Source organism: Anoplopoma fimbria, chromosome 24, assembly GCF_027596085.1.
Source record: "Anoplopoma fimbria isolate UVic2021 breed Golden Eagle Sablefish chromosome 24, Afim_UVic_2022, whole genome shotgun sequence".
Classification (NCBI taxonomy): Eukaryota; Metazoa; Chordata; class Actinopteri; order Perciformes; family Anoplopomatidae; genus Anoplopoma; species Anoplopoma fimbria.
Window position 1 is genome coordinate 10,214,633 of NC_072472.1, and position 121,896 is coordinate 10,336,528.

General features: G+C 38.5%; 2 protein-coding genes across 5 annotated transcripts; both read right to left on the reverse strand.

Moving 5' to 3' along the window:
• Nucleotides 1-45,865: 45,865 nt before the first annotated feature.
• Nucleotides 45,866-81,022, reverse strand: nsg2 (neuronal vesicle trafficking associated 2). The gene is made up of 5 exons (XM_054626178.1): nt 80,835-81,022; nt 80,327-80,501; nt 70,403-70,513; nt 49,677-49,787; nt 45,866-47,249 (listed from the first exon to the last, which is right to left on the reverse strand). Exons 2-5 carry the CDS (start codon nt 80,453-80,455, stop codon nt 47,052-47,054), a joined length of 549 nt encoding a protein of 182 aa, XP_054482153.1. The 5' UTR covers nt 80,456-80,501; nt 80,835-81,022; the 3' UTR covers nt 45,866-47,051.
• Nucleotides 81,023-83,827: 2,805 nt separating this feature from the next.
• On the reverse strand, nt 83,828-119,815 carry ltbp3 (latent transforming growth factor beta binding protein 3). 4 transcript variants are annotated; one of them, XM_054625146.1, is made up of 30 exons: nt 119,503-119,815; nt 105,638-105,904; nt 105,348-105,511; nt 105,146-105,251; nt 102,035-102,121; nt 101,736-101,852; nt 101,455-101,610; nt 100,532-100,639; nt 100,388-100,401; nt 100,237-100,306; nt 99,905-99,982; nt 98,947-99,075; nt 97,535-97,666; nt 97,314-97,442; nt 97,039-97,158; nt 96,072-96,194; nt 95,818-95,940; nt 95,513-95,632; nt 94,938-95,066; nt 94,448-94,618; nt 93,432-93,512; nt 93,071-93,199; nt 92,806-92,943; nt 92,558-92,698; nt 89,891-90,019; nt 88,366-88,527; nt 88,187-88,276; nt 87,940-88,068; nt 87,589-87,736; nt 83,828-84,412 (listed from the first exon to the last, which is right to left on the reverse strand). In XM_054625146.1, the coding sequence occupies exons 1-30, from the start codon at nt 119,738-119,740 to the stop codon at nt 84,394-84,396; spliced, it is 3,747 nt and encodes a 1,248-aa protein (XP_054481121.1). In that variant the 5' UTR covers nt 119,741-119,815; the 3' UTR covers nt 83,828-84,393. The 4 variants fall into 4 exon arrangements, with proteins under 4 accessions (XP_054481121.1, XP_054481124.1, XP_054481122.1 ...); XM_054625149.1 differs by having other exon boundaries at nt 83,828-84,409; nt 87,551-87,736; XM_054625147.1 differs by having other exon boundaries at nt 87,551-87,736.
• Between the last annotated feature and the right edge of the window lie 2,081 nt (nt 119,816-121,896).

Consider the following 121,896-nt stretch of genomic DNA (forward strand, 5'->3'; position numbering starts at 1 on the left):
CTAACTGTCTCTTTACTGCGCTGCCCTGTTGTTTCTGTCTCGGAGCAAGAAGCTTTAGATATGTTACGCTCTAGCATTGAAGGGGCTGAAGTTTGTTACTGACAAAGTTAAAATCAAAGAAATACTGGAAACAGACACATTTTATCCTGCTAGTTAAAGGATTTAACTGACAAGCAATGAGCTGAAGACAATCGGTGTCGTCTGTGCTCTTTTATGTTAAAGGTTGACTCCTCGTCAGGCCAGACAACAGGTCAAATAGTAAATGGAGGGACACGGAGAGAGGGAGCGAGACACCAAGTCTAGACGGCGTATTTAGGGACCCTCCCTGATTGCTTTGTTCTGCGCCATGTCTATAGATAATTACCTCAACAAACTACTTGGAGCCCTGTCAGATCTGAGGCAAGGGAGAGGGGAACTAGATGAAAAAGTATTAAGTATTAAATGAATGTGTCCATGTGCATCTGTGTGTTTGTGTGAGCTGTCATGCATGGATGATTGTCAGGAACATTTGAGAAAGACCGACTTCTAAAAATATCTGCAGCAGTGTGGCGCCAATGAAAGATATATTACCAATGAGTTAGTGTGAACACATTTTGGTGTTTTTTAAATCAAAATCAGATTTATTGGCCAAGTAGGCATGCACAAACAAGGAAATTGACTACGCAGTTCTACATCTACATTTATACAGAAATAAAAAGCAGAGCTAGGGACAAGGAGAACAAAACTGGTCAGATAAAGGTAAAATAAATTACAGGACGGTCATGTACACAAGTAAGAGACAAAGACTTAAATACTGAATGTATGGACTGTTACCCATAAGTTAAACATAACTGTTTCCAGTTGCCCCTGACTTAGAAGGAGAATGGTTGCTCTTCATAACTGCGACATGTACCCTGGCCATATGTTCCCAACACAAAGGATGCAGCATTTCACCTCTAATGCAGGGTCCAAACTATTTCAATTTACAGCCATCAAAAAAAAAAAAAAAAAAAAGTCAAAACCTTCTCACCTAAAAGGCCAGCCCACCTTAAGTGAGCCTGGGCTGAAGTTGTTGCAAACCTTGGATCTACCAGTAGATATCTCTGCAATACAGTATATGTATGACAAAACACCAACACTGTTACTTCTTCAGCTTCTGTTGATAATGTATGTTAATTTATTGAAAGTTTTAAACAAAAATCCTTGCAATATCTTACACATTGCACCTTTTTAAAATCAAACATCATGCCAGTGGATGTGTTTGCAGGTATCAACTGGGGATATTAATAATTAACCGTTTGACTATGAACTGACAAATGCTATCGTTTAAACAGTTAAGATAATTATTAAAGATAAAAAAAAATGCTGAGCATAAACTCATAGGAGCGGCGTGTCACTTAAGGGAGGATAGCCGGTCCACCTTATATGTGAGCCTGGGTCTAAGTTTTTGTTATCTTCAGGGCTAACTCCATTCACTTTAATCAGCAGGTGGCAAACAAGACACAGGAGCTTGGCTTTGATCATGAGGAGTTGTCGCATTTATTCCCTGACAAATAAACTGTACACCCACTGCACTTCTACGTTCACAGCTATATTGTTACTGTCAACTTTAATATCCTCATCCCAAACACACAGCTGACAACCTCGCAGCTAAACTATCTGACGTGGAGGAGACTTACAAGGAATGTGGCTGCATGTGACAATACACACAGATTTGAGGCTACTAACTCTCCCAGAAGGGTGAAGTGGAGACTTGGGTGCCTTTTTTTGCGCATACACTGCAGCAGGTATTGGTGTATTGAACATATTGGTTTATCGGTTACCATTAAAGCTGGATTGATTGCACTGATCTTGTCCATTAACGGTTAGTGATCGGTTAAGATAAAATATCAATATAAACCATACACAACAATAACAATTATGAGTACTTTAATAAGTCTGAGTATAACTCCCATTATATAATTTACAGTAGTGTTATAGCACACAGTGTTCATAGTTGGATTGCATAGATTGGTAGAGTAATATATTAATTTTAAAACGTTTTAATGCAGGTTAAAGTTTCCCTTTATTGTTTATAGTGTCCACTTTATCCACACTTGTTGCTCTATTGTGGCAGAGTATGCATCTCACTCTCGTTCCAAATGGGATAACTGTGGTCAATTAGAATTTTAATATTTTAATGAATCTGAAGTGCTGCATTGTGGTAACTAATTAATGAAGGTGTTCACGTGGCTAAAATGCACACACAAAGAACAATTAATTTAATACTCTACATACCTTACAGATAACACTCGTAAATGTGAACATACATGGACTCTGGTGCTCGAAAACAAAAGCGCTTTTGTCCACAGGGACCTCGCAGTATAGCTTAAAGGAGAGTGATTGATTTTGTGATAAAAAAAATGTGTACAATTGCAATCATTGAGGATAAAAAAATAAATAATGAATGGCTTTTTCATTCTTGTGGTTGTCCAACATCCAGAGGGGAATACAATAGTAAAAAACCTTATCTCATCAAAACATGAATAAGATTATATCTAGATTCAGATATGATGAATTATGGTCAATCATACCTGGAAAAAAAGAACACCTTTATTACTTTTTAAGCATTTATGCCTCTCTTATTATATCTTTTCACACCTAAACAAAAGATCATGTGTCAAAGTCATGGTTAAACGCAGATAATTGCTTATCTATTATCAATATTTTCTGCTTTCGCCTAACCTGACATTTCCTCCATTAAAAATTGCCAAATCCAATTTCTTTCTGTATCTGTCATGTAAAGAGCTTCCAACCATAATTAACAAAAAAAGGGATTGTTGCCTTTTCATTATCATGAAACATCAGTGGGAAGCATTTATGAAAGGAGAACAAACGATTTGATGATTTAAGATATAATCCTTCCTTCACAATGTTTTTGAAGTCTCACACACACAAATCCATTCTCACACACTCACCAATGAAGGACAGATCATTTACTGCAGAAGGTGCCAACTGTCGTGTCCGGGCTTCAACCCTCTTCGTTGAATATACAAATATCTTGTCATTCGCCCTCAAGCACACATTGATCACTTATGACTTGTAAATGTCAATCGGCACAGAGCTAGTTAAAGGAGTCAGTAAAGTATGTCATAGCTTCAAGTAGTCTGCAGGTTCATAAAAGCTGACCAGACATTGTTATCTTAATCCCAAAGCTTAAATGGAAACCAAGGGAAAGTGAAATACCTTTGGCAGGGATTTACAATTTACTCTGTATGTGTGGGAATTTGACTTGTAGTGCTGCTTAAACAGCAAATAGTTCCCTGGATTAAAAAAAAAAAATCTGCACTTGTTTTGCTTGAAGAAAAACCAACATTTTAAATCTTGGCCAAACTGTCTGAAGTGGAGTGACTCCCTCTTTTTCTCCCTTTCATTTGCTTTGCCGCCAACCAATCTCCCACAAACCCTGGTCCCCGACCCTGCCCTTTCACACACGCATGCACGCTCTCTCAGCAATATTGCTTTGTCAGCCAACGTTTAAAAAGATTAACCTCAAAATTGCCAAAGGGCATCCCAGCTCCCTTCCACCCTCAGCCACTTCCCCCGCCTCTCCGTCAGTGTTTCCCTCCCTGGAGCTCCCTCTCTGTGAATACTTGCGCAACAAGTGGCGCCGCTGTAGAGTCCCCTGGGCATTAGAGGGTTGAGTGGCGTCCCAGAGAGCCGTAATTACACCACCACTCAGGTGATTTAAAGGTCCGGGAACATGCTGACCCATGCATGGCACCAAAAGTCCCACATTACACCGACACCCATGTTCTTTGTGTCAGGACACATTATTTATTCTCCCACTTCGCATGTAACAATTACCCTACCATAACATTTTTTATGTGCAAACATGTAGAATTCAGTTAACATGTTTCAACAGAAGTGAAATGAACTTCGTCACATCCCTGCCAACATTTTTTTTTTTTTTTTGCAAGACCTTTGAAGGCAACAGTCTTCCATTCAAGTTAGATTGTCGTTATCTACTGATGCCTGGTGCTTTTAATTAAATCATCTACTACTGTGAGTTCATTAAGACTTGCCTGTGTGTCTGACTTCAAGGTAACACAGCGTTGTGATCATTCTTACAACTTTATTTGTATAACTAACACTGCTACATGGAAAGAAATAATAATTTGATGGTAAACTTGGACTTGACAGGCCATAATTCAAGAGAAAGGGTTGATAATTGGGTTTGGTCGACTCTCCACCCCTTGCAGACATTGTGGTGACAACAGGGAATGTTTCTCTTTGAACAAGGTCGGGCCTAATACTGGTTAATGGGAAGGGGATGTTCCAATGCCCCAGTACTCCTCAGCTTTCACCTCTCTTTAGGTGGTCACAGTGATGTATTAGAAATTCTTTTGTCGGCACAGGGCTGAAAGTTTCCCCATGGGAATCTTTAAAAGTCGCATCGAATCACTGACTCTCTGCACTTGTTATCAGCTACTACACTATGCACCAACATTATGCCCAGTTTTGTGCAGGCATAGAGGTGCATGGAAACACAGATTTTGCTCTACACAAGTAGTTGTACAGTACCAGTCAAAAGTTTGGACACACCTTCTCATTCAACTGCTTTGAAGAATCTAAAATCTAAAACATATTCTGGTTTGTTGAGCATTTGTTTGTTTACCACATAATTCCATATGTGTTCCTTCATAGTTTGGATGTCTTCAATATTAATCTACAATGTAGAAAAAAATAAAAATAAACATAAAGAAAAACTAAAGAAGGTGTGTCCAAACTTTTGACTGGTACTGTATATCTGACAGAGAACCCCTGAAGACCAGCATTAGTACAAAGAGAGATTAGAAATAGTTTCCTTTCACTCCAGGTTTTTTCTCACCATTAGCAAATGATGTATTAAAGTTTCCTTTCTTCCTGTTAAGATTTTGTTTCTGACAGCATTGGTAAAAGAAAGTGTGCCTTTTCAGTTGTAATCCCTGCCATTAAGGCTGTAGGTGCAGCTCCATTACCTCAGTAGGTTTAGTAATGACCGAGGAGAGAATATAATTGCTTCTTAATTTGAAGTTGTGAAGTGCATGAAATACCTGAGGCTCAGTCTGCCGTCTCAGCAATGGTTAGTTCATGGATTAGCTGTCTTTATCCCCGCGTCGCTGTCTTTTTTTAAACCAGGACCTTTACTGTATAGTTTTTGTGTTTTATATTGATGTTTCCACTCGTCACATGCTCTCTGCACGGGCGTCTTTACGAGAACTCCGTTACCCCTAATACTACAACTGGGAAAAAAAGTATCATGTGAGTAAGAATAACGTTTGTCTTCATGTGTAGAAATGACACTATTGTCACACCGGCCAGCGTGGTGAGACTGCACTGTAACACCCTTCATTATTCAGGCCTGACATCTGTCCAAGCTGACTGATACCATATAATTACAGGGCCTTTGACCAGCCATAATGACCTTTTAAAGTCCTGCTCTTTGTCCTCAGTGAGACATTTCCAAAGTGTCCATTAGTGACAATAAAAACTCTCGCAACTGACACTTGACTGCTCAACGACTAACAAGTATTTATTTCACTGCAGGGATCTAACATGATAGTCACAAGTTGGATTTACTCCACGAAAGAAAGAAAGAAAGAAAGAAAGAAAGAAAGAAAGAAAGAAAGAAAGAAAGAAAGAAAGAAAGAAAGAAAGAAAGAAAACATTGGAAAAGATATTTGTAACCCCATTTTTGATACTATTTATGGTTTGTATTTTTCCAGTAGTTGTTTTTATCGTTAGTGTCAGAGTCCGCCATTCCAGCGCTGGATTCCAAATGCCAACACACAGAAAGGACTCACAGAAAATGATGCATGACTGTAATCCTGTTGCTGTTTTTATTTTTATCCCACTGTTGTCAGCTTCTCTGTAACAGAGCTGTATTAAGTTACTGCTAATGCAAACCGAACATTTCCTACTACTGCTACAGTAGTTCACATTAAAAGCATTCAACTGGTGAAACATTGGGTAGCTTTTGTTGCGAAGCAGTCAGTGCATTTGTCACCGAGGTTAGTGTCGACAGAGATTGTTCAGCTGCAATGCAGCTCAAACCACAGCGGATTAATTTTAAATATTGAAGGAAATCATATCCGACTTCTTTATTGAAACAACGTGAGTTTGTTTGGCTGGACTGTAACCACATGTTCCCCTTCTGTTGTATTACTGAAAAAATAGCTGTTGATTGTTCGCTGTTGTATACCACAACACTTACTATTACCACCACAGCTATCGCCTTATCATTGTGTGTCCATGTAGTGCCTAAGAACATCTTGTCAAGGCCACTTACCCATCAAAAACTTCTATTGAGAGCATGTGATGAGCTGTCAATCTGAGAGATGGATCTAGTTTCACTTCTCAAGCACATAAACGCACATCAAGACAAACTTCTGCATTTACAAAACAACAGAATAATTTTCCCAGGCCTCATCATGTGACCTGTATTGTTAGTGTGAGAATGCTGCACCACTGTTCTAATCGAACGAGCAGTAGAATATGAAAAGAGGCTGACAGGCAACAGGATGTCAATTACATGGCAGCAGTGAAATCCACACTTCATGTCGGCTTAAAGCTGTCAACTGTCAATAGAGAGGAATGCCAGACAGCAGTGCTGGAGTCTGCTTGGGAGAACAGAAGGCAGTGTGTGTGTGTATGTATGTATGCGTGTATGCCTGTATACACGTTGTAACTGTAATTGGAAACAGTCATTCACCCATGCACAAGTGTTGCACAAACAACATTTTCACATAGGCAGACAGACACCTCCTCTGACAGCAAATTAATAGAAAAAGAAGTCGTGTTCACGTTTGCCAATTCTCAGAGATGGATGCAATTATCACTTTAGCTATTTTCTGCCTTGGTGTTACCTGCAGTTGGCATTATTGAAGGCTGTTGGAGATTGTTTTGCACCGTGGTGTACGTTTGCATTTGCTAGTTTAGACACAACCAAATAGAAGGCATTGCCGGGAGTAAGTAGGGTGTTACACTGTGTCTCTGTGGCATTGATTTACTTGTCTCCTGTAAATTGTGATTAACAACACTAAAAGTGTATAACTAATCTAGCTGCCCTTTGAGGCTCAACACACAGAAGAAAACAAAATTGTTGAATGTAAGGCATATGAGACAACTTGGCTAATTGTGGATCCTTCCTACTAATGTAAAGTTTGGCCAGAGGTAAAGCCATGTTCTTACCTAAATTAAATGAGTCCAGAAACAACTGAGTCAACCAGGAGACTTCTGTTTCTGTCCTGTGAACCAAGTATTTACATTACCTTAACATAACCAAGTAGTTTTGTTTTGTTCAAATTTGTAGTAATTTTAAGCCATGTTTTTTAATAAAACCTGACCAGTTAGTTTTGTTGCACAATCCTAACAAAATAATAATTTTGTTTTGTTTCAATTTACAACATGAACCACATTTTTGGATCTGTTTGTTACTGTTTGTATTGTTTCCCTTGAAACTTAATTGAGAGTGAAGTTTAGTTGTATGGGTGCAAAATTTTGTAGGAGTAAGTGTTGTTTAACAACCTTTTGCCTGATAATAATCTTTTACTGAAATGTATTGTTACTGAAGTGTAATGCTAATACACAAGAGGTCCAAACTTGGGCTAGCATGTTGCAGAAAGATGACATCTTAATCCCAATTCTTTCTCCTACTGGGAGACCAGGTGTCAATGAGCATGCCATGAGCACGATTGCCAAACAAGGAGTCTACAGGAACTAAGGAATCAATCCTTCATTTTTGGCATATGGTTTCATGAACTGAGAATTGTGCAAGAATTTTGGTCCTGTTTGTGGTGCCAGATGAAAAGATTAAAGGACTACTAAATTTAGATATTGACTGATCCTTTCAATTTACATCATTTTATTTTGTGGTTGTTGCAATTCCTCTTATAAAATATACTTGCATAAATGCATATATGCATTGCATATTCTTGAATATGCATTCAAATGTCAAGGCACAGAAAAAAGATTAAATGACTGAAGTTGATTCTGATCTTCTAATATTTACACAAGTTGATTGCACTTAGCAGGAGATAATTTACAGTGGGTCCATGGTGACTGCTGCTTCTCAATCAGACGTTGCTTCATACCCATCTGCTTCCTGGCAGTGTGTAATCAACCAGCGCCATTTTATTAGTCTCTAAAAAGAGAACGGCTTTGATTAATGATGGTCTTTACGTGCTCTAATTAAACAACCTCAATAGGTTTTTTGGCACACTCTGAATTTTAACTCCCAAAACCTGCATAAATGAAGAAAGGGATGTTTTCAATGCATTACAATTAAGTTAAATTGAACTTAAAAAGTATTTGTAACTTACATGTGTTAGTGGTCTTTACAAGTCCAATAGCCTTTAGTTGAAATATCCTGAAACCGGACCCCAGAATGTGTAGAGCAAGCAAGGACCTGCACACCAACCGTAATTTATTGGGGAAATAACTCAAGCACGATGGGAAATTGCTATTAACCCTGTGTGTGTGTATGTGTGTTTGTGTATTTGTGTCCTCTTGTGTGTGTTTCCACTAAATTAAGAACTTATTAGGACTTAAAAACCCTATCCTATTTCACGCTGGAAACCTCTTGGGGAAATGAGGATTACTCTTCAAAGCCTGCGTCTTGGCTCTTTTAATGTTGTAACACTTAATATATTATGTCAGTGTGATGGTTGGGGCATTTAGAAAGGTCATGTGTCAAAGTTAGATGTTAACTCTGAATGCATTGCTCTTGCCAGTAGCTGATTGTAAGTCTTATGGATTTGATCGTCATAACAAACAAGAAAAAAACAACTTCCCATCAGCCAAGCTGGAAAATATTTAGATGGCTTCATTTCAGCCCAAAGCAAATTTAGTTTGGGCACGCAGTGTTCCGTTGCTATTTGCTCTGAAATTAAAATGACAGATTTTGATGAATGAGACTCAATTTTCCGTCTATAACATCCTGTAACGGTAATTTGAACTCAAGATTATAAGTGCCAAATTCATACTCTAGTTATATTTTTAATGACACTGGGTCCTCAAGGCAGTGTTGATGTTTACCTTTTATTACCAAATCCAGAACAACTTATACTGTATTGACTACCTTAATAGCTGATAATACATATAGACCAGCTTATAAAGTTAGTATTGAAACAGCATAAACTCATATAGTTATTCTCTGTCCTTATAGCTTATTGCAAGGAAAGTTCCACATGTCTGTAACTATAGCATGAAGATGGAATATAGCATGGAGGTTTTTCAAGACAACAAACTGCCCAACAAGGGCACCATTACCCCAACAGTAAATACATCTTCACATCAACAAGCACATAGTGGAAATGTAGCGCTGTTAAGTGCTGGTGTGAAGCCACAGATCCGCCGCAGTTGGAAAAGGCCCCTAATGACTTCAGGTCTGTTACAAAAAATACCACAGTCATGATTAAAAAGACTTTTAGTAATTCTAGTCAGTGCCACCACTAAAAGTGTTTACACACGTCTTAATTGGGAATCAGTCTTTTGTATACTGAAGTTAGGGAGTATTCAGACTACAAAGCCTGCTTTCAAATACATATACATCATTGTAATTATTGGCTAACCTTTTAGGAAGACAATTAAACTTGAAAGTAATGTATGTGAAGTAAAAATAGAAAGACGTGTAAACGAGTCTATTGATGAAAGCCGTGCAAATGGAAACAGATAATAATGTTTTTAAGCTTGTCATGTCCTGTTTTATTCAATGAACTCTTTTATTATGATCAAACCTCTGTGGAGATGTCTCTTCACTTGCTCTATCTGTCATCATATTGCATTAGCTTTCAGGTCTAAATGCACCAAGGGAGGATATCAGATTCCTCACAGCGATGAGACAGAGATGGATTGTGAATCAAAAAGACAGAGACAGGTCGCTGGAGGAGACAGTCCTTATGTGCCTCTTCACAGCTGCTGCCAACAGCAGGACGTTATTTAGAGTCTCTGACACAACAAGGAAACTCTACCTGTCCCTATTATGATGGATTCACTCATAAATGTTGTGGCTCGGTTTCAAACACAAGAACCTGTTTAGTGATTTTGTATGGCTGTTACTTAACCTGCTCACTACTCATCCCCATTAAAACTGTCTCCGGAGATATATGCTTGGTAGGGTGTGTGTGTGGTGTGTGGTGTGTGGTGAGGTTACAGGAATGGAAACCCGACTGTTTTCCACATATTTTCAATTGTATGTTTCTGCTGTTGTTTGTTTTCTCTATTCAGACACAAACAGTTTAGTTAATCCCCTCAAATTAAGCAAAATTAAAAAAGTTAATTGTTGTGGGTTGACATTTTTTAAGTTTGCTCAGTCTGTTGGTGTCAGATGGACTTTGGCGGGAGGGTGAAGTGTAGAAAAAAGTGTTTTAATATTTACAGCACAAGTTAAGACAAGCATCTGCTACAGCTGGACTTTTTTGCCGTCTGCTGACTCTCGATCAATGACTTTGACCACTTCCTAGTTGAAGCTTTAACTTTAGTCTGGTCTTCACAGTCAGCTGATGTTGTCTGTTTTCGGCTTTTCATCCAGTCTCCTATCCAGGATCCCAGTCCTTTCACATGAAGTCAAAGCTCTGTATCAGCTACTAAGTGAGCTGCTTTTTAAGTGTGAACTTCCAGAATAACTCCTATCAATGTCTGGTCATTTTCTTTTCATTAGTATAACTGTAATGTGTCGTACTCTCACAACCCTATGAGATTAGTGTACGGATCAGAGCTCAAGAACACTTTTATCACCAAATGTGTCAATTCAATTTTAAACTGTAAGTTTTTTTACACAATTATTTAGATAAAAAAGCAATATATTGCTAGAATATTTTCTTCATACAATAAATACAATATGCTACAATACAATTACATTGGCTTGGTCTCTTTTTTTCAATATAGGTTGGGTTTTGTAGTTGGCATTTGAACATCAACAAGCTGGTTGTTTGAATTATTTATCCATCCCTAATTTTTTGTTCCTTTTTTGCTACCTGCTCGCTATTTTTCAGACACTCTGTCCATCAGTTTTAAGGTGACTGGTTAATGGGTGTGTCCTGCATATGCAGCCCTGGTATTATTGTTATTGTGACAATAGAATACAAAATACCAACCTCAAACTAATTAGTAATCACTGTACCCACAGTCTTTACCCGCAATCCTGATAACTACACCAGTACTCACTGGAGTACACATACCTCTGATTAGGAAACAATGATCTATTGCATCTACTTCTATGGATTTATATGTTCACTAAACTTTTTTAAATTATATGCATATTGAGGTCAGTATATTATATTGTGCAAGTGCTCCCCCTTGTGACAAGATCAGATTCTCACAACAACATCTTAGTTCTCACAGGAGATTCTTGTTAGAGCATCTGAGTGCAGTTCACAAAACATGCCAAGGATGTATTTTCTCAATCAGGTTCCTACTTTGATCAATGTGGTCCTACATGACATCCTACATTGTCTGCCAAAGTCAAAGGCGTTTTGTTTCTTTCACTGAAGAGAGTTCGGTATTACTTTTCACTTGTTTGAAGTGGGTGGGTTTCATTTGCAAAAAAAAATATTTTCATGTACACCATGTCTGAAATCAGATTGTGATGACAGCTGATGTTGTAACACTTAATGTTTTATGTCAGTGTGATGGTTGGGGCATTTAGAAAGGACATATGTCAAAGTTAGATGTTAACTCTGAATGCATTGCTCTTGCCAGTAGCTGATTGTAAGTCTTATGGATTTGATCGTCATAACAAACAAGAAAAAAACAACTTCCCATCAGCCAAGCTGGAAAATATTTAGATGGCTTCATTTCAGCCCAAAGCAAATTTAGTTTGGGCACGCAGTGTTCCGTTGCTATTTGCTCTGAAATTAAAATGACAGATTTTGATGAATGAGACTCAATTTTCCGTCTATAACATCCTGTAACGGTAATTTGAACTCAAGATTATAAGTGCCAAATTCATACTCTAGTTATATTTTTAATGACACTGGGTCCTCAAGGCAGTGTTGATGTTTACCTTTTATTACCAAATCCAGAACAACTTATACTGTATTGACTACCTTAATAGCTGATAATACATATAGACCAGCTTATAAAGTTAGTATTGAATCAGATTGTGATGACAGTTGATAGGTTATTACTGTCAATCAAATGTGATCGAACCACAACTGCACATTAAGCTGACTGCTTCACTCTTAATGACACCTGAAGATGTTTTTTTTTTAAGTTTGAATTATTGCTTATTTAGCCATGACTATCTTGGTTAGTTAAAAAAAAAGGAGAATGATTTAGTAAAGAAGACACAGATGTCAGTGCAGAGAGAAGCAGCTCATATATGAGCTGGCATTGACATCTGTGTCAGTGCAGACAGACGTTGTTCTAAAATGTTCTTACACAGTTCATCATTCTTTGTCAGAGTTGTCTATAGAGGAAGCTAAATGTGAGTATGCATCATACAAATAAAAAAGGTTTCACCCCTAAAACCTTGCTAAAACCTGAATAAATATAAACAGCCAGAAGATGTCACTGTGCTTCCTCTGATGGTGATACGAGATGAGAAGACCGCCACGGTTAGCAGTCACTGTGACATTATTCATGAAACAGTCAGAAGAAAGAAACAGTTATGATAAGGAACTGATGTATCATCCCAAATGATCATTAACCTTATTTAAAGTTTTCCAAGCACAGCTTTCTCATTGATTTTGATTCTGTGAGAAATTACACAAAATAATAATTTAGTAAATCAGATTTTTGTGTTGTTGTTTTTCTTACTGTTGTCCAGCAGACTATAAATTAAATCACAAGAAAGATTTAATTTATATGAATGGGATTTATGCTCAAATAGAAGTTAATGAAATAAAGAAAGGCTTCATTGTTATTTTTGTACGAGGGATTAAAGCAGAGTAGTGTCTTACCGAATGTGTCACTCAAACAGTGTTTTATCAACAAGAAGTTTTGCTCTCTGGTTCTCCAGCCCCTAACTGTATTTAGTGTATCTGCTTCTGTGTTGCAAAGGTTGCCAACCACTGCACCACAGTCGGGGCCTGTACAGTCCAGTGGTTATTCATACCCTGACCACGTACTTCAGAGTTTACTCATTCTCCTCTGGCTGCAGGATTGTGTGTGTGTGTGTGTGTGTGTGTGTGTGTGTGTGTGTGTGTGTGTGTGTGTGTGTGTGTGTGTGTGTGTGTGTGTGTGTGTGTGTGTGTGTGTGTGTGTGTGTGTGTGTGTGTGTTAGTGAGAGTGATTGTTCCTTCGGTTATAATTGCTGCAGATACAGGTCACAAACGCACACTCACGTACACCCTTAATAGAACGTGCACGCAGTTGTGTGCATGTACATACACAGTGTGACCAAAACAACATGGCTTCGTAATGATTAATCACTGAGCACAATTTACTCTCCCCTGCTGAAATAGTATCCATTGCTAATACACACACACACACACACACACACACACACACACACACACACACACACACACACACACACACACACACACACACACACACACATTTCTCCGTTCATTAGAGATTGAGAGAGAGAGAGAAACAGAAAAGAGAGCGAAATACAGAAAAAATAAGAGACAGTGAATTTAAGTGTAATTGTGAGTGACGCCTCAGAACAGAGCAATTATTGATTTCACTCTCTTCATAGCTTGTCTGATTGCCTCTGCAAGTATTAAGTATAATTCAGTGAAGACACCGAACAACTGGTCCATTGGAGTTATTGGAGAGCATTTAAAGTGCAGTTTAAAATCCTGTGTTTTTGATGGTTAAAATGATGAATGGACTTTAGAGTACCACGATTAAGCTAAGTTACTACTACTATTAATGCTTTGTAGTCTTTGGGATATTTCACAGAAATTCATGTTGTATTCTATTTAGTCAGGGCTGCATTAATCTCCTCAGCACCAAACAGCCAATAATGACTGTGTTTTCAGCAGCGATATTACTCTTATGTTCTGCTTAAGATGCATCTGCAAGTTCATACAAATGCACAGAAACATATTATCCTTTAAATAGAGTAACAATGTCCATTTTGTAAATGCAACACAACTGCAGAGCTTACATTCATACTTCTTAGTATTGGATTACCATTAAAGTCCTGTGCTGTTTGATAATACCTCTGTACATTTTACTGATGACACAGCATTTTATCTAAAGGTTTGCCTTCTCATGCACATCTTTTACAAGCTGAATAGACCAATTCAGCTTAGATGGAAATCGATATGTGCACTGAAGTGTACATGTCCAACACCACTGATTTTCAAGGGAAAGGGATGTGCCAAGTTGCTTATTTATCAGGACTGAAGTTGCAACCACATTTGTGCATGTCAAAACTGTCAGCTGCTGATTTGAGATGTTCCTTCATCATGCACAGAGCAGATATTTCTCTACCAATTTTTATTAACTTTCAGCTAATTTGGAGCTTATTAAGAGCCCAGAAGTACAGGGGTATTTTCTCAACATCACTGGCAGCACAACTTTCATCATTTAAGCCATCAAGAAAGCTTTCCTTTTGTTCGTTTGTTTATTTTCTGCATAAGTACTCACATTATTGCATTTTTAATATGTTTCATAGTAAAATAAGGACAATTATGCAATTATGTATTATCCTTGTGAAGGCTCCTTTCTATTCAAGTGTCCCAGTAGGCCATGGCAGGGACCCTGAAACTCAAGCACCTAAATGGAATTCATCCATTTTTAATTTTAATATTTTCACCTATGCTATTCCTACTTTCTAATATCATTCCCAATTTACTCTATATGGCACTATATTGCTGTCCTGTTACTGTTACTGTCCATTTTATTTAAGTGTCCAAATACTGAGTGTGTAAATCTATCCACTATATGGTTCCCCTCAAAAATTACACAATGCAATGCTCTGCATTTTACAGATGCAAATTACCATTGAGTGACCATGCACCTATAATATCACTATTGAGTTAAATATTTGTTGGTTATATACGTAGGAAACAGTGATGAATGCACAAGAGAGTGATTTCAGGCACAGTCGTAGTATGACTTGTCCAAATGTCCTCTGGGAAAAAGTGAAGTTCCACTACAGTTGCAAAAATGATGGCTCTTGTCAGAATTTTTTTTTATTGAATTCCCAGTGAGTGATGTTCCAACATTGCTGTCTCCCTTCAGTCAATTTATTTCTCACTCTGGTCTTGTGATCAGGTAGTGTGGTGGAACATTTTTTTCCAGGAATATCCCTGTCCACTCACCCGCCCGGAACAGTTGCCCCTGTTCAGCTGTAAAACTAGAAGCACAGCAGGGGTCAGAAAGTGGAAATAGAGGGAAGCTTATTTTCAGAGTCTCATGAGAAATGTGCATATATAAAGCACTTTAAGGTTATGATTGGAAAATATGGGGAAAGCCAAACTAAATAACAATACAACTGCTTATCTATTCATCCAATAATTAATTCCAATCAACATCAAACAAGTCTCATGTCCCAATAATTAGTCATAAATAACACCCTGCATGAAGACTAAAAAGCCTACAAATTGCTCAGTATTCTTTTCCTATGCTTGTGAGAAAATTTGAAAGTTAGTAAGCAGCACAGATATTTCACATAATGTTAAAATGAGGTGCTCATTGGATGGTCCAGGTTAGGTCAGAGGTACTCATCCAAAATAAACTGTCCAATACAACAGATGACACCAACAATTGTATTCCTGCACATCAATAAAGTGTCAGTACCACTCGTGAGGCCAAAGGAACACATTGGGAAAATTCTATTATCGTCAACACGTCAGAAAAAGAAGAAATACATCGATATGGGACTTTGGTTTTTCTTATATAACTAAATATACAGTGTTTTTGACCCAATCTTCATTTGCTATTCTTTTAACTTCTCTAGTCATTTTCCAAATGTTATTGCCACTTCTATTGTAGAAGGTTAAGACAAACTCATACATAACGCATTGCTTGTTTGGCTTATTTTTCAATCAATGGTCGAACCTTTATGAGGATTAGCAGGCAACACCAACAACTTCATTATGATTGAACAGAGATGACGCTGGTCACAAATAAAGCCTAAAATCAGTATTATAAGCAGAGCTACCAACAGAATATGCAGTTATGTGACTTAAAGAATCAGGATTTGATGGCAGAGGATTGAGTGCTTTCCAGTTATTTTTACAGTCAAACTGTTTAACCTGAGATTTATGAGATTTCAGAGTACTTCTGACAACACACTCTTCATGCTTTGAATAATGAGTTTCCACCTGTGTGTATTTCTTTGTTTTTCTCTTGTGTTTTGGGATTTATGCCTCTGCTTTGTCAGAGGGGGCATGGCAAGTGACAAATCTGTTTATCTATTAATAACCTGTGAGATTTATAATGTGGGGCTCATTACAAAGAAGATCACTACTCCGCCTTTTCCTGTGCAGTGTGTTACCATTTGACATAAAAACACTTCTAGGGAGCTCATTTACGGATTAAAGAGAACATGCTTTATGAAACAAAAGGCATTATCAGAACAAACAGTATCTGCATAATATCCATTCCAATGTACAGAACAATTATTGGAGTGCATGAGGGAAATGCAAACAACCATTTAAACCCGCCATTGACCCATCCATCCACACAGGGGTATGAAATGATTGCCTTGTTGCCTAATTAGACCCTTCATGAAGACTAAAAAGCATGCAAGGTGCTCATTGTTCTATTAGTTTGCATATGAGAAAAGGTTACAGTTGGAATGCAGCACAGACATTTCATGGTAAGTGAAACTCAAAGTCAATAGTAAATATACCCCATAGAAGTAGCATACACCATCTGAAAGCTGGAAGATGCAGCTCAGTCCTTAGTGTCACGTTTTTCTAGTTCTAAATCTGTGATAAACATTGTGTTTTGGTTAGGTGCATATTAAAATGCTGAAAGTTTAGACTTTATGAGGGAACATTATGATTGAGGTATATTCTGAACCTCTCCATTACTCAATTCAGTGGGTTTATGTCAATTATGTGTGGGTAGATACCATTTGTTACCCTGATTTGGTGCAAAATTGAACCATTTTTGATAATCAAAAATTGATATTAAAAAATCCCTCCAAAATACCAAATAAAGAAGCATAGACCTTGGGGATCACCACAGAAATATTAATGCTGTGATTTGGTATAAAAAAAATGCTTTTTGAGACTTCTGCAAGAATTGCATTTTTCGGCAATGGGATGATGAGCACCTTTGTTCTAGAAACTTTTAAGAAACCCTGGTGTCAATATAACTAGAAATGCCATGCATCCTCTTAATGCCCTAGGTCTCTGCTTTGTGGTTTTAAAGTTTCATGCTGCTGTGATTATCCTAGAGATCACAACCGGACATTTTATACAATTGAATCAGATTTCAGAAAAATGGTCTTACTACAATAAAATGGCTAATATGGGGACTAACATCATCACACAATATTATTATTATTGGGCTCATTTGATCCACAAGAGTCTCAACTTTTCAGCCATGCAAAAATTATGCAATTCCAGGACAAATTAGGTACTACAGTATGCAGAAATGCAGAATTTATTTTGGCCCGTTATTTTGGCCCGTGGACATGTCTGTTAAGGGAAGATTCATGAAGCCATTCTCCTCAATTATCTTGTGGTGCAAGGTCAAGGGGCCCTGTGAACATGACGAGCTGAATAATAAAGCTAACATGACATTCTTTGTACCAATGGATTCCTTATCTGTTTTCATTTTATACCAGTATCTGGAAGCCTTTTAATATCCTGCTACAGTGAGATCATCTTAGTTTAGCTTCATTACTCAAACTCCTTTGAAGATCATTTCATTACTAAACACATTGTGTTTATTGCAGCTGGTTTAGGTTTGTGTGGTGGCAACAAAATTAAGTTGTGCAGTAAATACAATTTAAATTACTACTTCAAAAAACAATAACCCCTATGCAGGTTCACAAAAACATAAGGGCAAATGCCACACATGTGCAGACACAATAAAATTGAGTACCAACAGACCAGATGGGCATGAATATAATTCTGATTTCACAAAGAAGTTCATAACTGAAAAAGCACAAGTATCAAAAAAAAAAAAGGAACATAACTTTTCAAATACATCTTCCTTATCTAAATCATATTGGGAAAGATGTTTATGTTGATGTGTCTCTTGGTTATAGTCACCTCTGCTTCCTTGCTGCCTGTCAAATGTTAGTCCATTCTTCTGGTATTTTGTTTCTTGTGTGGGCAACCAAAAATATCTCGGTCTCTTTGCTTTGAAAAATATCTGTATTGTATTGATTTACTGTTAATTTGTGCTGTGTCAGGCTTTCAACAACTTGTTATGGGATGACAGTGGCTATACCTGGTTAGTTTCTGTTTTTTTTATGAACTGGCAAACAGAAGAAAGCCTTAATACTTAGGCTGAACGGACCAGTAGGCAAGCTGTTGCCGGCTGTTGCCTGTTGCAAGCTGTTGCCTGTAAAAAAATAAAAAAAATGATTTCTTGATTTATTTAAATTGCAGTTAAACTGGAAAAGCTATATATCTCATTTGTGTTAAGCTAAGGGTTCTACAGTGTATCTGTTTTCATCTGAATTTAATATTCTCATAAAGAACTCATAAACAACCGTTATTTACAATAATGCAGTGACCTACTATTACTATTACCTATTAAAACCAAATTGTTTGATATTATCCAACAGGAAAGCTAACCAACACAGTTGGGACTGATGAATAACTAGGATTCATACAGTTTGTTCCAGACACTCTCATCTGGAAAACTATATACCTGCTGAATACAGTAGCTTTTAGCTAAAGATCACAATACTCTTTTTAAGTTAGGAAATTATATATTTACTCTCCAACATTCAGACATAGCTAATGTAATGGAAAGCCAAAGGCAATCCTGGAGGCAACCACCTACAACAATAACAGCCTTATAGATCAATTTCCCTCCTTTTCGTTACCATGGTGATGACAATGTACTTGCTGCCAGGGATTTTGTTAGATTTTTTTATACCCATCATTCCTTTGCCCTCTCCTGCTTTCTTACCATTTCCGTCTATCTTTTGGGATGAAAGGCAGGGTATCAGCCTCTCTCCCCGTTTCCATCCAGTTAGTTGCAGACCCAAGCAAGGAGAGGGATTATCCCTCTATTTCTATTAGTCACACACTCATAAGCCATGTATCACTCTGAAGCTTTGTGTCAGCAACTCCACACCCAGAGTGGAGAGACTTCTCATTATTGGCGGATTGAGAGGTTTTAGCTTGCACTGGAAGCGCAATATTCTGAAAGTCAAGTCGTGTTTGAAGCAGGGCAAATGCATTTCACAGATTACGACATGGTGTAATATGTTTCAACGTTCATTGCTGCTATGACTCCTTAATTGGTATATTAGTTAAACTTAGAGAAATATGGATGTATTAGAAATATTCTTTAATTACGCACATTTGTAAAGAAATGTTGGAAATATCTTTAAGGGGGTTTTAAAACACGTAGTGTCTGTGTATGGGTATATAAATGCATTAGGGTTCTTTTATTCTATTTTAGCAGTATAACAGCTATCATATCTTGCTGTTTGTAATGATAATTTAGGGAAAGTGCTACTTCACAAACTGACGGATACATTCAGCAGGTCCAACAAGGCTCTTAAAGGCAACGTTTTAAAGCAATGGTTTTGGTAATTGCTGCATTGAGTAGTCATTTACCCACAGCCTTCTAACAACTACTATCCATCCCCTTCCTCTTCTGTAAACACAGCCATGCAGGAAGACTGCAACTCCACTTTGCTCTTTTCCACACTCCTTATGGGGGGCAGACAGATGGTTTCAATGCGCTGACCTTGAGTATTTCCCAGAACCGCTTAGCTCTCTGACCCTTCTTTTTTCCACACCCCTCTGTCACCAGTTCAACCTCCTACAACTACAGTCCGGCTACAGTCTTCTACAGTCTTAAATTAGATATTTGCCTCATGCAAGAATATTTTTTATATTGTTTTCTTAAACCTCTCTTACCTTAGTGAGGCTTGCTCATTCAATGATTCTCTCTTAACTGCAAAAACTTGTGACCCACTCACTTCAAAATACTTCACTTGCAATTGTCATCAACCTGTGTGTGCCAAAGTGCGCAAACACTGTGAGGGTTGTTCCTGAAGCGTCTCGTGGTGTAGTGGTGCTTGTAGTTAGTGAATGCTGCATGCTCCCTTCTTGCTACCTGTGGCCGCTACTTGATTGGGTCTTAGCAGTAATGACGTGTCCTTCCCTGATGTCACGCCCCTATCACATGATCCTTTTCTGGAAGAAAAACAAACAGCTAGGTCTACCAGTGATACGTTTCAAAGTGGATAACATATTACAGGTGTTTCTGGCCTTGTTGTCTATGCTGGCAGCTGTTGGGCAGTTAAATTCTGCGTTTTATAATTCTACTACTGCCGACTTGAGAAGGAAGCAGTTTTCTTGGAGCCAGTAGTGAGCGGCGTGTCCAGCGGTGTTATCAGCCATTCGGAGCTTACGTCTGAAGTCACGGTTTGCGGCTTTGAGGAGGGCGATGGACACAAAACGGTGGACTTTCTGTTTCTTATTAATACTTATTTTGTTCTGCACAACGATTGTGAAGCTGACAAAGAAACTGTAAACGAACAAAAGCATAAATGCTCTACAGTACAACAGGGGCCAACAGCAGAGTTACGAGTGTGAATACAGACACCAACGAAACTAAGAGGAAATGAGTGAGAGACGTATGTATGTTTATTGACCTGTAATCTAGTAAACTTTGATTTGTAAGTTTCCACTTTAAAGTAAATTGGATGTATGTGTGAGAGAGAGAGATAGAGCAAAACCTGCAGCATTGTAACCAAGTTTGAAAAATACAACTTTTTTGCATGAAATTTGTCAGTTTGAGTATATAGAGGGAGATTATAGAGGCCCAATCTTTCATTATTAAGAGTACTATAATTCTCTGTCATCTTTTCTGTAACTATGCAACCAATCTACTTGCTATTTACACCTGCACCCACTTGCCCAGTGTACGTGAATAGTCATGTGATAGTCGTTTTCAGGCGTGCTAGTATGGATGAAAATAAATTTGAGAATGGTGCTGAAACCCCCATGTGGACATAGATCGTTCTGTTTTAAAACCCCGGTTTTAAATGGCCTAAGGCTACATCCACATTACTAAGGATAACTGGTGGTGCGCAAGAGGCGAGCCTTAACAGACAGAGGACCCGGCAGCCTCCTGCAGCTAAGATGTGGGACTGGTTGTCCTTGGACCAACCTTTTCAAACTGGGTGTACCTCATCATGATCAAGACAGTGCTGCTGGGGATGGAGCACCCCCTGCTGCACTTTAAAATCCTCCTTTCGCAGTTCTCCACCAATCTCTATCACCAGCCTCCTCTATATCTATGAATGTTGGGTTACCTACAGCTATCACATCAAGTCCTTGGAGAGCTTTCACATAAGCTGCCTCCCATGCATCCTGGGACTTACCTGTGATCGTGTGACTCACACTGAAATACTCGCAAAGACCATATACATACAGCCATCAAAGCACTCACTGTTTAAGGGGTGGACGTCATCATGGATTTGTATGGGCATCCGAAGAGGTGTGTGTGTGTGTGTGTGTGTGTGTGTGTGTGTGTGTGTGTGTGTGTGTGTGTGTGTGTGTGTGTGTGTGTGTGTGTGTGTGTGTGTGTGTGTGTGTGTGTGTGTGTGTGTGTGTGTGTGTGTGTGTGTTCAGGAATAAAAATGTATTCTACTTGTGTCACTTGTTAAAGTGGAAAGAAAACTTTGGATACATTTTTCCTGCACATTCATCTTCAGGCACAGGAAACTTGAGTCTTTGTGCATTCAAATGTGAAAGAAGGTCCAAAGGCTGTTATAGAGGATAGTTTGATATGATTTAGTAACTCAATGTACCGTGAAAGATCCTTTGGACACTGCCGCAGGGAGGAATAAACATTTTATGGATCATTCTTAGGTTTTTCCAAAGGCTTGTGAAACAGACCTCAATCTCTGTCTCAGTGAAGGACAATTTTGAGTGTAATTTAATATTTTATTTTATTATTCAGAGCAAGTATTGTGCTGTTTCATGCAATCAGCTCCATATTTGCTATTCATTTGATATATTCTCATTGTTTCGGCTTTTTAAATACTGCATTTCTTTCACCAGTAGTTGCATTTACTTTATGCCATGTCTTTTGATTGACTAAACAACAAATATAGTATTAGTGCATTAGTGTGTCCCACAAATACTAACTAGCAAACTCCTTGGGGCAGAAACTTCCTGTTTGTATTATATTGTTTTCTGTGGTGCTTCTCATTTTCAGAGATGTGACCTGAATTTTGCCAAAAATGTAGTGCAATCACAGGAAACCTTCAGGTCTAATTCATTAAAATAAAGTAAAACCACAATACGAAATTCAGTGACCCATTTTCCCTTGAAGTCCTCTGACGTAACGATACATTAACAGTGGCTCTGTTCCATTCAAGTGCCCGGATAAGCCATGACAGTGAGCCAGCATGCACAATACCAGGACCCTGAAACTGAAGCAGCTGAATGTATTTATCATTAATTTATTATTTACACCTGTGCCTTTGCTATTGTGACATGTCAGAATGCCCTCTGTAAAAAAGTTATGTTCAGTCTAACACTAAATAAAAATTACATAATAGTTCAACGGGAGATCCCAGCAAATTGTGTTTTATTTATCAATCCATTTTCATGTGTTAATTCTTACTCTACTGTGAAGAAAGTCAAAAACAAAGAAGTCAAGACAAGACAAGGCTTGCTATTTGCTTTTTGGTTTCATATAGATTTTTTAGAATTCGTATTATATACTTGGGGGCAGTGGAAACAAGTTGTGAATACAACATTGACTGATCCCCTTTTCATTATGTATGGTGAACTTGTAAACAGACAGTTGCTCCTTTACACATCCAGCAGTAGTGAATCCAATATTTATTCTCTTTTAGCTCTGTTTTAGGTCTTGACCAAATCCTGAGGGAAACTTCAGTTTCACTTAGTTATATAAGGAAGACGGCAGAGAGAGCAGATGATGCAGCACGCCTCATTTCTGATACCCCTGACATCTTTCTTTAACTAAGGGGATCAATATTCTTTCTTGTCCTCCAGTTAATTTTCAAGAGATTGAAATTGTGGACGTCTCTACTTTCTGTCACTGGATGTCAATTTCAATCTCCTTCTCACTGAAGTCAATAGCGTATTCAGATGGAGTAGACTCGATCACAGTTCTCATTACCGATGATTCACAGCTCAATTATCTTGTGTTTTTTCAATACATGCAAACTAACCACTAAGTCATATTAAAGTTACTACAAGGAACTTTAAACTCATTATGAAACCGTCCCAATTTAATATTGATGCCTCTCTGCGGTCCCCTGCCACAGGACCATGGATCCTCACTGTGCACACTTTTAACTGAAGCTCATGTGAATGCTGAGCTATAACATGTGATCATAGATAGCTTATGTAACCGGTACATCCACACCTGAGAAAATAAAAATAATCTGGATCAGCTGTTAGAGATTTGCATTATTATATTCACCCAGTACCACCACTTCCACTTCCTCAATGAATATATATCGAAACCTTTTTTTTTGTGATTAGGAATCTGAGAGCACCGTCATTACCTGGGTTGCACTGAATCTGCCCTTTTGTGATGAGGTATCAAACACACAGCAAAACCTATTTTGGTCTGTTGTGTGTGAACATATATTTTCCCAGTGACATAACTGTTTTCTTGTGCTTGTCAGTGTGCAGTCTTGGGCGGGGTTGCATTGTCTTTGTAGTATGTTTACTTGTGTATGTTTTTTTTTTTTTTTACAAGGAAAAGGTGATTTTTATTGAGTTAAGCCCAGTATTGATCCACAGATGATATATTATTAAGAATAAGATACTGTAGAGGAAAATAGTACATCAGCCCCCTTCCATAATCGTAATCTCACATTGTGCAGCACACCTGAATCCAAAATGTTTTACTTTCCCCCAACCTCCACCCACAGCGTAAACTATGATGAATTCTGGTCACCGACCTTGTACTCTTCAGGCTGGCAGAGTCACAGGGCTGAGCGTGGAAACCCTGGAGGCGTCTGCACAAGGGGGTATGATTCATTTATCTAGGATAAAGCCTCCCACCTTCTCTTCAATGAGCTGATGCAGCCACAGCACATGCACAAAGGAGTGTTTCAAGTGTTCATCTGTACCAACTGCCATCCGGCTTCACAAAGCTTTCTGCCTCAGTCATTACCACTATCTACTCTTCCACAGACTCTCTGTATTGTTATTGTAGTCCCAAGCAAACTATAAGACGCACATTCAATCGGTATGTTAGCAGAATATTGTATATGTTTGTGAAGATTTTTCTGGAGACAATAAATATAATTTAACAATATGAACAGCTACTCATAAATTATGCCACATCTCAAACATTTATTTTAAGTTACCTTCAAATGTATGTCTGTCAGTCTTAAGGGGATAGTACACATACATATCCTTTTCTCTTGCACAGTGCTATTTATTAATCTAATTGTTTTGTGAGTTGCCTGGTTTTGGAGATATCGCCTTCTCTTGAATGTAATGGGACTAAATAGCACTCGACTTATGTTGCTCAAAGGTCCCAAAAAATAAATTTGTAAAATTCAACATCAAAAGGTCTGTGGATTATCTTGATTAACCAGCTCATGATTTCTGGAAAGAAGCATTGATGTTATTATATAAATATATATAAATAATAGGTATTATTTTTTGGGTGCTTTAAGCACCCCATGCTGGGTGCTATATATTCCATTATTTTCAAGAGAAAGGCAATATCTCCAAAACTTGGCAACTCACACCAAAACAATCTAGATTGATAAATAGCACTACAGGTAAGAGGAAGAATACGTATTTTTGATTTTGGGGTGAACGGTCCCTTTCATTTTTAACAGTGCACATGGACCACACTCTTCTATATACTTGTAACTTAGTTAAACACTTTTTTTATTCTACAAAGAAACTTGATCTTTATATTTCATCTCATGCTACTTGCAATGGCTTCCAGTGTACACTAAATCCAATTCTCTTTGGGAATATCATATCGTTGAAACATTATTCTAAGCATGTTCCTAAACTTTATCCCTTTTTGCTTTTCTTATAACTATTTGTTCAGTACAGCTGCAATGACCCCATTTCCCCCGGAGTCATTAAAGTTTCATCCACTTATCTCGTCTAGTCTTTCTGATCGGATAAAATGCAAGCAAAGATTAAATTCAGTCCACATTAGCTGATAGAAATCAAAGGACAAGACTAAAATTGACCTTAGATGAGGATGCTTTGCTGAGTGAGAAAACAGGTTGGCACAAAGGGATGAAAAGAATTGTATTCCTATGTACACTTTCTGAATAAATTCATGTTTGTTTGTAGTTTGGCTGTTTCTTACAGCACGAAGGTTTGAAAACATCTGGCAGGCTGGTAATTACCGGGCCAGAAGAGGCAGAGAAACAGACAGGAAGAAATAGGAGGGAGCGGAAAGCGAGGTAAGCACAGGGAGTGAAAGAAAGAAGGTGGGCGTCCTGCAAGGTGTTTATTATGTGGCTAAAGAATGAAACAACAGGAATGTCACAGGCAATTTAAAGATGAAGTCCATGTTCAATAACAGGCTTTGTTTGACAGCTTATAATTATCACACCCACACTTGTTACAAACAAAATAGAGCACTGGGTGTCACTGAGGGAAGATCCAAAAATATACAAAAATATAAGCTGAAAACAATTGTCTGTCAAAATGGTATATACTCGCAACAATTCAGTGTATCATCCTAGTAAGTTGCCCAAAAATTTATTTTCTGGATCCAGTGACAAATATGGGGGCAACTCCTAAAACCCGAAGTTTCAATATTTTCCTTCAGATGTTATTCATGTTTCTCTTCAGTCAACAGTCGAAATGTATATGAGTAAATAGTTTAATATTACCTTTAAATATTTGCAAATTTACTGCAACAGAGTTTTCTAAGTGTTTGCCAATAGAACTGATTGCGATCTCATGAAGTTCATATTTGTACAATCTTTTTTTATTATTATTTTTAATACTTAGATTTTACAGTAGCAGTTTGGTTTGGTTTAAGGCAACAAAACCACTTGGTTAGGTTAAGAAAAACTATACATAGCCTACAGTAGGCTACACAAACACACAGTATCTAATGTGTGCCCGGATCAGGAGTCACTAGCATTGTTGGCACAACACTTAAGTGTTTGTCTCTGCCACGCTATATACACCCCAGTGTAAATAACCACATTGGCTATTCCAAACCGGTGCAAATGGTATTGTTGGCTTATGACACCTGGGTGCTAATGGCACCTGCCTAGTAAAATCCAGGTTCCACAAATTAAAGCCTTCAAAATGGCCATGAAATACATTATAACATTCATACCGGGGGGGATTTTTTAATTTATTTATTTATCTGAGCTTCATTTAATCAGATGAGACCCATTGAGGTTGGAAACCTTGTGCAATGGAGACCTGGCCAACATAGCAACATAAAAAGTCCCTAATAAGATAGGGAGACAGAGTACTCGAACTGGGGCTCTGTTCAGAGACACAGTTAGAGTGAAAGCCGGTAGCAGCTGAGTCAGGGGCAGTGCGCGGTTCAGGGATTATAATTGACTTCAAAAATCTTAATGCAAGTATTACTTTTACCCTAGGCATCCTAGCATAAGCTAGCTAACACAGAAGCACACTCCGAAACAAATGAAAAGCTGCATGAGTATGTATGTTTGCATGGAGCTGGGGGCACGTGTTGAAAATCATAAGCGAGTTAATATTACTACCAGCAGTGACACCAGGGTGACTCACACTGCAGGGATTACTCCGTGTAGTGTTCAAGAGGTTCATATACTTCCTGACAGCAGATTTGTCTCAGTTAATTGCTTAAATTGTGGAAACAATGAAACACAACCACAATTAATTTTAGTTGTTCAAGCAGTTTCTTTCAGCATTTAGTCCCCTCTCTGGGAATGGCAAATTCATAGTTTGATTACCTTTGATTATTTGTTTTCAGTATGTTACATTAACTGCGTTTGTTTTCCAAAACTCAAAATTTGCTGGAGGAATTTGCTTACTGTTTTGAGTGAGTCACTTTTGGGCATTCTTGCAGTGTCACTGTTACAGCTCTACCTCTACTGCTCACAGAGGTTTTGTTAACTGGTGATGTTATGTTGGTGTTTCAGAGCTGTAGTTTGAAAACCTAAAAATGTGACAACATCTTAAAATAATGGATGCTTTCATTGTCAGGTTTTCACAGGAAATCCTAAGCGCCATAGAGGATGTGATGTTCAGGGCTTTAAATATGATTTCCTTATATCAGATGTTTTGGTAGCTTGCATGCATGGGCATGTGAGTTTGTGTGTGTGTGTGTGTGTGTGTGTGTGTGTGTGTGTGTGTGTGTGTGTGTGTGTGTGTGTGTGTGTGTGTGTGTGTGTGTGTGTGTGTGTGTGTGTGTGTGTGTGTCTGTGTGTGTGCGCACACACTCTTACCATCCTATCCAGCAGGCGTCGTTACACATCCACCAACAGCGGACATGTTGTAAGTTCCCTGTTGGTCATGCTTTTAAATTAAGCTGAAATTATTTTCATAAAATCCTCTGATGATTTTTATTTTTATTTTAGCCAAGTGGGGAATTGAAGGTGTTTGAGTGTTTAAGTACATGCTGAGCACTGGTCCTGCTGGATCAGGCAGGGATTTTAAAAACTCACTCACACACCTTGTTTTTAAGACTCCTTTATTGTGTGAATGGCTTGCAGCCCCATCATGTCTTGCAGACTGTAGAGGGGCTATTAAACAGGCTACTTATTGAAGAAACTAGTCTCTTGAAGACTGATTTTTTTGTATAATAAAATATAATCCCTCAATTTAAATGGAAATTACAGATTCAGTTGCCGCACTGTATAAAGGGAAATAGAAAACCAACCATTAAAAATAATTGAGTTTGAGTTTTGAGTTTAGTTTTTAAAACCTGATTTGAAATCAGATTTTGACTGGCCCTTTAAAATTGTTCAGTTTCAAAATACTTGCCTGACCAGTTTTCAAAAGCAATAGATAACAATACATGTTTTCAATTTACTTGCATGCTCAGTCTACACTTACAGAAGGAGCAAGGAAAAACATTTAAACTTCAACATGTATGAAAAGAAATAAGATGAATAATGATACTTGTGGAAAAAATTATCTCAACTAAATAAATCAATATTATTCTTCAAAGATGATTTGTTATGTTTGTCTAACAAAATATAAATGCTCAGCTGTGGTTGGTGTAAAAATTTTTTGACACTATTAAAATAAAGTGTAACCTAGAAGGCAAGGGAGTAAAACATACTCCAAAATCTAAAAGAGGAAAAAAAGAAGGATATATTTAGGAATAAAATGGTCAGCAGATAGATCTTTTTTCTTTTCATTTGAATACATCTCTAAAAACTGATTTATTATAAGACTTTAACTAGGCCTTTAAAATTGCTCAGTCCACAAAAATTCCCTTGGACAGTTTTTACAAGCACTTCATTTCAATCTATTTTAAAATGTTCTTGTGTCCTCAATCTATATTTATAGGAATGCATTTATTTGTTAAAAAGGGCCGCACGTGTATTGTATGGAATGACAGAGGTCAACTGTTGGCTGGTACATAATGGCATTATGACAACTTCCCTCTTGGATACCATGGAGCGAGTAAAAAAGATAATAGCAAAATGGATTAAAAAGAAGAAATAAGCCAAATGGATCCTTCTTTTGAAAAAAACTATATTTTCTTTATTTTTGAAAACACAATGACAACCAATCAAGTAAAGCTACAAAAATACTGAAGAACCTTTTTGGGATATTGACATTAAGGTATAGTCAGAGAACAAAAATCTAACACGATATTGGAAAATATATGAGGCACTGGGAATCAGCAGTCTGTCTGGGATGCAAGGAATAAATTAGATTTACCTCACAAAGCCACTGTTGAACTACTGCAACACAGTTTTTTCCTCATTATTACAATCTGTGTCACATCAAGTTATACGTTTATTAGTGAAAAAAGATCCTTTTTCACTTGTAGTGAGTATTTTCTAAGTTGTCTTTGTAGTGAAAAGAACATTTATTCTGTATACTGACACAGCAAGAAACATTTGTTCATCTGTGAGGGAAAAACTATTAAAAATGAGCCTCACAAGTTTGTTATACATTATCATTTTAAGGGGGCATTTGTTTACCAATTGTGATTTTCTTTGCCTCCTTATTCTTTCATCGTCATGTGTTGGTGTAATTGGAACACATGTTTTGCTGTTGGAGCAGTCAGCTGTGAACTCAGCCATGGCTAGCATTATGATATCAGAAGCAGATTTAAGGCAGGTTGTAGCAAAAACAAACCAGGATGCTGGTCTGCTCTTAGCTTGAGGTGAAGCTCAACTGCTTAGTCAGATTAATGAAAGTTGGGGATGGAAAATATTCAGCTGAGCCGGCTAAAGGCAAAATGTTTCATATCGGAAGTTGAATTGTTAAATCCCAAACTGGAATCATGGTTCGGAAATGCACATATGCAGTAAGTGAGTGAGTCACTGCAATGATCTTCTCCCTTAGAGTCCGGTTTGCTTCGTTATTGGTTTATCTGGACTGTTCCCAGAGGTTTTCTGGCACTGCTGCAGATGAGTCAGATACTTAACAAATCCTGCAGCCTAGTGGCGTAATTGAATGGCTCTTCACGATGCATTTATCTTTCTCCCATCTCTTCCAACATTCCTGTTACCTGCAATCCTTGTACTTCAACTAATTGAAACGCCTTCTCTTTCTGCCATTCATCTCTTCCTCCTGAAAGAATACATTTCTTCTCTTTCTATATGTGAGTATATGTGTTTTTTAGTGTGTGTTTGTATTAGTCCCTGTATATATTTTTTTCCTTTCGGTCTCTCTGATACCACTCATCTCTCAGAAACTTGCTTTCATATGATAATTCAAAAGACATTATTCAGTACTGTTGTTTAAGGTGTTTTGATGTATGGAAAGAGGCATGCAGAGCAGATATGAGGAATAAAAGATATGAGGAAGAAGTGACAGAAAATCTAAATAATAGGCACATACATATATGGAGATGCTCAAAATGCATTTCAATGTACCTTGAACAGGCTCTGGTTCTATAGTTCTACACTATCTGCACTTTGAATTTCATAGCGAATGCTTATTCCTGCAGAGTGCCTCATCCTGTGGGACTAAGTGGAGTTATTTTATCTTATAACAGCTACTTATACATTTTTCACGTAGTCTTATAAAATAAATCACACAATTTTTTACATTGAAATGCCAAATCTCCTTAAAACAAGGGAGAACAAGAATATTTTCAAATTGCAAAATAATGCCTCTGCAGCACTCTTCTATTTCATGTAAATAATGGAAATATTACCTGTAAATCCAGTTTTAATTAATCCAGGTATGGATGTTTGGTGTGTTAACATTATACTGCCAGTGTATGAATATGTGTAGAAATAGAAATAAGGTAAGAAAGAGAAAGGCAGGAGAAATTTGTGAATAAGCCCTGAAAACATCATCTTAAGCACCAGACTGCAGTTTTCTGTCTCATAGTCAAAATCCTAAAGGCTGTATTTACTTTTGCCAACCACATTGCCACATTCAGTTTGGTTCTTCAATGGAGATTAGGTTTTTACAGCAGAGCAATTACCATTTCTAAAAAGAGCTTTTATTTGACTTTAAACATAAGGATGATGTGAGGATTCTTCTGATACATTTCCCTCTCTGAGTTTTATTCTAACAGAGCAGTGAACAGATTAGGGGGATTATAAAAAGCTCTCTTTCGCTCCTTGGTGCCCATACACAGACTGACATAATAATCATACTCTAACGTATTGTCTGGATGTGTGCCGGAATGTGTCATTCATTTTAGTGGTGATTAACTGTAAATTCCTGAAGGGCACACTGTGACTGCAGTGCTGCAGCTTCAGTGGGTGCTGATTAGAAGCCTTATGCCTATATATATATATATATATATATATATATATATATATATAGAGAGAGAGAGAGAGAGAGAGAGAGAGAGAGAGAGAGCCCTTCTAATCAATATATGTATATATAAAGCATATTAATATAATTGCAACTTATAAAACAACTTTTCATTCCAAGAAACATTGCATTATTTGAAATGGATTAAAACTGTGATGAATAAAAAAAGAAAAAGTGTCTGAGAGACTACATTTCATATGTCGATGCATGAAATATATTAACATGAGTAATTGATTAAAAAAACAACACACTTGAGAATAATGTTACGGTTACCATATCCACAATAATGATGACACATTTAATTTACCATTTTTTATTTTGTCTCTTTTTTTCAACTTTCAATGTACTAACCCTGCAGCTATGCAAACAAACTGTGACATTTCCTGGTAGTAATGATTATTTACATGCTGTAAAAATAACATATCAATTTAGGCTGTTAGCTTCCCCTCTTCTTTGTATATGAAGTATGATTCATTACTCAAACGAGAACATGTTACAGTAATACAATTATTCATCAGCTCATCCATCAGAGTTGCTGTGGCAACAAGGTGAGCAGAGAAGCTCAAACACCGTTCTCCAGCTCTGTCAAGGGGTCCTCAGGTGCCGGTAGGCAAAAAAGGGAATGAGTATCCTCTCCAAAGAGAGTGGGGCCATGAGGCATCCTAACTACATCCTGAACCACATCAACTGACTTCTAGCAAAGCAAAGGAGCGGTACCAAGATAGCCTCAGTCCATCACACAGACAGAGAAACCTAATATCAGCCACTTCAGTGTCATGGCAGATGAGGATATAAAATGAAGATTAGTCAGGACATGGGGAGCTTTACTTTTCAGCTCTGCCTTTACCACAAAGGTTTGTCCCAACCGTACATTCCTGCCGCTTCACATTCATTGCAACCATTTTCCTTTGTTCAGATTAAATTCATATTTTTTGCATTTTCACACTTGGAGGTGCTGGTCGTCAGTCCTTTCCACATCAGCACACTCCAGTGCACATCAGAGGTCACAAGAAATGAGAAGAATCTGCAAATAACAGAGATGCTGATCTTAAATCCAAAAACTAGATGTGCTTCAGACCCTTATATTATATTATATCCTGCATGTGAATATCACAAAAAGAAGTGACAATGGCGATGGCAACAGTCTCTCATCTATGCAGCACTGAGCAATGGTAGTCACCCAGTGAGATCAACGGTGCCCAAAGACATCAGCGTTGCAAGGCCAATGTACCTTACATCTTTGAACTGAAAGTGATGTGCATTAGATCATATTCAAAAGTATATTCCCCATCTGTATGTGCCATCCAGCAAGGTCAAGCAGTCTCGATATGTAGCTCAAGGCTCTTTGAACTTGTGAGGCAGAAGCTGCAATGTAACCTCCTTTCTTCTTACCCCTTGTTCTTTTTCACTTCAGTCAGACTTTGAGGTTTAACTTGTTTTTATTCTTTCATCATGCCAACCTGTAGTTTTTTTTGTTTTTGTTTTGTGCTTTAAGGACCTGTCTAGATTTTCTTTTGAAGACACACTCAGGAGAAAAGTGTTTAAATAATACCTGGATGAAAGCACAACTGGATTAAAAAAAATATTCAAACAGACAGGCAGTTACAATTGTTTAGTAGCCAAGACCTTTACACTGATACATATGAAGGATGTGTTATCTTTCTACAGACACAAGCTGACGTCCCAGGAGGTTTGGATAATTTGATAGGTCATACAGTTGGTAAAATGCCAACATATGAGGCTAACGATTGTTTGATTATTTCCATCAACTTTAATACAGCCTTTCCTATTCCTCTATTTCTTTTAAATAACATCATCAATTGAATCGTGGCAACCTGAAAATAAATCTGCAATGCCCTATTCGCATTTTTGTTATACTACCATTTAGAAAGAGTTGCATTGACCATTTTCTTTTTTTGCCTCCAAGAAGGGCCCCAATCTATTAATCTCATTCCAAAACTGTAGGGAAATATATGAGTTTGTATGTAATTAATATGCCACGAAAGACCTCTATTATAATTGCATTTCACAGTGGGTAACATTTTGTCAAATTTGGTTTGTAGTATTTCCTTGAATTCTATCTTCAGCCCTTCCCTCAAGTTTCTCTTCTTACTCCTTAGAAATGATTTCTCTGCTGTGCTTAGAATGTCCTATAAAGTCTTCAAACCTGGGTTCCAGTAAGGTTTGTAAGATTGTTTTTATGGCTATTAAATTTCCTCTTAGCACATGCATTCTAGGTTGTATGTAAACAGCCACACAGTCTATCGAACTAAGCATCCAAATCTCATTTGCTGTTCTTTTGCTTAATAAGGTCCAGCAATGTGATGTTACATTGGCTTAAGGAAAATTAATGAATTAGGGGTTCGTCTTTGTGGTGCATTGTTTATATGGTAAACGTGATCCCTCTTGAACAAAATAAGGTTTTACTTGAAACTTTAACATTAGCAGAGAATGGTCAGGTATTTTACATTTATCACCCAGTAAAGAGGAGCCCTCCCTGCCTTATCTCTACATTTGCTCACTTGGGGTGAAGACACAGAACCTAGCTCAATTATTTAAGCCCTCATGTGCCCTCACTAATATAGTCTACTACTGCTTTTACTTTAAATCAAAGGGAAGTGAAGTGATCCTTGACCAAAAGTAGTCTGTCATTGAGCACTTGTGCCATTTATGTCAGATATATGTTTTGCGCTATCTAATTACAGAATAAAAAATGAGTAGGGGACTGTTGCAAAGTACAGCGTTTCAGTAGTTATTGCCTTTTTGTGCAGCAGTAGGCCACAATCATAACAAGCGACTATTATTATTCATGCTCAGTTAGTGTGTCTTAAAGAGCTACTGTACTGTTTATTTTAGCGATATAGGGCTGATTGTGGTACTAAATAATGCATGTTCGTATGGAAACGAATTGAATTGACTCCAAGAGTAGAAAACGTCAGCAGAATAAATAATGCATCGAACTAATGAATGAATGAATGGACAGTGACTTCTCTAGGATCCCTCCCTCGGCGTTGGACATGTCAGCGGAGGACTGTTCGCTGCACAGTTTCACCCATCCAGTTCAGAATGTGCCAGCTATGTCAGCCGCAGGATGTCAGGCAGACTCTGGATTCCTCTGTGTGTGTCTGTGTGTGTGTTTTGAATAAGGACGTACCCCGAATACCATTTAGTTTTTAGATGCTGTCTGCAGTCAGTAAATGCCACAAGGTGAGCACATGCTGGACACATAGGTATATAAATGCTGTGAAAATATTATTTAAAGACACAAATATGAACAAATAAGATACTCGATAACAATACTTTCACACTTCTTTAATAAAAAAGTGCAAACATAACAATTAAGATATGATGCACTGTGAGTCGCCTCGAGTTGGTTTGTTTCTGTAGACGTGGGTGAGCATATCCTCCATTCTTTTGACATTTTCAGAGGGATGAAAAGAGCTTTATTCTTGAGTCAGGTGAAGGGATATGAAGTATTTCTATCTCAAAAATGTCTTGACCTCTGTGAGATTGTGTGTCCTCGATTTCGTGACATTTCAAGTAACGTGACAAGACCTAGCGTTTGTGAGGAAGTTAACATGGTGAGCTTTTGAATAAAAGTGTGATTATACGAAGCACTTCAGGCATGTGTGGCCTGTCACATCACGTTTTGTAGTGAGAGAGGGGACATTTTTACATTTTGTGTCTTCTTGTGCTGTATCTATTTCATTACAAAAGAGAGAGAAAATCAGGACCTTATTTGTCAATATTCAGTAATTGCAGCCGTGAAGCAAAACAATTCCATACAACTATTAGATTGATTGAAAACTGGTTACAAAATAATTATTTGCAAGAGGAAAAGAAGATTGACATTGATTTTTCTCTCAGCTAAGGATTGGGTTTGTTTAAGTTTTCCCTTGGATGCACCCGTCCAGCCAGTCGAGTCAGCCTCGGGTCTGTGAGACAGACAACAACAGTACATCGTGTGTGTTTTCTGTGTGTGTGTGTTTAGAGGTAGAGACACAGGCAGCTAGACAGATAGGTTCCTTTGTGTGTGTGTGGTGTGTAAATCAGAACATATCTGTATCCACTGCATGTTACTGTGGCTGTCAGAGAAAGATTTTGATTCGATGCAGTAAAGCTGTCATACAGGGAGCATGAAATCAAATGGATGGGTCAAGAGAGAGAAAGAGAGAGAGACTGGATGTAGTATACGTCATGTGCCACATCTCATGTGACCTGCTGGTTGATTCACACATCTCACTATAGTAGATCTTATTGAACAGCATAAGCTGCTGCGCAAAAATTGAACATAATGGTAAATTGCCTGCCAATCCATATACACATTCACCAAATGGGACATGACACGTAACAACAATATTTCTGGAATAATCAATTATAATTTACACTGTTAAATTCAAGCCTCTCCTGTTTAAGTGACACTAAACTGTGTGTGTGTGTGTGTGTGTGTGTGTTGTGTAGGCTTATTCAGATGAGTTATTGTAACCTTATTTAACAAATTAAGCAAGTTGACCAAAAAGAAAAGAGAGTCCCTTGAGGCAGTTGTGAATAAATGCCACAATTGTTTTGATATATGTAGAAACAACAGCAGTATCAGAAATGTCATTACTGTTCAAAATGCTGTAATCAACTGCTGTTTTATATCTGGGACTTTCAATCTGAATTACAGGTTTCCACAAAGTGAAAATCATTGTAATAGTCTGGTATTCCTAGTGGTTAATGTTTAGTATCTGTTAAGGCCTAGACTGTGGTGAAGTTAATAATGCTGGAAGTGAGAGTGAGAGTCATTAATATACTCTATATTATTATTAGGTAAATTAAAATAATTTCTCTCTTTTAGGTGTCAACATACTGATAGCAGGGTACCGGGTTCATATTTTTGTCACAGTTTTCACATTTCATCAAAGCCTGCTGGGCTTTAATGAAATAGCTTCATTATTTTTAATACACAATGAAATCATCTTGATTTTTTTCCTCCTGATTCAGAATGACAATCCATTTATATGTTAATTACATGCCAGATGCACATTTTGTCTTTATTCTCTGCACAAAATGTCTTTATGTATTCTAAAAGAACCTATATTACTGTTTTTGAGGATCATAATTAAGCATTACCAACAATGGATGTAAGGATTAATCTTCACATTCTGTTTTACACACAGTGAAGGTACACCAGAAGTACTTTTGCAATGATACTGACACAAAATACATACAATAACAACTAGAACACTTAAAGGCAGCATTATACCACCTTTACTTTGCCTGAATTCTCAAAAATATATAATTTTTGGACACTAAAATAATAACATTTATGCTAATTTCTTGCTGTACATCAGCAGTATCCAGGCAGAGAACGCTGAGGCAGTGGGCAGAATATTTGGAGCTCGGTTTATCCCATTCTGCACCTGTTTTAGTCACTAAGTCAAATCTCAGCAGGATATTTTTTGCAACCGCCGACTAAAGGAGAATTCTGCAGTCTTCCCTCAGGCTCTCTGTCGCAGTGTCTCTGTGCAAGTTTCTTCAACTTGTCATTTATTTGCCTTTTCTTCCCTCCTTACAAGAACGACAACACTTGAAAGCTTTTGTGGCTAAGGATTTTATTTTATAAAGAATTACAATTTTAACGATTTTACCTGAATCATAATTTCTACCATTGCTCTCTATTTGATTGCATCATTGTGGAACAGGTTAACAGTATGGAAATGTTTATCTGACTATTATTGCTGTAGCCTCGAGCCGCTAGCCTCAAGCAGAGATGAGGACCGGGCTGCAATAGTCTGGTTTCTTTGTAACTCCACACCCCCAGATTTTAAATCTTCTAGTCTTCAGCCCTAGCGGACTCTCAAATGACACTTGAGGCATTTCATCAAACTTCACACATCTACCTCAGGAGCCACAAAGGGCTTTATTCAATTTCTTCTCACATATGTTGTCGAGCCCCCCGTGACCTGTGTTCAGACGCCCCTCTAAGCCCTGCTGCATGCTTTTTTTATTTATAGAAAATAACCAAGTAACAACATAAAGACAACATTGAGTCTGTACAGCATATCAGCCTCTACTACCATAACACATCCATGGACTGTATAAAAGAAGTGGAGAACCTTAAACCGACATTCTTTCTAACAGCCGGGAGAGGGGACTCCTTCCAGAAGTCTATGAGAAAAGGACCCTATTTCTCACTTGAATTATTACCTTTGTAAACAGTGTAAACATGGGTTTATGGTCTCAATTTATAGTTTTAAGACTTAGCTTCAATACAATATGATGTTCATTTTGTGAATTATGGTCCCATTTAGAGTGAAAAAAAAAAGATAAAGTAGGGTATGCCTGTGACTGACAGGTCGCTACCATGGCGATCTCAATCATGACTGAGGCATGGTATGCGTATTCCTTTCCAACTCCACCCTCTTGTCCAAATATGGTCAGTTCTGGCTCTAAGAAAACCAAACAGCGACAGCCAAAAATGCCCAACTTAATGCTTCAGAACTGGTTGTCGATAACCACAGAGTGATGTCATGCTGGTTGGGTAAAGTTTTTTTATCCAGTCTATGAACCCTATGAAAGTAACTGAATCTCTGACTAAACTGTCGGGTCGAGTTGCATGGGTGAAAATTGTGGAATGAAAATGATGATATATCTGTCTCTGCTGCATTGGTTTTAATCCTTTTTTAAGAAAACTTAACATTGTAAGAGGGCCAATTAGGTGGGGTGCTCTTTTAAGGACACTCAAATACCTGCATATACTGTATATACAGTATATGAACATACACTTATATTCAAATCTCTGCACCTCTGCAGTGTTTTTTTGTTCGTCCTCTCGGATAGAAAACATACACATTAGCTTAGTGTGCAGGAGAAAGCCATTCCTCATCAACAAGTGATAAGATTGCTCTCTCCTTCCTTCTTTTCTTTGACTAAAAGAAGTGCGCCTTCTCACTCTGTAATTATCTTACTTCCTCTGTGTTTACTGCTTGTGTTTCTATGACTCACCCAGCTCTCCTCTTTTGCTCCACATGTATTCTTCTAAAAATTCCTTCAGGCATTCTCTTGCCATTGATTTCATTGCTGAGAAATGAGGAGTGTAAAATGTTGTTGCAGAGTACACAGTTTATATGTATGTAGGAAGATAATTCATTTTCAAACAGACTAGTTTAATGCATACTGTTGTAATTGAAGTTCAGCAGCAAATCATCAGAGAAGAGATAACACAGCTATTTCTCTTCGTCTCTTTCTCAGGTTTCATTTGCAGGTGATGGTGTGAGGTGACAGATATGATGACTAAGTGATGAGTTATTATAAAGATAATTAACGACGGAAGTGAAGGGAAAAGAGAAGAATAGAGGAAAGAGAATAGTGGAAGATTTGTGAGTTGTGAACATTTACTCTAAAATCTCAAGAAGACCAACATATAGGTATGCCTGCTTGGGACTTTGATGATTTTGTGTTTGTTAAGTAAATCAGAAATGGCATAATTAATCCAGTTACTTGAAGCTATCAAAAAATTGCATTCATTAATATTGCATTTAGTAAAGGGATTAGTTGATTGATCAGTTGGACGATCCAAAAACAATTCTGCAAACAATTGTAAAACATTGAATTATCAAACAAACTCCTGTGAAGACTAATTTAAACTCTGGATTCTGCTGCATTGAAGTCCCAGTTCTAAGCACTCACTCTATTTCAGGTAAAGTTTTAAATAACCTATAATGCTAATTTGATTAATTGGACAGAAAAGGCTATACTCTGAGCTAGCTACCAAAATCCATCAATTGCTGGAGTGTTGTGGGCAAAACACTGGAGCAAAGTGCTTTGGTGTCATGACTATAATTAAACCGTATCCTGCCGGTGTTGGCAGGTCCAGCCTCTTTAGAAGAAACATGAGTCATGAATGAACACACTTGTAGCCAGCAAGTGCACATGAAATGCACACAGGCTGGTTTAACATCATCTCTTAGTAATTTAGTAATCCCCGCTCTCACAGAGCACAGTTTGCTGTCTACAGCATACAGGGCCTTGGCAGCCATTCCTAAATATGACTGACATCTGACCAGGGATTATCCCATTGCCCCAGTTTCACTGGGACTGGCAAGCAAAAAAGCTCCAAAGACTACACAAAGCCCAGAATGTGGGTTGTGTGTTAGTGTGAGAGAGTTCCTTTTTACATGTGATCGCGTATGAATGTCCATGTCCAATGAGCACATGTCTGCTTAGAGGCATAGCCTACCGCACTATTTGCTTTCAGTGAGTGAGTGTGTGTCTGTGTATGTCAACAGATTTAAGGTACTTAAAAGAAACTAATCAGGCATGTTGATATGAATATAAACAATGAAAACCGGACTCACTGTTGAGCCATATTTTCTGTTTTATTGCAATAACAAAAACTATAGACAGACAGATTATTATGGTCTTGAGCAGCTCCCTTAGAGAGAGGCACAATTTGCATCCCATAACCCAGACATTTTTTTTCTAAATAATTGAACTGTGCTAAGTAATTTGAATATTATATGTACCAAACGCAGCGGGAGAGCCCCGGCAGCAGTAAGAGGTTGGAGACTTATCTGACATCCCCCCAAATGGAGGGGAGGAATTAGGCTGGAACAAAGTATGAGCACACCCACACACATAAGATATATGATAAGTATATTCATCAAGAGTCTTGACACTCAATCTTTTAATTTTTTGGTATATATGCCTTCATGTGATGTCCATGTTTTTTGCCTGTTTCATATCCGGTTATGTCTCTTACAGTAGACTCTAGCTATTGCTGGCTACAATAAATACAAGTATGATTGGTTCAGAATAATATACATTTTTGAAAGTTGGGAACACACGTCAACATTTTTCAGGTCGTATGGCGTTACAACACCACATCCATCACAAATATCGGTTTAGAAGGACAATTTTCTCTCTCTAGCTGGTTCAAATGCTAAATACCACCCATGGTTACGTTTTCCATTCCAGGGATGTCTTGTGGGCATGACATTCATTTCTGTTCTCTCTGGGAGGCAAAGGCGGCAACAATGTATAGCACTGAAGAGTCTCTTAGAAGAAGGCTGGAGGGTTGGAGCATACAAAGTGCCAGAAACTGAAGTTCATATCTTTTCTTTTAACTGTTAACTTTTGTCCCAATATGTAACACAGAACATGGTTTGAATCCTTGTTATTCTGTTAGTGGCAATTTAGAGAATATATTACTTTTCAGTGGTAGGACATATGATATGATTTGCAGCGTCTTGCATGACAAACAATCAATGTTTGTCATTTAGGTATGAGTCGGGGTTAAAAGAAAGAAAATTCAGATCCTGATTACATTTTTGTCAGAATATTCAGTGTTTTGAAGTGACTCACCAGTGTCTGTAATCCCTAGTGCATAAAGTCATGTCAAGTCAAAGATGATATATTTTTCTGTTATTGGAAATTACTGTTTGATATTTTATTTTTTTAAAAACTTTAACACCAATGAGAAACTTAGGTTTGACTTCAATTTAGACAATAAATTCATATTAAATCAGATTTTTAGTATTATATATAAAACACAGTGTTTTTAAACATTAAAATCAATAGAAAACAGTGAACAGGTAACTTGTTTTTGTTCTTTTTCTTCTCTAGTAGCTTTAAAACGGCACTACTTTTATGTTAAAACCCATCTGACATCTCCACAAAGTGGAGCTGCCATGGAGTGCCCAGGAGTGAAACATGCATTTGTCCTTTCAGCTCATATAAAATTATTATTTTTATCATGAATGTACATTGACAGGAAAAACTGAGCTCAAAAATTGTCAAATCAAATTTTAACACTGAATACAAAACTGTCAGCATCTGCCAGTGTGCATATCTGTGTAGTGCAGCTTTGATGAAACTCCTGATGGCTTACCTGACTCCGCTCCTCCTCTTATAATTCCCTCCGGGTCTGTTCCTCTCCACTGTTATTTTTCTCCTTCTCTTCCTTCTATTCTCCTCTTCTACATCTCCTAGAGCCAACTGCTGAGACGCAGCTTTTCTATGACAGCAGGGGAGATGGCTGACGGGAGGGATGGAGGTGTAGAACACAAATCACACAGATGGCTATATGTTTGTATGTTTGAGTACATTTGTATTTTGTGTGTGTGTGGGTGTATAAAAAGAAAGACAGGATGGAGGACGGGGCGTCTGAGGAAAGACACAAGGCTGCATTGTGTCTTTGGTCATTTCATTGAATTTTCCGTTTGGATATTTATTACAAGTATTTATAGAGCACTGTTAAAACAACAAATGTTTTCCAGAGACATTTTTAAATGTAATTTCATAATTAGAATAAAATATACTAAGGAATAAAGCATTCATACAGTCATATAAATGCTTTTTGCTCTGTAAAGATATAGATAAGATAAATGTAATAATGTCTCCCTGAGCAGAGACTGTATATTAGAAGTGGACGTAGTCATGGTGACATCACCCATTTGTTTGTGGACTGCCACTTTGAAGCTTCGAGTTCGGCAATTTTGCTGTCACCATCTTGGATTACGATCGGCGCCATGTTGCTTTTTCGCAACCAGCGAACAGAAGTTACAATATTTCGTGTTGATCACAGTAAGCACACCCTAAAGTATACTCTGCTGTATGGTCTATTTTACTCTAAAATGGACCATCATTTAGTAGATGAACATCATGCAGTATTACAGACTACTTTAAACTAGTGATTGAGACCATAAACTCAAGTTTACAATGTTTACTGAGGGAATAATTCAAGTGAGAAGTAGAGTCCTTTTCACATAGACTTCCATACATTCAGACTTCTTTTGCAACCAGAGAAGTTGCCCCCTGCTGGTCTGTAGAGAGAATGCACATTTTACGACCCTTACGGATTGGCTTACTCTACAGAAATGGAGTTTGCCACCTGGTTGAAATTCAAGCTTCTCCTTGCTTTGTTAATATAGTTGGGCCAGCCTCGCATGCTTTTAATGCATGTTGTTGCATGTGCGCGTGTCCCACTAGCTAACTCACTGCTGCAACTCTGCACTGAGGTCATACGCTGGTTCCCCCTCAGGTACACACTTATAACTCTGTGACCACTTTTACCATAGTTGGCAAAGTTAAGCTTTGTTTCCACTCAGGCTTGGTGCCGAAGCACCAGCCTTCTTTGTATAATCATTTCACATGTAAATACCAAGTCTATCAAAAAATTAAGAGGTGCACAACCAGATGCTGCAATCCACTTGCAGAAGCCTTGTGTCGGCTTTAAAACAGCGAGTATAAAATAAGCTGTAGCTATGAGCCGCTGGCTTGGCCGTCGCCGTTTTGAGAGCCGTTAAGAGGCCATAGAAATGTGCACATGCTCGTGTATAACACCTTTAAGCTTGGATTTTGAAAAATGGCAATACATGGGTAGAATTGGACTGTTGAACAGACTGGGGGTTATCAATAAAAAAGATATTACAAACAGACCCCATTTGGCAAAAAATAGGGCCTTAGATGGAACTATACTCCACAAGACACCTTCATTTATTCAGTCTCACATTGTGCTCCTATTTAATGATCTTACTCTTGATGCTAGGGTTATTTTGAAGTGTTTTTCCCTAAGCAATAACAAAACAAGTGTTGCATCAGTCCCGCCGATGACAATATCAATTGACACAGATGCTGGGGTGTTGTAGCAGTTTCTAGAGTGGTTAACTTAACTTCACACACAACATGAGCGCATGGTTTTAAGAGCTGTTATTCTGTAAGTCTTCTTACAAAGAAGCGTTCATCCTCATCCATTCTTGCTTGTCACTTTTCTCATGCCAGATATCTAGCTAGTTATATGTAGAAATATGATGTCACCAATCTTAATATTACCTTCATTTCTATGATTGTTCACTTGTTTCTCCAACTGGGAGAAAATAACCAGACATCTTTAAATTGCTGGACAAATTTGCAAACAGATGTTCATTAAGATATGTACAATGACAGTAGACGATACATGGTAGCTTTGCTATTTAGACTCGTTGTCACCAATTCAAAAAAAAAAACATCGCTGCCCATCCTCAGTAGCTGAGAGCCGAGGTTAATGAGATATAGCAGCAATGTGGTGTGTGTTGAAATAGAGATTGGGGAAGAAAGGAAGAGACAGACAGATTTGAATTGGAAAAAAAGAAGACAAAATAGAGAGCAAACATACATGAATGAGGACTGGAAGAGAGAGAGACTCTGAACATAAAATGAAACAAAGGAATATGAGCCAAACATAGCAGCAGCATTTATCATCATACTGAGAATACAAACACATAACTTTCAAACCATGAGATATTTTCCTGTGTTGGGAGACAACAGGATGGACATATATGGATGCTCATTTCCACATGTCAGGCCTTGTTTACCGCAGTGCCAATCGACACAGAGCATTTCCTCTCTCCCTCTCCCTGTTCTTCTACTTTTCCCCCTTCTTCCTCCATCTCTCTCTACTTTGAGAAAACGCCAATGACCTGTCTGCAACAATCAGTACTTTCTCACATCAAAATCTAATATCCTGCACTGGCAAGAATTTAAGCATGAATTATACCATTGGAAGCCAATTGCTGTTATAATTAGAGAGCCAGAGAGAGGATTAAGCCACAGTTCATCCCATATCTGATTGCCAATTGTCCCTAGTAAGTAATCAGGGCCATAAGGTCTTTTGAATGAATGGGCTAATTAGGCTGGTGAGGTTTGGACGCTTCTCCGCAGTGTGGGGAGAAGAAATGGATCTTACATTAAGCAGTTCTGCTAAAATCAGTGAGCTTCAAAAATCATACATCTTGTAACGTTGACACAATGGAATGAGCATCTGCAAGTGAGTACTTTTTCTCTATATCTTAAGATATACTTTTAACTTATTTCTTCTCAGTTTAGTCATGCTGGTATACCTGGGTCTCTTTGTTGCAACGTTTGTTGGCTTTGAAGGAAATAGAAAGCTTTTTCTTACCCATGTGAAGCTTTTTCTTACCCATGTGAAGACTCTTGATGAATATACTTCTTACCCATGTGAAGTTCACCTGACCCCTAAATTCACAACACGTCAGTTGTGTAAGCATTTGCAACCATCTGTCCAATTCATATAGACTCTGAGTCAGATCTGTTGTGTATCTATGTGGGAGTGAAAAAAACTGCTTATCAGGATAACCGTGAGAAACCTCATGATCAGTTCTTCATTCTACCTCTCTTCTTACCAAACAACTTAACAGTACATTTATTGGCTGGTGGCGAGGCCTCCACTTTTGTCCAGAATGAAATGTCCAGACAACTATAAGATGAGTTCCCATGAAATGTGGTACATGCATTCAGGTCCTCCTCAGCATGAACTGTAACATCTTTGGTGAAACTCCTAACTTTACATCTAGTGCGATCAGTAAGCCAAAATGTGAATGTCCAATACTTTGGTTTACAGTCCCATCAGCCTCGGGTGCATGTTATGCTGAACTAAGATGGGGAACATTCTTTAAAATGATACCTGATTAGCATCAGCATGTTGGCATTTTCATTGTGACCATGTTACAGTTGCATGGTGATGCTGGCAAAGAGCTGCTAGTGTGGCTGCAGACCAAACGCAAAGTGGATTTTTTTGCACTGTGCAATTATATATAGTCAATGCAATGATGCAAACAAATAGGCGAGAAAAGTTGAGCCAACTTATATTTTCACTCATATTTTTGTACATGACTGTAGTGCAACTTTTTTCAATGACTGACCAATAAACATGACATAATTTGGTGAATTTATTTTAAGTGGAGATTATTTGTGTAGCTGATGTTAAATGAGCCTTATAGACCATGATGAGACAACAGGTACCCAGCCAAAGCTCTTTAAGAAGAAGAAAAAACTGGTTGTTTCATCAACTGGTGTGGATAGAATGAATTTGGCTTCAGCCTTTGGTCGGAAATTAGCAATGCTTTAAGCATGGCTGTGATCTGTCAGTAAACAAAGTAAGAGAAATAGAGGTTGGGAACCGGAAAGAGAACAAGTCACCTTGGCCACCTAACCCATATATGATAGAAAATGGAGAGAGATCTTCAGGAAATTGCTTCAATTGAGTTCTAATTGTTATTTCATGCCAGCTAGAATTGGTCATGTTTTATGCTGTCCGGAAATTAAGATAAGCATTCACACATTATGAGGATATCCCATTTCAATTTTCTGGCATTTCAACACTGCTGGGACTGATTGACATGATTCAACAAAAAGTCAAAACCCTGAAAACTTAAGTATTCCTGTTAAATTATCTGATTGTTGTGTGCGTCTCCTCTTACGGATTGACCTAATTGGTGCCAGCATCATTCATGGGGGATTCTGAACTTACTTATTGCTATTGAAAGCCAATTTCCTGGACAATTTAAATGTTTAGTCTTTTTCTCCTTGTGTTTTCTTTTGCTCTTTTGCTGAAAGCTCTGTTGCATTCACTAACGTTTAACTCATCAGTAGGGGGAAAACACAGACAGCTGACAGATTCATTAGAATACAGTCCTCTTGTTAGGAAATACATCTATTCTTGTCATTCACTGAAGACACTGTTGTTAGTGCTGCTCATACGCAAAACAGAGGCCTTATCTGCCATTCAAATTCAATTCTTGTATACTATGTACAAGAATAATGTATCCTGTAGCCATGCCAGATGCAGTTATTCTTCTGGTACTTTTCTGCTGTCAATCACCACTACTCATCATTACAGCCAACAGATCTCTTTGCAGGTCTGGTACGTCCTATACACAAACAGCAGAATACATATCTAATCTAGTGTGAATTTGAGTAGGAGTATGACATTTGGATAATATTACGTGCTGCATAAAAAGCCCTCACTGCATTGCCTCGGGGCTGCATCAAGCGCTGTGTGAGTGCTAAGGAGACACAGCGGTTAGTGGGACAGATAGACACACAGTACAGGTCACAGCTTGTTTTATTTTGAATTCAAAACCAAGAGAACAGGGACAAGGATGCACACTGATAAATTCCACTAGGTATCGCTACATATCAACTAACAACATCACAATATCTCATAAAAGTGCTCTTAACAACAGCTCCAACACTACAAAATGAATAAATAACAGCACAGGAACAGAACTCTGCTGCAGTTGAAGCTCATTGATAAACGTTATATGCACGGTATTATCTTTCCCATCTGCTACTTTGTTTTTAATGGAGCTACGAGACTGAAGCAATGTGTAAGTAACTTGCTAGAAGGAAATATAGGTCTGTAAAAGCAGAAATAAAAACTTCCTAATAAAAGCTACTACAATGCATACACACAAAAAAACTAGCCTGAGCGCACGGGTCTATGTACAGCTTGGATCACGGGGAGATTTTGGGATTTGAAATGTATAACACAGCACATTGAATTGTCCCTGTATATGAGCTATCAAACACCCATGATGGAAAAATGTATTCTATCAACTCAGGACGTGTTGTGGATGTGTACCCTGGCATCCAACCTTCCTCTGACAGTACAGCTGAAATTTTCTGTTAAAAAATGTGTTACAGCGATACAAGACCATACTGACATTTTTGGGGTTGGAATATGAAGTGATCTGAGAAAAGGGGCCGTGAATGAATATACATTAATTACAGTAAAACACTTGAACGAAAAAAACGACTTCAAACTGAGAATCTCACTAAGGGGAAGCGTGAAATTCAGAATTGACTCGTGCCTTTGTACAAAGATAATCACATACAAATCATCCGTACATTACAGTAAAAAAGAAATATATCAAGACAGTCAATAAATAATAAATTCGAGGAAAAACCATGGTAATGAGAGAGCAGACTGTTTTTGTATGTGGCAGTGTGTATCAGCAGACGATGATAATCCGAAGACGGCAAAGGTTCAATAGGAAATGCCCCTCAATAAGTAAGTGAGCACATAAATGGGCATGTGCTTGTATGTTTTTATGTCTGCATGCATTTGTTCACCCTATACTGGCGTTATACTGTCTATGTATCTGTTGTGCGTCTCTTTTATCTATATCTACGAAAAATGTTCACCTACATGTTTGTGTGTGTGCGTCTCTATCTGCCTGTGTCTGTGTTTCTTCAGGTCTGCATGTGTTTACAACACCCTTTAACCGCCCGGCTAACTCAGTGGCCCTCGCCAGTCGGGGGTTTAGCGTCATGCGGCTGCCCCGCAGGCCCTCCAGGCAGCCAGGGGGAGACGGAGTGCGAGGTGGTCTGCTTGGCCATGCTGTAGTGGCTGATCACTGTGTAGAAACGGCCCCTCGAGTTAGCATCCTGGGCAGCGTAGTAGGCCTCCAGAGATGCCGGGATACACCTCTTGTGCTGTGGCGGGAGAAAGAGAAAAATTATTCAATTCAATGTCTGCAGTTGTGGTGGGCATAGTTTTAAAGGAGAAATCTCTGCACTAAGCATAATCACATATTTATCTTGTTTCTACATGAATATAATCGGATAAAATAATGCAGCTGCTTGTTGTCGAGGTCCTCTCAGGGTCTTAGCAGGTCAGTAAAAGAAAAGTCAAACTCTACGTAAAATTGCCCAATCTAGCTTAAATATGTACTGTGGTTCACAGTAGAACAGACATAAAACAAATTTATATTTCTCAATGATCCAAAACAATGAGCCTATAATCTTTTTATTTTTTTTATAATTTTCTGTTTTTATAAGAAGGGAAAAGGGAAGCCATTTGCATTACTGAATCTAATCGTATAGCTCTCTGCAGGAATATTTGGAGGGGAGGGGACCCAGAGGCCATAATACTGTAGTGCATGTGCATAGTGCATGTGCATAGTGTAATTTGAGTCCATTAGGGCATTAGAATGTGCTTTAGTGTGTACACATTACCTTTGTGTGCAGTTAAGTAGTGTACGTGCCATATTCTGTGAGCGAGTGCAAGTGTTTCTATCAACACATGTATGTGACACTGCTAATAATACCTCTGCAGACTGCAGGCAGAGCCCCTGCAGAGGCTTTGGGCCATAAACTAGATTTATTCCACCTTAAAGGACTAGATTTGTCCAGAGACAATGACTTCCAAGGTGACTTCTCACAAAGTACAAATTTGAGGAGGGGAGGGGAAGAGAGGGGAGGAGAGGAGAGGAGAGAATAGGTGAGGAGAGGAGAGGAGAGAGAGGCTGTCTGTGTCACATGCTGCAAAACTTTAAAGATTCAACACTAATACTATCTTTATCTGGAAAGCATATCGTTGGATAAGAATGGTTCTATGAGTCATTTTCTTTTATGAACTAATCCACATAAATTGAGGGTTAGTGATCATAATGTGGTAATTATTGTCAAAAAGGCAGTAAGTCTAATTTGCATCTAATAGTCGACATGAATAATGAAATATGAGAGCGGCCTTAATGGAGTCTCTTTCTTTGGCTTCTGTGTCGAGGAACAAAAGCCTAAATTAGACTTAATTATACTGGTCATACCACAGTCACTGATATCGCTGATTGATGATTGCCTGTCTTATAAGCCGTGTTAGCTTCCTCTAACATGACCTCAGAAATGAGTGAAAGTAGGACGCGAGATGTTGTTTTTTCTCCTAGAGGTGACTGGGCGGTGCGTTCCCTTTAATTCTTTATTTAGATAGGAAAGACTATTGAGAGAGGGATGGTGAAGGGCAGAGAGGATTTAGTGCCTTGCACAAGGACACTTAATTATTGAGGATATTTAAGTCTAGAGCTGAGAAAATTAGTTGATTAGTTAATTACTTAAAGGAGCAATTCTGTGATATAAATGTATTAATTTAGTGAACACGGAGGCCACTCTTATATCTGTACATTAAATGTAAAGGCTGGAAAATAAGATTGTATGTTAAAGACTAGAAACAAGAAAGAAAGAAAAAAAACTAGCTAGTTTGGCTCTGTCCAAAGATAACAAAATCCTCCTGCCAGAATCTCTAAAGTTCACTAATTAACTATCTTTTCCATGTGCTGCTCATTGTTTACAGTCCAATTTGCAACTTGACTGGATTGTTTCACAAGTAGCCAGTTAACAAGCTGATTTTCAGCCAATGCTTTCCTCCCCTTTGCTCTTTACATGGACTGTTTACCTTCATTCAACCACAGCCTGCTCAAACTTGATTGGTTGATACTACTCGTCTACAAACGGAAACCAGAATGCGTTCAATTCCAACATATTGTCATATTGCCTACAGATTCTTTATATGAATGTGAAATCTGTTTATAGAGAATAAATCCCTCGTACCATGGCAAATTATTGTACTTTGTCTTTGTTTTTGTATAGAATCAATGCTCTAATTCGTAAGCTTTAGAGTTGATGGTAGGTGGATTTGGACCCTTTCAACCCGTTTCAAGTATTTGCGTTAAATGAAGATAAGCTAACCGGCTCCTGCCTGCAGCTTTATATTCAATGGACAGATATACGAGTAATATATGTCTTCCCTAAATCAAATAGACAATCAAATAAGAATTGTCCCCGAAAATGTCAAACTTTTACTATACAAGTGATCTGACAATGTAACCTAGGGCTTTGGAAATTTTGATGGACATTTTTACCTACTTTGGGATATTTTTTAAACTCAAAAAATTGATTAAACAAATGTATCAATAATTCAAATAATCATTACCCATAATTGCAGCTCCACTTTACTAATCCTGTGTAGGCTTTCTTTCAACCCACTGTACTATCTAGCTGCTCTGTTAACCACCTGACTTTCTCTGGGCTGTGAGTATGTGTGTTGTAACGCTGTAAAATGAAATACTAGCCACTTATGGGTCTTACCTTGTAAATGAATCCATCTGGGCAGGCGTGGTCGTAGGTGAAGGCTTTATAAACCACCAGGAACACGATGCAGGCGAGGAAGGCCAGGGCCAGGATGATTAGAATCGTCACCTGGGGGGAGGACAAACGCTGGTCAGTGTGTGTGTGTGTGTGTGTGTGTGTGTGTGTGTGTGTGTGTGTGCCAGAGCAATAAAGCAGGATTGACAGTGTGTGTTTTATATATGCGAGGCAGGGTTAGGGTAAGACAGTGAAAAAGATGGAGTATGCGCAATATTGTGTGTGTGTGTGGGTGTGGGTAGTCATAATAAATGGTACAGTAAGAAGCTGCAGTGAACGGCTGAGGTGAATGGTTCCTCAAGGCAAGGTGTTCCTGTTGAGCTGCGTGATGGATGACTCAGGTTTTACAGGGTACCAAGACCTGTGACTTTTAGTATAATAGACCCTTCGCACAACAGTTTTTTAACGTAGGAAAAAGGAACATTGCAACTAATAACATTCACAATCGCTCTGTTCTTTTCAAGTGTCCCCTCAAGCCATGACAGCAAGCCAGTGACCCAGCATGCACAATACCATGATCCTGAAACTGAAGCATCTAAATGTAATTCAGAAGTCTTTAAGTCCTTTGTTTAGACCATGTTCTTTTCCTAGTGTGACATGTTAAAAAAATGTCTTCAGTGAAAAAGTCCTATTGCAAATATGATCTTCTTATTAGGTTTCTTAAATAAATAATGGTTTAATTAATATGCTTAAAAAGTTTCCAGAAGTTCCGTCTTCATTGGATTACAAATGTTCTGCAAAAGTGAAAGAGCAAAGTGCTCTAAAGCTACTGCAGACGTGTCTCGGCTTACGCAAAATCGTCTTGTAATCCTAAAAGATATCACCTCCTGTTATGCAGATGGAGAAATTTTGTCATGTAAGCTTAATATAAAGGACTTAACTATGACTAGCTGTGTCACCATAAAGACCTACTGAATGAGGACTGGGCCATAATCAATTAGTTTTTTATCAGGTCTCAGTTGACATTACATTAATTTGGCTTTTGTCTATGGTTTTTGCATACTGTATAACAAGAGCATTTGGGCATCTTGTTTAAGGAATCTATTATGTCGTACTACTGTTTTATTTCTATATTTATTACTTCAAGAAAAAAACAAAACTACAAAGCTTTTGCTTTAAATGTGAGGGTTTTGTCTCTGGAAATGCATGACGATACCATTGCATTGAACTTTTGATTGTTTGAACTTAATTTGTATAAATTATTATCATACTATTATATACAGTATAATAATACTGAATTCAGCCCAGCCTTCAATGACAATCTAAACAGACTCTGCTGCTGATGATCGTGAGAGTGTAAATGCAATGGATTTCAGTTGTTGTTTATGTTATTTTTTAATCAGCCTCATGAATCGTTCAGTTGTGATTATTGTCAGCGCACTCAACTCAACGTGAGAAACCTATAGCTTCCAGCTGTTTTCTGCGAGAAGCAGAAGAAAGAAAGAAAAGCTCCTCCTTTCCTTCTTGTAAATAGAAAGGTGGCAAACTGTTTTAGGAATTGCATTTTTTGAGAGTTCTAGCAGCTTTGAGCTAAATTAAGACTTTCATAGCTGGCATGAAGGAAAATATATTATAAAAAAAACGGAAACAAACTAAAATGTTCTGGTCAGTCTTCATAACAAGGAACTATGAAATGTTATTAGCATTTGCTTGGAAAAGCATCAAAATACATCTGCGGTGTGAAAAATGCTTAATAGCAGCAAAAAAGCACATTTAAAATGATGGAATAACACATTTATATCTGTGTACTGATGCAAATAAGAATGCCTCTGTGTAATTCGAAGTGTGAAATATTAATTTCCCTGGCAGGCTAGACAATGTCGTAGTAGAGCAGATTAGCATATAAAAGGATTTATTTCCTCCTACTTTCTACTAGACATCCTGATTGGCTCCTTCTGAGCGAGCATTTAATTAGAGTTATGCAAAGGATAGCTGTGTTTAAAAATAATATTGCCTGCAAAGTCACAAATGCCAGTGTAGAAAGGTGTGTTGTCCATGCTTGTACCTGCAAGTGGCCTTGTACCTGTTTCCCCAACATGCTCCAAAATAAAAAGTCAGATTCATCCCAGTAAGCGAATTGGAGAAAAAACCTCCATAATGGATGAATGTTTCTAATTTCCATTCCTAAATTGGCATTAAAATCGTTCCCGATTTACTGCTCTCTATATGATCTGTCACCGTGAGATGTCAGAGCAATTACACGTGGGTGTGATCATTAGTTTCCATCAGCGTGATGGGGGTGGACACGGACAGGCAAGCTAAGTGACTGTTTACTTGGTGTCAACTGGGGGACACGACTCTCAACCTTGGTTGCTGCTGACACTCTAAATTACATATCCCACATCACACACTAAAAGGACACATTTAAAGTCATGACAGCCCGCCTTTTGGAGCAGAAACAGACGTAGAATGAATGATTAAGACTCACTCTGACCCCCTTTTTGATTTATGAGGCCTATGAAACAGCGTATTAATGAGAGGGATTACTTTAAAGCTCCTAATATCATGCAGCAAGCAATCAGCGTTTTATTCATGTGGAGACCCAACTTTGTGCACACTTTAAAACATGAAACGGAGACTTAAGTTGCTAATGACTGAAGAGATTTGCTTTTTTTGCACAGTTTAAATGAAGGAAATTACCACTGCACGCATTTAAACTATTTGTCTGTGTAGCCCACCCATTTGAAATAGTCAATCAGACAATCATTCATTGAATTCAACTTCTTCCTGCAAAATATTTGATCTGTCAAGAAGGGGGCGAACAGAAAAAATGGCATGGCCATTTCAAAAGGGTCTCTTGACATCTCATCTCTAAATAAAAATTGGAACCCATGAGTCTCCATTTTACAGACATATCCACTCCATACTAATCCCATGCAGTTTTGGGCAAAAGCCATGCAGCGTTTTGCAAGCAGTATAATTGGGTTGTTTCCTCCTATTCTGAAAATGGTATATTTGAATATTTCTCAATACTGGGGTCCCTAAACAGATTGGGTACGACTGGAAAGCTGAGACTCTTGTGGATCCACTTAGTTCAATTGTATTCATATGTGATGATGTTAGTACCCATAGTAGCCATTTCATGTAGTTAGACCATTTTTTGTAACCAGAAATCACTGTATAAATGACCTGTTGTGACTTCTAGGATAATCACAGGTGTATAGACACTATAGTTTTTTTCTGATCAGTTTCTAGAATAGAAGTGCTCACCATCCAATCGTCCAGAATTGCTGCAACAACTTATGAAACATAATTAAGCATGGGAATGGCTCTGACTTTCATAATCATGTTTTAATTTATTAATCATTTTGTTTAAATATCTGATTTATGACCAGAACAACTTAAGACACACCGCTAGCTTCATCTCATATTTATGTGCACAGCTTTAAATTATGTATACCACTTCTATGTTGCATATACTGATGTCGCCCCTTAACGATCCCCCGCCCTGTTCAGGCAAGAACATACCCCCCAACCCTTTTTAATATAACTGATCGCTCCAGAATCCCTGTTGATGCAGCCGCAGCCATGTGTTGTATAAATCCATAAAAAATCTATCCTGACCTTTCTCGATTATTCATAATCTGGCTGAACTCAGCAGTAAACCTTAGGAGGTCATCAGGGTAACGCTACAGCTCATAGATGAAGACTCCCTCCGTTCATGAAGTAGATTCATACATTTATCTGCTGGTTTGTACTGTGATGCAATATTCCTCTATGATGAGATCATGCCCTAATACATCATATTTATATGTTGGCACAGATTCATCTAGTATCAGAAATACTAGATGAATCTGTGCCAACATATAAATATGATAGAACAACGGAATACAGTAGAACCTCATAGAATCAAATATTGTTTTTAGTCAATACAAAGCTTTAACGTCTCCCAGTATGGCAGCTTCTCCCACCCACATACACATCATCCTATTTTCTGTTCAACAGTCGATAGGGCTGTTTCGTCATTAGCGCTCCAGTATGTGCCATCCTACACCACTATCACCACCAACACAACCGTCATCCTGTTTGCTGTGAAATAAAGATAACAGACAGACGTTTGTTTTTCTTGGATGCAGGTAGAAGCACAGCATGCTGCTATAATTTGGACTAAGAGCAACATTGCCTACAAGATTGGATTGACTGCATGGCAGGTGACCGTGTCTGCTGGGCTCTAGTTGTTTCACCTACTATAATCCACCCAGAACTAATAGAAAATCCTCTCTCCAACTCTTGCCTCTTTTATCCCTATTTAATATATATATATATAATCAAAGTCAGTCCCAATATTTTAATTAAACAAAAATGTTGCCATCTGACCAACAATCTGAAACCTGAAAATGTTTTGGTGATTTAAACAGGCTTAATTAACTAAGACATTTTAAACATTCTAAGCCTTGGTATTAGTATCAAATCAATTATCATTTGCTGAAATGAAAAGTGGCTAATATTTACAATTTAAAAGCTGATTTTTAAATACATTTTTGCCCACTATTATTTCCGTCAATTGACTTTATCAAACTGTGTATATTCATGCATATATTTTTCTTGTGCTTTGTTTTTGCATTATAGAGTGTGCAGCTGTAGACGGTTGTATATTATGAAAAAAACTCCACTTGCTTACCCTTTCTAACGCTGTCTCCCTCTGGGTTGTAGAAAATAATTGATTTCTAATTGATATTTTCTGCAAAAAAATACACTTCTCTTTGATTATTCACGGCTCTACAGTGCATTATAAATTCAAAGGCAGTTTCCTTAATGGATGTTCTTCTTCACGGCCTATTTCACCACCATTTAACATATGATTTCTCTCCTTTTATTGATACCATGCTATGTTAGAATGCAACACACCGCCCACACTCTCACTACTGGAACTTGACAGGCCATATGGGGGGAGCAGACACCTTCTCATAGTCGCTCGAGGAAAAGAGGAGAATATGTAAGTGTGTGGTTGGGCGAGAGAACGGGAAGTTGGGGTGTGTGACAGGAGAGATGTGTGAGAGAGAAAAATGACGCTGATAAAAACAGATAACGGCGTGAAAAAGGGAGCCAAGTGAGAAATAAAGGAAGAGATGACAGAGACAATGAAGCAGCGAGCGTAAGGCAGACAGCGAGCGAGTGATGGAGATCCAGGGGCAGATGGAGTAGCTCGTTCCCTCTCTTGGAAGCATGTGACAGAGACAGACAGACACAGACACAAACACAGTGGGATGTTGGTTGATGTATCAATCAATACACCACTGATGGAAGCAGAAAGCACTATTTTTCATTCATCTTCCTATTAACCTCCGACACCTTCTCTATAGCGGCACAAAAGGCAGCTCAATTCCCTAAATTTTCATGGATTATTTTCTGCTGCTCTACATTGAAGCCTTGTGCTGACACGTCAAGATGCATGCATTAAAAAGAGCTATTAATATCAAATGAGAAAGTTCTAACATTAAACACATTTTATCTTGGCCGTAATAACCTCTGATGCCTTCAGGCTAAGTTTGTTGATTAATGAAATTAATGAACTCTGTGACAGGGTGAGCTAGTGCGGAGCGAAAGCAGCATCCTCCAAAAGGACAAATTAAAAAAGAGAAGCTTAAAGGTCACCGGTCAGATGGCAGCAAAAGCCAGTATATGTCCACCAGATGTGACAGTAAACGTTAGATGGTTGGGGAATGCCTCATAAAGGTTTGACCATCGATCTATTATATAAGCAATGTGCTCACCAAGTTAATTAGAAAATGGTGATATTGTAACTGTTTGTTGTAAATATCCATCAAAGTTTACAGGCTATATTCTGGGTAAAATTTGAACTACCCTATTTCGGAAGTTGAACGTACCCAGTTTTCCTGTTCTGTCACTCTGAGGTATTATTAATCAAATTACTAGTCCACTTACAAATATGTAACTTTATATATTCCTTTTAAATATAATTACGCTTTTTCATTTTTATTTCTTCCCTCACTGTTACTATTATATAGTTTGCTCTATTTTATTGTTTAGATTTATATTCTAATTTAAACATTTTCAAAATATGTTTATACATTTTATGTGTGTGTAGCGGGAAGGGGATTACAACTACTTTTCATTGTGCAAACCTGTATTGTATAACGACAATATTAAATAAATGCTTGATTAATTTAGGTAATTTGAAAGCTATTGGCTTGTTTACAACCTGTTTGACACTGTTAGATTTTTCTCCAAATAGCTTAGTTTTATCCATTTTGTTGTCTTGTTCCAGCATGTGTCAAAACAGATAAAAAAAAGGACAAAACAACACAAAAAGGACACAAGTTAAAAACAGTTGCTTTCATGGCAGCAGATTCAAATCACAATCAGCTTTACTGGCCCAGTATGTTTGGAAACACAACAAACTGCTTTTACTGCTGCAACATCAAAATGTCTTCTGTGAAAAAAGGCTTATCTGTCAAATAAAAATGGCAAAACATTCTCTGGGCTATTTTCCTGTATTCTATATAGTAAACCTAAGATAATAAAAATTATTATTGCAGCCATTATCTTAACTGAGGTAAAAAAAAAAAAACAGTTCCTACATTGTATATTTAAAAATGTAAGAAAATATATATTTTTTCTTCGCTCTGGCACCAACAGTTAAATGGAAATGTGTCCCACTGAAGTGTAATCGAGACACTAAGCCCCCACCTATCCATCACATATATAAGCTTTTAAGTCAAGGATCAGCTCACTACATAAAAATGTAAATGAAATATTCTCTTATCCTCCTAGGCAATTTTGTAATGATGAATTAATGAAGCGGGTAACTGCATACCTGTTAGGGCAAGTGGAAGGAATCTGCAACCGATAAATGAAAGGTCATTCGTTTGATCCCTGCGAGTCCTTGAGCAAAACACAGAGCCCCCAGCTACTATGTCACTGTGCATGGAATATAAATATGTCAGTTGCGGATTAGGGCATTAGATAAGTGCCAACTGGTGCAGTCTCGGACAAGATAGCAGACATCATTTGGGGTCCAGAAGATATTTCTAAACCTTTTGGGTTTTCAGTGGTGGAAGAAGTATTCAGTTTATTTAAGTAAAGGTACCATAACAACAGTATAAAAATACTCAAAATCACACTGTGTGATGGTGTGTTGGCTAGCACTGTCGCCTCACAGCAAGAGGGGCCCAGGTTCAATTACTGGGCTAGACAGGCCTTCTGTGTGGAGTTTGGATGTTCTCCCTGTGTCAGCGTGGGTTCTCTCTGGGTTCTTCGGCTTCCTCCCACAGTCCAAAGACATGCAGCTTAGGTTATTTGAAGACTCTAAATTCCCCGTAGGTGTGATGTAAGCGTGAATGGTTGTCTATCTATATATGTCCTGCGATATTCTGGCGTCCTGTCCTTCGCCCAATGACTTCGTGGATCACATCCTGCCGGAGCGCCGAGGCTTCATGTGGGTCTTTCTGCGATGGACAGGTTGAAGGACTTTCTGGTTAACCTGCATAATTTTGTCTGATTTGCTGCAGAACCAACCCGGTGGCACCAATTACAATAATTAAGAATTACTTTATAGAAACAGACATTCTTTTTGCTTGGTGGTTTGGTTTACCAGGAAGGTCATAGAAAGGCATCAGTATTAAATTGAGACTGTTCATAACAAGCAACTTTAATTAAAACGACACCAGTAAAAGAAAAATGTACTTATCTAAAGGAAAAAAATAGCAAAAAAATTGTGACTGAAATATGTATATATACTTTATTATTAGATGAATGCTGTTGCATATTTTGTAACTGGAGCTAGTTTTAACAACATTTTATACAGTTCTGTAGTTTAGTCCAGTGGTGCCCCACCCACTTTAGGAGTGGGGCCTGCTTCAAATGGTCACAAGGTAAATCTAAGGGCTCATGAGATGATCAATAAAATTAGATGTATAATATTTGAACCTGACCAAATTATTTAAAGAAAAACATCATGAGGTTTTTAGAGAAGAAACCATAAACATCTGAAAAAAAAAAAAAAAAGGGGCACAAGCCAAAAATGTTGAGAACCACTTGTGTTATAAGTATGAAAACTAACTAGTAACTGTAACTGTTGCATTAATGTATTGAAGTAAAATATACAATATACCCTTTGGAAATTAATTGAAGTAGCAGAATAAAGCATACAATTTAAAGTGCACACACCTAAAAATACTACTGCCACAGTTCAAGAGAAAAATATTTTTCTCAAGCTGCATGCCAGGAGAGACACACTTTTTCTTCATCGATTTTCTTCCTTTTTTTACAGGGGTGAGTGCTAAACTCTTTGCTCCTCAAGCGTCTTAGTGCAAAGTTCTCTTTGTTATTAGTCAGTGGAAAAAATACAACTCTCAAAGCAGGGATCTCTAGGGAGCCAGCTACCTCAGAGCGGAGGATCTGAGATGGGGAAGAGGGATGTCAAGGAGACGTGTACGGGGATTGGGACACTCGAGGACTGGCTATCCGGTTGAGACGAGCACAGCTACAGTAGTGTGGCAACAAAGTACAAACACTCCACTGACGAGATGCATCGTGTCGCCGATGGAAACACAAACTATTAAATGCCAACATGACATACACAAGATTTTCCTCTGATCTCGGGTCAGCACACAAGGGGCACGTCTCCCTCAGAGCTTTGTGGGAGGTTATGTAAGGTTTTGTCGGGTGAGGTCAACAACCTACATTGTTCAATATCTTCCAAAAAATTGAAAAGAACATTGATTTGTGGATACTTATGAAGTGCTCATGCTGTTTTTCTTTGTATGTGAGCAGATTTTGTTATAGATCTACCATTTTGTATAAAGGTCACTCTATAAAACTACATCAGGATGTGTATGTAGAATACAGCAGTCTTGGATCTCAGAATTCCAGGATTAACATAGATTTGATCAGGTTTAAACTTCTTTGTTAAATTAACTGAAAAACTACATAAATGCACAAGGTCTGGTATGGAGTAATACAATCTCCCTATGTGTGGTTGTCCACCAGAGGTGAATGACTTACAAACCCTTGGTACTTGAAGATCTTTTTTAGCCTCCTCCATAAAAGAGCAGTTAGAGTTGCTGAATTTCCTTTTAAGCCAAAACAGGTTGGCACATTGCACTGACTTGCAGTAGCAAACTGAGAGCTCTGCATCATAAAAACTGTGTGTTCAAGCTAAAAGGGCGATATATAACATTCAGAAACCAACTAGGGCAATTTTAAAATATTAATCATCTGTGAAAAGAAGCATTAGACGTGTGACAACTGATTTGTGCAGATCATGGTCATCTCAGTTCAAAAATAAAAGTTTTTAATCATCTTAAACCACATCCAGATTTGTCAATTCGACTTGTAAAAATGCAGCATTTCTGATGTAATCACGAAGGATCCAACTGCTCTAATGCTTAGCTGGGAGACAAGAGATTTAAATCCTGCACATTAAAAGATAAATGCTGTACGGTGACTTGGCCTGTTTTTCAGAGATCTCTCTACAATCTCGTTTTCATGGGAAAGTCATTGGATCACAATCAGCTTTCATATCATGTATTGTGTTTCAGGCCTTTTCTCAGGAATAAGGCTTTTTTATTTTATTTATAGGCAACATGAGGTTAGTTGTACAATGAGAGGGTTTGACTGGATTATTAAAGGTGTTTTTGTGGGTGGGTGTGTGTGTATGTATCTATAGCGTTATTGTGAGTTTTTATGTCTGCTCTTTTGCAGTTACATCAAAAGTATTTCCCTCACATGCACACAGAATCCAATAGTTCAGAGCATAGTGAAACAGTGCATGTTCAGCAGTAGATAGACGCTAATTATGTTAATATATCCCAATTAAGCAAGGTCTCTATGGAGACAAAGCTTCAAAGGTTTTGTCTGAGCACGCTGTCATATTGGTTAGAGCAGAATGCGCTCTTGGGGTATAGTCTCCAAATAGCAGGTGGCCTTAAAATGACCAACACTGTCACCTATAAAATTACTTTCCATACAACTAAATTGCACTCTCAATTATGTTTCGAGGGAAACATATTCACTTCTGGATCACTGTTGCAGTTCAAACAGTTTTAAACACGGATAATGTTGCAACAACCAGAATACTAAAAATGCTTCATTTAGTTTAGTCACACAGGACACAAACAGCAGTCTCCTTAGTGAAAGCCTTGTGTTTTTTGACCCATCCACCACTCTGACCTCCTCCCTGTGCGGATTTCTCAGTCATTAGAAACTAATTTGTTATACTTCAAAAGCAAATGTAATCCACGAGAAAATATGTTTTCCTAAAAAGGTGATTCACAATGCAGTTTTGTTGTGTGGGAGAGACAGGGCTGATATTGACTGAAAACAAGAAACAAGAAGGGTGACATACAAAGACAGAAAATACATAAAACAATAGCGTCATGAGTAAATCACATTTCTCTTTTCCAGGGACATGCCAAGCTCAATTGCTGTTGAAATATGATCCGATAATAACCCTCAAACCGATAAAACATGTGCACTGAGGAAATGGACTGTACTAATAAATAATGACAATAAATCCTAATGCATCCAATAATGTCAACACATGAGCTCACGCACACAAAAACACACTCGGAAAGAAACTAATTATGAAACAGTAATACGTCTCTGAGGAGACACTAAACATCTGGATTGGATTTGCTAATCAGCTCCTACTCTGCTGGATGAAGATGTTGCAAGAGAGGAGATATTATTATTGATGGGACCCGCTTCAACACACACACACACACACACACACACACACACGCACACACACATACACACACACAGGACACTTAGCATACTTCTAAAATGTTGTTTACATCATAAGACAAGGTTCATTACTCTAATGTATCCCCAGCTCTCAGTCTCCTGGGTATTCTTTATGTACCTGCATATGTTCACCACGTAGACAGCTGTGTGTGTGAGTGTGTGTGCGTGTGCATGAGGACGAGTGTTTGCGAGTTAATTTGCTGGGTTTCTACTTTGTCACTTGTGTAACTTTGCAGGTCATGTTGACAGATTACTTTAAATAGTTTGGTAAATTACAAAACATTTTTTGTCCCATATAGTGTTATAACTAGTTCTTATTTTTAGCAATTTAATTTGAATTCTTACATTTCCTTTTTTTTTATGCCTATGTCTTTGACCCCTTAAAGCAAAACATATTATTTTTTCAGATGCAATATAAAAAATGTAGCAGTAGCAGCAGTAATATTATTATTATGAAGAGATGCTATACTTGTGGTCCCTTTTAATGGCTGAATAGAGTTGCATCACTGCACAATTTAGAATTGGGTTTTTTTAAATAAGATTTTAGATGTTTGTGTGGTGCTCTTATTCGGAACAATTTACAGTGAGTTCCAAACTAAATTAGGTTCAGGTATTGGATCAGCCTACATTACAAGCAAACATAGGAGTGCCATAAGAACCACAGGATCCTAACAATCCTGCTCAAACTATCACAAGAGATTTGTGTTCAGAGAAGAAGTATAAGAAATAAAAGTTGATGAGACCGATAGAAAGGATTTATGTACTTAGAGAGGATGAAGAGATTTTGAAGAGGGATATGATTCAGTGGGGAGAGGGGAGTGTGAGGATTTGTCTGATAGAGGAAACCTTAAGGGGTAAAACAGATGATGAGACTCTAAGCTGTCTGCTGCCCTAATACGCAATTTTTACCATTTCAAAGTCAGTTTAACGTGAGGAGAGTAAGGTATGTCAATCAACACAATAAAAATGATGTTCAGAATATGTGGTTTATCAGCCTTAATATATAGATAGGAAACCTATGGAGCATAAATAATAATTATGATAACAGAACAGAAAGATGATTAATGATAATAATAATAATCAAAAATGAAAACATACTCCTGATGTCTGAAATGCAAGTGCAGCATGAGTAACACATGATGAGATTGAGTTGGATTGATCGCAAGGACAGATGTTAACGTGAGAGGAAACAACAGTGAAGTGAAGGGTCAGACTAGTTATCCACAGTCTGTCCGTCTCCTAATTGCTCCCCTGGCTCAGCTTGTCATAACAACAGCGGCAAAGTAAAGGACTCTGGTTGAGGACAGGGAGCACAATGACTTGCTTTCCTTCTTCACTTCATCTTTTTCAAGATGGAAACATCAAAGCCTTGCTTTTTCCCGGGCTCATGTCTCATTTTCTATTGTGGCTGAATGAACAGATATTGACTGGCCATGAAACGAGCATGCTCCTCTAAGCGGCAGGAATTTGTTCTTGGAGTCTCATCTGCCCAAAGTTCATCATATCTGCACAGGGCTTCAATTAAAAGATTACATTTCAATCCCCGATATCATGGAGGAGAATAAAGGTAAACTAAATGTCCCCAAAATGAATCCAAAAATACATAATTCTGGAATAATAATTATCATTATCAATAAATGTCTGATCTGACAAAGCTGGTTAAGTTTTGTTACGGTTTAAGCAAAAAAAAGACATAGTTAAGGTTTGTGAACATCATAGTTTGGATTCAAATAATAATGTGTTGATTCACACCGGATCATTATCAATTGCCTAATTCACACTTAATATAGTTTTTATGTCATTGTCATTATTTAGTTACATTACATTTATCCAGTCACAGTGGACAGATGACTTTTTGTGCCACAGCACTCCCTTGCCTCATGTTACATGACATGAAAATATTCATTTTCTTGGGGTGGACAGTCTCAATGGTTATAAAAATGATGCCTGCTACAAATCCAGTAAACCCGCACAACAAAAAATGATGAAACTTTTGTAAACCATTAAAAAACATATTGACTCCATATACTTTTAGTGGTGTTTTTTTGAACTGGAAACTCATCACTCAGCTAAGCAACAGCCTGCATAAATCATAAAATACATTTGGCAGATATTTTATTCATTCAAGTAACTGCAATAGTTCACGAGAAAATGGCAAAAACATTTTTAAAAATGCCTTATCTTGCAATGTTAGGAATTCCTTTGAATATTGCTGGATCAGCACCACACACTGAATATTTTTTCCTCCGGCAATTAGCTAATCCCAAAAAAATATTAAAATATGCTAACAAGTTTTAAAGACATCCTTCGAGATATCAAAACAAAATGCATAGTTTATAATAATGTTCGCAGGCAGTTTTCATCCAACAAATTATATAAAAAGAAAAAAAAAACTTTGACCTAATTAAATAAATGATTATATTCCCTCACTAAAAATCGGGTAAAACAGAGTTGAATTAGATGGTGTTGTGATAATTAAAAAGAGAGGTATTTCAAAAGTATCATGGACTGTAACATTCATAACCTGAGCTTAATGATACAGATCCTTAAACAAATCAGGCTGCATGTGAACAACAAGAGATGTAATGCTGTCACACTGCATGGAGTTGTTTTCCATCGATCTGGTCAATCCTAGATGGAGCTTTGAGATAAAACTGACGGTAAAACAGATGATTTATATGCATCCACATCTGCTGATATTGATAGGCAGACAGTCTGGTTTCCTTTGAGGTGCTGCTTTATAGGGGATCTGAATCCAGAAATAGAGCAGAACAGAAGCCATCTGGACTTATAAATCATCCCAAATATCACTCACACAGCAGTGATGTCGGTCTCTGTTGTTCCGCCTGTCTGCCCTATATCTGCTCCTGACGATTGCAACTTGTCTTCTCCGTCTGCCCCGTCTAAGTGTCTGTTAGCTGACACAGTAGGCCTCTTTGCAGTGACAAATGACTCAGACTTGACTCGGCAGGCTGACCTAACCAGGACATTGTTTGTGGTTCAGCTGAGCGTAAAGACGCACGTACGGCACCATCCAGCTCTACGCTGGATTTGGCTTACAAAGTTCTATGATTTTCAGCCTGTTAAGAACATTCTCTTCCGGTCTGTTTACACTGAGAACAAAAAAAAATTGCGCAAAAAAAGACAATACAACCATGATATTCATCTGAGGCCTAACTTGAGCATCGCAGCCTGAACCAATTCATAATTTAACAATGACAATCAGCAGCTCAACATGTGTGTACTTCAAGTGTGTGTGCGCAAACCAAAGCTCTATGATCTAAGGATCCCATCTGGCTAGTTCATTTTATTAGAAGCCAATTTCGAATATTAAGATGTCTGTGAATATCTGCCAATAGGAGCTGGCACGCTTTTAACAGGAACTGTGAGTGTGTGTGAAATGTTGTAAAATGCTTCCCAAAGTTGAATTTGATGAGAGAGCATAAGCATGCTGCCACTGATTGTTGGCTTGTTTTGACACGATGATGAGGGAAAGAAAAAAAGAGGAAGAGGGTTAAAGGATGCAAATTGGATAACAAAAGTGCGAGCTGGACAGATGATAAGAGCGAGAGAAAGTTAAGGAAAATTATTCAAAATTCCTGACTGTTTTTTCTTTTTAATGCAGGACATATCTACTCTAATATATGAGTGCTAATATTCTATAATGTGTCTTTATTTTGCATCTGAGTGAGACAGTGAAGAAAGTAGAGCGCTTATTATACTTATTATATTATATAACTATTGAATCGATAACCATGAAATATGGAAAAGACATTCACGTCCCCCTCAGGAGGAACTGGACGAAATCAAGTCACATTTCCAAATAGTACAGTTAACTAGTTTATAAAATAACCAAATAACTGAAACAATCACATCCGCCTCAGCTGAACTTTGTTATAAGCACTAATTAGCAGATGATAGCATGCTAACATGATAAAAAAAAGTTAAGTTAATCAGCATGTTAACATTGTTATTGTCCGCAAGTTATGATACTGCCGTTAGCATTTAGCTCAATTATAGCCTCACAAAGGCATCAATGTGGCTGCAGACTGTTATTAAAAAAAAAAAAACTCTGGTAATTTACAAGTGTATATTTAAACAATAGCTCCCGACAGGCTGTGGTATGTTTTGACTTATATATAACCCCAACATATCATGGACTGGATTGAACTATTTCTGTCATCAAGTATGGAAATATAAAAGTTATAGACACATTTCAAGTTAAATATTTTTTTATCTATAGATAATAATGCTCACAATAATAGACTGTCCTGGGTTTGCTGTCTACACAAACAAAGCTGTGGCTATGTAATGAAGGTTATGGCCATCATTTCTCTCTTTTCAAGATGAGCATCAGTTTGTGGATCGTGGTAATGCGAAAGGCAGTGGTTAGTGTATTTCTGCTGCGTTCCTGCCAGCCTGTATATTCTGGGCACATTGTCAACCTCCTCTTTCCAGAGCTCTACATACCGTTTTGCAGGTGGTTTTTTTTCTAGAGATGGACGCTGCTTGTTCCATCAAAGAAGTTAAACTTAAATGTTTTAATTTGTAATTGGTTTTTAGCAGCTGATTTATCTGTAACCCGTTCCGTGTTGGCGGAAGTGATACCCCCCCTTGACCCTGTTGCTAAGTTACCATGAAAAAAGTTTTTTTCTCAGATGTGGACTGAAAGTGCACAGGAAGTAGACATCATAGCACTAGTGTGTGTGTATTACACGAACCAATCAAATCGCTTGATTTGAGCTACCCATTTGGTAATCAATTATTTCTAGATCTTGTGAACATTTAGAGTTTGAGATTCAGAGTGAAAATCAGGTGTCACACCAACCCCCAGCTCCATTTCCCTCTCAGTTTACATATTCATATTCATAGCTGTTTTTTATCACAAGAGTAATGTACTTGGATAAGAGTGAACTGTGCTGCAACACAGCATTTTTTTTAGATGCGTAAATTTCAAGTGTAAATCTGTTTAAACAACTCAAACAATTAGAATTGAATGATAGTTTTAGGGGAACATAGAGGGAGTCGATGCTTGCATACAAACACATTATGGTCTCAGGTTTCAAAACACTGAGGAGTTTGGGCAGCAAAAAAGAAAAAGCATCCACCCTTTTCTTATCCTCCTTCTGATGTTCTCCCTTCTTCAACAGCACACAGGGTTCTGACTGTAACACTATTGCTGAGTGTAAATCAGTTGCTCCCCCATTGCTCATTCTCACTTGAAAGTCTGTCTGTGTGTGTGTCTGTGTGTGTGTTTGTGTGTGAATCAGTGTGGGTGTTTAACTGAGAGCAGACAATGGCTATGAACACTCCCTATAATGAGCATAGTTTAGTCATCCATACAAAACAAGATAGAACAATATGTGGAAAAGGAGTCTATGCATGGTTTGGAACCACAACAGTAATTACCCCCAACCTGACAAACAGTGGAGGCCTTCTGTGGAGGTGGTAGATTGCAGCAAAGCTTTTATCAGAAGGCGAAGTGGAAGTAATAATGGGATAATTGTTTTGGATGATGGATGCCTCTCCCGTCGCTACCTGCACAGGCCTGCTTACTTCTGCTGGCACCGAGCGGATTCAGCTTGGCAGTCACGGCTCTGTCATGTGGTCAGTGTGTGTGTGTGTATGTGTGTTTGCCTAATGAGGTTTGTGTTGGAGTGTCAGTCCTAGGAGAGGGTGGTGCACGTGGGTTGTAAGCGTGTGTATGCGGTGCGAGAGCTGGCTAAGTGCACCATGTTTTCTGGATGGCAAGCGAGCCAGAAACCAAGCAGGGCAACACAAATTAAATCTCCCTTTCATCAATCTCTCCACCTGCATCTCTCAATCCCTGCACCACACTAATCCTTTCCTCGCTTCCAAGTCCTCATTTTCAAGGGACGCTCTTCATGGCATTTCCTTTTTATCAAAAAGTCTGAGGTTGATCATGATGGCAAAGATGGATGTGAAAGAGAGTAGATGTTTTGCAGCAAAGCTCATGAGCGGAATTCAAATCAAAATCACTAATACCACAAGGGCGCACCTTTCCACTATCCGTAATTTCATCCATCTTATTGGACCCCAACCAATATTGACTTTTTGAGATCTTTCTAAACATATTTGCTGTTGCAAATCAGTAGTATATATAGACATAATTTTTAGGATAGGGCAGGATTAAATGTTATTATGATTGACCAAAACATTCAATTTAAAAACAAACTCTTCTAAACAGAACATTGGGAGCCGACATAAGAGTAAATAACAGAAAACTTCACTAAAATAACATCAATAGAAATATAAAAAAAGTAGGAAAACATTTCAGATGTATGTCTAAAAACATAAACTATATAATACTATAATAAATCATTACAAAAAGTAATGTGTGATTTGGCAAGTCAGTAGTATAACATTATTTTTTGTTAATATTTCAAATCAACTGTTACCAGTGGCTCATTCATCTTTATGTATTAACTTGTGCATCAATTTATTTTTAATTTACCTTTATTGTTTTTTAAAGTGTATGTAATGCAAGCTACAGAAGAGGTTTTGCAAATATTATATATGTCAACAGACTGAACTCCATCTCACTGAGAGCTCTTCAGATTCTTTTTGCTCCACATACAGTGAAATTCAAGAGCTGGAAAACTGGCTTCATTTCAGAATTCAGATAGTTAATGAGGGGGGAAATGTGCCCTTCTCGGTTTGTTCAAGGAACAAAACAACTACAGGGAATACTTTGTATCTCTGGTCCTCTGGGAGTAATCAGACAGACAGAGAAAGAAAGGGAGGGTGAGGCTTAAAGGCAAGCGGTGAGGGACCGAACGAGAGTGGGAGGGAGGGAAGAGGGAGGCGACTGGAACACGGAAAGAGATGACTCCTGAAACCTGGTCCAGAGGGAGGAATCTTTGGGAAATAGAGAGGGATGAAGTGAGGAGTGCATGGATGAGAGAGGCAGAGAGGGATAGCAGGGAGGAGGGAACACTTGTGAGAATACATCATTGTAAATCTACTCTTGGGCCCTTCTTCCACCAAATGATTGCTGTATTTTATAGTCTTGATGCTTTATTCTTTAGGCAATAAAGCATTGAGGATATCAACATGTCTGCCTTTTACCCACTCATTTCTATTTGCTTTCCTTTGCAGAAGGATCCCTCTGTGTTCACAGCAACACTGTCATGGCCATATGTGTCACTGTGGATTTAAAGCTGCAACTAAACACTTGTCTTTTATTGAAAACAAGCTGCACAGAATTTCAAAATAAAGTATTTGAAATCAAAAAAGGGTAAAGCAATGGAGTAAGCAAAACATGCAAGGAGAGGGGGAAAAAAACAGCAGTAGGGAAGGAGAGAGAAGTGGAGGAAAGGATGGAGAGTGGTAAGCAGGAGCGGGGCAGCGAGGGAGGGCAGATTAGAAAGCATTTTACACTCTGAGCTTTTCATCCATCAACACAATCTGCAAAGCTTTGAAGAGAGAAGAGATGTGCAAGCTTTTCATCCAGAAATGTTTGCTCTGCACTGCACAGCATGCATTGTGTGTGTGTGGGTTTGGGTTTGGGTGTGTGTGTGTGTGTGTGTGTGTGTGTGTGTGTGTGTGTGTGTGTGTGTGTGTGTGTGTGTGTGTGTGTGTGTGTGTGTGTGTGTGGACATGCCTGTGTGCCTGCAGAATCAGCTCTGTCAGTCAAGCAAAGCAAGCCGTTCAGTTGAGCGCCCCAAAACTAACCGACATCGCACAAAATCACACGGACTGAGATGCTTTTTTGCCTAACAAAAGCTGATGCAATGTGGCAAGCAAGAAAGGACAGTCAAGTCTGCCGCAACATTTTGGAGAACTCTGATAAGCAACAATTCCAAGAAGTCGGCTCTTCTTTGCTGCATGGCAATGTGGACATTTGTGACACCTTGTCCCCTTTGACTGTTTTAAGAAAGATAACAAAATGAATGCACAAGAACCAGAAATTATGTCTTTTTTTATTCTTCCTGAAGAAAATGTGGAACCTTCATTACCCACCCACAGCTCCCCAACTGGCAGTTTGGTCCCAGGCTCTGGTGTGTTATTCGACAACAGCTAATGTAGACTTACAATTTGGCCATTTAAAAATAAATCAAATAAAAGCATTGAACACCTCTCTAGTATTTGTTTAAAACGCAGACTTCTCATAAGTATGAATCACTGTACAAGGCTGGGCGATATGACAATATACACCATGAGATGATGAACATTAATCAATTGTCTGGCTGAATTAGGCCTTTGTGGGAAACATTACAAATCAATGTCAATCAAAGTGTGAAGTACCTTCTTCAAGTATTAAATAAATTATGTTATTAAAAAACAGACCTTCCCATCAGGGTATTGAATATATAAAACGTTACTCAATTGAATCATTGTAGTTTTGTGCATAGATTTTTGTTTCACTTTACTTAATGCAAACAATGGCCTCTTAAAGTAAATTGTAATGCATTATAACATAACTTATATAAAGAGATATAATGTATTACAGCAATGGGAATTATAAAACACTATGATCCTTGCAAAAAAATGTCAGTGAGCAATTCTTAAGTATTATGATACTTGACCTTATAAGTCTTTATAAAATCATTATATCGCCATAGAAACTGTAGGTCAGACATAAAAAGGGCAGGAAGTCCTTCAGTCTATTATGAGCTATATTTGGCATAAGACAGGTTGAGCAGAGTGAAGAACAACTTCTGCCACAGTATGTAATATACATATCTCAAGATTAAAGAAACATTGTCCTGATACGACATTCTTATACAGCGCTATAAACAGATTATAACGCATTATAAGAATGTTAAAAATGCATTATAGACATGGCCGTCATAGACAGTTTACAAATGTGTACGGGTGAAACAAAAAGGGAAGGCAGGACTTCATGGACAAAACAGATATTTTCTCCACATAGAGGATTCCTGACATGCTTCCAATATTAAACCACAGCGTTCATTGCATCCTTTTCGAGTGCTAAAGAGGTCTAAGTAAGACAGTTTTCTACTTAACCTTGACTGCATGCTCTGACACGGCCTCGGTGCAGCAGTGTGAGAATTTAGCATGTTTGTGTGTGTGTCATTTAAACACGCTGTCTCATCCAGACGGATTTCACAGCCTCTTTTGGTGCCTGAGATCTCTTTCTGTCCTCTTTTGCTCTGAAGGACCTTTCACGCCATAGCTACACCTCACTTTACACACACACACACCTACAGTTAGACCTTTGCACACCTCTGCTGGCTCACTTTCTCTCCTCTCCCTAGCACTCTCAGTCAGGGTTGCCATGGAGGGAGGTTTTCTTAGCTGCCATGACAACGTGAATCCTCTTTGGTCTCCCCTAACGACAGTAGAATGGAACAGACAGCGCCTTGGTGATATAGATGTGTTTGGACTGGTAGCTCAGTGATTCACACACACCGCTGAAGTCACCTGTCCTACTTTTTGCCAGGGAACAGTAGTGGTGTGAGAATTACTCAGCTCCTTTACTGAAGTAAAAGTAGCAGAAATATATAAAAATATTCCAAGTAAAATCCCCCTTATGTAAAAGTGCTGTTTATTATCCTGTGTGAGATGATCATATAATTACCAATTGTTCCATTTGTTTTTCATAGCCATTTGGGGTTGTAATTCTAAACCAAACCGGTACTTCAACCTGGTCACCCAGATGAATGAATAATCTGGCTCTTAATAGAGCCAAGTATGACTTCAACCCACACACAGGAAATGTTTTACTTGGACTGCCATTATACTTTAAGTCACAGACCAAGTAGGCTACAGTACAGTATGTTTCTTTTAAAAAGCACCGACCAAACTTTTTCTCTCACAATACCAAATGTAGCCTATCAACTGAAAGCACCAATCCATGAATGATGAATGAATGCAACTGATGTTGGAAGCACATTTTTTATAATGTCAGAGAAACTGTATTCATATTATTATCAGTTCATTCATTAAAAGTTTACAAGCTCATTAATTCTTACCTTAAGTCTCTCAGACACCCCGTCAGTAAAGCTGATGGTGAACTCCTCCACCTTGGGAACCTTCAGCCTCTTCTTCTCTGTCTGGTACTCAGTGCGGGTTTTCACCACCACCTGCAGGAGGAAGATAAACCGTTAAATCAAGTTAAATACTATTTATGTATTTTGAAGGCAATGAAAGGTATATGGGTGTCATTGTGGGAGGGAACTGTCAAGCCAAATTTTTAAAAGGTCACCAGACCTTTCAGAGAAATGAAAGGCAACGAGGGCACATCACCGGTAGCTCCCATGAATTGCACTACATATTTGTCTGTGGTGTCTTTTTGTCTTATTACTGGAGCACCTATGGCATATGGCCGAGTATACTCATCAACCATCAGATGATCACTGCCCAAAGCGGCCCATCCAGCCAGACCTGCAGGACCAAACACCAGGAAAGTGGATTGGACTGCCGCAAAAGGAGAGGGAGGAAAGCCGAGTTGTAAGCTAAGCCAAACCAGCTAGGACCTTAAGGCTGTTCCACTAGTTAATCTGCTCCTGGCTAATGTCCAGTTGCATGAAAATCCAGGCTAACCCTGCAGTGGTTGGTCTGTGCCTACATCTTTATAGAGACCTTTATAGAGAAATCCTTAGGCAACCCGCTCTTCCCCCCAGCTGTACCTGGGAACAGCTTTTATCGGAGGAGCCGATAGCTCATTAGACAGTTTGTAAGAGAACATTAGAGTAAGACAGATGTGAGAGTTATGACAGCATGAAACGTAAAGCAATTGACCTCACTGCTTTCAGGCTACGGAATTTGACTGAGACTGTTTTCTTTGTTCTAACTACTAACAGGGCAGTCAGGTGCAGACTGTAGAAAATAAGAAGTAAAGAATAACAATAATAAAGAGAAAAGGGGGTGCTCAAATATCGGTTTACTTTTTTCTAAAAGAGGCATTTTAATTCATTCAGAAGATGATTCTAGTTTTCTTTTACTTTGAATGCAGACCTTAAATCCATTGTGGTAGGTCTAATTCTATTTATGGTTAAGATAGATGTTTGTTTCACATACAAGTGCCATAAAAGTTCAATGTGTATGGATACATTAAATTGTTTAAATGATATGGAAATGCACACAGTTGGTTTTATTTGATAGACACAGGGGTACGCTGGAGGACTCAATTTTGGTTGCGATAGGTGCACAGCTTAATACACACAATTGGAGATAAAAGCCTAGGCTGCTATTAAAAAACCTAAATAATTACATAGATAATGAATATAGCATAATAAAAAGTAAAAAAGTAGAGTCAATTCACAGTATCGATGTATATTGTAATAGCAGTAATTTCATGGACTTCAGTCTCTCAGACTTAAGAACATAAATTGTACCCAACGCTAGAAACCATGCTAAAGGAAACGCTGGTGCCAAGCATCTGTTAAAGCTCAACTGTATGTTAATAAGGTCCGGTGCCCAGAATATAAGACCCTCAGTCTAAAGGTGTAACATTGTGCTTCGTGCCAGCAGCTAAATTGGGAATAAAAAGCCATGCAGGGCAGTACAACCCTGCCCCAGTAATGTCACTATAACTCTCCTCAAGCAAACTGGTTTAGAGGGAGGAGAGGGACACAGAGACGAGGTGAAACTCACAAACTCTTAGACTTCTACTTTTTTTTAACATTCACTTGTGTTCTGGAAGGTACTGGTTCAAAAAGCACTCTTGCCGTAGGAGTTATTACTCCTTAGATCAGGAGCAAAGGATCGGTTATATTTCACCTTAGTTTTCTCTTTCTCATTAACAATGGGAATAATGGTCAAAACTGCGAAATAATACCTAGGCTTGGAAGCCCTACCTATCAGTCTGTGAGTAACATTTTTATAAAATTAAAACTATGCTTGAATATTGAAACAGTAGTCTCGCTTAACAGAGTGATAAACTTCTAGCTAGCATTTCAATTTACGACTTATTTACTCACTTCAAAAAACAGAATTGACAAATCCTCCATACGTATCTATCAGATCTAACATTACATGTCTGGGTTATTCTCTCAACAATGACTTAGAAAACATCCTAATTGTTAATCCTCAGAAACTTGATCAACTTTTCATCTCAGCGTTAGTATTCATCTCATCTTTTTGCAGCACTGACTTCATTGAACAAAACCAGCCTTCATCTCATCACTGCACCTACTAAAAAGAGAAAGTGTTTCTACTGTTTTGTGCATTCACTGTATATTAATGTGCACAAGAGGATAGGGCAGATAGAGAGAAAGTGTACAAATGACAAGGCAGAGGAGGAGAACGAGAACAATGTCTCAGTGTCCTTGTGGCTAATTGCGCTGCTTCTGAGCGGCTCTGCTTCACTTTGAGACAAAGCCAGGAACTGCTGTGCTCACAGACTGGCTCCGCTATCTGAATACCAAAGCCGTCGGTTGGCTCTAGAAAGCCCTTATCTAAGAGTTGAAGGCCGCAGTAGGTGCACAGAATACATTGAATTTGATTGGACCCCTGGAGCATGAAGCCTTGTGGCCTTCAGTGCAGTAACACCAGACATCATTGCCCTAACTTATGTCTCCATTTTGCCTCAACTTTCTCTTTCTCTGACTCATTTCACAATAACATGCTCAGGGCCCCCGGGTTCAAACACCACAGCAGCGCTTCATGTTGCTTCATTACTCTCTCCCCACCTGTACCTCTCACTCTTTTATTTCACATTACCGAATGACGTGGCTATCAATCAACATTGCCGCATTTACACATCCCTTCAGCCCTCAGCAGCAGCTAGGAATCTACTTTACAAGGTGCAACCTTCTCTGATTAGACAGGTCCAAATAGTCCTTGGGAAGCCATTCATTTATGAACAATTATATGTTGTTTAACAAAGCTTGATATAAAAAAACACCAAGGAAACGATGCAGCCATGAACAGTCGTGATAGGATAATAAAACAAAAAAAAAGAATTACGTTATTATTCAACAGAGGTAGGGGTTCATTTTTTATTTCTAATTTCTCTTGATCATTTATTTATGTGAATGGTTTACGGGGGCTTTGGGGATATCAATATTGGTCAGTCAGATAAAATACCTAATTAAGTGTTGGGTGTATTGCCATGACTTGCGTACAAACATTCATGATTCCCAGAAGGTCCTCCAAGAACCAAAATCCCAATGACTCTAATGATCCCTGACTTTTCCTCTAGCACCATCAATAGATTGATACACAGACTCTCGAGAACTATTAGATGTATCTTCATGACATTTGGCACAAACATTATGTTTCCCACACGATAAATTGGGTAACACTTTACCATACAATATAATTCTGTTGCATTAATAAGGTATCTATAGAACACTTGCCAGTTCCTACAGGTACATAAATGCTCTCTCAGTCATAAATTTATATCTAATTATTGCCATGAGCATCTGCTTTTATTGTACTTGAACCATAACTATAAAGAACAGCACTTACACTAGAGTCAAACCACAGAACATAAATTGGTAGGCAATATTTCTTATGCAGTGGGAAAGCCTAATGCTCTGTTACATCATTTAAGGATGCAGCTGTAAACCATTGTCTAAATATCCTAAGATTTGAACCCATTTTGTTCAAGCATTCTACCCCAAAAACTGTATCCAACGGGTCCCAAGTACTTAAAAAGTATTATCTATTTCCCCTTTTCTCTAAATGTCCAATATGTACTACCTTGTTCCCCATAGTTTTGTTTTCTTCTTCCTTGGGCTGGGTATTTTTTTTAAATTTTCAAAATCAGTACCAATACCAGTACTCTTAATGTGATACCAATAGAATAGTTGTAGCTGCTGCGGTAGTGGGCATATCACTTATTGCATTAAATCAAAGAACACTTGCGATGATTGGCTGCGAGCAAACCCATACACAATTATTTTCCTAAATCTGGGTACCAAAAGGATCGCATGCAGGTATTGTTACACTGGAGAAGTTTCTATACTACTTAGTACTGGGTTATTTCGGTGCATCCCTTTAAGGTTTGGTGTACCAATACCAATGCCTACTTCAGCTATAGCCTACTTGCATTTAAATACCAGTAGAAACGGGTCAGTATGTTTTTGGTACCTGATTAATGGAACAAAATTAGACTGCACGCTGTGTTTTGAAGTGTTACCGTGAATTGTAAGAACTTTAGTGAACCCCTGACTTTTCATCTCAACTTTTGTCCATCTTACAATTTGGTGTTCTTTACAACGAGCCTAACAGCCTCACACGATGGCTGTAGAGCTCTTTGCAATTAACTTCTTCACTTACTGTGACCTTTGAATATGTCAATAAAATTGATAGAGACTTCTACATCAGTAAAAGGAAGGTAAATTAATCCAGCACATACAGATGAACACCTTCTGCAATTTCAAATTTCAAATATTCAATTAGTTCTGTATATCTAATGGAAACATTTCCATTCAAGGTGACCTTTTAATATCGCCATGACTGACAAAGAGTCACTTTTAGATCCGTGATAGACTTCACATTTATTTCATTGTGGTGAAATAACTGCCACATGGGATGTTTTTGAAAATCTCAAAAATGGCAGTCAAACTCAGCCTGTCTCTGTCTCTCTCTCTGATCCTTGTGTCTCCTAAAATATTATTTTTTAAGGTTTGATATTGTCTTGGTACGAGCTGTCGACACGTTCTTTTCTCCTTGTCTTCCCCATGGTATTCCTCAAACATGTTATCACTATGATTGCTATTTAATTTCTCATCCCCAAAGACTGGGCTGCTTGAGAGTTGGTCTTTGGTAGAGTTTCAGTGTTGAAAGAAGCTGCAGACACTTTTCTTGACATGTTTGATTGTAGTCTTTCCTTGAAAAAAACTGTTAATGAAATCCATATAAGCATGAGGGAGCTCCTTGTGGCAGCTGTACAACATAAGTTCTGACAGGATGAAGTGATGATTTAATAAAGGTAAAAAGTTTTCGTTGTTTAAAGTTTGGTTATTTTGTTAATTTGAATAAGACACCACTGCAAACAGAAAACTAATGAAAAGTGCTTCTAAAATAAGATATGTTTTATCTGGTTTGAAATGTTTAAGACCTATCAAAGTCAGAGGATGTTGTTACTTCTGTTTTCAATAATATTGAGTTAATCCTACCTCAATAACTTTTGATCTTGATCTCTGTTTTTTAAACCTGAATTTTTGGGGGAGACAGCATAAACAAGCTGTAAACGCAACATTTACATTATCATCTTTTAATTTCACAAAGTAAACGCATTTGCATATTTACAAATCAAGCAGAACAACATATTTTTCATTTGGAGTCAAATATCCATAAATTCCTTTTCAGCTTTGTTTTGGTCTCCACCAACTCAAAATACAGTGAGTTTTCAGAGCTATTTTGCTGATAGCAGCTGCCTGCTCTCTTTTTCTCAATTAGCTGAAAGATACTAAAAGTAACGATAGAACTGAGGAGAACTGCAGAGTTAGGTGATCCCTCTCTGTGTGTTTGCTTCTACGAGCAACGCTGTTCACATACAAGTGGTGGTTTTATCAAATGTATAAATTAAAATATTGATTATTGCAGCAGTTAAAAAATGAAAAGCTACAAAAAAAATAATTGGGCTCACTGTTGGTCTCTGAGGACAAACCCTGCTGGTTCTCTCCACCAAGGTAAGTGCGAGCAGTTATTTGCATTCCTCTGGCATCAGAGGTGTAAATCGATCCCTATCTACACAGCTAGAATATTATCCAGCAGAGTCCTTAGGAGCAGGACTGAAAACCACTGGTCAATAAACTAACAGGCAGCACTGCAGTACTGTTGGACAACACAGTGCACAGTACAAGAGTATGTAATGAATACATAAATTACTATCAAGCACAATACTCATGCATATTTTTCATTACTTTAAATCCTAAAAATATATAAATAATTTCCTTGTTGCAGTTATTTCCTAATATTTCTCTTTTGGACTGTTTGAAGACGTCACCTTGGATCTGGGATATTTTAATGCATATTTTTGACTATTTTCTGACATTTCTCTCCACCCTCCTCTGGTTGTTTTTTTTTTTCTTCTTTTAAACCAGCAATCCAATCAAGATATTGGTGACCCAGCAGTGGCTGTGACCCGTCCCTGCCCAGATGGAGTCAAATCTAATACCTCTCTAATGCCTCAGCGTCTGCAGGGCAGAGCAGCATTGTTATGAGCTGGTGTCTGAGTCCATACGTGAATGAACTTTGCTGTGACTTCACCCTGCCCCTGTAAAGATCCATGGGTAACCCTGTAGTCGGGGAGGTCACGCTATTATCAGGCAGGATCAGGGTGAAAACAGCTGGGGTTGTATTTGTAAAGCTGCTCAGAACAGCACTACTGATCCAGGGGAACTAGACAGGTCACATGACCCAATAAATCTTGCTTTAGCTTTAAAGGACAGAGAGAATGAAACTGGTCATAAATCAGATTCTGAAAGGTTGATAAAAGCTGATTAAAAACAACCTTATAATCAGTGAGATTAAAGAGATTTTAATCGCAAAGATATTATTGGTGTACCATATGTATGTTTAGAGATATAAATCACACAAAGGGTATGGCTTCCTACAAGAGCCTTCCTTTAAAGTAGCCATAATCAATCATACATTAAAAAAAAAAAATGTATGACAAAGTTAAAACTATGTCACATCTCAGACTAGATTTCCAGCAGTCTGAGATGTGTTGGGCAGATCAGAATTTGTATCTAATACGGCCGTGTTTGAGACAAAGACTGTAATGAGGAGCATGATGGATGCAGCTGATGTGGAACTTTCTGGAAACATGAAAAACTAATGGTTGTAATATTAATTACAACAGATACTGATTACTCCTTGGAAAACTAAAATGACCTGAGATGTTCCAGACTTAATCACATTTGAGATTTGGTCTGGTGTTGTCAGGCTAGTTGTTATGAGCAACAACAACAAAAAAACACTGCACACTACCAGGTCAGCTGCAGACGGACACAATTAGCAACAAGTTGGTGAACAAAGTGGAGCGTTTATCAGTTTAATAGACATTTATTTCCCTCTGGAGTTGGAAGAGAGCTATAAGAACATTCATATTTGATGTACATTGGCCAGGTGTCCAGAAACACAACTCCAAATAAATTAAAATGTTGCTCTCTATCTAGTGGATAAGTAAGTTAGAGCCATACCAACAAATAGGCCAGGCCATATATGGACTGATTTTAGATTATTGCTGATGTATCGTACTGGTGTCTATGTTAGTGACAAATGACAAGAAATTGACATACAGAAATTCTATGGTTTTTCCACCAGCAATTAGTGAGTATAGCTAGTATATTTTTCAATTGTAAAATGTGTCAAGAAAATTAATATCTGCCAGTATCATTCTCTGATTGTTAAACTCTCAAATCCTGTATTGTTAAAACCCTAGTGTAAAATATTTGCCAACATGTTTGCCAAATCAACTTCAAATATGATGATAAGTCAATAGTGGGGGTTCACAATTTGTTTCCTCATTCCTCAGCCGGATTAAAAATTGATAATGACAACAACAACAACAATAATTCCACCTGGTATTCAAAAAGCACAGAATAGTGTGGATGAAGTACAGAGTGCAGAATTCCGATTAAATGAACTGTGATAGCCATCATCGACACCTCCCGCTCTCTGATGTCTAAGTACAGATTTCATTATTATTTCTCCATTATTTCTCCTGGCCTCGGTTGTGTTCATGCATCACTTATCAGGGAAAGAAATTCTTATGCTTAGGGCTGGAGACAAATTCAAAGATTTAGCAGCAAATTGACCTTTACATCTCCCACACAGTCCCACTAAAAACAAATAGAACTCTCTCGCATTTGCATAATGATTAATAAAAATGAAATAAACATTTCTGTAAATGTGGAATACTTAAACCATCTTATGCAGTGGCAGAACGAATCATTTCGTAGTTCTGTGAGCAAGTTAGCAAACTCTGGTAGCAGCTGTCAGCCAAGTGTATCCAGAAGCAACAAGCAACCCCAATCTTTGTGCCTGCGTCTCTCGAGGCATGTAAAAATTCACTGAATAACAAAACAGCAAGCCTTCTCCTCTGACCTCTTTTCCTTTCATATGTCAATGACAATTACTCACTGGTGTGTCGCAGGAGCGAATACTTCACCCAGCTTATTTTCTCTGTCACTCTACCTGCTCAGGAAATCAGTAAAATACACTTGAGCAATCTCACAGTACAGTGACATGGCAATGTGTGTGTGTGTGTGAGTGTTTCATGATGGCAGCTTCGGCTACAGTACGTTGTGATGTTCTCAAGTCTAGGAGGACCGATTTAATCAGTGTAAAATGTCTGACAGCTCTATGAATGCCATGTTACGAACTGTTGGATGCTGACAGAAACGACTTGTCACTCACGCACACACATGCTCACATGCCTGAATAGTACACACACACACAGACACGGAAGGCAAGCATGCCTGTGTGTTCTGTGTGTGTGTGTGTGTGTGTGTGTGTGTGTGTGTGTGTGTGTGTGTGTGTGTGTGTGTGTGTGTGTGTGTGTGTGTGTGTGTGTGTGTGTGTGCAGTGAATGACAAGTCAGTTAACAGGAAAATACAGCAGAAATGGACGTCCATTTTTGGAAATTATTTTTTGGGGAGTTTCTGAGAATTCTTAACAATAAAACCATTTGAAGAGATTGAACCAAAAAAAGATAAATTGTCCTGCTTTTAAAGGCCAGGCAGCTTGTTACTTTGGTCCATAGTTCTTGGACCTTGGAAACAATGCTATAAAAGGCTTTGCCCTCTCAAGTGTGATGTATTTTAAAGGCCCCACAAATTGATTATTTTCCCTTTTTCCAGGGATCTGAAGGAAAGAAATCCTGTCTCTTTTTCTGTCGTTTATAATGAAAAGGTGGGCGGAGGGGTTGCAGCCCATCATCCAAAAAATTGGATGTCGGGCTGCAACTCACACTGATTTTCATTTCCAATTCCTAAAATGTGATTTGGTTAGGCAATTGTTGTCTATAAAAAATAAGAAAACAAATTAAAATTTCTCATTTTTCAGAGCCTGAATGGAAATATTTAACAACTTGTACAACAAGCATTTACATGCTGCGGCCAGTAGCTTACATGAATTTTGCTACCTTCGTACCTATGAAACTACAGGTAATGCGCGATGATGACTGTTAATGAAGTATAACTTAATGCTAATAGTGAGGGTATATACAAGTTGGCCTAGAGGTTTGATGTGGGTTGTATGGCATTAATATAAGATATCCAATTCCTGTTTAAATCTCAATTGTTTGTCCTAATAGACTAATAGAAGAGTGTATTGATTTGAATAAAGTTGTATATCGATAATCCTTCTGATCCCTTATAAAGGGAGTTAACTAACTTGTGCAATGATTCTATTATAAATAATGTCATCTTGTAGTTCTGTAATAAGTAATTGATCCGTAGCTCAGGGTAGAAATATGGATTCATAGAGCTGCAAAAATGCAATCATCACACTGTAACTGTGTTGAAACGAGACTAACGCTGTCACACAATTTATGCATAATCAAGCTTCTATATAAGCCTGCCTGTTGTCTAATTCCGTTAATTTTTCTATAATGTGCAATCAGTGCAGCACTCTGTCACAACCTCAAAGAAACACCAATCAGGCTCTCCACATTGCACTGCCACCATGGTAACTGGATTAACGAGCAGTTACTATGGTATGTCGAGATGATAAATGACAGTCTGTCTGGCACCAAATCTGTCTCCTAATCTCAGCTGGAAAACAAAGGACACAGCTGGGAGACAGCTGAGATGAATTCATTTGTGAATGAATGAAAGGGGTAACAGTGTGGGGGTGTATGTGTGTATGTCTGTATGTATGTGTATATATATAATGTGTGTGTGTGTGTGTGTGTGTGTGTGTGTGTGTGTGTGTGTGTGTGTGTGTGTGTGTGTGTGTTTCAAACAAACACTTAACTGGCTGTAGTCTCTCACCTTGTCAGGTGCTTGGCTCTGGAGGCTGCCGACATCCAGTGGAGTGATGAGGGGCACATTCTGAAAGCCGTCCTCCACGCTCACAGGTTTGGCCCCTTTGTCTTGAAGATTACTCCCCAGTTTCACCATCTTTCACCTCCCTTATATATCCTCTTTATTTCCCTGAAGACTGCTCCTGAATAGAGGAGGTGTTGAGAAAGAATGGTTTTACCTAACAGCCTTTCAGGTCAATGAAATCTAACAGACACAGGCTATTTGAAGGGGAATATTCCAGTGTAACATAATATAAGCCTTAAAGTAGCTTACATATGACGACGTGTTATCAAATTAATATTCTTTTTATTTAATCAATACTCCATATAAACTAAAAAAAATGTTTTGCAAAATAGATGTACCAAATCTTATTGACCAAATAACAAAAAGGGGAAAAAACTCCAGCAAAAGCATCATTTTCTTAACCTTTCCCCATCACAGGAAAACAACTACACTGTCAAAAGCAGGTACTTACAGCTGATCGTCCTTGTCCGTCCGTCCCCTCTGTGCTGCGGCAGTGTGTGCGGAGGGCAGAGCAGATAGGAGCAGGTGAGGATGGAGACTGCGCTGCGGTGTCGCTGCTGCTGATGCTGCGGGAAAGCAACGCTGCACCGCCGGAGTCCGACTGAATGTCTGGCGGCAGGTTTCCTTCCAGCAGGCAGCCCAACCCCCTAATCCAAACACAGCCTCTTCTTCAGCGCGCTGATACACCCAGCTGGAGCTACCACTAGGGGGATTCTTATTTATTTTTTTATTTATTTATTTCAGGAGTCTAGTTTGTTTGACTTAAGTGGAATCCGAATTAATGTTGCATTCAAGGCTCCTCGTAAACTGTTACACTCTGTTAGCATATCCAATGATTTTTTTTAAGCATTTATAAGGATACGTTATTGCAATTGTTTTTCTTTATTTGTTTGATTTTGAAAATTAAATTGGGCAGTTTGAGTTTAGTTTTGGCTGTATGTGAATAAATATGTGTTGACATCTCAAAGGTGACCAGAATTTAAAACAGTCAAATTAAAAATGGCATACAACCGTTGTATTCCTAAATAATGATGTTAATGATTCCAAATCAATAACCTGTGTGTTTCTCATCGCATCCCAATTTCTTAGCAATCATAGAAAATTCACACTTTGCCAGCTGTTCATTTTGAGTAGAAAACTAAATCCTGCGAAAACATTTGATCTACAAAATTCCCCACTGTACTTGAAAGCAGCAAAAACCGTGTGCCAGTCCAATAGTTTTTTTTTTGGTCATACAGCGCTCTCTGGTGGTGAAATGAGTGACACACAGTCAGATTTTAAAGAGAATGTTTTCGTAAAAATAAATAATCCAGTGCCCCATGCAGGTCAATCCTTGGAAGACAGACATGCTATATTGTAATGGCATCCTTCCAAATTACAACATGTTGGATGGGTTTCCATGAATCTAATGTAAAATATGTTTTTTTTTAAATAATGAATTATCATTAAATATAAAATTATCGTTACGTTTTTTGCTATAAATTTATTATTAAATCTGCCACTAACAAAAACAGTGCAATATAGTAGGAATAATACATCGTAAAAAATGTCAAAAAAGTTTTCATGACCTGCGCTGCTCTAAGATTGTGCTTTCTTTGTTTCTTGTCATTTAGGCTGCACTCTTATTTATATTGGTGGAGGTTTGTGCTCGGTGTGGGATTATCAATTATGAATGGTCCATTTAACGCTAAGCAATTGCACAAAGTTTAATGTCTTTGTTCCCATGTGGTAGGGTTGTAGAGCTATGGTAGAGCTGTAATGTGATTGGCCTCCACAGCATGATGTCGAGGTACATTTCCCCAAAAGTCGATTCTGCTTCATCTTTTTTTCGAGACTGCTTCCCTTTTGGGGGGAATTGGGGCTCAGCACCACAGAGACTGAGGTTCCCAGTGATCCTGAGTCTCTGCCGCCCAGACACTCAGAGCCACCGCAGCCCATTTCTTTGTATAGTATGTCATTAAAGTAATAGTCCATCCATCCATCGTCTCCATATTTTCCGAGGCCTGGTCTCGGGGGCAGCAGGCTTAGCAGGGTATTCCATACTATAGCATGTCAGAAAAAAGTCATAGAATAGTGTGTTGAAAAAGTCATGAAGAAATCATTGTGTAGTTTGTTGGAAAGAAGTCATAATATAGTATGTCGAAAAAGATCATAATATTGTATGTGGGAAAAAGTCATAGTATAGTATGTCGGAAAAAGTCCTAAAAAAATCATTGTGTAGTTTGTCGAAAAAAAGTCATACTGTAGTATTTTGAAAAAAAAATCATGGTATAGTATGTAGAAAGACAGTTTAAATTCTCACAGTATAATACCTCCAAAAGAAAAAATACATGAAAAAGGTCATAGTATAGTATGTGGAAAAAGTCACAGTGTGTCCAAAAGTTCATGAAATAATTTTAGTATAACATTTCGAAAAAAGTCATGGTATAATATATCGTAAAGAGTCATAAAAAAATCATAAAATAGTATGTCGAAAAAGTCATGAAAAAATCATTGTATATTTTAACATAAACAAGTCATGGTATAGTCTGTTGAAAAAATCAGAAAAAGGTCATAGTACAGTATATGATAAAAAGTAAAAAAAATGTCATACTATACTATGTCAAAAAAATTCACAGTATAGTGTGTCCATAAGTTCATGAAAGAATTTTAGTATAATATTTCTAAAAAAAGTCATATAAAAGTTCATAAAAACGTCATAGTTAAGTATGTCGAAAAAGGCAGAAAAAGGTCATAGTATAGTTTGTCGAAAAAAGTCCAAAAATGGTCTGTCGAAAAAGTCATGAAAAAATGATTGTATAGTTTGTCGAAATAAAGTCATATCATAGTATGTCAAAAATGTAAAGAGTCATAAAAAAGTCATAATAGTAAAGTCGAAAAACATAAAATGGTCAGAAAAAGTTCATACAATAGTATGGCTGAAAAAAGAATATTGTGTCGAAAAGGTCACAAAGAAATCGGTAAAGTCGGTAAAGTAATACTATAGTGTGTCAAAAAAAGTAATTGAATAATCTGTCTAAAAATTCTTGAAAGAATTCTAGTATAATACATCGCAAAAAGTCATAAAAAGGCATAAAAATGTCATAGTATATTATGATGTAAAAAATTCATAAAAGTCAAACTAAACTATATAATTAAAATTTCATAAAAATGTCATGGTATATCATCTAATAAAAATGTCATGGTTTAGTTGCTCATGACAATGGCATTAAAAAGTCATAGTATGTCATAAGCTTTTCTTCATCTTAAATGAGCTGATTGCCATCAGCTTTATGAGCCACCCCTGGGCCAGTGTTGTTTAGAGGACAAAAGCTTACCACCTTACCACAGACTTCCTATGTTGTCCTTTGCTGACACAGCTCCTGTCTTGTTTTGCTTCCTTCAGACATTTTCACACATCCACACATTCTTACATTAGAATCAGAATCAACTTTATTGGCCAATTATGCATGCATTTAGAAATAATTTGATTCTCTTTTCACATCTCACCCAATGTACTTACACAGAAATACAAATAAAAGTGAGTGACAAGGACAACAAAAGGAAAAAATTAGACAAGACTGCTATGTACACTGAGAGTGAAAAAAGGTATACATTTATTTTATATGAATATATAGAAAGAGAAAAAACAATGACAAAAATAAAATAAGAAATAAAAGGTCTATATACAAGCTAAGTGTTCTGTACTAAATAAAACATAGTGCAAAGTGTTAATAACTGAATGGAAGACCATGGAGGCAATGATTAAGTAGTAAGATGAATATGTACTGTCTGTACAGCGTGTAAGATTTACATTGACAGTGACAGATGATTTGATTCTTGTGTCTGTTTGTTTTGGTGTATGTTGTTCTGTAGCACCTCCCAGAGGGAAGGAGACTAAACAGGTTGTGTCCAGGGTGTGAAGGGTCTGCAGTTATGTTTCCTGATTCTGGAGCTGTATATGTCCTGGATGGAAGGCAGGCAGGTACCGATGAACTTCTATGCAGTCCTGACTGTACGTTGTTGTCAGTTCATGTCCTGTTCAGACTGCTGGATGTGCAGAGAAAAGACTGGATTAATGCAGTGTAGAATTGTATCAGCAGCTCAGTAGGTCCAAAAATGTAATTATATTTCTATTATGGTAAAGCATGTTGAAAAAAAGTTGTAAAAAATGTCACAATAGTATGTTGCCATAAAGGCATAGTATAGTATGTCAAAAAAAGTAATAAAAGTCGTAGTATAGTGTGTCTAAAAAGTCAAAATATAGTCTGTAAAAAAAAGTCATAGTAAATTAGGTTGAAGAAGTCATAGCATAGAATGCATTGTGTCGAAAAAGTAAAAAAAGTTACTTAATAAGTCATTGAATACGATGTTAAATAAAGTCATAGCATGGAATGTTGAGAAAAGTCACAAAAAAGGCATGGTATTGGATGTTGAAAAAAAGCCATAGAGTAGTATGTTGAATAAAATCATAGTCAAGTATAATATTTGGAAAAAAGTCATGGTATAATATAACATAAAAAGTTATAAAAAAGTCGTAGTATAGTATGTCGAAAAAAGTCATAAAATGGTCCGTTGAAAAAGTCATTGTATCATTGTATAATTTGTCGTAAAAAAGTCATAGTATAGTCTGTCGAAAAACTCAGAAAGAAGTAATACTATAGTATGTCGAAAACTCATATAGATAATATAACAATTAGATTTTTTTTTATTAAAAAGTCATAAAACAATGTGTAAATTAAAAGGTTATAAAAAGTGATGGTATAATAGGCAAAATAAAGCCTAAAAAAGTCTCAGTATAGTGTTTCGAAAAAATGAATTGTGTAGAATGAAAAAAGTAATAGTATAGTATGTAAAAAAAAAACTCATATAAAAGTCATAGTACAGCATTTAAAAAAATGCATCAAGAGTCATACAACAGTTTGAAAATAGAATCAAAAGGTATATAAATTCATAGTATAGCATGTTGGAAAAAAAAGAAAAGTCACTGTAAAGCATACCATAAAAAGTGAATGTTGTTTTTAACAATCACTGTATAGTAAGCAAAAAAAGTCATACAAAGTAATTAAGAGTTTGTAGATAGAATTCATTAAAAAAGTAATTCAGTCAATCAGACTTTTGTGAAATATCCGGTAACTTTTAAGAAACTGGATTTTACATTTACTTCAACGAATCTGAACACTCGTTTGTGTTTACTGAGTATTCAGGTAGGAGTTATAAAAGGATATAAAAAGGGCCACAAGATGGTGTAGTTATTAAGGTAGCTGATCTGTGAGCTCAGTGATCTGCACTCCGATATTCAGTCAAATGCAAAGCACACTCTGGTTGGAACAAGGAAATAAGAACTAAGATTGACTTCTGAATACAATGCATGAATTACTCCTGTTTTAATGCAATCAGACAACAAAGAGATCAGCTTTAAAGCTTTCCCTTTACTTTCCCCTCAGATTTCCTCAGTCGAGGTCGATGAACTTTCACTTGAGAAAGTATGAAAACATGCTTAACTACAGCTTCTTTATCGCATTTCTTTAAAAAAAAAAGAAAATTGTGCAAGATCCTCAGTTGCTGTTTCATATCATGGACATTATGGCCATGTGAAAGTGTTACCTATAGCCACATTGTTTGGCCGACAAAAGTTAATTGGACAGTAGAGAACGCAGATAGAGATAAATGCCTTTTAGGCCAATAAAGACAACTTCAGCTTTCTCGGACAACTTATCTAAATCAATCATGTTCTTTCCTTCCCTATGGTATATACAGCATAATAGCATTTACTCTTAAGACTTGTTTTTCTGTCATGGGATAATTAGTTTGTTAGTTAGACTTTGTGATCATAGAGATCTTAACAGTAGCAAGATTTTAGATTCAAGAGAATCACAGTTTAGCTGTGGGCTCTAACGAGGTTACATCAACAAATTGGAAGCACTTAGTAGCACAAATATATCCAAGAAATTGGCAGAACTGAAGGAACAGCATAATGTCATCTCATTTTAATACTTGCTTGAATGGTAACAACCAAACTAAATTATGTTAATGAATGTTAAAGATTTGTACATTAAAGTAACAAGTAAAACAAAGTCCAGATTTAGATCGAATGGAAAACCCTAGCACGTCCTGGGTTTATTTGCTTTCTAGGCGGGCTTGGAAGGCAACGCTGAATGATCCACAGTGTAGCCCCCCATACTACTTCAACTGAATATTTGTGAATCTAAATGTGTCTTTCTGCTCTTTTTTCACGTGTCGGAACAAAACATAACAACCTCAAACACAAGAAAAAAAACAAAAGACTGATTGACATCTTTTTTTAATCAAATTCTTCTCATCTCAATAGCGACTTTGGTTTTCTAAATACTTTGATGCAGCAAGTGTCATCTATTATAGCAATAGATGTCAAACCTTCGGAATAAGCTACATTTAGCAAATATTCCCACTATATTCATTGCTAAGTGCATTACCTTTTTTACTAGCTTAAGTCACTTAGGTGCACATGTCAAATTATACAAAAACTTCAGGTTTCTCATATTTTACATCAACAAATAAAGAGGGGTAGGACAGGGACCATTCTTACAGAAGTTGTTGATCCATCAGAAAAACTGTACAATATCACAAAATCAACAATGTGTGGTTAGAAAATAAAATATCAGATGACGTCAATTTAGTAATAAACATGAAAGAATGTGGACTTAAATGGGAATGTCAAGGGCAATATGGTTATATGTAAAAGTTCTCATGGCATTCCTATAGAAGGTTTATATTGAATGGGCTGAAGTAGACAAAAAGGAATACCAGATAAATCTTTAAAACATATTTCCATATTTAAACAAGAGGTGGCTTGAGATCTAAGATTCAAATTGAGAATATGAGATCAATTCAACAGGGAGATGAAAAAAATATACTAAAAAGCACAATTCAAACTTAACAAAAAAATGGTTTAAAAAAACAATAATTACAAAAATGTTTAACAAACAAACAAATAAACATATTCCTTGTCTGTTTTGATTATGTCTTTAAACGTGAAATGAAATGGAAGAGGAGCAGACATTGACATGTTTTGTACATTTCATATGAACCACTGATATGAACCAACATTTTGGGTTCACTGCCTACACGCGGTCCCACGTTCGTACTGTGAGACAGACGTGTGTGTGTGTGCAGCATGTGCTGTGTGTTCGTGTGTGTATTGAATACCGTAGAAAGGGATAAACAGAGTGACACACGGAGGTTACCGAGTTCTGCGCCGGGCACATGTGTTTGCCCTGCGTGTGGCCACAAAGCCGTGTTTGCAGAAGCACTTGTATGAGCCGGCGGTGTTCACACAGCGAGCGTTCTTGCATGGACTGACACGAGCTCCTGGCTCTGCACACTCATCAATGTCTGAAAGATAAACATTATCAATGAATATAAGCTGTTAAAAAGGAGATCAACAGTGCTGAATACAAGGTTACTAAATACAGATATTGGTCTCTGTATATGCCTTTTTTGGCAACTGTACATTCCTAACAAAATAATTCATTTGTTTTTAGATAGTTTAAAAGGTTTTTGGAGAATGTATTTTTGTAAGACTAGCAAGTGCAAACCTATACAGCGGGTGCGTGAGTGGTCCAGCCTGAAGCCTGTGTTACATTCACACATGGTGCCCAGATAGGAGCGGACACAGCGGCCATTTGCACAGCTGCACTCGTCTGAATCCTCCTCTGAACTGTCACCTTTTATAGACAAACAGGCAGAGGTGGGAAGAAAAAAAAGAAGGGTTAGTTGGTGGCAAAAAGATGAGTGTGTCTGACATATGACTGGAAAAATGACAGCGATAGTGTATAGTTTTACCTGGGTTGTAGTTGGCAAAGGCTGCCAGGAAATCCTGCTCCCCATCAGACTCCGTCTCCAGATGCATCTCACACAGACGACTGAACATTTCTGAACACAGGAATTTAAAAGTCTTTTTAGCTCAGAATAAGGATAAAACAGAAGTCGGAAGTCAAAGCTCTGGTCTTCAGTTTGCTCACCTGAGTTTCTAGGTGGACAGGTGTTACACTCGGGCCCCCAGCCACGGCCGTAATGACAGCAGCACTCTGAGTAGGTCACCACCATGCCGTTCCTGGGCTCGCTGCAGATCAAGCCTTCGTCAACTTGCAGGAAACACACATCCTTGTGGGCTGCAGTGCGATCTGGGAAAAAAAGAAAGAAAAAAACGTTAATTGTAGTTTAACAACAACATTTACATAAAAGTTATTTGCATTACCGTTGCAGTACATACTTTAATTACAGGAAGCCACATTCAGCCAGTCTCTGAGCACTAATTATAATATTTGGTTTTCTAAGTAAAACAGTGTTGTAAAATTCAGTGGAAGATTTTAGCAACACATAAAAATTGTGATGCATATAAATTTGTAACTCTAAAGACTAAATATCACTTAGGGTGTTTTCAGCATGTGAAAAGCAAGAATTAAGCCTCAAAACATATGCAGTATTTGGCTTAAAGGAAAATCAGTTCACAGTGTTTGTGACAATTTACTTATAGATGATGGATGTTCATCAAATGGTAAAATATCAAGTTGCACAAAATGTAGGCATCCATTTTTTCAGATAGCTATGTCATACAGTATATGTCTTATGTCTGACTACAGCAACTAAACCTAGTATACATTGTTTGCACAGTATAGTACACTCGTCATGGCACATGTAAGCTAATACGTTTTAATAGATTAAATTATTTGTTCATACTTGCAACTATTAAAAACTACAGACAAATGCTAAAGTTACCAAACTCATTTGAAAAAAACAATGTCATATCTACAAACAACACTGAACACAAGCACTTATCAGTGATTGTAAGATTAATGGCTGTGTGATTAAGTGGCTGCATGTGTTGCATTGATAATGAAGATATACCGACAGTTAACTCTTATTAAATAAACAGTTAAAACATTGAGCAAACAGCTAATTGTTACAGCTCTTTGTTTATGGTTCAGTATGTTTCCACGTCTTCTGTAATTGTGAAGATAGAGTATAATAGTGTTCAAAGTAATTTCCTGGTCTGCTGGTTACAATGTGTCACACTTAAACAGTCCTGTAGAGTTTATTGCAGATGTTAAAGCAGCCATATTAAAGACATTCATAACTCTTTGAAAAAGGGAATAGAAAACATCACAGTACTCGGAATCACATATTTCACATGCAAAACTATCACTAGTGAGCTCAGGCCTTTCACCAATAAATGAGCAGTTTTCAAATGCTGACTCGGTCTTCACTTTACCAGAACAAATCATTCTTATCATCTAAAACAGCACAGACACTTATTGTTTTTGGAATAATAGACATGCAGAGAAAATGCTAAAAGTAATCACTTTGATATATATATATTTAATAACTACACAAAGTGGAAGTTTCCCAAAGAATGGGAAACTAAAAAGCCAGTACAGGCCAAATTGGGAGGAATTGCAAAGAGCAACATGAGTGGCAGATGACGAGGTAAGCCAAAACTCATTTTGATCGGTCATGCTCAGGTGAGCCGATGCTGATTTTACCCACCGTCATAGACGCACTCATTCAGCGCTGCACTGAAGGTGAGGGGAGGGTCGCAAAAACAGTGAAAGGAGCCGGGCGTGTTCTCACACCTCCCATTCTTACAGTACGAGGGGTCCTGGCACTCATTCACATCTGCAAAGGGCACCACAGACACTGGTTACAGTATGAACATCTGCTTGGGGCCAGCTCTTAGTCTGTAGGTGGTGGACACAATAATTAAAAAAACTCGCTACATCATGAAATTCAGTACAATAATCCTGCAATAGATACTCCGTTTGTGACGTTTACTGCACAACGTTCAGGTTTTCCCAAGACTTTCTACTTTCATCTTTAACAGGTCACAGTGAGTTAAATAAACTCGGACACAATCTCAACAGAAACTTAACATTTTAAGATGCAGCGTTCATTGCAGTGATATTGTATTGGTTTAGATAACAATTTACAGCGGGTACGGTTATTGTGTCCAACCCCTGTATGTCCTTTTTTACCTTCTGTTTAAGTTTCTACCATTACAGTTGCATGCAATTTCTTATGACAAAAACTGATCTTCGGTCATGCATAACACTGCAGTTGGTCTCTAATACACATGCAACCACACTGCGACATCTGCAAAAAGGCTGCAGGTAAAAACAGGAAGCTTGGTTCCAGCAACACTTCAACTGAGGATTTATTTATTTGCTAAGAAGATTGCAGGCGTTTTGCAGAGAAAATGAAAATGCCATGTGGGCCAGTGTGTTCTGGGATATGGATGTAGAAAGTTTCTAATTTTTACTTTGATCTTGGTATCTATACTTTCTTGAAGCTTGAATTAAACCAAATATGGTGTCACTAGACTGAAACCTGAAGAATGAGGGTCTAGTACGTATTTGGAAGGCATGTTCAAAATCTACTGGGTTTTCCAACACTGTTAAAATTCCACCTGTTCTAAATCTAGGCTGGTACCAGACAAGCCATATCATCAGTTGTCAAGTCCCTAAGACATGACAATTTGGAACAAGTGATTAGAATGTGTTCACATATAATGGTCAATCTTTCTAAAATGCACAGGTTAATGGCAAAAGCATGTGTCCAGGGAAATTGGTTTTAAGCTTATCAATTTCCATCCACTCATCCATTTCGGGTAATTTATTCATGTAATGGTCGTTGTGGTAACAGGGCAACCAGAGCCACCCGTACAAGAACTATCCTGGACTAACGGGTCAGATGAGGAATGTTAACCAACAGCTTTTCTATGTTTGTGTCTCTTTCATTTCAGTCATGTCTGAATACTAACAAAAGGAGGCTTTCCAGTTGCACACCTGTTGGAGTCCGGAGCCCACATGTTTGACATAACAGCAAGAATGCAAACACATCTCCCATTCTGGGTGTGGAGGGAACAAATGTTCGCCACATTTGCAGACAACACTTTCCTTAAAATACCTCTGGCAACATGGTTATAGCATGGCCATCTGATATGTATCCTTCATAGCCATTTAATACTCATTCCTCACTGAATTTTCTTCTGCAAGGGGGCAATTTAACAGTATGTTCCCAAACTCTGACCATGAGGAGGAAAAGGTGAATTTCAAGTTTAGGACAGAATTCTTCACCAATAACTGGGTCTACCTCGCCTGTCTGGTATCCGATGCAACTCAGTATTAGGTGGTGATCAGTTCAGATCTTCTTCATCAATTCCGCACTTGAGCATTGGCTTCAGGTTTTGTGGAATAAATACAACAACTAATCCCTTTGTTTCACAACATGATGTTTAGCCAGCAAGCAGCCAAAAAACCCTGATATGTAACTTAGAACAAAGTGTCCACTTCAGATATCCAGGGGTCATTTGTAGATGTAAATAAAGGTGGGTTTTTTTGGTTTGCAACTGATGTACAAGCATTTCAGGCAGCAATTACAAAGGGAACTATTCACTTTAGGTATATTAGATTATAGAATTTGTAAGCCTTGACAAAGCTGGAGCTACTCTGTGTGATATTCTAACACCACTATTTCATTTCAGCACCTTTATATGTTTATTATAGCTAAAACAAAAATGAGCACTGAGCGGCATTAACAAACAACACATTGCGTGATAGTCTACAGTCTAAATGTATTTCTATCATCACATGTACACAATGGATATATGATATGAATATATATGAATGGATATGCATACGTATCTTTGTTTATTTTGACCGTTCACTATCTGTAAATATAGTCCTTGATTTAAAATGCACGTTCTTAACTGGTTTACTTTAGACACCACAAGTTATTTTATAATTTTGGGTGGTTTAGCTCAGGATTGCTGTATAATGCTTCTTCTATCATCATTCTGCCATCGCTGTACTGCATTTACTTTCACGGTTGTTCCTCTCTAATGTAAGTGGTGTAAGTATGATCTCAAAAAACCTTATTCAGCCGCTTAAAACATGATGAAAACACTTCAAAAACACTAGAAAGCCTGATGACGATTCTCGCCTCTGGGTTAGTACAATGAAGCCTTCACCTTCTTTGTTAAACCTTGCACAGAAATCAGTTTTGTCTTACATATACTGCCTCCTACAAGCGCAGACAGCCAGCACTACGATTTTTATTTTTTGCTTTTTCCAGAATAAACTGCTGCTGCCCACCACGGCCTTTTTGCTCTTCATAACCCCGCCCCCCTCCTCCCAATAATACAGGGTCTGCACTCACCAGCCTGCTCTTCAGGAGTCACACAACTGTTACGGTCGGTGGCCAGGGTCCAGGGCAGAGAGCAGATGCAGTAGTACGACCCTGGAGCGTCCACACAGTGGCCGTTCTTACAGTTGGCTGGGTCCTCACACTCATTCACATCTGTAGAACAAAAAGGTTGACTCAGACCTCAAGCTAATTCCTACAATGGCAATATAAATGCATTATAAGTTGTCAGGGTCATTGGGAGATGACACTCTTTTACTCACCTGCTACTGTTGCGAGCACACACTTCTTCTTGTGGGAGTCCGGAGTCCAGGGCCGGTTACAGTTGCAGTAAAAGGACCCTTCGGTGTTGACGCAGCGACCATTAGTGCACAGAGACTCGTCGTGGCATTCGTTCACATCTGACGGAGAAAATGCATCCAAAAAGAGCAAAATGCATCTGTTATGAAGCATCCACAAAACTATGTTACTAAGGTTTTTTTAAAGTTTTTTTAGGTGCTATTTTACGGTGTGTATCGAAGCACTCACCAATGCACTCGAGAAGATTGCTGTCATAGTAGAAGCCCTGCTGACAGTAGCACTCGTAGCCCGGCTGCGTGTTCTCACAGCGACCCTTCTTACAGATTTCATCAGCAAACAAAGAACACTCGTCGATATCTGCAGACAAGAAAGGAAAAGTCTCTTCTCAGGAACAGACTGGTGGTCTTACCATAAAGTTGTTCAATGTAATGAGGACCGACAACTTGTTTGGACAAGTACAAAGGTATTAAACTCAGGTATATATATTTTTTTATTTTAACCCAGAATCTCGGTGTAAATGCAGGAATATTTTATCAAAGCGTGGGCCTGGTGTATGTTAATAATGTGACCCAAGTTGTGCAATATCTACCATGGTAGACAGGCAGGCTGTACAGGAGTCCTTCGTCATAGTAGAGGCCTTGCCCATTTGGACACAGGAAGTGGAACTCGGCTGGGTGGAGAGAACCAGGCAGAGTTCAATAAAGAGTAAGATATACAGTAGATGCAGAGTATGACATGATGTGCACCATTTGGTGGTAACCCATATGAATGCAGTATTATCTCAATCACTTTTTAATATTAAAATTAACTAAAATCATTATTTTCCCAAAAGATTCTAGTAACATATTAAACACACTGAGCTACAAACGCACAAATTACTTAATTAATTGAATCTAAGATTAGTTCTTATCAAAGTTTAGCAAAACCAGGAGATGCTTGCTTACCCAAATTATATCAAATAAATTTGCACAGTGTCAGGAACTAGTAAGTAACCGCTCTGTTCCGTTCTGCTCTGTTAGCCTAACATTACTCATAACGGTTTGGCAGAAAAACTCTATCATCTCTTCTGATGAGAAAGATTTGTTGGCCGAGTAAATGGAGTAACATGTAGAAAAGTAGAAGATAAAACGCAGACAGTAAGGAAAAAGATTTTCCCACAGTAAGGAAAAATGAGACTGCCTGTTGATCCAGTCGTACTGTGCTTAATTATAGCTTTGTTGCTGAACCAGTATCTTCAGCAGCAGCATCATAAAAACAGTTGATAGAGTCTGTCCCTTAACTTTCTTTGATGAACTTGATTATATCTCTTTAATCCATCTCAAAAAGGCAGTCATTCTAAAAGTTAATCCTCCTCATTTAGCTTAAATTTAATACTGGATACAATTTTAGATGCAACAGAATTTTCATTTGATCTAGGTTTATAGTTAAAACTTAATTGCCATATAAAGAGAAGTTTAAGTTGAATATTTCTTGATTTAAAGTTTGATGATGATTTAAAGGTAAACCATGACTTAATCATGTTTAAAGATGAATCCAGTTTAACCCAGTCTTTAATTGAACATGTTTTTCCTGCATTATGCACACAGCACTGTAAGGTAAATGTACCTGAGTGGGAGACAGGACAGGGATAGATCTCACAGTGATCTCCCCATCCCACTCCAATGGAGCAGCAGCACTCCTGCTTGGTGACGTTGGTGGCCAGGACGCTGTCGCAGAACACAGTGTCATCGAGGTTCAAGTAGCATTCCTTCTTCTCATCCTCCAGCACTCGAACTGCTGCAGGAGCAAACATGGTGAATGTTAGCAAACAGAGGTTTTGGTGTGCACATCCAGAGACTACACTGAACCTAAAATGGGCTTTCCAAGCTGGCCTTTCTTTTAATTTAAGTTAAGTTTGTGACTTAGTTTATATAGAATATAGGATTAGGTAATATATTACCAATAACTATAATTGTTTGGCTTTCAGGCCCACAGTTTGTTTTGAACTGATATGTTCTGGGTTTGGGACAGGCAGGGATCAAATGCTGAGGCCTGGTTTAAGCACTGGGATTAATGTAGCTAAACACTAAAGCAGAAGGAATCAGAGCAGGCTTACCCTTACAGCTGTGTTTGTCCTCTGAGAGGACATAACCACGGTTGCAGACACACACATACGAGCCTGGTCTGTTTTCACATGAGCCAAAGGGCTTGCAGAGACTTCTGTCTGCGGCACATTCGTCCATGTCTGAAGGGAAAAATCACACATTCTGCTGATTGCGTATTTGTTTAAATCTGAATTGCATACAAATAGGTTTAGTTACTTTTTTGAATAGCTTTGTTGTTTATCTCAGAGTAAAGTAAGAAAATATTTGGTCACTGATATATTTGTTCAGACATTTTAAATACAAATGCAGTGTCCAGAGCATGTAAACCTATGTTTACCCACAATGCAATGCATCGCCTTGTGTGTGATGTTTAAATTAAACCTGTCAGTGATGACACAGAATAGTGTTAATCCATAAATTAAAGATAAGGATAGAAAATACAGATACTGTAAATAACAAAAAGAGTTAATCTGCAATTTAGTTTACCATCTCCTGCATATGAGTTAGTTACTAGTTACTAGATACATAATGTACATCAGTCTGTTTTCTAATAAAGGTCTGACTATTAAGACTTGAAGAGACTGACCTTGGCATTGTCTGCCTCCGACCAGTTTGAAGCCACTCTGGCAATCACAGTGGTATGAGCCCATACTGTTGATGCAGCGGCCCCTCTGACAGTTTGATGGCCTCTCACACTCATTGATATCTGGAGGGAAGGAAACAAAAACAATGTTGGAATGTGAAGCATGTGGTGAGCCTGATGAATGAACCGGTCAAACTCAGGGAAACTTTATTTGGACAGTCCAGTGCTGATAAGTTATCAAAATGATTGCGTATCGTGAATTCCATGTGAACACTTTTAAAATACATTGTTTGTTGAATAATTCATGCCTTCACAGTGGCTGCCTTCCTGTGTGCGCTGGTATCCCGGGTAGCACCGGCACTGGAAGGAGCCTTCTGTGTTGATGCAGTGGCCGTTAGCACACAGCCTGACGTCCTCACACTCATCAATGTCTGTTTGGGAAAAGGAAATACATGTGAAACACGACTTTACACCTTTAGCACAAAACAGCCATTAAGTCATTCAACCGCATTAAAAGCAACTTGTTCTAATGTCATGTAAAGGTTAGGTAAGCATTACTCACCACTGCAACCTTTGCTGTCTGAAGACGGGAGGAAGCCCTCGTTGCACAGACAGCGGTAAGTACCAGGGAGGTTCTCACAGCGCCCGTTAGGACAGATGCCAGGCTTCTGACACTCATTAATGTCTAGAAACACGTGGGAGACATAAAAAAAAATGGTAAATTACAGTGATGAAATGACATGTTTGTGGCAATGTTTTTTATTTGCACTCTTGCTAAAATCAAATGCAGATAATTGACCTGTTCTGAAAGTTGGTTATAAAAAGGACTTAATACCCAGTACTTCACACTATTTCATTTATTCAATAATTTCCATGGAATTAGGGTTAGTTTAGTTGATACATAGTTTGATTAATACTGGTACAAATGTGTATTACATGATTGCAATTCTACTACTTTATGTCTGGTTCATACTTGGGGTGTGTAGTGCACATATAGTGGCCTAAGAAAAACTGCTTTGATACCTGGTTTATTTTAATCCAATAAAATAACAATATTCCAGAGTGTCTGAAAGCGTTGAAGAAATGGAGGACAGATATGCAAATAAGTAACATGTGATGTGTAATATTAATCATAACACTTTAAGGAATAGGGTTTTCCTTCTACAGTAGGTTGATCAAAGATGTCTCCCTGTAATTAAACACACTATTTACTTAAGTTATGCCAAATACTGACAACCTGACAGAATTATCGTGCTCTCTACTAATGAGCATATTTGGCTTCCTTGGGCATCTGCTGCTGAGTAAATGTAGGGGAATTTCTGGTCATTGTGATCCATTTTTCACAGTGATCACTATTTTGCAGTCAGACAACCAAAATGAAAGTGACAAAATTCCTTCACTAAAGGGGCAGGTCTACTTTTTCTTGAACTTTTAGCTTGGTAATAATGCCCTCAATTTGACAATGCCCTGCAAAAAAAAAAAAATCTGAAATAGAGATGCATTTTGCAGTACGGCAGGGTTCAACTCACCATAGCAGATGCTGCTGCGGGCCTCATGACCAGGCAAGCAAGGAACACACTCGTATGAGCCTGGTGTGTTCTCACATTGCTCATTGGGACAAGTGTCGGGGTTCAAACACTCATTTATATCTGGAATAATTGAGAAGAAGTGTCACATACCCACGTTTTGAAAAAGTATTCATCAACACAGACGCAGGCAGGTTATAGTGACAAACACATAATAAGTGTTTTGTCAGTTGAGAGCATTAATATACATTCTGTCATAATAATAAGTGTCTTTGTACCTTCACAGGCTGGGTGACGGTGTGACTTGCTCCTAAAGCCGCTGTGACATTCACATTTATAAGAGCCGGGCAGGTTTACACACTGGCCGCCGGCACCACAGATGTCCTGTTTAGAGCACTCGTCCACGTCTGCAAAACAGAAAAGATATAGCCAATGCAGGAGCTCATAACTTCTAGAAACAACAAACTTTATAACATGGAAATTACTAAACCTAACTTACCTACGCACTTGAGTCTCCCATACTGCACCATGTGTTTATAGCCCTGACGGCAAAGGCATTTGTAACCTCCTTCTATGTTGACGCAAATGCCTCTGCCGTGGCCGCACGGTTCTGAATCACATTCATTATTATCTGAACAATGGGAGAGAAAAACAATGATGACACATGATGAAAACAGTGTTGGACATTACTGGCAGACAACAGAGGATCATAGAGCTCAGAGGACACGCCGCTCTGATTCCAGAAAGTGTTTTCCAGAAGCTGTCCTAACATCGTTCCTTAATTGTCAACATAAATATATAAGCATAATACTAGAATTTGTGCCAAATTTGGAGAAATTCCCTGCGTTTACAAGAATGGGTTGCACAGGAGCTTACATTAACCTTGACCTTTGAGCACCAAAATGTAGTCACTTCACCATTGAGTCCATGTGGACGTTTGTGACAAATTTGAAAAAATTCTCTCTAGGCGTTCCTGAGATATTACGGCATAAAAACTGTTATTAAACTCTATTTTTCGTCTCAATCTTGTAGGGTTCTTTTTATGCAGACACTTTATTTTTAACCAGTCCAAATAAAGTTGTCAGAGAAACTGATCACTGTCTTAGCAAAATGTCTGTTTGCATGTCTTTTATGGCTTAATTACTTTCACATTTCACTTAATAAACCCAAATAAATAAAAAATATCTCAAAAGTGCATTCATTTAAAATTGAAATGCTCTTTACCTCAACTTTGTGTTTCTTTACAATCCAATTCCATAATAATCAAAGCACCAGATCACATTGTCCCCTGACTTGTAGTCCCTAGTACAGGCCTTGCTCTTGAGCCTACATTTCTCATGATGCAACTCAATAGCATATTTCATTAGCACCCGACCTGACTAGTACCTGACTACCACATCTTTCAAACTCTACAACTCCAGTTTGTGATGAAGGATTTTTGTTCAAATTGTCAGTTATTAAGCCCAAGCTTAAAGGTTTTTTTCAAACTTTGAAAAGCTCCCTTCACAGCCACAAAACACATTATATAATATATAATATATAATTAACTGTTTTTGCAGGCGAACTTTCACTCAGTGGCCGCTTACTAAAGCTAAACATTAATATAGTTGAATAGGGCACTTGAAATAAAATCAAAATGAAAAGCTTGCTTATCATACACAATCAAGTTGAATTTAATTGTGGAAGCCTGCATTCATTTTGCAGACCAATAAGAGCTGCAATTATCTTTCTATTTATAATTATAAAAAATAACAGTCTAGATAAAAAAGGCATGATGAGGATCAGGTCTCAGTATTTTCAGGGAAAAATTGCCTGCCATGGGATATCCATGAATAAGAAACTTCAGGAGAAATGTATTGTCGCTATCCATCACCACCTCCTCGAGCCGCTGTCTCTACCATTGTCTCTTACCCTCACAGATGTTCCTCTGCGGGTTGAGATGGTAGCCAGGGTGACAGTGACAGATGTGGCCGTTCAGACTGTTCACGCACTCTCCGTGACCACAGATGTTCCTGCTATACTTGCATTCATCTGTCTCTGCTTCAAGGAGGGAACAAAAGCATAATTTATATACATGCATATGTATATAGATACAATCATGTGTTTGTGTGTGTACATATCAAACAACCCAAAGATATCCAACACTTCTTTAGGAATGTTTTTTTGTCTTATTATGAAAGTGTCTCACATAACCTGCTTTTTATTAGAAGCAGCATGAAATTAGGGCTAGTAAATATGGAGAAAATCAAATATCACAATATGTTTGATCAAATATATCAATAATGCGACGATATTGTAGGGTAATCAGGCTTGAAAAGGCTAATATGTTAAGGAAATAACTTTACTGTAATGCAGCCTTGAAAACCAGGATTACGATATCCACAATCTAGCATCATTTCACAATAAGATGTAATATTGATTGATATTGCCCAGCCTTAAACAAAACGTAGTTATGGAAACACCTGCTTCCATAAAACACAAAGAGTGTGAACATAGCCCTGAGGCTGGTTCATGCTTCATGGTTTGATACCCACAACATGCAAAGTGTCCAAAATTGTCAGTTAAGTATTAGAGAAGCATGCATCTGACAAGATTTTAGATTCTATTTATATCAACAGGGATTGCCTCAGGGTCCTAATAACTCTTTTGCATGTTGTCATAAATAGATTTTATTACATGGAGAAAGTCAACATGTCATTCGTGAGTGATGGACCCAAAGCTCACCACAATATCTCTCTTACTGGGGAATGTGGAGAGCTGGGTTCTTTCCAGTTTTGAGGTGCATGAAACATGAACCAGCTTTTTAAAAAAGTAACTGTCTCCAAGGTGAAAGAAGAATAGATGTTTGAGTCAGTTTGCAGGAACTCACGCAAGACTTTTGTCTGTGTTTCGAAGGGGTCATTGCCTGGGGTCATTCTGATGATTGTTGGAGGGGTGGGTTTAACAACTGTGGATCCAACAGAAGAGAGATGAAGCGGACAGAGGAGGATATATGACATGTTGAACTTTAGTCCTGATATTTTTGCCTTCACCGCACATGGGGAACATTTCTCTACACTAGCGGTTGTTGCAGAAACCTTCCCCTCATTGTGACAGCCGAAGTACTTTATGAACCAGTAGAGAATACATTGTATCCTGCGTTTCAACATGTTCTATCACTGGAGTTATGGAGTATGAATCTGGGGTCAGAGGTAAGTTTACCAGGCACACGACGACTGCTGGTGCTGGTGGGAGACTGTTGCACAGCAGTCACCGTCTCTGGAGGCCTCTTCTGATAGAAAGAGACATTCGGATTTCACATAAGCAAAAACTTAAATTAATTGATTATTAAAAAACAGAAACAATGTCTTACCTGCCACTTTGGTTCTGAAAGGAAAAAGAGATAGCGAGGTATTACAACTGTGAATTGACGTGATCAGTACAAAACAGTCACAAGCAGAAATAAAATAATTGTTTAAGAACTCCTGAGTGGTGTGAATCGTGTTCGAGGACACACCCTCCTTGTCGGGCTTGCGGGGGAAGTTGATGGGAGGGAAGGCCAAGGTCTCTCTTATATTTTGGAGAAAGTATCCTTTTCCAGCGGGGCAGATTTTACTGAAGGCCACTGATCACCACATGGAGAGAGGAGAGGATTTTAGATTGTTTGCAAGCACCACTGATTACTTCCTGGAATCCTATACAACATAGAATTGCTGCCTTGTGATTTTATGCCTCCACCAACCTGTCAAGGTGCAGTTTACATCCATGTCTGCCCAATATGTCATCACTTTATCATGTTATCCTACTAGACATTTGTGTGAAATTGTCGTAATTAGCATATGAATTCTAGATTTATGAGGTCAGAGTGACATTTGACCATCAATTCTAAAAGGTTCATCCTTGAGTCCAAGCGGACCTTTGAGCCAAATTTGCCTGTAAAGATAACACCTCTGGCCAGATCAGCATAAAATTGTATGACATCCAATCACTTCAACCATTTTATTCTAATTTCTGACAGTGTAGACAAACACACTGTATCTTGAGAGCACACTTATTGCTCCAAACCAGTGCATATTCCCTATAAATACAGAACTATGTAGAAATCATAAGTAGCATAATAAGATGCAAGCTTTGTCACATTCTTTATAATAATATCTCAAACTTGAGAAAGCCGTAAGAACAGAAAAATCTACATTAACAGATAAAGTCATGCAGTATAGAATGAACATTTAACATACAGAGGAAACCAGTGGTGAACGTAAGAAGTTCTGTTGTAAGTTCTTCAGTGATTGTGATCTTGTTTTGGTGCAGATGCTCAGACAGATAATGTCCCACACATCATGAACTGCAACTTGTGTTTGTTGAACATGTCATTTTACTGAAAACAATTACGACATTTTCTCGGCCTGTAACTGCTCCTCTCTGTCTCCGTCCACTCACCTGTGCCCACCTGAGGACATCTTTCACAGTTGCGGCCCCAGGCTATGCCCACCGTGCAGCAGCACATCTCCTGGGTGAGGTGGGTGGGCAGCGCATGCTCGCAGCCTCTGGCCTCGGACGCCATCCGGAAGCACTGAGCCTGCTCAGCTGGAGACTCTGACAGAGGAGACACCGAGGTTTCATTTGGGAATCCCATTATGGAATTAGAATATAATGGCATTCAGGTGGTTACTCAGTGAAAGGCAGGGAATGGAGAAACAAAACAGATGCCGCTTACTCACCAACACATCGATTCCTGTCGAACACCAATCCCGCCTTACAGGAACATTTGAAGCTGCCCAATGTGTTCAGACAGTCTCCGTTCTGACAGACGCCCTGCATGGAGCACTCGTTGATATCTTCAAGGTAGGAAGGTGGTGTGTAAAAAAAGAAAGATATTTTGATATACTGCAAAGGATGATGTCTGTTCAGAATATGATACCAGGGCTTTATCACATGGGAACTGTAGCTTTAAAAAGTACATGAAAACTGAAACAACTCCATAACTGAGCTCTGTAAATCTAAATCCTGCTTTTGTTACCTTGACAGTGAGTGCTGTTGAATCTTTTATAGCCTTGCGGACAGGTAGAGCCGTAGTCTTCCACAATGGTATGCTTGACTGAAGCATCTGAGGGAGAAGAAGTCACAGCAAAGCACAGAGGGAAGGGTGAGAAAAGCCTGAGGGAAACAGTGTTTCTGGAATGAGAAAGGCTGCGGGTGGCCGATACTGTACAAACCAAAATAAAACTGGAAAAGCTCTACCCAATAATTATCTTTAAAAATAGTGGTAGTACTGCAAACCTAAAGCCTTAGAAGGGCTGGCTCTACCTGGGTTCCAGTACTGTTACTGGGCAGTTAGTGCCCAAGGCTTTGTTTACTGGCAGGACGTGTACCCTGAAGAGCTTAACCTTCATCCTACCAACTGGAGAAACCACAGAACCCAGTGGTTTCCTTTTAGTCATATCTCACAGGTGCTTTATTCTATCCTTGTCCATATATTTGATCCTATTGACTTAATATGACTGTTTTCTGTTTGATTTAGTGCTTTTTAAAAATACTATTGTATTGAGGTCCGGCAGGAAAACACACAATACCACATATGCAGTTTTAATAGACTACAATTTAAACTATTACCACAATAACTTTTTTTTTCTGGGGACCCACTTTTAAAAAATGACAAACTAGTCATGTATATTTTTCTTGTTGTTGTTTTGTTTAATACTGTTATAATGTCTTCTCTCTGCCTTGTTTATATTGTTATTGCTTTTATTGTTTATGTCGTTACCATGTCAAGTGCCTTTGAGTATAAATAAAATATATTATTATTATTAAACCATCGCAACGCAATTCACATTAGGTCTCATCTATAAATTGTGAGAAGTGCAAATTTGTGCAAAATGATTTGGCAACCTCAATAAAATCTCTTGTGACCCACATGTGTGTCGCGACCCAGTCTTCATGAATCATTGCTCTTTCTAAATGTAGCAAATCGGAAATGAGATGTCAGGGAAAGCAGGTAGGTTTAAAATGATATGGTAATTCTTCCTTGACTATATCACAGCACTGAGGGAATGCAAATGACACCTTAACTATTTACAGTTAAACATTTGTCTTTATATACTTTAAAACGTGTAATTTTATAAACGAATGAATATATAGAGAAGAATTTACTTTTTAGGAGGTACATTTTTTTGTCCTTACATTTAAAGGGAGAAGGCGGATACTTTTCATATTTGTTAATCACTTCAATGTTCTGTTACTTTTTTCTCTCAAAAAACTTATAGATAACACATTAAAGACAATACAATAAATAGTTCTAGTAGAAGAACCATTAGAAAAAGATTTCATACTAATTATTCAGCCTGTAAAAAGTTAAACACCAACTTCTACAACATCTGGCTATGTTTAAGGTCTAACAATGACAGGAAACTTGACAGGATGTTTAGCTAATCTTTAAGCTCCCACGTGGAGTTTTCCTGAAATACATTTAAGGTACAACCAACAATTTTTGTAACATTCAGCAGCAGACAATTCAACATCACTCACTTTACGCAGCCATTGGACAGGTGTGCAGAGGTGTAAAAGTAAGCAAGGTTTGAACCTCTCTCTCAAACACTTTGTTTAAATTCTTCACACAACCACTTCCGTCAGCGTTCATGTGTACAACCGACTGTGTCACCACGAAAGCCTTCGAGGAAAGACGAATGCAATTCCCCATTTGTTTTTTCTTAAACTGACTTATTAACACGCTGCATAATAATAATAATATATTTGCAAACAGATGTGTATAAAAAAAAAAGTTTTTGTTTCTGGCACGAAAGCAAGTAAGTAAATTATTTCTTAAATTTGTGTATTAATATTAGTCTAAAAACCTATAAATACATCAGCATGCTAACCTGCATTAAACGCAGTCACATTACAGAGGCGGTTGTATTTTTGTCAAACTAGAAGCCACTGTCACTTTGACAAACAAAAGTTTGAAATGTTGTTCAAATTAAAGTTCGAATTTGTTCACTTGCTGTCTGAGAGTGATGTTAAGAACGTTGAAATATGGGTGTGGTATCAATGTTCCCATCGAACTCTCCGCCAACAAGAATCGTGTTTAAAATACGCCTTTAACAAATTGGCCTGATGTTATGAGTGGACAAACTAAGACTTTCTTTTCTTCTGTCGTCTTTTTTGTTCTTTTCTAATGACGTTTTTTATGAGGTCTTTGATGAAATGCAGCTTTTCATGAGGTTTAAACTAACAAAGCATTATTCTTGTTCTTATTCTTACCCTCAATAAGCCTTGAACCTCTCACACAGAAGAATGTTCCTCACTCCATGAAGGAGTATAAAAACATGTAGGCAATTGTATTAGAGAGCTGTGGGAAGACATTTTGAAAGCACAATGAAAAGAGGGGAAAGATCACAGCTCACTTTTGCCATCTTCATTAAAAAAATTAAATGAGGAGATTGTAAATGGATATGACTGTAACAAAACAGACAGCACTCCGGGCAGCAATCCAGTTGTCTAAAGACTAACCAGACGCACAGTATCAGGTTTTGTCAAAGGCCGCATTGTCTGAGTCAGAGCTGAGACACGGAATAATAGCAGAGTGGAAAAACGTGAGTGGCCAAGATTTACTTGAAATTCAATCTCCAGCAATGTGATGACAGTCCTGCACTGGGCAGGCCCATAGGAACATGCTTAAGTAGAGGGTTATTTTCCATACTCTCTTTTTTCTGCCTCACTGTCTGAATGTAACTCCCGTAATTTCATCCGTTTTCTCCTTCCCAACCGTTCACACACTCCCTACCCCACCTCACATTCAAACACATATTTTCTTTATAGAGGTATGAAGTGATTGTTTTAATCCAGGGCCATCATTTCATAAAATGGGAAGGATAAATTGCAGGGAATGCTTGACATTTTTGGCTCAATAAACAATAATTTATCCCCTGGAACACACAAGATGTAGATTGAATAAAAATCTACAAAGATCTACTTAAGGAGAGAAAATTCACATCTGAATAACAAACTAGATTTAAAAGTAAACAACTACAGGATGGCATCTAGAAGGCTGGAAGAAGTGAATCAGAGCAGCTTGAAAATGAAGTAAGATGAGAATTCTAAGCAGAAGAGATATGTGAAGCACAGTGCAACTTACTGGGTAGTTTGGGGCACTGATAACACTTGTGTTGTCCCCATGAATTCCCCACGCTGCCGCAGCAATCCTCCTGATTGGTCAGAACAGGAAGCGGGGTGCTGTTGCACTAAAGCAAGACGCGACAGAGAAATGTTATCAGTGCAAATGACGAAACAAAAGCTTTCAGGGTTGTCCCTCACCGCAGCATTGTTTCCAAACTCACAGCTTGTTTGGGTGTGGTCTCCTGGAAGCAGCGCCCCTTTGGTTTGTGTCTGGCGGGGACTGGTCGTGGCCCCATCTTGTGAGGAAGCTTGACATCTGATTGGTCGAGCGGTTGAATGACTACAGAGGTGTCTGGCGTGTGGTGAACGCGTACATTAAACTGTACTGAAAATAGAGACAGGGAAAACATCAGAGGAACAAAATCCATCACAAATGTTTATTTACTACATCAATCAAAACCAACTGACAGATGCAAAAGTTGTGGCATTAACTATAGTGAATGATAGATACCTTCAGATGAGTGTGACATGGGTAGGGTGAGAACAGAGTGTGTTTGCGTGTACTGAGTTCGCGCTATGCTTAATTGCTCCACTAGTTTGTGGCCTTCTGGCTTCAAAGACATGGGGTAGACAGGCTGCTTGTTGCCTCGCGCTGCCTGAGCTTGCTGCATCTGGTGGAGTGGAAACTGGCATAGCCGACCGGTGAAGCCAGGCGGGCACAGGCAGTGCTTCCTCGTGCTGCATACTCCTCCATTCATACACGTCAGGGGACACACAACTGCAAAAGAGAGGGACAGGGGTAGAGTTGTCAATCGAGACGGGTTGAGGGTCAACAGTTTATAGGTATGAATCATATCGGATGAGAGGTTGAGGAAAAGCTTACACACATGAGCAACATGAGCAAAGTTATACAACAAAAAGGAGTCTCATCCGACTGGAATTGTTCATTTTGGATCCATTCACCTCCGAGACTAACTCAGCCTGATGATTTAGTGTTGTATCACATAAATACGGCAGACAGACAGAAAAGTTTGTGGCCTGAGCAGGGCCACGTGAAATATTCACTTTGAGCTGGACAACTGTAAAAGTCACATCAGCTTGAACTAACAGGTCCCTCCAGCCAGTCACCAGCAGCGTCTGAGCAGGAAAGCAGGTAAAGCCATTGATCTGCTCAACAGCTTTATTCTGACATATGGAAAAGATCTTGAAATCTATGGGAAAGCTTCTGGCTGGAGAGAGATTGATGGCGTATACAGTATTCACTGCGGTTTTATTAGGTCTCCCATTGTGTTTATGTTAAGTCCAGTTGTTTTCGAAATTCCCACGAAAGAACAATCTGAGGAAAGAGAGAAAGAGCAGGAATGTGGGGAAAACTGCAAGGAAATGATAAATCCAGGGAGAGATGAGAGAGATGCTACTAGTAGTACTACTATGACCACTAATGAAGTAATAGTAGTGAAAGGCTAGTCAGGAAGGCCACCTCATCTCAGAACTCATTACACATGCTCTGGCTGGTAACGACACCTCAGCCAATATCCCTGAGCTTTAGTATCACTACCAAAAATACCTCACTTTAAATGCATGTTAAGGTATGTTGAAGTATATTTTTCTACAAAAGAAATTTCTGTCCATTCAATCAAAGCAGCCAAAATTTCAATTTTAAAACAAACAGCCATATATCTCAGTAAATCAATAAATACCAGATTAAAGTTGAAACAATGATTCAATTAGTCGATCGATAGTAAATTAATCTACACCAATTTAGATAAGTAAACAAGTAGTTGCCAGGCAACCTTTGGAGACGTTTGCCATAAAGAATATTAATAGAAATGAATATGTTAATTAGTGAGTTTTGGAGGTGCTGGTAGAGGAATTTTGTTACAATTTGACAGAACCAGGCTGTTTCCAGTCTTTTTATTATGCTGAAGATTAATATCTATGGATAAATATGAGACTGGTATAAGTCATATAACTCTCCACCAGAAAAACAATAGGCGTATTTCACATTGACTGTATAAGATGGACATAGTGGTGGTGACGTTGCCGATTAGTTTGTGGACTCCCTTTTTAAAGCCTCGAGTTAGGCATTTTGGCCGTCGCCATCTTGGCTTTTGGAATCCAGAAGTGACACAAGAGGGATGAGATGAGTACAACCCTACGCTGAAGAAGACACTTTTTAAGCAACCAAAGTTTTAACTAACTTTCACACAAGCCATTCTCCTTCTCACCGCATCTCAGCAAATAACACATCCAATTTATTTAAAACCTCCTTGTCAAATTCACACAGTGTACATGCTTAACATCATATTGTTGTCTTTCAGCGCACAGCAACATTCCTCTTCCTCCTCTCCAACACCTGGCTTAACACTGATGGTTACAGCCTTTCTTTAAACCCATCATCTCTCTCACATCAACTCATTATCATCCCTCATTTTACACAAAAGTAACACGTATAATAAAATACAATTATCACATTTTTGATATTGGTTTCTATGCATTGAACAACCACTTCTTCTTCCATTGCTTATATTTGTCAATTTACCACTACACTTAGTATAACTACAACAACTGCCATTGCTATTCTACTTTGACAAGTGTGAGGTATGTCTCGGTACATTTCAATTTAGCAACAAAAGACAAAAATATCTTCTTAACAGATGTAAAATTAGGAAAAGATGTTCTGTGCAGTTTTCTGACATGATTTGATGAAGATTGTTGACCTGAGGAGAGGAGACGAGACGAGAGGATACGACAGAAGACGAGATGAGAGACGAGATGAGACGAGACGAGAGGAGAGGAGAGGAGAGGAGACGAGACGAGACGAGACGAGACGAGATGAGATGAGAGGAAAGGTGACGAGAGGAGACGAAAGAAGAGAGGAGATGTGGCGTAAGGAGAGGAGACGAGAGAAGACGAAATGAGACAAGATGAAATGAGACGAGACGAAATGAGACGAGACGAAATGAGACGAGACGAAATGAGACGAGACGAAATGAGACGAGAGGTGGTTGAAGGAGAGGACACAAGAGCAGAAGAGAGGAGACAAGGAGACGAGAGGAGAAAAAGAGGAGAGGTAACAAGAAGGGATGACAGGAGAGGCCTCTTTCGGCTGCCACGCCAAGTGTGCACACATGGAAGTAATTAGATGTGAACTGCCAGGGAGTCTGGGCTGTGGCGTAATTGGGGGACGAGATCACTTTAAACACAGCAGGGACATCCTCACATAGTGAAAGTCTGGCAGAAAAATTAAAGGACGTCAATGAAACACCCAACTAGTGTGGTAACATTTTTAAAATGTTAAACCAAGATGGATACTTCAGAAGCAGCCTTCCACTACCTAACACCATGTGACAGTGGTCTGTAACAAATATGACTGAGAGCAGGCAGCAACATGCTGAATAGAGCTGGAAGGCTCATGCGTTGGCAGAAAAAAACAAGGTGAGCAGCACAGACTGTAGAAGACAGAAAACTCAACCTCAGAGCTCCAGTTTCCATGGCTCACATTTCTTCTCAGTTCTGGATTTAGAATGAGAGGAAACTGGGAGAGATGAGGGGGGTTGAAAATTAGGATAGCAGACACAGAAAGTCAGGAAAAGGAACTCTTTCCAAACGTGATTACACAATCTAAACCCACAGAGACCGGAGAGACGACGTATCGTTGGGAAAGTCTGGGCTGAGGCCCCCGTCTGGCTGGGAAGGTGTCTGAATGAGAAAGACTCTGATGTAGCAAAGTCAGGGTCAATGCTATGTTAATGACCACCAAATAAATGAGTGGAATCTTATTCCACATATTGGCTAATATATCTTGGGTTGGGACAGGGGTGGAGACCATGAGAAGGAGATCTATTTGCGAAATGAAGCCAGTGTGATGACATGCAATAAGCAGTGCAAATACAATACACAGCTGCCACTGTCAGCACACGTTTCTCTACAACCCTGACAAATACTGATTCTGGTACCTCAAATCAAGATATGTTGATCTGATAACATTGCTCTCTTTTTTTCAAATGTAAAATCTGTACACCTTATGTGGAACTAACCTGAATCATCTTTATGCAACGTGAGGCTCATAAAAAGAAAAGTATGCACCCCACTGCATACATAAATAACGTTATTTTTGTAGTCTTGATATGAAGGATAGTTCAGTTTTAGTGGTAGCTGATGTTGGGAGGACGTTTTTGTCTGAGTGTGCAATTTGTTTGCAACAGGGTAATATGTCTGAGATTATTATAGGGAAATAAACTACTGTAGCTGTGCAAAGTGAGATGGCAGCTCTAACTGAACTACACTTTGTAACATTATAAAGTATTTGCTTTCACTATAGACCCAGAACAGAATTATCAAATGTCAAATATTTCCTTAAAGTTCAGTTTAGCTGCTTAAGACATCCAGTAATTCAATAACCTAAGCTTGTTGTTTTTTCTTTTATTAACATGTTACTTATTGCTAACTAGCATGTTTTCAATCTACACAAACAACCATACGAGCAAAGAAAATAAAAAAAAAATGCCTAAAATCCCCTTAACTTTTTTCAATCATACCAAAGCTCGAAACTAGAGTAGGTATCACTACTTCCCTTCATGCCTGCATTAACCTGATAATTGGATTCTTTTCAAATGAGCTGTCTTGTGTTTGTTTGTCTTCAGCGCTCCAGGAGGAATTAATCATTTGTATGTTATAATAACACACGGGGGCTGTTCTCCTTCACATCTGCCTCCTTCATTTAAACTCCAGCCATACTGGCGATGCATTGGCTAATGTTTTTTGCAGACCTTACATGTGAATGGGTGTGTTCCTCCGTGCGTGTGAGAGCTAATAAGTAGAGGGTGTACTGTCTCCTGGAGAGTCGCTGCGGTCTGATGACTGCACCACATTACATACTGAAAAGAACCCAACGCTTTCAAGTTGAGATCATAATAAGGATTTTTACTTTCCAGCGGACTTTCCCTTTAAATCATCACCTTGGAGTTCATTAGGAGGATTTATGATCCAAAATCTGCTCATTGACTCTCCGCGTCAGTTAGCTTAGCATCCCAGACGCAGCCGCCCTCTGTTTTGCGCCACGCCTTTGTCATTATGGATCTAACACATTCCTCAGACTGGAGGTGGTGTGTTATTAAAAATCAAACGCACATAAGAGTTATTTGTTCTGAATGATTGCGAGACATGAACAGTCTGAATGGTGGGGGGGTTCTGTTATCGTGAATCTTATTTTCCACACGTCAAAGTAAATGGAAGAAGTTAGGAACAACTCAGGATCCCATTTGAAGATGACTCATCTTGTATGGAATTTAGATCTGCACCATGTAGTGAATCAATAGCTGTAACTTAAGGGTTTGAATGAAGACACACGGTACAGGAATTAAATGTATTTTACCATATATGGATTCAGTCAGCTAAGAGAACATTCAAAGTGGACTTTATCCTTTATGGCTCTCTAAAAGCTAACATTGAAAGTCAGCTTGCAGGTACGTTCCAAGACAGCCAGGAAGCGTATCATTTTCCCATGCAGCACTCACTCCAAGTAGAAGAGAGAACTAAAGTGAAAAACGAGACAAAAAGAAAGGGGGGTGGTGGAAGTCTTTGTCTTCAGGCTCTTCTCGTTGGAGTGTTTCATGTGACATACGAGTGAGAGCTCTTCATAATGTCACGATTCACTCCGTGAGGAGAAATACAGATGACCTCACAGCATGACATCGCAGAGAGGAGATAGCTTTGTCATACACTGCATGTAAATTATTTGGGAATGTGAGGGAATAAAGCAAAAACAGGCAGAGATATAAAATTCAGAGAATGAAATGGGATATTTCTTATTCCCAGACACTTCTCTTTTCCTTTAAAGCAACACATACTGTGCATTCCTCAACTGCTAAGTAAGCAAGCCTAGTAGGCACCATGCATGTCCATAACAACATGATAAGACAGACTGGGAGACACATTTTTTCATATTTTTTACCAAATTACGGGGTAATAACTGGTAGAGGGAGATTTATACTAGTCTGCACTGGCTTGTACTGTAGATGTGTGACTTGACAAGTAGTAAAGAAAGAAAGAGACAAAGAGAGGAAGGGTTGCCCTCGGAGTGCCCTGTGACCACCCACCCACTCACTCCTGTCTGTCTGGAGATGACGCATCTTCAGCCCCCTCCCTCCACGGCGTCCTTTCAGCCGCAGCCGCACCCTCCCAGCACAAAAACAACAAATTACAGCCCCACAAACCACAGCTCTAAAGCTCCCCAAGCTCACTGAAATGAAAGCTACTGCAGACATCATCTCTCACAGATGTTACAAAGGCCTGATCTCTCCCTTTCTTTTTCGTATTCTGGTGGAATCAAAAATAGCAATTTACCCAGGCGGCGAGAATCAGACACCCAAAATCCATGATGATGCTCACTGAGTCACTTTCACCATGATTCAAACCAGTCTGAATCAACCCTCTGAGATTTGAATATGGATGCAAGCACTTTTTGGATCTTTTACGCATTTTCATCCTCACGTCAGCTGAAACCAATACCACAATGAGTCGTGTTTCCACTGGTGGAGTGTTCTTGCTGTTATAATGTAACTCTGTGCATGATTCAGACTTCTTAAACACACTGCTTTATTACTAAGCACTTCACAGTACAACTCACGTTGTAAAAAAAAATGTCGAACATTGAATGAAATGGAGAAAGAAATATAGTTTTATATGATACTTCCAAATCTACTTCTTTTAACATATTTTCTCTCTTGAAACTTTTTATTGTATCTGTCAGCAAATAAGTGGTCATCATCATCATCATATCACACATCTTGTCGTCAGCGCGAGTTTGCCAGGCAACGGGCTGAGACTCCAGGAAGTCACTACTCGTGGCCCAAGATAAAGTGTGACAAATAATCCCCCTTAAAACGTCAACTCCATTTTTTGTACTAACAACAAAGATAACATGTTAATTTGTGAGCTTTAGGGTTGCTGGTTTGGTAGTTTCCCCATTGTTTCAGTCCTTATGCTATGCTAAGATAACCATCTTCGGATAAGAGAATACCAACAATCTTCTCATCTGTCTGTCGGCATGAAAGCAAACAAGCGTATTTTCAAAAATGTCAAATTATTCATTTTTTTAAGTTGTTTCAAGTAATCTATTTAACAACTAGGTTACACCAAGAAAGAAAAGTCCTGATATACTACCAGCTTGTCAAACTGTTATGGCTACATTATTGGAGAACACTTGCACATACACAACAGACTCAGTGTAAATGGGCCAATCATCACTGAGCTTCTGTTTGGTTTTCACCAACAATATCTGCATCTTAAGTTGGCTCGTTGCTCCACTGTTTTCAACATCCATTTTGGGGGTTCAGCCCTCTGCCTCTTTTTGCTGACCATGTAACATAGACCCAACATTTCTGACTGTGTTTGCTTGAAATTGGCTACCTATGGTGTGATACTACGGGGTGTAAGAGCAGTGCGGCTGAACTACATGAGAAAGAAAGAGCGGAGACAGGATGGAAATCAAGTTTTGGACCATTCTCGTTATACACATTTGATAAATATCGAATATCATTGGCAAAAGCTTAATTTAATCGAGATTTACAATGTATTTCAATGAGTATTCCTTGATATAGTTTATATTGCTATTATCCAACGCCATCTTTATTGACCTGAGAGAACTGTGACTAAACAACATTGGATCCAATAAACAGTAAACACAGTTGCCACTGAACCCACTGTTTAAAAAGAGAATGGCTATCATGAAATGACGTGCTTCACTTTACCATCAGCTCCAAAGCAGGAAACCACATCCCCAAATACGCCTACCATTGACCAGCACTGCAAGACCACATACCACACTGAGTGCGAAAGAGCAACGCATGATGTGGGTCAGACTCCTGCAGCTGAGCCAGACGTCGGGAGTAAATGACATAATCACCGCCTTTTGAGACAAACACAAACCTGCGTAGGCATTCCTCCTCCCCCTGCACAACTCTCTGCACTCCGACAACTCCCAGAATCTCTGAGCGGCCTCTTTCCAAACAATGGTGCCGCCCTTTGCCAGTGTCGGCCATTGTCAGCGAAGGTATTCATTACCTCTCAGAGTACACCTTAAACTACAGTTTGTTGACCTTGACAGAAACAGGAGGATGAGCAGCCTCCTGAGTAACCGAAGCAGCCATCATCGGGAAGATCAGATCCGAGTAACGGAGGTCTGCAATTATCCAGATCTAAATCAAACTCTGATTTGCACAATGGGACTTTCAAAATGTCACACCAATGCGCGGCGTGGTTTCCATAGCTCGTGGGTGGGCACGAGTCCAGCGTTACCCTGTCACTCCCCTCTGGCAGAGATGTTTGTGGAAAGAGAGCGAAGAAAGTCAGACAGGATTTTGGCACAGATAGGGATGATGTCATATAATGACTCTAAAAAGCCTCGACTATAGAGACCAGAGGGCGGGTAGGTAGAGCAGTGCTGACAGTGCTCTGCTGAGATTATGTCAGATACCTGCCCTGCGGGGATACTCAGCATTCAGCACTGGAGCGCGTGGCAGGTAACGACTGTAGGCTGCACAGTCTCAGGCCACGGCGGCAGGCAGCACTGGCAGAGGCCGTGTTATTCTGTTTACCCTGGGTAATCGTTCCAGCTAAAAGGTCCTGCACGATGTGGGTGCAGTCCCCAGCGTTCGCATTCCTCTGTGCGGCTTTAAATAACTGCTCCGTTTCTCCCCCTCGCTAAGCAAATGGGAGGAGAGTGTTAAAGATGGCAAAGAAGGCTGTTTGTTTGAGCTGGGTTTAGTACACTGCTCCTGAGCACCAAATACACTTAGGCACACACACACACACACAAGCAAATATACACACTGTTCCCTTGTGACGTTAGAAACAACATCTAATTGCTGCTTTGTTTTCAGAACTTAATTTGCTGTGATTTTTTTTTTTGGCTATTTTTTTTCTACAGAAAGTGATGACATGGAGGAGTCTGATTTCACAGGAAACTCCTGGTCAGATCATGTGGATTTTCTCTCTGAGTTAGGATTGTGGTGAGACTGCAGATTTAACCCTTTTAACAACAACTTTTCATATATCATGTTTTTTTAAGGTTGTTCTTGTAGACTCTCCTGTGAATAGTACCTGGATATTCTTATGAAAGGGCGTTCTTTTTGAAAATGACCAAAAAAAAAAAGAATACAGTATATATTATATTTTCATATCCATGTAACCTTCATGGGACATACAATCTGTCCACACAGTGATAGTGTCCCGCTTGCGAAACAGTGGTAAAAGGTTAATGAGGCTGGAAGACCCCAAATAACCTCATGTGTTAATTCCCCAACAAGCATAAATAGACAGCGAGAGGTGACAGAATGTGTATCCATAAATATTTAAACACACCCTTGAAGAGAGGTAATGATCATCTTACAAATGCACATGATCTATGCGATATCATCAAAGGGAAGAGGCGTTCATGTGTAACAGAGTCAATTTTGATTATCTTATAAATGTGCATGAGCCTCCCACACAAATATGTGTGTTTAAGAGGCGGTGAGCACAGGAGCCATGCCCAGCTTCACCTCTGATTTAAGTCCAACCTGTGGCAAAAATACGGAGTGCTGCAGGTTTTTGGTCGCCTGTGTTAGACCGCCTTCTCCAGAGTCTGGCACGAGAGAAAGGAAGTGTGTGTGTGAGGAAGAGCAGAGGGCTTTGAAAGGTAAAATAAACCCACCTCCTAAATAGAGAGAAAGCTGAACTGGCTGTGTCTATTGTATTTGTCTGACTTGTCATAATTTTCAGGCTCCCATGGACCTCTGACCCATGCCAAGAGAAAACCCAAACAAACCACAGGGCTACTACTGTCACTTTACTCTAAATTAAGAACCACATGGAAAATCCTGAAATAGCCATATCCACTTCTCATTATGCCCTTTTTAGGGGAGAGAAGCCCAGACAGAGATATGATAAGACCACTTCCTGTGCAACATGAGGCGCTGAGCTTTTAGTTATTCCAGACAAATATGAGAATCTAGAGAAGCCTGGAAGTCTGGAGCCTTGTTAAAGGGGAGATGCTGCTGAGATGTAGGAGCGAGAGGAGGCTCAGAGGGCTGCTGTCAGTACGGCTGATAGATGGGATGCCTCTGTGCAAGCAACGTAAAGAAACATTTGGACTATAACACACAACCTAGGCATGTGGTCAAATACCGATTTTTTTTTTTGTGACCACTTTACTTTGAAAGGATATAAGTCTTCCTTTCACAAGAGAACACAGAAATGTGAGATAGATGCACATACTTACGCAATAACACCTTGTCTCTAAGGAGAAGAAGAAAAGCACCATGTTACCTTCTCTTCTTCAGCCTATCCTGCAATTTATATGAAGCGTTCAAGTGCTGAGAATAAAAGAAGAAAAAAAAAGTTGGCCGATGGACATTTTGTCAGCCAAACACATGGAGATAATTATAAAGACATCTGCCCCGTAAATAGGTTCAGGTTCCATAGAGACATGAAAGAGGACATGCAATGGGATGAGCAAGCAAAGATTCATTTAAGGTGTTAACAATTTTGTGATTTTCAAATGGAAACTGCAACCATTCTCACATGCCTTAAGATGTAATCATTCTTTATTACTGACATAAACAATAACGATGCCTGCCCGATGATGACTTCCATACAGTAGATACGATGTGGAATCCAAGAAAAAGTAATATCAGGCTGTAAACGCTAACTTCTCTCTGCTTGCCAACATGCCTGGGAGGCTTTCAAGTTTCCATGCTTTCATCAATTTTAGGAAGTGTACAGTGAAATATGGATCTATTAATGTGAATTCCCTGCAAACATGTGACCAGAGTATATCTGGTATATTTTATCTTCACTGCAGTGATGGTTTTTAGATTAAACTAGTTGAGTAAGTGTTGACTCCTTAATGGGAAAGTACATTAAGTATACTTGTGTATACTAGAGATCAGAGAAACATGTATGAAGTAATGATTACATAGATGGTACACTAAGCTCAACACTGTATTAAATAGACCATTACTCAGTCTCACTGCTAATTACTTGACCGGAACAGAAATTCTATCATCTCTGACTGTCTGTGTGTGAGATCTCTCGCATAGAACATAAAGTGCCAAAGAGCTGCCTGTCGTTCAGGTGGTTTCTCCTTATGTGCTTCATGTTTTTTGGTCTTAAATGTACTGCTTTGTGTGCCTCTCACAGCTCTGAGGCAGCTGTTTTCAGCAGTAATGTACTACAATTCATCCTGAGGGGGACATGAGGGTCTATCGAATATGTTTCATGGCAATCAATCTTATTGCAAAGTGAATATTTTACTCAAAACTATAACTATCAACCTCACGGTGGAGCTAGATGACATTAAGATCTATCCTCTGGGTACAATGAATGTCTGTTCCAAACATCAGGGGAATCCAACAGTTGCCGAGTCTTAGTTTGGATCAAAGTGGTGGACTGACCGACTGACCTACAGACAGACATTTACAATCCTCAGAGATCCATGGCTAACATTATAAAACATTAAATCTGGGATGTGCTTGCTTTTGTAGGTTTCATATCAACGAAAATAGAACGCTTTGGGTTTTTAGGGCAGCTGATCAGAAAAAGTGAAAAATGTCAACAAGTTCTTGTCCAAGTCCTGTTTTACTCTGGGATAGCATTCATCCAACTTAAACTTAAGATTTATTTTCTTTATCCTGTAAACACATATTTTTGGAGCAGATATATGCCATTCAACACAGATGTCCCCAGTTTCTTATCAGCGGGATTTCGGTCACTTTATCAGGTCCTTTAATAAACTCTCTCTCTCCATTTCTTTCAAATGTGATGACCATAAAAACGTAAAATAAGTCATCTATTGGCAGAAATCCCAGACCACTGAAACTGAACCATTCCTTGGTCCACAGCCTGGCTATCCGCAAAGTTCCGGCCAAATTCAGACAATAACATTTCTGACTGTGAAAATCCTTGAACATACTGAAGCACATTCATTGAGTGTATTCCTGCACTTCCACACACTTACAGGAACTACATTTATTTTGAGGAAAGGTTTACTTAGATTGGGCCTCGCTGTGCTGACGTCAGCTCGAATATGGAAAAGTCTTTGTATTGTTGCTGCTACAGCCATAGCCGTTTTAACACGGGAGAGAGAAATTTCCACTTGTCCACACCACATTCCAGCCCTTGCACTGAACAACACACGTCTCCGCTCCAAGCTGAACCCGCTATCCCCTGCTGCAAAAAACTCATGCACTCTCACGCACAGATCTTTTTCGGATACTTTGCCTGCGAAACCTGGGAGACAGGTGACTGTATAGCTCCACTATCCAGGCCGAATGTGAAGCAGCATGAGGTATCCCAGGAATCTAAAACATCTCTCTTGAATTATTTGACACAGAGGCTCCGAAACGTGACGCACCACCAAGAAATTGGGGGGGAGAGGAGGGAGGACTTGTGACCGAGCCAACTCTCTGACTCTACAGCACTGCATGGTGTCAAGGAGGAAGAAAACTGTCAAGGCGCAACAAGAAGGATTCACTTGACCTCGATTAAATCCAGCCCTCTTACTTCCAAATGAGCACACTAATGAAAACAGCTGGAAAGGCTTAGTGTGTATGACCTACTACAACCTCTCTGTACTGAAAAACTGTGTTTTGATGAATATAAGGCCATTTTTTATTCTGTACTACTGCATCTAAGATTCGCCTTTAAAATCCAAACGTGTAAAAGCATCCAGAGCAGGTGGTTAACACTCGACAAACTAAGAATTTAGGAGAAAAAACAAGGGTTTTGAAGTTAGGCAGATATGAGTTTTGACAAGTGTTTCAGATTATTATGTTTTATTACTTGCAAAACAGAGGAATAAGAAATACGGTTCTGGCAAAATATGAAGCTGTGTCACCACATTAAACTGGCTCTGAGGTACAGCTGTTATCTATAATTTGTTAGTTTTAGATTTGTGCAGCAGCTTAACATAGGGTTTTAATACAAACTTTGGTGAAAAGGGAAGAAAGTGACTAATGTTTCAAATCTGTTTATACAAAGAGAGAAATGACATCGCTGTCCACCACAGATATGTCACTGAGAAGCTCTGTTTTTTAAATCACAGCTGAACAACTCAGCCGATCAATCAGTTTGTAATTTTCTTGTTTATCATCTTATCCTCTACACCGAGTAGAAAAGTGAAATGAGGAGCAGTAAACTGCAGTTCTGTGCCGGACTCTGACGTAGACTGCGAGGCTCCACGTCTCACCACAGCTGATCTGATACAGCGCAGAAAGGCTCCACTCTTGCCAACCAGACACTGAAGTACAGATCTTAGGGAGAACATTTATGTTCTACGTAATGAGCCATGCCTCAGTAATTAAAGCGTAATATGGGAACATTTCCCAGCGATTCAGTGGAGGGTAAACCCAGCTCACCTTGTCTTAGCCACATATGTATTTGCGGAGCCGAGTTTATACTCCTCTTAATGACATGTGTTCAAGGTGGATATGAGTAGCTGGTGTCAAATAGATGTAGGCCATAAAGAAGATAGAGCCTTTTAAGGGAATAAAAGCCGTAATGAAACAGTTATACTTGTCATGTGCTGTGCTGAAGTATACCATTTAACGAAACAATATTTGTACTCCATTTGATTATGTTAATTTTAGAAGACTTTTTACTTCAATCCACCACGTTTGGTACTTTTTAACTCAACTAGCCTTAACTGATCTTAAAGTTATATGTTCATTTGCAGGTAAAATGTTTATTTAGGCCATAAAACATATGGTTAGATCGTGAAATATGATGCATTATTACAGATTCAAGTACATATCAAGGTGTTATTCTCAGCAACACCAGCGTAACTTTATCAACAATATGATACAGAAAAATACTGAAAGAGGTCATTGTGAGTACTTTCACTTTTGATTCTTGAGTCCATTTTTTCTGCTAATACATCTGTTTTTGCTGCAGGACTTTTCACTTTAATGGAGAATAAACTGACACGTTTACTTAATCAAGCAGTTGATTTTAATGCTTTTTCCACCACTGCCTGGTAATAACATTATAGGCTACACGCTAGGCCCATTTTGAGCATTTTATGGAGTTTCATGGAACTAATTGGCACTTTTATTCTCTCCATTAACGATTCAAACGTAGTTAGTCTCCCTGAATACTGTCATACAAACTGCTATAGGCTATAGTGATAATGTAATAGTCTAATTATCTATATGACATTCACAGATCCATGAATTAAAAAAAAAAGTCCATTTATGAGCACCAGGCCTCCCCTCACCTCTCACCTAAACCCCAAAGGTCACAGCAGCACTTTTAGTTAATCTCGGCGGCCTAATTATACATCCCCCCCCCCCCCCACACCCCTCTCATAAATAATCAGCATTGTTCCACACTCACCGACCCTGAAGCCCTGTCCGATGAGCGTGTCGGCCGCCTGCCCGTTCTCTGCGATCAGCGTGGTGTTGTTGCCCTGCTCGCAGGTATCCTGACACTGGCCCTTCAGGCAGATCCTCTTGCAGATGAGCGGAGCGATGACCACCTTGAAGCGCTCCCGTGCGGAGGAGCGCTCCGTGCACCACACCAGCCTGTGCACGCTCAGCCAGATGACGAGCAGATGGGAGATCAGAGTGGGCATCCTGGCATCCTTCACTCACCTCCACAGAGACCCGGGGACATTAAGTCTCTAACGGAGGAGGAGGAGGAGGAGGAGGAGGAGGAGGAGGGGGGTTCAGCTCCGGGATTATTTTTGTTTATCGATGCAGATTTGTTGACGTCTCATACACTGGAAGGGGTTGGAGGGAGGGGAAGAAGTAAAAGCGCGTCCTCACTCCTGTTTTCTCCTTAAGGGAAAAAAAAAAAAAAAAAAAAAAAAAAAAAAAAAAAAAAAGTAAAATTACTTCCCTTGCGTGCCCAAGTGCTCCATCTGGAAAAGCGACACGTTTGACATCTTCAATAAGTTTCTTGTTGCCCTTGTTTTCTATCTTCTTTCCCCCAAGAAAATGTGCTTCTTTTTTTTTGGTCGCTCTTCCTTCTTCTCGCCTTGTTGCGTTGGAGAGTTGGGAGAGAGTGCGTATGCGGGTTTGGGAGAGAAAGAAGGGAGGAGAAGGAGAAGGGGTGAGCCAACCCTCCTCTGGAGAAAGCTGGCTGCGGGCCAGCCAGGCGGCGCAGGAGCAAAAGCTGAAAGTGGTTTCCTTGTTGGTTATTTCTCGGCAGACCCCCACTCTGCAAACCATAGCTGCACAGCTGTGTGTGTCACTCGGAGAATTAAAAAAAAAATATATATATATATATACTGACATGTAATAATGTATTGCTGTATACACCTGTGTTTGGCTAGTTTCTTACATGTAAAAGTATTAAAAATGAGCATGTGACTGAGGGTCAGTTATAAATCAGATAGCCCTATGACTCAATTCGCTATTATTTCAACATTTTTTAAGAAAATATGTTAATAGTGATGATACTAAGCATCCAGTAACTATAGTTTTAAAACAAAAGGTTTGGAAATAGTCGGTGGAAACTTCTTTCTTTCTGGGGTCATCGGGGTCATGCAGAGGTCAGTATTACTCCACCTGTAAGGATGCAACCATGTGGACATCTGCTTTTTTGTCTGATGATAGTTAAACATTTGGCTGATTCCCTTGGAGAGAAAAGTATGTGACATCTGCACTACAGCTTTACAGATGTGTGTTACATGTGGAGTGGAGTTCACAGGTCAGCTCATCTGCTATCACACTGTGTATAATAATAATAATAATAATAATTAAGCCTTTATTAGTATCAGTATCAGTATCAGTTTATCTATACCGCAAATGTCAAACTCTAACAATGCAAATATGTTTTACTGTTGGTAGGTAAAGTGCTCAAATGCTTTATTTAAGAAAACGCCAAAATAAAAAAACAACAAACCTTAACAAAAATGTCTGCATAAAATGTTCACTTCAATTAAAGTTGTAAACAGCAATACCTACATAAAAATCTGAAAATATAGTCTAAAAAAGCTTTTATAGGATAATACTACATACACTGCTGGTTGGTTTAAACTCCCTCATCAGCTTCCTGTGTGTGGTTAGTTTCTACAATCGTCAGATCAATTCAATGGAAAATGTCCAACCGAATGTGGATAATGAGTAGAAAATGAAGTTGTGATGTAATGAAATAAAGTTTAAAAAAAAACAATGCACTGAGCAGAAGCCCTCTCAAACCAAACACCCTCGTGTAATCCTGTCATAAGTTAAACTTTGACTCTTACGCCTGGGAAAAGTCAGCATGCCGATCGACCTCACGTAACCGTTAAAAATATGAAGCTACACAGCTTTAAGGAATCCCAGGGGGGGGGGGGCAGTGTTTTGAGACACATGGGAAAGCTGTGAAAGTGAGAAAGAGACAAAGAGAAAGGGGGGGGAGAGAGAGAGAGAGAGAGAGAGAGAGAGTTTACTCACTTCCGCTCCAAAAAGTGAGTGTTTACCTTCAGTCGCTGAGGAAATGACTGCATGGGCCTGGAGAGAGTTCAGGGGCCGCTCTCACGTTTCTCTTTGCCTCTGCTACTCGCCATCGCTGCATCATCTGCTGCCAAGAAACACACACACACACACACACACATTCGCACACGCACACACAATGCAAATTCATTGTAACTCAGACATAAACAAGCCCTCAGTATTATTAGTACAATATAATTACTTCCTTTCTTAAAACGGAAACCTTGGAGTCACTCATTGCATCAGATAATCATGCCAAACTGAAAAGAAAAAAATAAACAGATGTCTTACGCAACCTAAAGATAAAAAT

Excerpts from the sequence above, each read along its gene's own strand:
- nsg2 (XM_054626178.1), bottom strand. The coding sequence starts at position 80,455 with ATGGTGAAACTGGGGAGTAATCTTCAAGACAAAGGGGCCAAACCTGTG. Across the intron at positions 49,788-70,402 it reads GGGTGTCTGAGAGACTTAAG|GTGACGATTCTAATCATCCT; the intron begins GTAAGAATTAAT and ends TCCTCCCCCCAG. Across the intron at positions 47,250-49,676 it reads CAGATGGATTCATTTACAAG|CACAAGAGGTGTATCCCGGC; the intron begins GTAAGACCCATA and ends CTCCCGCCACAG.
- ltbp3 (XM_054625146.1), bottom strand. The coding sequence starts at position 119,740 with ATGCCCACTCTGATCTCCCATCTGCTCGTCATCTGGCTGAGCGTGCAC. Across the intron at positions 105,512-105,637 it reads CATGTCACACTCATCTGAAG|TACAGTTTAATGTACGCGTT; the intron begins GTATCTATCATT and ends CTCTATTTTCAG. Across the intron at positions 88,528-89,890 it reads GAATGAGTGCGTCTATGACG|ATCGCACTGCAGCCCACAAG; the intron begins GTGGGTAAAATC and ends TTTTTTTCCCAG.